Source organism: Anguilla rostrata, chromosome 1 (assembly GCF_018555375.3).
Source record: "Anguilla rostrata isolate EN2019 chromosome 1, ASM1855537v3, whole genome shotgun sequence".
NCBI classification, from domain to species: Eukaryota; Metazoa; Chordata; class Actinopteri; order Anguilliformes; family Anguillidae; genus Anguilla; species Anguilla rostrata.
Window position 1 is genome coordinate 41,162,364 of NC_057933.1, and position 121,896 is coordinate 41,284,259.

The 121,896-nt window shown below is 40.0% G+C and overlaps 1 protein-coding gene across 3 annotated transcripts; it reads left to right on the top strand.

Annotated features, from left to right (window-relative positions):
- The first annotated feature begins 37,796 nt into the window (after nucleotides 1-37,796).
- On the top strand, nucleotides 37,797-103,962 carry vwc2 (von Willebrand factor C domain containing 2). 3 transcript variants are annotated; one of them, XM_064337352.1, is made up of 3 exons: nucleotides 37,797-38,390; nucleotides 45,134-45,263; nucleotides 100,496-103,962. In XM_064337352.1, exons 1-3 carry the CDS (start codon nucleotides 37,797-37,799, stop codon nucleotides 100,645-100,647), a joined length of 876 nt encoding a protein of 291 aa, XP_064193422.1. In that variant the 3' UTR covers nucleotides 100,648-103,962. The 3 variants fall into 3 exon arrangements, with proteins under 3 accessions (XP_064193422.1, XP_064193432.1, XP_064193441.1); XM_064337362.1 differs by lacking the exon at nucleotides 100,496-103,962 and adding an exon at nucleotides 65,242-65,560; XM_064337371.1 differs by lacking the exon at nucleotides 100,496-103,962 and adding an exon at nucleotides 61,088-61,450.
- Nucleotides 103,963-121,896: the final 17,934 nt, after the last annotated feature.

Consider the following 121,896-nt stretch of genomic DNA (forward strand, 5'->3'; position numbering starts at 1 on the left):
AACATGTATTGAATTTCGCTTTTACTTTGGCTTGGACCCTCCTCCCAAGTTTCTTTTAGCAGGTCCAAAATGCCAGGGGGCCTTCGCCCGTACAATAATTAAAAGGGGGAAAAGCCTGTGGAGGCTTTGAGAACCTCCCTCACTGCAAACCACAGGGGACAATTAGTTTGTCCCAATTTTGTAAATCGGTAGAAATGAACTTACAAATTGTTGTTTTCAGGGTCTTATTGAACCACTCTACCAGCCCGTCGGTTTAAGAGTGGTAGACGCTAGTTTAAATATACCTCATGTTCAACAATTTGTACAGTTCCTTTAGTGTCTGTGACATAAATGAGGTGCCTTGATCTGTAAGAATCTCTTTCGGGATTCCCACACGGGAGAAAAAATGAAATAGTGCCTACACAATAGTCTTAGCCGATATACAGTATTGCGGAAGGGCACTGCCTCTGGGTATCATGTTGCATAATCCACTAGGACTAACACAAAGTGATGTGTGCTATCCTCGTTTGTATATGGGTCCCGACTCACCCGATACGTCACTGCCCTCTGCTGGTCGAGAAGCCTCCCGTCAATTTTAATCACCTGTTTGGCGACTCGACTCAGCGTTTCATCCCTAGATTGTTTGAGGGCGAAGTCAGTCACTCTGGAGAGCGGGGGAGGGCGACTGGTTCCCCCCCTCGACCCTGTGTCAGACATTTCTGCCTCACCAGGACTAGGGGTTTGTCTACCAGATGGCCCCTCCCCCTGCATCGCAGTCATCCATGATCAGCTCCCCCCCACTGCGGTAAAAGGACAATGAACACACCCCCCTTGTCAGGCCTCTTCCGCTAGTCTTAGTCTCGCCGTTTCATGAAACCCTGGCTAATCATGTCCCAGAATTAGCGGAAGGGGGGTGCGGTCAGTAATCCCAGGCACCATGCTATACTTTTGTCCCCCAATTGAAAATTTAATTTGTGCAGTTGGATAATAATGTACATCCCCGTGCACACACCGAATACCCACCTCTGTGAGTCTATCAATAGCCTCTGGTGGAACCAGCCGTTGGTGCACAAGGGTACGGTAGTAACCTGAGTCCAACAATGCCTGGATTGTATTCCCTTTCATACTCACTGGTATGAGATACATCTCTGCTGGAGCAGGGGAAGGATGCGTGGCTTCTTCCATCAGGGGGAAATCTTTTCAGATGTGCCCCTCACGTCCTCAATGCCAACACCCCTGCCCTGATGTTTCTGATGTACTTGTCTGACCTGAAACCGGGGAAAGGGGGTTAAAGAAGGGGGCCAAAGTCATGTGGGTTGAGGTGGTGCTTTAGGGAAACGGGGACTTGGGACTGGGGCAGGGTTTGAATGGGGAACTTGGTGAAAAGGGGAGGGGTGGGGAAGGTGGGGAGGGTTTTTAAAAGGTCGCTTCTTGGAGGTTTCCTCTCTGTGTCCTCTCCGACTGACAGATGGTTCTCCGCCAGCTGGACGGCTGGACTCATGCAGGTTGGTTGGTGGCACCGGAGCCAGTCAGAGGTCCCTTTCGGGAGCCCCATTATGAACTGCTACTGGAGCCACCTGCTCCACGATTTCTTCAGGAGTCCGGCACTCCAGCTGCAGCCAGCGCCAGCAGGAGTCGAGGAGCTGCTGAGCGTAAGCGAAGGGCCAACCGACTGCAGAAAATGAAAGTTTGCGCAGCTTCTTCCGGTGGCCCTCCGGCTTCAGTCCCACCCGTTTCCAGATGGGGACCCGGAGGGTTGCGTAATCGGCCAGTGCACTGGCTGGTATGTTGCGGGCAGCCATTTGTGCCTCCCCCAAGAGCAAAGGGAGAAGGCGCAGCGCCCACTCCTCCATCGGGTTACACGCCGTGGCGTCCTCTCAAAGAGTTTGATAAACATCTCCGGGTCGTCATCCGGTCCCATCTTCCGCAGTTTCAGGTTTGCCTCCAGGGGAATCGGGGTGAGACTAGCTGTTCACTCCTTCAGCAACTCCATGACAGCTCGATCACAGCCTGCGATGCAGACATAGCTTGCATCACTTGTTACTGATGTTCCTGCAGGGTGCGGAGAGCTTAGTGTTGCGACTCCTGCATCTGTGCTAGCTGCTTCACCATCTGCACTAGTGGAGAGCTTTCCATCCTCGGAGACACCTCTGCCCTGGGTTTCAGCACCAAATATGTCACACACCGTGACTACCCTGGAAGGGACAGAAGAGCTGGACACAGGGAGATGCAGAAATTCTGGATATCTCCAACGTTTTATTGCGAGTCGTGAGAGAAAGCAATCAGAACAAACACAAACAAAAAACCTTCGCCCGTCACCCTCATGGTATCTGGGCAAAAACAATAAACTAAAACAACAAAGACAAAATAAATGAAATTATACGTTTTGCTTTTCAGCTTCCTTCATGGTACATGCTCTATCTCACCGTCATATGGGATCCCAACTCTCAGACGCCTACTTTTAAATCCTGGACTGATTTGTAACATAATCCAGGTGTGTGCCTACTTAACCAGCAGGCGTGGTCCTCTAATTGCCCAGAATTCCTCCCACAAACGGAGCCCTGTGACACTACCGTTGTGTTTGCCAACTTCCCTCCCTCACTCCAGTGTCCCAATATTAGAGGAAACGAGAGTGGCTTCAAACTCGGCTCTTTGTCTCCTTGCAGTGAAGGATACATCAGGCTCATTCCAGTTGCTTATTTCTGCCTCCATGCATCCTTTCCTCATGTGCATTCCTCACTCCTTAGCTCCAGCCATTGGAGGATACAAGGAAAGGAAGTGAGGGAAGGGTGCGAGGACTAGAGGAAATGTCTATTAGGCATAGACTGTGATATCACCCATTAAATCTCCATGGTCTTGATGAAAAGTGTTTTTGTAGTGCGGGAAGTGCAGTTTGTGGGCACCACCATGTTGTACAATTTGGAGCCAGAGACTGCGTGGTAGGGAAAAGGGCAACCCTTATATGGGCATGAAGTGAGATGCATTTGTGATGCAAACTTCCTGATTCATCCACAAAACATTACAATCTTGTCCAAATAACACAATAATTTAACAAATTGGTATATGGGGAGACTTTGTATTTTAACCGTATTGCTACCATTGACTACATTGAAACGGGTGGCTGGAACACCTATACTGGAGCCAAATGCACTGGCACTAGTAAGTAACATCTCTCAACAAGACTAGGCAGTGAACTTCAAAAATGCATCCCTGGTTTGGCCACTTGGTATTTAGTCTGGATGAATGCATGCACTTTCTGGGGCAAAAGGGAGGAGCCTCTGCCGCTGGGAGCCAGCAGCAGCTTCTCTATTGGATAATCAAACTGTCTGTCTCAGTGTGCCGGTTTTCCCTCCCCCCGACACTCCCTCTGTTCCGTGTGTGCTGCAATCTAAGTCCCGACTGAAACACACCAGCGAAACGGACAAAGCTATCGAGTTAACCCAAATTATCTGCGAAAAACAGAATTATAGACAAATTCGAAGAAGATTTTAATTCTGTTATATCACAGACTTGCCAAATACTTAGCGTGACTTCGTTGAAGGACGTTCAGCGCGTATGTTTGGATTTACTGTTATCGAACAGAGATGTACTCGCTTGCCTACAGGATTAGGCAAAAGTTAAATTTTTCAAGCGTGGCCTACAGTATACAGTCTGCTATCAAATAAATACCCAGAAAAATGGCCAGAAGCAGCAATGGTTTTGATTGTTTGCCAGTTACAATCAATACAATCATTTTCCCCAAATAGTGGCAAACTGATGTGGGTCTGTAGAAAAGTTTGCCTCCGGTAATGTTTTCCAGTGCACGTTTCAGACCACGCCTGGCCAAAACACTCTGATTGGTTGGGAAAATACAACTATCCTGGGAAGGTTGCCTCCTTCATTTATGCCTAGAACGTCAAGGCATCGGCCAGGCTCTGTTGAACGAAGTGAAAAAAGAGACTGGCTCTCCATCATCATGCTCATGCCCACAGTGAAAGTTGAAATACCATCCCACAGAATCTGACACTATCCAAACTTTAGAAAGGGGAGATTGTAGAGAACCTGAATTTTCCCAACTGAGCAAGATATTTAGTCAAATTTGTGTGTGGTTCAGCGGGTTATCATACGTAGCATCCTACCCGATTGCCTACAATGCATAATGAATGAATATAGTTTATTTTCAGTCACACATTATAAGGAAATAAAATGTCAGTTTGTTTTTGTGGCCCATAGCCTATAGAAAAATTTGGCAATTAAAGACGAGGAAGCAGATTTATTTGCTTGTACATGAATGTTGCTTACACACACATGACTCTAAACATAAACATGGTAGCTACCCTTATCTCAGTACATGAATATGCATGAATGAATACATTCAACTAACCATTTCCAACGGACATCTTTATTAATAACAAATTTGATTTTGTCAGGGGGGGCGTGGGAATGGACCCAAATGCAGAGTGCAAAAAATACAAAACTCCAAAGGGTAGAAAAAACAAAGACTTTACTTAAGAATGGGGAACAAAGGGAACAGAAAGCCTCGCAGGGCGGCTATAACAAACAAAGAAAAAACTCCAAACACGGGAAACCAAAAAATACAAAACACCCAAAAAGTGGAGAACAGAGCAGGAAGGGAACAGGCAACAGGCAACGAGCAGGCAAGGAACAGGCAACAGGCGACGGGCAGGCAAGGAACAGGCAACAGGCGACGGGCAGGCAAGGAACAGGTAACAGGCGATGGGCAGGCGTAAGGCAAGGAAACAGGCAGCAAAAGACAAGCAAGGGGCAGGCAACAAGCAAGCAACAGGCAGGCAACGGGCAACAAACAAGCAAGGATCCAGCACCTGAGTCAGGGAAAAGGGAGACTTAAATAGACACGACGCAGACGAGACACAGGAGGGCACAATGAACAATCAGGCCACAGAGAGGGAAGGGAACACGAGACAATACGCAACCAATAATAGGGTGATTGAAAACAATAAAACAATTAACAGGACACAAAGCAGAGGTGCGGCCATCTGGTGGCCCAACCAGGAATGACAGGGGGAAGACACAGAACCCTGACAGATTTCAGATGTTCCAGTGGAAAATTGTTTTTCAATGTTAAAACTGAACACTGGGAAACAATAACTCAGATAATATGAAGTGAAGAAACTGTTTCACTAATCTATGGAAATGTTTCTGAATTAGCCTATGTGAGATGCAATGAACTGGCAATAGAATGTAAGCTGTCACAGTATAAGTATAGTATAAGGTGAATTAGTGCTCTGTATGTTCAGACATTGGGCAAATGGGGATTCTGGAATTGTTATGTTTGTATACTATGTGATGTTTACTTTGTTATAATGTTGCTTATTACATTTTAGGTAGTGTTGCGATGCAAATCTCAATGTCAGATTCATGTTTGTACAGGCTACTGTACATGCAACAGCTTGTACTTGGAACTTGCAAGCTATTTTGCAGCTTTCAATGGGCTGGCCATGTGTAAGATATGTGATTGACTATGGGATTATTTGTGGGTTTGCAAAAGAATGAAGTTTATGGGCTATTTCATCAATAGTTGACACTGACTTTGCTAAGCTGTCCCAATTTTCTCCACGCCTCATTGTGCTCTCTTTTCCTCTAGTTGTCTAGTCCCCTCCTTTCCTCCACATAATTCTGGGTAGGAGACAAGTGGTAGGGAGGAGTGGTGAAAAGGAGCTAAGGAGTGAAGAGTAATGGGATGGACCCAGTGTCATCCTCTTGCAAGTATGGCAGCTGCCACGGTCATCGACAAGTTTACACATTAAAAAGACTAGAACACATTACTGCTAGCTTTCACCTTGTTTTTTTATTTTTTTATTGCAAGTGGTAATTTGCTAACATCTTTGTGAACTGGACATGCCTTAGATTGAGCCCCATTGGATAAAATGTGTTATTTCAATATGCACAGTCCAGGCAGCATACTATGCCATGATTTCCCTGGTAGTGCATTTGTAAATACTTTCCAACCACTGTGGGTGCTCTTGGGGAATCATACATTGTTTTTTTATGATACTTTACCAGTTTACCAGGTGCTAAAGTAATCATTTTGTGGATTTCCCTCTTTAGGCATTCAAGCTTAACAAAAGCAGACTGATTTTTAAGACCAAGTTCAAACAAGGGTGTATAGGTGGAAATTAGTTTAAGGTAAATTCTGCCTGTTTCTGTCATTTACATTTTCATATACAAATATTATTTTATATTTATATTTATATAGCGCATTTTCTAGCAACTACTGTACAATGAATGCCTCTCATTCACGCACACACTCACACACCAATGGCGCCAACCAGCTCAATTTGTGTTTGGTGTCTTGCTCAAGGACACTTTAACACCCCCAGAAGGCTGGGGATCGAACTGACAACTCTCCAGTTGCCAGGCGACAACTCTATTTGTGTGGCCTAGTTAGACAACTACCAAGCTGGTTAGCTAGCCATTGGGCTACAGCTGTTTTAATTTGACAACTAGTGCTCGGATCATGGTACATGGACTGCATTTATATAGCGCTTTTATCCAAAGCGCTTTACAATTGATGCCTCTCATTCGCCAGAGCAGTTAGGGGTTAGGGGTTAGGTGTCTTGCTCAAGGACACTTCGACATGAATCGGGTTTGAATCGGCAACCCTCCGACTGCCAGACAATCGGTCTTACCTCCTGAGCTATGTCGCCTACACCATAATGACATACAGTGTAAACCTTCCAAACCTCATAGAACCAAACTTTAGGTCCACTCCATGTTACAAGCAATAGCAGTAGTGGCAGATTGCATTAGTTTCCAGACACTGCATTTTACCATTTTACCTTGCAAACAGAAGTAATTAATTCTGGTTTTGTTGTTACCAACTCTTGGTGCATCACTGTGTCCCAGAGGTGTGGGAATTATTTTTTATCACCCAAATTTTCATTCATGTACTTGTATGTAAGAATGGATATACCAATCTCTCAGTACAACCTTTCAACTAAATAGTTAATTTCCCACTGCCATTCTTTTTCCAGAGTTCCAGCTTCCTGGTGGCAGATTTTTTAGATGCTCTAAATCTGTTAAAATATCAACTGAATCTGTGACAATTCACACCATCAAATTATTGATTCTGCTCCATTACATTCAGGGCAAACATAAAAAAGTTATGAAAATACCAGGCCCTGGGCCAACTTCACAATATGCACTACAGCGCACCTAAATGCCAACTACACTTCTGACAGCTGTGATTGTACTGGACCTGGTTTCTGCATCATCTAAATAGGGCCCATGTCTGTCTATCTATTTGTATGTAGATGCCAGCAACCCAATGAAAAATAAATTATTAAAGACATGAAATCCTTGCATGTCAGGAAGCTAAGCAAAACACATAGGAACTGATATATTACATCACATACATAGATATGAGATGATAAATATGACAACACACATCTATATATACTGATGTGCATTAATACACTCACATACAAACACACACAAACACACACACGTGTGTGGTATATGTAAATGGGAGGCACAACGTATACTGAAAGCATATGTTTCTGCAGGAGTGTTGTTCCTGATTTAATTAAGCATGTCCCAACACATTCAGGGTTGCGAACACAAATGCTGGACAGCCCTAGTTTCCTATAATTATGGTTAGCATACCTATACGTCTAGGTCAGTGGTTCTTAACCTTGTTGGAGGCACCGAACCCCACCAGTTTCATATGCTCATTCACCGAACCCTTCTTTAGTAAAAAATAAAATATAACTGCAGACTAGACTGAGGGGTGGACCTCTGCGGCGGAGGCTCCACCGAACCCCTGAGACCGACTCACCGAACCCCTAGGGTTCGACCGAACCCAGGTTAAGAACCACTGGTCTAGGTTAAATAATTTCAAGACCTTGTTTTTAGGAATTAAAATTATTACTTGTTTAAAAACTCCTTGAGCATATAGTGCATTGCCTGTGTTTTAAAAACAATATGTTTTACTTGTTTTCATTGGTATATTACCACACACGCACACGCACACGCACGCACACACACACACACACACACACACACAAAGCAATATAGGCTAATTCAAGTTAAGCAACAGATACGTTCTCCAAATAGATTTTACCCCAAATAGCACCCCATGAACGACAGCCTTTGGTCAGTGTCATGATTCAGATGTTAGCTAATATCTCCGTAAATGGAATCGTATAGCTCCACCCCTGTCTTCCTTTGCAAGAGGCCAGCAGTATTCTTCACGTCTCCGTGCATCACCGTGGTAGCAACCGTCGCCAAGCATAGAAATAAAACTACAGGTAGGATACACACTCACATCCAGTCATCTTGAGGAAAAGCTGCAAAGTTCATTCGAGATTAGGCTACTGTGCCTCCGGAATGCGATTTATTGCGCTTGCGACGTTCGTTCAATATCCATGTCAAAAGTAGTGAAGAGGACTGCGACACAAAGGGAACCGCACAGGTAACTTTGCTCCCTAATATTCGTTGTTTTGAACAGCGTAAATAGACTGAGCGGCATTAGTCAGACAGCTTATTTTTAAATTCTTGATATCAGTAAAAATGTAACACTCGCAGTAGGCTACAACACGTGAGTAAGCAACGATATGCTTGTTGTGGCTATCCTTTATTATAGCTTAGTCTCTGCACTGTTGCGTTGTCGTAAACAGAAAACTTTAAAATTGTGAAACCGGTATTTTAGTTTGTGCGTATAAAATATTAGGCTAAATATTGCAATTATTTCGTAACAGTGGATGAGAACACATGCGAGTGTTTACGAGATTATTGCCAGTAGCCTATTCGACTTCGTGATTTGTGGTTTATTTTAATACTACATTTTTGTATTCCGTGTTGGTACAACGTTCGCTGGGTTTATTTACTAAATAGCTAACCATTTCCCATGCAGTCTCGTCGCGTTAAACGAAAATCCAAATTAAGCAAAATCCTGTTAGTAACATTGCAATTAGGGGACCTGAAATAACATGTCATGCAAAGACTGTTCGGAGGCGACGTTTGCGGGAGTTGCCGCGTACTGATGAGCACAGACTCTACGGCAATCACTTTTCTTCACACATAGCTTACTGTTGACCAATTAGTGACGACAAAGCCTCTATTTATCTATGGGATTGATAGTGAATATGCCATTCTGTGGGTCAATAAAGGTGAACGATGTGCTCTCGTGTAAATGTTCTTAGCTTCCCAATAATCCGGATGATTGTTGTTTTACAGCATATTCTACACAGTGTAGTAGTCATCCTTTAAACGTTTTGTTGTTGAAGGTGTTGCCTGAAGTAAAGCCAATACGTGTAATAGAAAATCGCGGGGAGATTTGGCCATCAGTTTACTCTTTGTGTCTAAAGTGACTCACCTTTAAGTTTTTTTTAAAATTACTGATTGGGTAAATTGTAGAAATTGCTGCAGATACTATAACATTTTTGTCATTATTTAAAGTTTAAAATTATTAGTGTACACATCTTGTCAGTGCGTGTTTCTCACCAGAGGGGGGCAGTCTGAAAACCTGACAGTATGCAATCTGATATGCAGCGAGAAGCAGGTCCGTTTTACAGGCGGAATTAATAAATATGCGCCCTGCTTTTGAGGCTAGAGTAGGCTACACATCAAATGGATATGGTTAAAAAGCGAGAAAATGGCTATCCATAAAACTGAGAGAAAACAATATAACACAGAAAACATACAATGCCGTGAAAAAGTATTTGCCCCCTTCCTGATTTCCTGTATTATTGCATATTTGTCACACTGAATGGTTTCAGATCTTTAGACAAAAAGTAATATTAGCCAAAGTGAACATGAGTAAACAAAAAACACATTTTAAAAATTATTTGTTTAATGAAAAAAATTACCAAAGACCCACATCATCCATGTGAAAAAATAATGTCTGTGGATGTGCAGGTGGTTAACTACTATCCAGCATAACCGAAACACCTTCTAGCATATTGTAAAAAATAAAAATAAAAAATAAAAATTTGATTTAAGTTGACTAAAATATAATGTGGAGTTAAATTGATATTTAAATTGAGTCAATGTTTTAAAATGAGTGAAAGGGACTAATTACATGGTGAGTCAATTTACAATTCATTTTCATGTCAATCAGTTGCAAATGAACATCTTTTATTGTGATGGCAAAGTGATTCAGCTTGTTTGTACAAAATGCTGTACCATGTGGAGTTATAACTTGATATTTAAATTACGTCATCTGCCCAAAGTTAGTGCAACTGACTCAACTTCTTGACTGAACTTACATTTCATGTTTATATCAGATATAATAGCAGGATGATATATAAGCATATGAGTTACAGTTGATCTGTCATTAAATAACTGGAGGTAAGGTGACCATAGAGTATAGGGATGGTCCATTTATCTATCATCTATACCCGCTTATCCTGAGCAGGGTTGCGGGGGGTGCTGGAGCCTATCCCAGCATGCATTGGGCGAGAGGCAGGAATACACCCTGGACAGGCCGCCAATCTATTGCAGGACACACACCATTCACTCACACACTCATATCTATGGGCAATCCAATTAGCCTTACCTGCATGTCTTTGGACTGTGGGAGGAAACCGGAGTACCCAAACGAAAACCATGTGGACACGGGCCCCAAGTCAAGATTCTTTTGTGAGATCCTTGCTTTGAGGCGACAGTGCTAGCCACTGCACCACTGTGTCACCCCGTATAGGGATGGTGATTTTCAATAATTTCTCAGATCGAGTGATCGTATAATGTGCTCGATTCCGAATCGACTCCTAACAGGGGGAAAATCTATTTTTATAACGCATCTATGGCACCACTCATTGTATAGAAAATGCATGCACGCATATCAACACACATCACTAACCAAGTTGTTACGTCATAATGAAGTGTTAATGGCATACTATGCAGGATTTTTTAGCCTTGCTGTGGTCTTGTCTTTACACTCACCCGAGTACCCGACTTCAGCCATCTAGCTACCTAACACAGCTAGCCTGATAGCTAGATGTAACGTTACTTCTAGGTCCAACAGAAAACATGGCATTTTCTTGTTGTGTGTCATGCCCAGAAATGTCCCAAACACATTTTAGAAGAAGGAATACAGGCAGAGGAGCACTTATTCAGCAAATGTGCAGAAACACAGAGACTGCCATGATTGATGACTGAACATGGTTTGTTTTATTTTCAAAGTAAAAATCCTGCACAGTATGTCTTTAATGCTTAGCCTATTGCGTCAGTGAACACAGTGAAGTGTGTCAAGTGTGTGATATGATACAAAGAATTCTCTACTCACAAATGTTGTAAGCCCACAGAATCAAAAACGGCTTGGCTGAATACTCAATTCTGATTGACTGGGATGTGCGCATTATTTTTCCATATATACCTGAAAAAGTTTTTTGCATCAGTCTGACTTGATAAATAACGTGGAAATTTGTAGGAGCAAGCAAGCCAACAGTTACAATAGCATACTTGGAATAGTGTCAGCTTGATGTCCATGACTGTATAGAGATTAGGTAGTCTTGTTATAGCATCACTACGTCTGTAGTTTAGAATTTGTTCTTAATAAAATTCAGTAGTTATCCGTGATAATAAACATGTTGTGAGACCATTTTGACTTAAAACCAGACTTAATTTTAATATTATGTAACTGAGCTGCTTAGTGGTATATGGTATGGGACATAGCTCAGGAGGTAAGAGCGGTTGCCTGGCAGTCGGAGGGTTGCCGGTTCGATCCCCCCAACCTAGGTATGTCGAAGTGTCCCTGAGCAAGACACCTAACCCCTAATTTCTCTGGTGAATGCAAGGCATCAATTGTAAAGCGCTTTGGATAAAAGCGCTATATAAATGCAGTCCATATTTGCTGGAATACTTAAGTAATGTTTCCATTGTAATGGAATCACATATTTTGAAATGCATTGTTTTCATGACAATTGACTGAAGTAGTAAATTCGACTCAGATAATTTCCCTCAGCACAGGGAATTCAAACTGCATAGGCTAATGCTCAGCCCTACGGACATTATCCTGCTTATACAACGACACACCAACAAAATCAAAATGTGTCTAAAAATATTTGCTTTATTTGGCTCATATTAGATGAATAAAGATCCTCTATTTTAATGTGTTTTTTTCTTTTTCACATACTGTATGATAAATTAATAAATAGAGCTGTTACAACACATACCTTTACATGCATAGCCTTTATGAGAAAATAAAAAAGATTGAGTAGGGACATATCTCAATGAAGAATCAATCAATATAGTACCCATCCCTAGCAAAGATATATATACAGTGATATCATGATATCATATCACATTTGGGACAAAGACATTTTTCATCTTCTTCTTCCTTATTGTTTTGAGGGACTAGTTGCATCACGTTTTCTCTTCAGCATATGAAACGCATGTTCAATTGAATTCAGTTCAATAATTTTCTAACTTTAGGATTTGAAAAATTCATTTTTTTGCTTTAGAAAAGTAATACAAGTGGGATTCTGCATGTGGGAAATAAAAACATATGGCAGGACTACTTTATGGGAGGAACACAACTGGAAGGTGCTCAATTTGGAAATGACTTGGGAGTAATAATTGATCTAAGCCTTTCAGGTTCTAGGCACTGTGTTGTAGCAGTAAAAAAGGATATATTGTTAAACATTTTGAGTATAAATCCAAGGAAGTTGTACTTATCTTATACAATTCCTTCGTCAGACTGTCACATCCCATTCCACAACTATCCTTTAGAATTGTTGTGAAGTGATGGCATGAGTATAGAGATATAGAGGCTTTAGAAAAGGTTCAAAGAAGGGCAACCAAACTGATTCCTGGTATGAAAGATAAAAGTTAAGATTAAGGAAAGATTAAGATGCTTAGGGGCATTATTTAGGCCTACTAAGTATTTGTGGGGCTTTTAAAGACACTAATGAGACAAATAGCCTTTTCATGTATTTACTAAAGTGCTGCATCAGAGGTTTGCAATGGTAAAATGAGAGAAATGCAGAATCCCTTAAATTGTGTGTGGGTTAATGCATGTGTATTTTAAGGCTTTCTGAAGTTAACAAAAATATGGAAAGAGGGAATGTAAATGCATATGACCTGCTAGAGCTGATTTACCATGAAACTATGGAGCCTAGTACTATAAATTTTACTTCAAACAGCTTTAAAATGTTGGTAGTCTAGTCATTAGTCATGTCACTTACATTCATTGCTTAAAGAGTAATTGCACTTACTGTTTCAACCTGGCTCCGCCTACTACACAATTCTAAAAAATGCATCCTGGGGTGGGTGGAGTGAGTGTGTCCATCTCATTTGCATAAAGTATTCTGTATGGAAATTATGTGTACAGCGTAGGCTCATGAAACTCAAACTGTCAAACAAGGCATTGCAGATCAAATATGAACCAAGATTCTGCAATTACATGGCCTATTTCTCACCTCATATGTTTTCATATATATATTTTAGTGGACTGTCGAGGTGGAATATGAATATGAGAGAGTTTATGAACGGCACGCCATATTTCTCCAGTATGAAAAGCGTAGGGCCAAAACCAATCTAGCCAGCTAGGTGCCAGTAGTGTTCTATCGTATTAAAAAGTAAACTGACAGTTTTTTTGGGGCAACAATTTTCCAACTGGACATCTTGATTGATATCTACATGACGTAGTAGTATCTTTACAGAGATACTGAGATGTTATGATTGGGTCAGGGCCAGAGTAGAACACAGAAAGCATTTTCCAAACATTAGAGGTCAGCACCAAGATGTTTTTTAACTATTTTTTCCAATAAAAAGATATTATTTCAGAAATGTTGATATGACGGCATAGATTAAAATGTTTCATAATAAAGTAGGCATACAAACACGTTTACAGCCTTAAAAAGTGATGTAGGGTGTAATTATCCTTTAATCGAGTTGAATACAATTAAACCCAAGGTACACAGTTTGGTGTATCGTAACTGTACATTCATACCACCTAGTTGGTATAACTGTATCAGAGGTGCAGAATAATTGTAACAGTAAATTAAAATGCCCTATAATGTGCGTACGCAGTTTTTTTTTCTTCTGCACATATTAATTTTCATCAAGGAAACACATTTTCAGTGGTAACCTGAGACCAGCCACAGCCTCAGATTATGAAGCATGGGGCTTTATTCATGAAAAATGATGAAACATTGACTCACAGGCAACTTCATAACTTACCGTTCAGTAAGTTGTGGCAATTTGCAAATAGATGAGGAAATAACCCGGCCAGACAAACTGATCTGGTGTGTGCTTATTATAAATACTTAAAAAGTAGAGCACGTTGATTAGTAAAATGAGTTTCTTTAATAAATATGAAATACCATTTAAAATGCCTAAGGTCTCCCCTAAGGGACAATGCATGTAGATGTTTTTCAACACCATCTAGTATTCCTAATCTCCAAATCTGAAGCACTCTCCTTGACCTCTCTGGGTACCAACCCTCTTGTTTTCTCTTTAGATGGCATTCTGTGAACATGTAACAGCAAAACACACATTGTTTGTTATAGAAACTTAGATAGGAACAGTTGAGAGATGGTGACTCTGGAGATAGTTGGCTATTGGGTATGGGATTAAACAATTTAAAATATTAAAACTGTGTTCTGATGTTTGTAGTAATGAGCTGTGTTAACATTGGTGATAGTGGCTATTCATTGCATCCATCGATCCTGACACCCGTCCAAAACCAGACCAGAGATGGAACGATACAACAGTGTTGCTTTCCCGCCATGTGAAAGACGCATCTTAAATACTGGCAGTGTATTTAAATTAACTTGCAGTGGCTGTGCATATTTACATTACCAATTTTAGTAAATTGAAGTAGAATTTTGCAGCACTGACGGTAATTTGTGACATGCTTTGTAAATATCAATCAATCAAGTCAATCAAATTTTATTTATAGAGCACATTTCATACAAGTGATGCAGCTCAATGTGCTGTACATAAAAATAAGAAAGAAGTAATTAAAAAGTGTTACAGTGGAGAAAATAGAAAACAGTACAAACAGTACAAAGAGATACCAAAAACATTATACCGAGAGACCTAAATAAAACAAAATAAAAATGAATACAATTAAATTTAAAAATTTTAAATTCAGAATTTAACATTTTAAAAGTTTAAAAATCGGGGGCATATAAGAGCATTCTATGTAAAGGCCATGCTAAAGAGGTATGTTTTTAATTTCCGTTTAAAACCATCTACTATTTCTGTGTTCCTCAGATCCTCTGGCAGGGTGTTCCAACGGCTGGGGGCATAGAAGCTAAAAGCTGCCTCCCCAGCCTTTTTAGTCTTTACTTTTGGAACAACCAGAAGGCCGGTACCAGAGGATCTAAGGGACCTGGTGGGTTCATACCTCTGAAGCATGTCAGACATGTACTCAGGTGCTGAGTGCTTAGGGATTTGTAAACTAATAAAATAATTTTAAAATCAGTTCTAAAACTGACAGGAAGTTAATGTAAAGATTTTAAAATAGGTGTCATATGTGCTCTCTTCCTGGTCCTGGTCAGAACTCGTGCTGCTGCATTTTGTATGAGTTGTAATCGACCAATAGTTTTTTTGGGGATGCCAGAAAAAAGCATTACTATAATCAAGCTTGCTATTAATAAAAGCATGTACTAGTTTCTCTGAATCAGACTGTGAAATAAAACCCTGCACCTTGGCAATGTTTTTTAGGTGATAAATACTGATTTAGTGACATTTCTAACATGGGCTTCAAAATTAAGGTCGACATCCATGATTACTCCCAGGTTTGTAACTTGATGTTTGCTCTTCAGTGACAGAGATTCTAGATAGACAGAAATTTTTTCTCTTTGAGCCTTTGCTCCTATAATAAGTATCTGTTTTTTCTGTATTTAATTGTAAAATACATCCAAATTTATATCATTAATGCACCTGATCAAGGAGTTCACAGGGCTCATGTCCCCAGGTGATATGGAGATATAAAGTTATTACATTACATTACATTACAGGCATTTGGCAGACGCTCTTATCCAGAGCGACGTACAACAAAGTGTATAACCATAACCAGGAACAAGTATGACGAAAACCCTAGAGAGAAGTACCGGTCCAAGTGCAGGGAACAACCGCATAGTTCAACTTGGACCCTGATGGTTAAACTGATTAACACTAACAACGAGAACGGCAACAACGCAATCTATGGAAAAATAAAAATAAATAAAAATACAAGTAGTCGTTAAGACAGTTGATGCGCCTAATTCACCTATGAAACAGCTGCCTAGTTACAACCCTAAGTTTAGTCATTTACAGGGGGGAAGGGAGGGATGGGGAGAGGTGCAGCCTGAAGAGGTGGGTCTTCAGTCGTCGTTTGAAATGGGTCACAGTCTCAGCTGTTCTGACCTCCACAGGGAGGTCATTCCACCATCGTGGGGCCAGAACAGACAGGAGACGTGTTCTGGAAGTGCAGGTGCGAAGAGGGGGAGGTGCCAGGCGTCCTGAGGTAGCAGAACGGAGGGATCTGGTTGGCATGTAGGGTTTGAATATCTTGTGGAGGTATGCTGGGGCTGATCCCTTGACTGCCTGGTATGCTAGGACCAATGTTTTAAATTTGATGTGAGCTATAACAGGCAGCCAGTGGAGGGTAGTGAGCAGGGGAGTGACGTGGGAGTGTCTGGGGAGGTTGAAGACCAGACGAGCTGCAGCATTCTGAATGAGTTGCAGGGGTCTGGTGGCAGATGCCGGTAGTCCGGCCAGAAGAGAGTTGCAGTAGTCCAGGCGGGATAGAACCATTGCTTGGACCAGGAGCTGGGTTGAGTAGGTGGTGAGAAAGGGGCGGATTCTCCGGATGTTATACAGGAAAAATCTGCATGCCCGGCTTACTGCTGCGATGTTCTTGGAGAGGGACAGCCTGTTGTCCATCACCACTCCGAGATTCTTGGCACAGGGTGATGATGTCACTAAGGTGTCCCCTAGGGAAATGGAAAAGTCGAGGAGGGGAGAGGATAGAGCAGGAATAAAGATTAGCTCCGTCTTTCCCGGGTTGAGCTTCAGGTGGTGATTGTCCAGTTATGTGTCATCCGCATAGCTGTGAAAATGTATGTTATGTTTTCTAATGACATTCCCAAGAGGGAGCATGTACAAGTTGAAGAGGACTGGCCCTAGAATGGACCCCTGAGGAATACCACACAGTATATCAACTTTCTCCGAGGTATGATCACCTAGTGAGGTAAAGAAGTTGCGCCCGGTTAGATATGTCCTAAACCAGTTTAAAACGGTACCTGAGAGGCCAACCCAATTTTGAAGTCTATCTATTAGAATTTCATAGTCAACAGTATCAAAAGCTGTGCTCAAATCCAAGAGCACGAGAACAGAGAGCTTATTTGAATCAGTATCCATTCTTAGGTCATTTACCATTGCATTACATTACATTTATTTGGCAGACGCTTTTATCCAAAGCGACGTACAAAAAGTGCATTTCATGGTCATAGACAACTTCTAAACACAACTTCTTACCTTCAGTAAGGTACAATACTTATTTTGTACAGCTATTTCTAGCCAAGAACACAGTTTAGTTCACACAGACCTATTCAGACCTAACCTCTGCAAAGCCAACTAGGCAGAAGAATAAGCTACAGTATTAAGACAAATACAAATTACCAAGAAGTGCTGGGATGGGGCAACTTGTAACAAGTGGGGGGAGGGGGGGGGGGTTTAGAGTGAGCTATACAGCATGGTGGTGGTTAGTCTAGGTATAGTCTGAAGAGATGAGTCTTCAGGCCACGGCGGAAGATGGATAGTGAGGGGGAGGTTCGGAGAGGGATGGGGAGTTCGTTCCACCACTGGGGAGCTAGGGTGGAGAAGCTCTGTGATCCCTTTGGGCAGGTGGGAAGGGTTACAAGGCGCCCTGCTCCCGCAGAGCGGAGTGGTCGAGCAGGCACATAGAATCGAGTCATGTCCTGCAAGTAGATGGGGGCTGTCCTGTTGGCAGCAGTGTAGGCAAGGGTCAGGGCTTTGAACCGGATCCTGGCAGCGACAGGTAGCCAGTGGAGTGATCGCAGCAGAGGAGTGACGTGGGAGAATTTGGGAAGGTTGTAGATGAATTCGAGCAGCGGCATTCTGAATCATCTGTAGTGGCTGTATGGCACAAGCTGGCAGGCTTGCAAGGAGAGAGTTGCAGTAATCAAGGCGAGAGGTCACCGTAGCCTGGTCGAGCAGCTGGGTGGAGTGCGTCGTCAGGTATGGTCGAATCCTTCTGATGTTGTACAGAAGGAATCTGCAGGACCGTGATGTTGCCTTGATGTGCTCCTTGAGGTCCAGTTGCTCATCCAGGACCACCCCCAAGCTCTTGGCAGAGTGAGAGGCAGTCACTGTGGTGCCATCAACCGTGATTGAGAGCTCACGAAGTAAGGAGGTCTTACACGGGAAGAGCAGCTCAGTTTTGTTGAGGTTGAGCTTCAGATGGTGGCTGGCCATCCAGGTGGAGATGTCAGCCAGGCAGGAAGATATCTTATCATTGACCTGTGTGGCCGAGGGGGGGAAAGAAAAGAAGAGTTGTGTGTCATCTGCATAACAATGGTAGGAGAATCCATGTGAATTAACTGAACCAAGAGATCTGGTGTATAAGGAGAACAGCAGAGGACCCAGTACAGATCCCTGCGGCACTCCCATAACAAGGGGATGAGAAGCAGAGGCAGACCCCTTCCAGGTGACCTGGTAGGACCTATCTGCAAGATAGGAAGCGAACCAAGACAGGGCAGTCCTGGCGATGCCCATCCCAGCCAAGGTGGAGAGGAGTATTTTATAGTTGACCGTGTCGAAAGCTGCAGACAGGTCAAGAAGGATCAGGACAGAGGAGAGGCGTGAGGCTCTTGCAGTGGCAAGTGCCTCCGTCACAGCTAGGAGCGCAGTCTCTGTTGAGTGCCCGGATCGGAAGCCAGACTGGTGAGGGTCTAGCAGGTTGTTCTGATGGAGAAAAGAGGTTAGTTGTTTAAGAACTGCTCGTTCAAGGGTTTTGGACAGAAAGGGTAGAAGCGATATGGGTCAATAATTCATTACATCGGAGGGGTCTGAGGTGGGTTTTTTGAGAAGTGGGGTAACACGAGCCATCTTAAAATCAGAGGGAGCATGACCAAAGGAAAGAGAGGAATTAATAATGGAGGACAGATAGGGAAGGAACTCGCTGGAAATGGATTGTAGAACTGTAGATGGGATGGGGTCAAGTGGACAGGTGGTTGCACGATGAGAGGTGATGAGTTGTAGTACATCGGAATCCTTAGCATCTCAAAGGAGGTCAGTGTGGCTGTGGGTTTGTCCCGGCGGGTTGGGGGGCTCACTGGATGGGCGAAGGAGTTCCGGATTGTAGCCACCTTTCCTTCAAAGGTGGCCAGAAAGTCATCTGCGGAAAGGGAAGAGGGAGGTGGGGGTGGAGGAGGAATGAGGAGGGAAGAGAAGGTGGAGAATAGTTTGCGTGGATTAGAGGCACATGCACTGATCTTAGATTGGAAAAATGAGTCTTTAGCTGACGTGAGGGCAGATGTGAAAGTTGCCAGCAGGGTATGATATGCAGTCAGGTCATCAGAGGATCGGGATTTCCTCCACTTCCTCTCTGCAGCCCGCAGTGATGTTCTGCTGGAGCGTAGTGACTCAGTCAGCAATGGGCAGGGGGGTGAGGAGCGTGCTGGTTTGGAGACAAGAGGACAAAGTGAGTCGAGGGACTGGGAGAGGCTGGAGTTGAAGGTGGAGGTAGCAAGATCACCTTAACAAGTGATGTATCTGTACTATGGTGGGCACAAAAACCAGACTGGAAATTCTCTAAAATATAATTTGCATTAAGATAGTCGTTTAGTTGCTTAAAAACCACCTTTTCAAGGATTTTGCTGCAAAACGGAAGGTTTGAAATGGGCCTATAATTGCTTATTTCTGAAGAATCAAGATTACTCTTCTTCAGAATTGGCTTTACCATAGCAGTTTTAAGTGCATATGGGAAGGTACCAGTTTGTAGAGAACAGTTCATAATAGTCTGCACTTCATCTGCTAGGCAGCTAAAAACAGTTTTAAAAAAAGTACTTGGAATGGCGTCAAGGGGGTAGTTTGGAGATTTAAGCTGGGATAGTACTTTCCCAATCAAATCAGAATCAACCGTATAAAAATGGTCCATACTGCTCTCACATGGTGTAGAAGGGAATTCGACTTCATCTGACCCAGTCTGAGTGATGCTAAGTCTAATGTTAGTTATCTTATCTCAAAAAAAAGCAGCAAACTCGTCACATTTCGATGTAGAGAAAAGGTCACAAGGAATTTTAGAGGGGGGTTTTATCAAGCTATCTATACTAGAAAAAATAATTTTTGCATCGTCTTTGTGATTGTTAATAATTTCTGAGAGAAAAAGGATTGCCTGGCATATTTCGTTTCGCTGTTGTAGCTACTGAGTTTATCTTTATAGATATCTAAGTGTAACTGCAGTTTTGTTTTTCTCCATTGACGCTCTGCCCTGTGACATTCTCTTTTTAGCCGTCTTATTTTTCACCGTTCCTCCATGGAGCTTTCTGTTTACCAGACACTATCTTCGTTTTCAGTGGGGCAGTAATATCAATAATTTCCCTTAGTTTAGAATTAAAATTGTTCACTAAATCATCACAAGAGGAAGATAAAACAGGGAGAGGTGAGTTTGCTACATAATTCATAAAAGTATCAGCACCCCGGAGTTTAGGTAGCGCCTTTTGATTACACGCTTCGTGTTTACAGGGTTACTAGCCAATATGACATCGAGGAATACGCAGAAATGGTCAGACATAGCTACGTCAAGCTACAAGTTTAGTAAAAGGAGATTTAGGGGTGATTTGGTTGAGGCCAAATTACAAGAGATTCTTCAGGTTGTGTTCTGTTAGTAGAACCAGGAGGCATAAATTAGTGATGGGCTTTCCAGTTCCTTTCAGGGTCACGAATCCTTTCACTCAGTTCCCTAAAAGGATTCATTCCTGGATTCATTCACCGGTTCCTTCGTTCCCGACTTTGACTTCTGACTTTTCGTTCCCTGACTCCAGTTCCTAGTGAACGAGAACCAGAGTCATGCAGTGACTGATTCCGTCTTCAGACTCTAGTTCCTAATGAAAGAAATAGGACACTGTGCTTTGTATGTGAATTTAATTTCAGATTTACACTCTTTGTCTTCATAATTTTTGGCTATTCTAATTTTTTGACCCGTAATTCACAGATTCTACTGTATGCCGTGCCGTGCATTACTGCAGCGGGATTATCGGATATGATTATACATGTCTTGGTTATAGCTTTTTTATTTGCTTTGGGTAAATGCTTTGATTTCCCACATCATACATTAATGGACTCTTTTGTTCACAGTTTATTTAGGCTACATCGTGCAAATAAGAGAGTAGGCTACTCATAGCGTATAGCATTTCTCAGATTTAACTGCGCTGACCAACTAGTGCAAGCAAATAGCTTGTTATTCCATAGGTCCACTCATAACTCAGGAAAGTTTGTCAATGCAATATCAAGGCATTGGTGGAGGAAGACAGAACTGCCGCCACTTGTGTTAAACACGTTCCATTTCCGGACCCGAATTCAAGGAATCAGAATGTCCAGTTCCTACACGGATTCGGTCCCCACTGCTTTCAGTTCAGGAACTGAACTGTTGCTGCTTTGGTCACACCGACGGAAGGGGCTGAGAGCAAAGCATGCCCTGCTCAAGCGGATCAATTTTGTCGTTAGTTAATGGCTACTACAGACAACAGAGCCCAATGGTGAAAAATGGTTAAACAGGAGGAGTAGCTGCAGCTTCAGCGAATGACAAGTTCCTAGTTTAATTTACTGAGGGGTGAACGAAAGAAACACATCCTTACATGGACTTGAGTCAGTTCTTTTCATTCACCCAAAAGATTTGTTCAAAAGGAATGAATCATTCACAAAGGACACACCACTAGCATAAATGGAAATTTAAAAGTAAATTTCCGCATAGATGTTAGGAAGTATTTTTTCACACAGTGAATAGTCACTGCGCATAGTAGCTTGCCTGGTCATGTAGTAGAGGCAGAAACCATGGGGGTTTTCAAGACCAGGGTTAATGTGGTACTAGATACTATCTAGTTTGTAAGTAACCATTGTTATTTTGTAAGCACTAGCGTTGTTGGGCTGAATCACCTGTTCTCGTTATTATGTTATGTTAACGAGCATGTTATGTTATGTAATCTCCCCATTGCTCTACCCCTCCCATCTGTGTTTGTTCTGTTTGCTCGAGAAGGGGATATAGGCTACAGGTTTACAGTTCTAAGTCCATTTATTATTCACGACTCTCTGCTTGAGAATTGAAAAAATATGTGTGAGGTTGCAGTTATTTATTTTTTTTAGCCTTTAAAAAAAAATCTGGGTGCTTGATTGGAAATGTAACAAGTGACCAGGTTTTTTCAAATTTCTGGTTATTGTTGTTCATGGACACTAGCTTATCAATTTATCCTATTCTACCCCCACCCCCTCGCTAAGGTTAGACTACCAATTTTTAGTGTATTACTCAGCAGAAATAATAGAGGGGAGGTGGGGGGTAACCCAACAAATAGACATTAAAGGTGACACGTAAACCATTTGTTATTTCTTTGTCATATTTATTATATACAGTATTTAATTTAGCGGATGTTTTGCATCATTTTAGTGAAGATGGGCCACATGCCGTTAGCTCCCCCCCCCCCTCCAGACTACAACCACAAATACATGCCAGACCTGTAGGAAGCAGTGCTCAGATACAAGTGAACTATGGTCTGATCTGTCCACAAGACCTTTTTTCAGAAGTCTGCAAGCTGTTTTAGGTACTTCATAGCAAACTATAAGCTGACCATCCTGTTTTTTTGGCTAACTAATTGTTTGGATCTTGCAGAGTAGCATCTGTCGTTCTGCTTGTGAAGTCTTCTGTGGACAGTAGTCACTGACACATCCATGCTTTTCTCTTGCAGGGTGTTTCTGATCCGTCGGACAAGTGTTTGGGGTTTTTCTTCAAACACTTGTCAACACATTATTCAGTCATTAACAGTAGAGATCTTCCTACCAGTCACTTTGCCATTACTTAACTAATCAGTGCTCGCTTTCTTCTTAATGATATTCCAAACAGTTGATTTAGGTGAGCCTAACATTTGGCCTCTGTCTCTGACTGTTTTCTCAAACTTATAATGGATTCCTTGAATTTCATTGGCACAACTCTGTGCCAATCCTCATGTTGACAAATGCCAATAACAGACTCCAAAGACAATCAAAGCCTAGAATCAAGACTAAATACTGGAAGCTCTCTTGTATCTGCACTAATAAAGCAATTGAACACACCTGTCTAATTATAAACACCTGTAAATTAATTTGTCCCAAATGTTATAGTGCATTGAAATGGGGAAGTATGTATAAATAGTGCTTTCATTTCTACATTGTGTGAACAATATTGTTCCCAAATATTATAGAACTCTAAATGAGTCAATAAATTGAAATAATTGTATTTATTGCATTAGCAACTCCTACTGGTTGGTCGGGGCGCCTGTTCAGCAGGGAGGGGATCTGGGGGAGATAGCGTGAGCATTACGCTCTCCCAGTGAAACTCCTCGCTGTCAGGTGAAAAGAAGCGGCTGGCGACTCCACATGTATCAAAGGCTGGCATGTGGTAGTCTACACCCTCCCCAGACCGACAGAGGATAGCGCATCGACCAGGACTGTGATACACATGGGGAATTGGTATAACGACGAAAATGGCAGAAAAAAATATTATTATTTTGTCATTCTCATGTTCATAATCACATTGTAACATTTAATTTCTGCTATTATGTAATTTATTTCATTATTTTTTTCAAAATACTAATTTCATTTCATTGTAAGATTTCCAAACAGAACTTTTTAAACACTTTTTTTCCTTCTTCAAATGACTAATTTCAGAGCTTAATAAATACCCTGACACTTCTAACACTCTTAGAGTGTTGTGCCTACACTCATCATCCATGGGCTCTTCTAAGCAGCTGACTGAGGACTTGAAAATAAAGATAGTTTACTCTTACAAAAGAGAGAAAGGCTATAAAAAGATATATAAATGCTTCCAGTTTGGAATTTCCACTGTCAGAAACATTAAGAAGTTGAAGTTGGAAGGAATTGTTGCAGGCTAGAAGAAAAAAACATCTCTGATAAAACAGCTCGTAGCCTGATCAGGTATGCAACGTATAAACCCACATATCACCGCCAAGGACCTGCAGAAAGGAATAGCTGACACCGAGGTAGTGGTGTAACGATCCACTGTGCAGTGTTGCTTACAACTCTTCCACTCATTACAAAAATGAGTGGAAGAGTTGCATGGACGAGTTGTCAGAAGGAAACCAGTAATCTCATTATGAAAGTACAGTGCCATGAAAAAGTACTTGCCCTTTTCCTGCTTTCCTTTGATGTTACATATTTGTCACACTGAATGGTTTCCGATTTTTTTTTGACAGAATGTAATATTAGACAAAGGGAACATGAGTAAACATAAAACAGGTCCAAACATTCATTTATTTAATAAAAAATGTATTAAACACCCATATTACCCATGTGAAAAAGTGATTTCCCCATTAAATTTAATAACTAGTTGCACGACCGATAACTGCAACCAAATGCTTCTATAATTTGATATCAGTCTTTAACATCACTGTGGAGGAATTTTACTCCACTCTTCTTTGCAGATCTGCTTTAATTTCTGAAAATTGGCTAGTTTTCAAGTATGAAATACTAATTTCAGATCCTGCCACAGCACCTCTATTGCATTCAAGTCAGGACTTTTAGTAGGCCACTCAAAAACTTTATTTTCTTTCTTTTCAGCCATTCAGATGTGGACTTTTTTGTGTTTTAGATCATTGTCAGCTTCAGCTCATGGACAGATGACCAGACATTTTCCTAAAGAATTGTCTGGTACAGGGCAGAATTCATGGTTCCTTCAATAAAGACAAGTCAGGCAGGTCCTGAGGCTGAAGAACATCCCCACACCATCACACTCCCACCACTATGTTTGATTGTTGGTATGATGTTCTTGCTGTGAAATTCTGTATTTGCTTTACACCACAAATAATAGAACCTGTAGCATCCAAAAAATTCCATGTTTGACTCATCTGTCTATAGAACCTAATCCCAAAAGGCTTGGGGATAATCCAGGTGCTTTTTTCCAAATGTGTGAGCATTGATGTTTCTCTTGGTTAGCTGTGGTTTCCTCCTTGCTACTCTCCCATGAATCTAATTTTTGCCCAGTCACTTTCTTATTGTGAAGTTATGAACACTGACCTTAGCTTAGAGAGGTCTGCAGTTTTTTGGATGTTCTTCTGTGATTTTTTGTGACTTCCTGGATGAGTTGTCACTGCACGCTTGGAGAGATTTTGTGGCTAAATAATGGTTTCCATCTTGTAGTGATGCCTGTGTAGTTTTGTTTGTGAAGTCTTGTGCAGATAGTAGTCACTGACACATCCATGCCTGCCTCCTGAAGAGTGTTTCTGATCCGTTGGATAGGTGTTTGGGGGGTTTCTTAATTATAGTGGGAATTCATTAGTCATCAGCTGTACAGGTCTTCCTTAGCCTACCAGGCCCTTTGCAATTACTGAGCTCACAGTTTAAAGTACCTTTTCTAAGTATCTTTAATGAACAAAACTTTATTTTAAGGATATCTTATTTTCTGTAGTTTAACACTAGAAAGGCCACATTTTTTACTATCTTCTACAACCAAGCATTACATTGATTTCTGCACCCACAGAAACCTAATTTCATAAAGATTATGAAACCATACATAGAAAAACTATTTTATTGAAATAAAGGAAAGAACTGTATTAATTTCAACATTTTTATTTCTAAATTATTGCTTTGTTATACATTGTTATAACGGAAAATGTGTCAGGGCATATTGCAGGCACACTTATTAAAGTGCTAAAATGTGCAAAACAAGGCTAAACACAAAATGGAAAAAGAAAAAGAAATACAAAGTGCAATATAAAACAAAAAGAAATTTCTTCAGTCGGTCTTCATTCAGCTTGCTTCTTCCTTCCCCTGGCTCCCGTTAATTGGAGTGCGCTTTTATATACGTACTGTCTCTTTCCTCTTAGTCATTAATTCCACAGGGAATGCACAGCTTTGGTTGTTTGTGTGAGGAGGTACTGCACACAAATTGATTGGATTTCACGCAGTTGTCTTTAGCCAAAGTCACTGTTTCGGTGAAAAAATAAAAGTATGTCAGAGGCATTATCTCAGCGGAGATATAAACCTGTCATTTCTTTAACTACACTGGCCACGATTATTAATCCCCGTGCTCAAGTCAATCAATAAATTAATCAATTAATCAATCTATCAATATTTATTGTCCCACATGGGGAAACACGTATTGCAGCCAGGGATTAAAACATTAACCAACAATTTTAAATTGACAAGGGCAACCATAAAACAATAAAACACTGAAACATTTTTTTAAAACAATAAAAACACAGATGCCGTCAGAAGTAAGGTAAAAACAGAACATTAATGCAAGTTGCAAAGAGCAGTATCAGTGCAGAAATGGCAGAGAGAGTGACCATGATCAGCATGAGCTTCATATTGAGCCTGTTGATTGCCATATGGACAATGGAGAGCTTGGATCAATTAGTCCCACTGACAGGCATCTTAAAATGGCAGCCTGAGGGCTGAGCTCAAACTCTTTCTGCAGGGGAAGGTCAGGACAGTCTTAAATTGCCTCGGCCTTCCTAAGGACATGGTTGTAGTGAAGGTCCTGGAGCTGGACCTGACAAACCCCCACTATCTTACTCGCCACCTTAACGTGTCTGCCAGGTCTGTTCTTACTGGCCAAGTTGAGCTCCCCATACCAGAAAACAATACAAAAGGATAAAACAGATTCAATAAAATGTAGGTAAAATAGAGTCATCATTACAGTACAGTGCATTTTTCACAGAAAGAAAAGATTCTGCACTTTCTTTGATATGGCATCTGCATTGGGTTCAAAACAATTTTTTTATCATTAACAGTACCTAGGTATTTGTAATAGCCCACTCCTTCAATGTCATCACTCTGGATTACAGTCAGTTTGGGGCTGGGTGAAGACTTTCTAAAATTGATAATCATGTCCTTAGTTTTTGATACATTAAACTGAAGGAAACTGAAAAGCCCTCAACTATAGGCCCATGATCATATTCTTCCCCGTCAAGAAAGCTAAGTATTACGGAATTGAGACACATTGAGACCAGTGACTTAAAAAGCCTAAAATCCACCCAATAATGTTAAGATCAATAGGACATGTGGCTGGATAGTGTTAAAGGCTGAAGAAAAATCTATGAATAAAAGCCTGGTGTGAGTCTGAGGGCCCTCAATATGCTTGTATAAAAAGCTAAGGATTGTAATGGTGGCACACCACACCTCTGCCAGTGCTGTATGAAAACTGCAAGGGGTCTATTGATTTTTCCACCTGCAACAAAATGCTTTTTTAAAATTAAGTTTTCAAATCAATTCATAATTAAAGATAAAATTAAATTGTGGAGTGTTTGCTGAAGAGATTGCTGAAGTGCCTGGCCATAAATGTTGTCTGGTCCTGGGCTTTTTCTGAACTTAGAATGCCATTAAAGGTCAGTAATGCTCTTTATATCTATATTGACTGATTGACAAGCCTTCATCCTGTGCCTTAACTGGTTAACTTATGTTGGAAAAACATTATCAAACCTCAAATTATCAAAAACCAGTAAGTTCATCAGCCAATTCCAGGCAGTTCTTGGATTATTACTGGTGAGCTCAGCCTCAGTCTTATCCTTGTACCTCAGTTTAGCCTTATTAATTTCAGACCTCACTTCCTTCTTAGATTCTTAGATTCTACATCACCCACATTAAAATCAGCTTTTCATTTACAGATAAGTCCTTTCAGAGCTTTAAGAATCCATGGTAGAGCCTTTGCAAAAGGAAATATAGCTGTACACGACATAGGCAAGTTCATCTAAATCATCCGTAGATTCTTGGAACACTGCCAATCTGTGCAATCAAAGCAGCCCTGCAAGGCCATGGTACTGTCCTCAGTCCAAACCTTAACCTGTCGCTTGTGCACTTTCATCCTCCTCAACACAGTCTTATATATGGACAGAAGGTGCACTGTGTTATGGTCAGATAATCCAAGTGCGGGTCCAGCGATAGACTTATACATCCATAGCAGAGGTCCAGAGTTTTGTGCGGCATGTGAAGCAGGTAACATATTGATAGAAACTGTTCAACAATTTCTTTATTTTACAATGATTAAAATCTCCATTTATAATGTTTGGGGCATCCGGAGAGATGGATTGCAGTTTCTGAGCCACTTTAAAAGCGATGTCAGCTGCAAATTTGGCATCTGCCTTGGGATGTATGTAAACAATGGTAACCAGTAATTGAAGGAAATTCTCTGAGAAGGTTAAAGGGCCTCAACGAAACAGACAGCAGCTCAATGTCGGGTAGACACAGCTGTTCACGCACTGTGATTTTTTTGCACCAGTTGCAGTTGATTTACAGGCTGAGACTTCCCCGTTACCTTACTGTATCGGTCCAGCTGGAGAGGAGCCCCAAAGCTCTTAATATCCAGAGTGGAGTCCATGTCCAAGTAAGTGAGCCAAATTTCCATGAATGCCATGAGACACACATCCCTGTACTCACAAAGATGATTTACATTGGCTTGCAATTCATCTCTTTTATTCCTCAGGATTCCACATTTGCTAGGATTATAAAAGGGAGAGGAATGCGATTATTTTGCTCCTGATGCATTGAAGGACACCACCCTTCTTTCCTTGTTTCCTGGCAAAACAGGTTTTCTTGATGTTACTTTTGTCAATCCAGTTGTATATATTCTTGTTGATGTCTTGGTGCAAGAAACAGACAATGTAATTATCCAGGGCCTGGTGATTCCATTGTTACCTGAGGATAAACTTGCGGGTATACAGGAGTCTATTTGTTTGCAAATGGTTGGTGCTCAATGCAGTGTTCAAAATAATCACCAAAAGTAGATCGCATAGAATCACCATTTTTGAGTCATATACATTAGTTTCGATAGCGCTTGATTCAGCAATTCATATCAAAGCTTCAGTCATTCAGTTGCTGAATAGCATTCCAGAGGAGAGCAACCCATTAACACCTGGGTACCGGCTCCTGTTACCTATTGTCTGAAAAAAGGTTTTTGTGGAGGAAGTGGTACAAACTGCCTATATTTCTTTATGAGTTGATTTTTTTTAGAATTCACGGTTACTTTAAACCCAAATATTTAGGAAAATTCATGCAAGGATTTGCATTCATGCTGTTGGAGCCATTTTGATTTTAAAGTCCAAACATCCAACGGCATCGGCTCTGGCCTTTCTAGTGTTAAAAGCATACTATGCTGAATTTTTAGTTTTGCTGTGGTCCTATTTTTACAATCAAAGTCTCCTCCTCAACCCCACTCAGTCACCTCCATTGTATTCTTTTTATCTTTGTATCTGTTTTTGGCTGGACCGCAACAGCAAATGTTTGTGACTGAGTGAGTGATTGAGTGAGTGATGAAGTTACACCATTGGTCAGCCGAGTTATGAAGTCACACCATTGGTCGGCCGGATAACGTGTGTTAGGTCCGGTCATATACTAGGTTTTGACCTGGTCTTGTTCGATAGGTGTCGCCATTGAGGAAAAGCAATTCCAAGGTTGACTCTGGTTTTTGAACAAGCCCTGTCAGCTTGTCCTTTTTCCTTGGAGGGTAGTTCGTTCCAGTGGCAACATTGTGCCATGCCACTGAGCATCACTCAAGCCAGAAACTTAATAGACTTGAGTTCCTGACTAAAAAATGTAAGAACAGCCAGAGAACAAATTTGCTTTACACAAGACCTGTGCACGGCAACATAAAAGAGAAAATATTAGTTTGTGCTTGAAGAAGCCATTTTTTCTGTTAATTTTCACTTTGTATTGTGTGTGCTTTGTTATCATTCAAGTGTGGTGTGCACTGTTTATTTCTGTGCATCCCACAAACCCCACGCAAGAGTTTGGGTCTATTGAAAAAATATTGTGTACAGGGGAGAATTTGTTTTACCATTTTTTATGTAAATGGTAAATGGATTGCATTTATATAGCGCTTTTATCCAAAGCGCTTTACAATTGATGCCTCTCATTCGCCAGAGCAGTTAGGGGTTAGGTGTCTTGCTCAAGGACACTTCGACATGCCCAGGGTGGGGTTTGAACCGGCAACCTTCCGACTGCCAGACAATCGGTCTTACCTCCTGAGCTGTCGCCCCATGTCATGTCATCGAGCCAATGTGCAACCACTTATATTCATTTGACAGCTATGCATTTTTTATGTTGCACTTGTTGTGAATTGTTTTGCAAGTTTTTTTTTTTTTTTTTGTTAAATTTGGAACAATATTTAGAGGAAACATGGGATTGTCTGAGCATGGTTATTGTTTTATTGAGTCAGCTTCAAAAAGACATTTTTTTATGCACACATGTTGTTGTGCACATCTAATATTGAGGTTTTTTTTTTTTTTTTTTTTGCCCAGTTGTTCCAAACAGTAAACTTTGGCAAGCCTAAGGTTTGACCTATGTCTCTGAGTGTTATTTCTTATTCATCAGCCTCATACTGGCTTCCTTGGCACAACTTTGGTCATCATGTTGACAAATGCCAATAACAGACTCCAAAGTGCAATCAAAAGCCTAGAATCAAGACTAGGTACTGAAAACTATCTCTTTTTTTACAATGGTGGTGTGCAAAAGGGCATCTCAGGACGGAGTGTGGCACAGTGGGTAAGGAACTGCGCTTGTAACCGAAAGGTCGTAGGTTCGATTCCCGGGTAAGGACACTGCCGTTGTACCCTTGAGCAAGGTACTTAACCTGCATTGCTTCAGTATATATCCTGCTGTATAAATGGATACAATGTAAAAGTGCTATGTAAAAAGTTGTGTAAGTCGCTCTGGATAAGAGCGTCTGCTAAATGCCTGTAATGTAATGTAATGTAATGAACACACAGTGAAAAGAATGGGCTACAGTTTCAGAAGACCCTACCGGGTTCCACTGCTGTCAGCTAAGAACAGGAAGATGAGGCTACAGTGGGCATGTGTAATGTCCGAAGAAATGCACGCACGCCAGCCCAATAGCTTAGGTGCAGTTAAAACTTAGAACAAAGTGAGATTCACACACTTATATCGTGTAGTGCTCCAAATATAATAATGCTTTAATGCAGCACAGTTAACATTTAGGCTAGCAAGCCTTCATCAGAGCAGTGAGTGAGTGCCGTTCATTGGCCCATTTAAAAATAATAGTCTAGAAGACCATAGGTGCATGTGATCAGACATGGTGTTATGTACAACCTGGACATAGACTATATTTACTATAGGTAGCGCTTGTCAAATTTCTACAAGAATGTAAACATAGAAAATAAGAATATGAGTAAATAAAACATTTGATCTTCACCAAATTAATAGAAAAAGGTGGGCTTGTGATCACGAAAACTTGATGCTTGAACTTTGCCTGCTCTGATAAATCTGGATTTTTTTCTACTTTTCTAGAATGTGGCAGAAACAGCTTGAATCCATGGATCCACCCTGCCTTATGTCACTGATGTTGGCTGGTGGTAGTTGTGTAATGGTGTGAAGAATCTATCGCAATTCAACAGTGCACATGTGGGATGAGGTGGAATGGGAGGCTTGCAGCATGCATGTGTGGCTGAAAAATCTGCAGGAACTGCAAGATGCTATGGAGTCAGGACCAAAATCCATAAGGAATGTTTCCAGCACCTTGTTGAATGCACGCCGCAAAGAATTCAAGCTGTTTTGGAGACAACAGGGGGTCCTACCCAGTACTAGACATGTGCGTCTAATAAAGTGGCTGGTGAATGTATGTATCCCCAGAGTATCAGAGAAAATGGAGTGATATCTGAAGAAAAAAACGGTAGTCAAGTGAAACCTGTATCTGAGCTAACATAGCAAGAACAGCAAAGTAACAGGAGAGTATCAAGAAGTATGGTGAAGTAATCAACAAGTAATCAACCAAATAGAAGGCAGGCTATACAGAAAAGAGTTGTAATGAAGATCTACCTATAAGGCCATGCATGACCTCAGTCACCAAAAGCCCCAAGAATCTTGGCAGCCAACACTGGTACACTTACTTTTCCCTAACTGCAGCAGAAACAAGAAATCAAAGAACTACTGGAAGGAAAAAAGTTTGAAGAAATCTAAAATATACATAGAACTTGCAAGGTAAACATCAAACTTGAGGAAGCTTGAGGAGAGCTGACAAATACAGAAAAGATCGGCTGAAAATTGAGAGACTAGAATCCCCAAAGGACAAATCACAATGGGAAAACCCAAAAAGGATCCTATTTTTGCTTATTGCCTTCATTGCAGAGTTGAAGGAAGAGTACTAGCAAGTGGCTTCAAAACTTCTCCCAGGCAACATACTGAAGAAGTACCACTTGGTGATGACTTTTTAAAGAGAATTTGAATTCTCACCGAAAGCAATGAAGGAAACAACAATTAGTCCAAGTCTCACCACCTACTCAACCCAGCTCCTGGTCCAAGCAATGGTACTATCCCGCCTGGACTACTGCAACTCTCTTCTGGCTGGTTTACCGGCATCTGCCATCAGACCCCTGCAACTCATTCAGAATGCTCCCCAGACACTCCCACGTCACTCCCCTGCTCACTACCCTCCACTGGCTGCCTGTTATAGCTTGCATCAAATTTAAAACATTGGTCCTAGCATACCAGGCAGTCAAGGGATCAGCCCCAGCATACCTCCACAAGATATTCAAACCCTACATGCCAACCAGACCCCTCCGTTCTGCTACTTCAGGACGCCTGGCACCTCCCCCTCTTCGCACCTGCGCTTCCCGAACACGTCTCCTGTCTGTTCTGACCCCACGATGGTGGAACGACCTCCCCGTGGAGGTCAGAACAGCTCAGACACTGACCCACTTCAAGCGACCACTGAAGGCTGCACCTCTCCCCATCCCTCCCTACCTCCCTGTAATCTCTTAAATGACTGTAAGTTTAGGGTTGTAACTAGGTAGCTGTTTCGTAGGTGACTTAGTTAATGAACCTGTCTTAACTGCTGCTTGTATTTTTGCATAGACTGCGTTGTTGCTCGTTTGTGTTAGTGTTAATCAGTTTAACCTTCACGGTCCAAGTTGAACTATGCGGTTGTTCCCTGCACTTGGACCGGTACTTCTCTCTAGGGTTTTCGACATACTTGTTCCTGGTTATGGTTATACACTTTGTTGTACGTCGCTCTGGATAAGAGCGTCTGGCAAATGCCTGTAATGTAATGTAATGTCTTCAATCTTAAAGGAAAAAATGGTGCGATACAATCAGCAAAGCCACAGAGTGAGAAAATCTCAAAATTCTATGGGCATGATGATAACAGGAGGGCCACAGCAGGTTAAAAGGAAAGGCTGACAAGGACCAAGGATAAAATACACAAGCACTTCTTGAATCACGCAATGGAGAGCCTTCATCCAAAGTTTAAGGGGGAGTATCCAGAGATTCAAATATCCCACACAGAATTCTGCAAAACACATCCGTTCTGGGTTGTTAAACCCAGAGCCCTGGATAGAGACAGCTGCCTATGCATACGCCATGCCACCATACAGTTCATACTTTAGTATCACAAAATAATCACATGCATCATCCTTAAAATCCAAATGAGATCTTTTGTGTTCTGTCCGTCCTGCAAAACAATGCATGTACTAAGAGTGTTCCCAGTATGACATAAAATAGCTCTTCAAGTCTGTGAATAAACATGGAGAAGGGAGGGGAAGAGCAAGGTGGAAAACATTTTTAAAACTGTGAACTGAAAGAGAATGTGCGTGAAGAAATAATCAACACGTCAGCACATCTCACAGTGTCTTCCAGCCCATTGAACATTTAGATGAAGTACTTATTGGAAGGTTGTGTTGTTGAGTATAATAAGGACCTTCACTCTGGAATCAAGATTTTGATGCAGATCATAGTGCTCTTGTTAAGATGAGTTGTATTGGCCCCAGTCAATTATTTTAGCCAGGGATGACATCATTTGTTATTTACAGGAAAAAGTACTTGGACTTATCTCTGAGACCTGTCCACTGATTAACAGACATGGGGAGCTTGACGCCCTGGTCTGTCACTGAGCAAAAGAGATTGCAGTGCACTTTGTTAGCTATACCATAAAAGATAGAAAGGAACAATGGAATTAAGGTCTTCCAAATGGTACCCTAATCAATCAGTTTGTTATGTACTGTTTTCTGCGTTTTGTTTTCTGTGTTGATTCAATGACTTAAATGACTGGTCACGTTGCATGTCATTTTTATCTTGTGCCAATGTTGTAATTCATACATGTTGCATGTCGTACTTTAAATTTTCGTACTGTTTCTTATGATGAATATTATCAGTTTCTGCACCATGGATTTTTTAAATGGTTGCAATAAAATGTTTTTATAAGTGGTTCGCATCTGGTACACATTGTCATTACCACCACACAATGTCATGTTCATCACAACTCTTACTGTATTTCTCAGTTAAAGTTGCATTTAATTATTATTTTTGTCAGTATTTTCCATACAAATGCAAAAATCACATGTATATAATTGGCAATCCTCAAAAAAGAGTTGACATGATAAATTAATGTTGAACAATGCCATTAAGGCGGGTTTGTGCCCTCAAGCACTACTGATATTCGCTTTCTCTTGAATTACCACTGTTGTTTTGAGCACCACCAGTAAAGTAGGCAGTCAGTGATCAGCTTTTTAAAACACCACTACTGGAACTTTACCTAATTGATTCATCACAACTCTTACTGTATTTCTCAGTTAAAGTTGCATTTAATTATTATTTTTGTCAGTATTTTCCATACAAATGCAAAAATCACATGTATATAATTGGCAATCCTCAAAAAAGAGTTGACATGATAAATTAATGTTGAACAATGCCATTAAGGCAGGTTTGTGCCCTCAAGCACTACTGTATATTCGCTTTCTCTTGAATTACCACTGTTGTTTTGAGCACCACCAGTAAAGTAGGCAAGTCAGTGATCAGCTCTTTTAAAACACCACTACTGGGAACTTTACCCTAATTGGATTCATCACAACTCTTACTGTATTTCTCAGTTAAAGTTGCATTTAATTATTATTTTTGTCAGTATTTTCAATACAAATGCAAAAATCACATGTATATAATTGGCAATCCTCAAAAAAGAGTTGACATGATAAATTAATGTTGAACAATGCCATTAAGGCAGGTTTGTGCCCTCAAGCACTACTGTATATTCGCTTTCTCTTGAATTACCACTGTTGTTTTGAGCACCACCAGTAAAGTAGGCAAGTCAGTGATCAGCTCTTTTAAAAAACCACTACTGGGAACTTTACCCTTATTAATATGAATAAATTCATTCAAGTGATGAGTAACACTCACACTATCTTCCACCAGCTTGGAAGTTTACTACTTTGTTATGATGCGTCAGGTCAACTGCTCTCTCTCTCTCCCCCCCCTCTCTGTCTCTCTCTCTCTCTCACACACACACACATACATACATACACGCACTGACACACAACTACACACGCTTTAGTGACAATCGAGTTGTGCATCCCCCCCCCCCCCCCCCTCAGAGACAGGAAGAGAAAAGGTTGCAAGGTCACTGTGGCAAGATACTGTTAATTGTCAAACAAGTTTTGGTAGTTTTTGGTCTGCAGTAAACCCATTTGCAGATTTGTGTTGCATTTTAACCAACCCAGATCAGGTTTGCAAACGTTGCTGAATTGTGGTATGTTGTGTTTAAGTATATATGAATGCATAAACACAACACAGTTGCGAGAAATATTGTATTTCAATTCGACTGATATGCAAGCTGTGTTCAGTTTTGTGTCCAATGTCAGCTATTTAGGCATTAATTAATGCAAGCTACTTAAATGAGACACCAGGAACCTGGGAGACCAGCTCTACACCTGTCAAATAGTGTAAGATACACATTCTTTATATGCATGTAGGTGTACTCGTTCTTGTTATGTTAATTTTTTAACTGTCGCTGCAGTCAAATGGAGTCCATAATAGGTTCTGTATGAGGTAGTGCTATAGAGAGTACATTTATAGTGCAATGGCAGTTAGGTTATCCATTTAAACTGTGGTTACTTACTTCATACTGTACATTGAGCCCAGAACACAACTTTCTTTTATTTGTGCATTTGGCAAGGCTAGATCAATGATTGAGCGAGCATTTGAAATATTTAAATAAATGTGTCTCGGATGTTTGGCCCAGTTGGGCAGTACATTACAATATAGTCCTCAGAAAGTCAGTGCATTGTGTGGCCTGCTGTATTCTCCAGAACATAGTGGTGGTAATGTATGGTTAAGGAACTGGGTTTGTAACGTAGGTTCAGCTCCCAGATAGGATGTTGCTGTTGTACCCTTGAGCGATGTATCTAGCTGTATAAATGGATGTAAACAGTGCAAAAGCTGTGCATAAATGGATACAAAAATGCACGAGAGAACAGGGACTGGTTGGCATCAGAGTTGTTTCTCCACTGAGTGTATCATATCAAGTGCATGTCTTAAATTAATGAAATGTAGTTTAAGTGGTCATTTTTTTGATCGCTTATTTTAAATTGTGGTATTAAACAAAAATTGACACCAAAGAAACAAAGCACCAGCAAATAAATAGAAAATATTTTTTTGAGGGGAAAATAAATATGAAAATGAAAACTATTTGGTCTCACCTTTGTTTTGACAACTCAAGTAATGGTTTGTTGAGAGGCTCTTTTCATGCACTTGCTCTTCATCCATGATGAAATTGGTTGTGTCGCTAATGCACTGTTTTTTAAGGGTGAAATATGGGGGGGATCTGATTGGAAATAAACTTAACCCCCATCACACCCACAATTCATTTATTCCTATTGAACTAGCCTCTTTTACAACTGTGCCGTAGTTGTGGTAAAGTCTGGTGTCACCCTAATTTGCCAGCGCCCTGAGCTGCCACTAGCATTTGACAATTGCACTTTCACTCAACTGTTAAAATAGGACCCAATGTTTTTTCACAAATTTCTTTCAGTGTTTTTTGACATTTTGCCAAAATGTCAACCATGTTTGAGGCGTTTCTCTGGACCACCACACATATATACTACATCGCCAAAAGTATAGGACCCCCTTGAAAATGAGATGCTACATCTCAAGGGGCTATCCTTTCAATAAATTCAAATTCAAACTGTATGTGGACATTTGACATCCAACATCTCATCTAAAATTATGGGCATAAATATGGAGTTGGTCCGCCTTTTGCTGCTATAACAAGTATCCATGAGGGAGAATTGCAGTCCAAATCCATAGCATAACACCACCTCGCTAGTAGCTTTCAATGGAAACTCCATCCTCACAAGTGGTTGCCTGGTTTTTGTTAATTAGCAATTAGCCCAAGAGAAGTTACCAATAGAAGGCATGGTATGCAGGATTTCTTAGCCTGTGTTTTAAATCAAAGAAGCTCTGCCTCTGTCTTCAATCCCACCCACTCACACCGAGCGACAAATGACCTTTACTACCTAATTTCCTTGTGTTGCTGACCACTTTTTCTGCACTTCTTATGAAATGTGCTGAATGAATACATGTTTTTTTTTTAAGTTTTTTTTTTGAAAGGCAAACAATTATCAAATACATTTTAAGCCTTGGCTAATAAAATGGGCAATGCTCGCACACAAAATTGATTATGATTGCTTTTTAATGGAAATTCCTTAATGCAAATTCAAATGTAAATTAAATTCAAAGAAAAGCACAGGTTTAGAACTGGATGCAGTCTTACAAATGTTTATTGATAAGTATTGAGAAACAAATCGTGAAAGTAACACCATATGTCTTTGTGGTTGCTTTGCAGATGCATAGGAAGAATGCCAGTTACTTGAAGTGAGCTATGTGAGATTGTCTTCCTGTGCAAGTGGTGGGAAGACATGAGGGCAGTCCTTCCCTGGGTCCTCTTTGAGGCATACTGCCTAATCACAGGCATCTTTGGCAATCCCATGGCCCATTTGTCCATGAGCCGCAAACAGTTGGAGCGAACTGTGGTACAGAACCTGAAACCCCAGCCAGCTTCTAAGGGGGGGCTGAGCCATTCCCCCCAGCGGGGCCTCAAGGAGACAAGCCTGGAGGAGAAGAGAGAGATAAACTCCACTTCATTTCACTCTGGGATCAGGCAAGAGCCCTCGGCACTGGTCTCTCTGGAGCAGAGGGATGAAGGCCCCACGAGTGACTCTACAATCTCCCAGGATTTTCTGGAGGAGTATGCATACCCAGACTACCGTGGGAAGGGATGTGTGGATGAAAGTGGCTTCGTGTTTGGTGTTGGTGAGAAGTTCACCCCTGGGCCTTCCACATGCCCCTGTCTCTGCACTGAGGAGGGTCCTCTCTGCGCAAAGCCAGACTGTCCTAAAGTTCACCCACGCTGTATCCGTGTGGACAACAGCCAGTGCTGCCCTCAGTGCAAGGAGATGAAAAACTACTGTGAATTCCGGGGCAAGGTCTACAGATCGCTGCAAGAGTTCAAGGTTAGAGCTGAAATTTGGTCACACCTTCATTCACTAAATGTAGAGATAGTTAAGCTTCTCTGATTCTGTCTGCACCAGAGCATCAGAATTATTTCAGAAGTTGGAGGTCCAAAAACAGAAAAAAAGTTTCATATACTGTAATGTAAAGCCACAATGCTGTAAAATATACTGAAGATATCAAGGGGAGAGAAATTGAGGGGAAGACATACTGAAGAAATAGGTGTAGTGCAAAAATGTCTGCTCCATTGTAGCTCCATTGTAGCTTTCTTGCAGTCACACATACCAACGTATTAACAACTAATTTACTAAGACTGGTCCTAATTAAGCAATCAAAGAAATTCATCACCCTCATTTGCAATTTTGCAGCAGGAGACATGCATCAAAAAGGGTTGGAAACAGTGTCATGCTTACACACTCATGCTGCAAGGCACCTAGAAATGGATATGGGACAACAAGGCACTAGTAGTGAGGCCAACATGAGAAAAGGAAAATGTTAATCTACACATCAGGAAACAGGTAATGACCAATTAGGTACAATGTTACAATGGTATATTACAGCATAGGAATACAATAGAGCAAAGGGGACAGACATTTGGATGAATTCAAATGAAAACAACACAAATAACAGATGATAAAAGGAAATGATGTGATGTGAGCAAAAATACAGAAGAAAATTTTCCCTATTCCATAATGTACGTAAAAAAACACAGGCAATGGTACAGCTGAGGAAAGAATAAAAACACCATTTCTAACAACATGTGGAACAATCCGTACAAAATGAACTAGTCAATGGGGTTTAAGAAACAGACATGCCAGAACTTGTAATGGAAAAAGATCACAGTGTCTGAAGGTAAAATGTATTCAACTGAATGCATGCAAACAAGACAATTGTTTAAATTTGGATCCATACTAAATTCAGGTCTTAATTCTACCTGCTAGCTGATCACATTTGTTTGAAAAACATGTCCTTTCAATGAAATGAATATTTTCATATTACAGTGCTGCAAGTATTTGCCTTCTTTCTGATTTCCTCTATTATTGCATATGAGTCACGGTGAAGGATTTCATATCTTTAGACACAATGTGATATTAGGCTAAGGGAACCTGAGTAACACACTTAAAAAATGATTACTTTGTTTATTTAATGAATAATGTTTTGAAACACCCAAATCACCCATGTGAAAAGTACTTGCCCCCTTAGTTACTGAAGCAACCAATTAACTAAATTTAATTGATAATTAGATGACTGAACACAGCCAGGCTTGATCGCAGTGTGTCCCGTTGAATTTAAACCTTATATTGACCCTTACCATCTGAGTGAAGTAGTCACTACAGTGTTTCCACAAGCACACTATGCCACGACCAAAGGAAAGATTTTTAAAAGTTGTTGAAATATATCAGTCCGGAAACGATTTTAAAGCCATTTCTAAGGCTGTGGGACACAGTAAGAGTCATAATATCCAAATAGAGAACACTTGGAAGATTGGTGAATCTTCCCAGGAGTGGCCTACCTGACAAAATTTCTCCTAGGGTGCATAGGGTGCAGGAAGTTACAAAAGATCCCAGAAGAACACACAAAGCACTGCAGGCCTCTCTATCCTCAGCTAAGGTCAGTGTTCATAATTCCACAATGTGACTGGGTAAAAATTGGATTCATGGGAGAGTAGCAATGTGGAAACCACTGCTAACATCAATGCTGACGACACATTTGAAAAAAAGCACCTGGATGATCCCCAAGCCTTTTGGAGTAATGGTCTATAGACAGATGAGTCAAAAGTGGAACTTTTGGATGATATGGGTCCCATTATATCTGGTGTAAAGCTAGTACACAATTTTAAATAAGAACATCATGCCAACAGACAAACGTGGTGGTAGTGTGATTCTGTGGAGATGCTTTTGCTGCTTCGGAACCTGGACAACTTGTTATTATTGAAGGAATCATGAATTCTGCCCTGTAGCAGTCTACATCTGTATGGCTTAAAAGAAACAAAATTTGGAATGGCCTAATCAAAGTCCTGACAATAAACATACTGTGCCAAGGCCTCAAATAAGCAGTTCATGCTGGAGAACCTATCAAGTTTTCTGAATTAATGCAGTTCTGCAAAGAAGAGTGGACTAAAATTCCTCCACAGCAATGTGAAAGACTGATATGAAATTATAGAAATGTTTGATTGCAGTTAATGGTGCTAAAGGTGGTGCAGTCAGTTATTAAGTTTAAGAGGGTAATTTTTCACATGGGTGATGTGATATGTGTTTTGTGTTTACTCAGTTACTCTTTGTCTAATATTACATTTTGTATAAAGATCTGAAGCCATTTTGTGTGACAATATGCAATAATAGAGGAAAGCAGCAAATACTTTTTCACGGCACTGTATAAAGGAAGTAAACGGACCATAAAATTTTTATATATAATAGTTTGGTGTTTGTGTTACTATCCACCTACTAGCTAGCTAATAAGTAAATTAAGTTCAAGTTGTTTTCCATTTTCTTGGTGAATTAAGATTTGATAGCTTCTATTACTCAATATATACTATATATTTTTCCTGAGTTGAAATGTCTTAGGCGGGTGGCCTAAGTGTTTTTTCAAGCCACCTATATCGTCTATAAAAAAAACCTGTAAAACAATTAGAAATGGTCTGTGCATTTATTGGTAATATTTGGCCATGACAGCTTGCAACCTTAGACACGCTAAATTAATTACAGTAGAATCCGTTTAATTGCATAAAAGAATGATACAGTAGGCAGAGAGTGCTGATAACCGCGCGGGCCAAGCAGTCATCCGCTAAAGACATGATTTTCAACAGGAATCACCAACAGTACTTTCATAACTGTTTGTGGTTTTTGTGTCTTTATAGAGCAAGTGGCGGTTTCTTCGTGAGGCATCTGTCGACTTTCACCTTATATTTATACATCGTTATGCATAATCTTTATGTGTAATTGGACATAATTCCATAAAAAATACCCAAAATATTTGGTAATGGTTTATGTAAATATGCAATCTCTTTACAATGAAATGAATGGGAAATGGTTTGGGATTTGGCAATTCTATGCAAACACCCAAATTATGCAATAGTCCATTCATTATGCAATTAGATGGATTCTACTTTATTCATTACTATACTGTTTTTGCCTGTATGAGCAGATTTAAGTGAGAAATGAAATTCTGAAAAATATTTTATATTATTACAATGTACAACAGCAGTGACAAAAAGGATTGTGCAAGCATTCTTCGACTGGTATATAAAAATTATTTAAATACATTACAGTGGAATTTGAGTGGATTCATTAAGTTAAAAGGTCAATATTGTATCGCATATTTTCAGTGACAAAAATTAAATGCATTTTAAGGCAATTCAAAATACTATTCCTGTAGAATGAGCCCAATGAGCTAATTTTTCAGTATAGACTTTATTTTCCCCCCAATTTTGGCACATACAATGTGTAACCCTTCAATAAATATTGCAGTTGTTCCAATTTCTATTTTTTGCCACCTGCTTTGGTTTTAATTGCCTACATCTTAATGTACTGTGGTGGTCTCATCAAGACTTTACGGAATATGTCCACTCCTAATGCCAATTCTAGCAAATGTTCCTGTAGATACAATGGTGTAGATCCACTAAGGAAAATAATAAGTGCAGTTTGTGTTACTTATACTGCAACACCTGCAAATTCTGTGCGTGCCAGGTTAATGAGTTTTGATGCAAATCCACACCTTGAGTGCTGTTCACAAGTATGTCAGATTAGCCTACATGAGATATTTGTTTCTGGTGAGAGACACCAAGTTTCATTTTCTTTGTTGCGTTCGTTTACATTTGAGGCTGGTACTGGTTCACACTTTGCATATTAGTGCTTTCTTCCTCTTGTACTGGAACTTGAGACCTGCCACGGTCTACAAAATGTCAATGCTTATTGTGAATGGTAATTTGTGATCATCTTTGTGAATTGGACATGTCCTGTATTGCACTCAATTTGCATGAAAAGTAGAAATTTTAGACTGACATATATTTCAATTTCACAATTTAAATATGCATGCCCCAGACGGCACACTTTGTCTCTATGTGCCTGGATGTGCCTTTTTCACTCAATGTGGATTCTTTGTGAATTGCACAAAGCCTATTCATTTCATGATACTTGCAAAATAAAGCATCATAATCCTTATGTGGATTCCCCAAAATATTATTTTAGTGGCTTACTGGATCACCAACAGGCTGTCATATTATTGTCACTTTTAGGCTGCATACATTCTTTACCTAATATCTTAGACTAGACTGGATTTTTTCTATCATGCTTTACTATTATTGGAGAATAATCACCACAAGCTTTATATCTGCTGACATGTTCTTGTTCCCCTGCCCCCCTTTTCCAATGTTTGCAAGTACATTTTCTTGGTAACAAAGATAATTTTTCATACTATGGCAATGTGGTAGCATCACAATGTCTATTGCATATAATGCACACTGAACTAGATGTTCAATATACAATAGAAGATAGCTCTCAGTATTTTCTGAGCTGATTCTTTTTCAGTTGATTTGGGTTGTAATATTCTTGGTTGTGAACTTTTCCGCTACTTTCTTGAAAATGTTTTTTATATTAATGGCTTATTGTTCTGCCTATGCTATGAACCTGTTGTGCTTGCATTTGATATGCATTCATCAGCTACTCAAATTTATTCCAAGTCTCGTGAATTTTACTTTACTAACTCACTCCTGGAGGAGGTCAATCGGATTCAGAATCAGAGACCATTTCTCCAAAATATTAATGCCTTCCAAGTTCAAGCAATGTCCTAGTCTCCTTTGATGAAGCGATACTGGGTGTAGTGTTCATCTCCACTAACCTTGAATAAAATACAATGTATTTTGAAAGGTGCTCTGCAGCAGAATACCAAGCTTCCCAAGCTTTCCAAGCTTTTTATGGCACAGAAGGCAGTCATTTTGGTAGAGAACCACCTTCCTTTGCAAATGCATCTCACAAATGTTTTATGTACCCTGTTTTTCTGCTTTGACAATATCTTGCCTTGTTTACCACATCCTCTCTTAAAATGAACACAGTTTTGGGTGTTCGTCATTAAGAATGGTTATACTGACTGTAGGCTTCATTAAATCATAATTTAAGTCATGCTTCCTCTCATGGGCCTTTCTGCCCCTGTGCTTTTCACCCTTGCCTGTGCCCACCTCAGACTGTTGTTTTTTGTGTTTTTGTAAGAGCTGGTCTATTGTAATCTTCATCCTGTGGTCTAAAGATAATTATTCTTGAAGTGCTATTTGCAACTGTGAAGTAGCTTACTGATTCTGAATAAATTAAAACCATTAGCATGCAGTGTGCCAGTAGCGCATTGCTTTACTCTGTCATTGGTCTTTAGGTTATTGGTGAGTCACTTACTCGGCACTTCAATTTAACAGTGGAATTTTTTGAATGGAACTGATGATCACATCATATTAGTCTTTCACTGTATAATTAGTTCAGTGTTTTTATTGATTGCTAAATGATTGCTGATCTTGAAGCAACTGTGTGCTTTGTTTGTATTTTCCAGATATAGTGTAAAAGCCTCAACATTTGTATAATATTACAGAACCGTGTCCACAGCATTTCTGTGTGCATATATTTATTCCCATCAGGGCTGTTTCCTTGTGCTTAGACCCTGTATTTAATGCTTGCAGCTCAATTTATTATTAATGTTGTTGTTATAGCTTTTGAATCCTCAAACGCTGTATTAGAAATTACATTTTAACATATTTCACAATCCACATTGAGTAAGTTGCTGTTGTACTCTAATTATCCCTGGTCGCCATTAAAAAAATATGTTATGCTTTTTTCATTTTTCTCCTAATTTGGAATGCCAGATTTAATTTTCAGCTGCACCCATTGCTGCAATTTCCGCATGTGCTCTCCTCCAAAGCACATGATGTCTGGCTGGTTCTTTTCACATCACAGTCTACAAGTCAGGCTTGCACAGACATGACATGAAGGAAAATACTTCATCTGTAGTTGAACAGGTTGACGGCTTCCATCGAATATTCATATGATGATCTGTCAGACAGCTGATGCCTTTGTATGTTAATGCATGTAGAGCCTGTAGAGCCTGTAGATTAATTGCTTCAGCAAGCTTCCCAGAATGAGAGATTTATGATAGTTCTGATATTTATTAACTGTGATGTGTCATAGGAAATGATTAGATTAATGATCATAATGTGTATGATCTACAATATTAATTCCATTCTGTGAATGAAAACTCTATGAATTTGTAAGAAAATTGCTAATTACAAGCTGAGAGGCTCTAACTTGCTTACTAACAGACTGTGGAAATGGTTTAATTGAAGTCTCTATTCAGAGGAGTTTACCTACTTTTCAATACCTGCTTTATGGTAACATTCTAAATTGTTAATCTAACTCAAGCCGCCTTTACACTGCTGTACTATTAAAAAATGCCGGATCAGAGCCGGGAAATATGAAACCAGTTAACACCGACGTTCTTTTATTGTATTGGCGTTCTTATTTATGCTCTGTGTAAAGACGGCTTAGTTCTGCCCTCCCTGAATACGCTTTTTTAACATGATGGCAGCCACCTGCAAGGGGAGGCTAAGATAAGAACAGATTTATTCTGACTATATGTTGTGATGTATGTGTTCTTACAGTATACTGTGATGGAGGTGGATGAGAAAGAGATCAAGTTAATGAGAGTCATTCTAACAATGCACTATGACGTACGTGTTCTAACAGTGTGCTGTCATGTATGTGTGGAGCAGGTGTCGGCCTGTGAGAGATGCCGCTGTGAGCCAAATGGGGAGGTGCTGTGCACAGTGGCTGCCTGTGCCCAAACGGAATGTGTGGACCCGGAGTACGAACCTGAGCAGTGCTGTCCCATCTGTAAGAGTGGTGAGTGCGACACATCCCCAGACCTCTCTAATGGCCTCACTGCTGCAGGAGTCCAGCGGCTACTGCCACAAACCTGCTCTTCCAAATCGTAACATATTTATGACCACAGTCAAAAGAACATGCTGTTCATGGAAGCTAACTCTTATATTATCAATGGAAATTGGCACAACACAGTCACAGTGCCGATACTTACATGAAACTGAGATATTAAAATCCAGTTTGGTACACTGAATGCACCTGATGTATCCATGGACATTGTCCATTGACCAAGTCAGAACTGAAAATACAATGTAAAGAAAAATGGATTAGCCCCACTGCCTGGATGCATGGTAAAAATACCAAATAGCAATTAAAGAAAAGGTTTTTTTTGGTAAGTCAATGATCAAGAACAAAAAAGCCAAAGCACTATAGTGAGATTATTAATTGCCTTTATTACAAGCAAGTTCTGATGGACAGTTAAAAAATTGTTACTGTGTTTTGGCTAAGAGAAACCTTGGAATATATCACAGGCCCATTTTGGATGCTATTGTATGTCCAAGATATTAGAAAGGTGATAAAAAAAAGGTTAAAGGGCCACACTGTGAGACTCAAATACTAAGCTACTGGTAAGATGCAGCTAAAGTAGCCTTTAAAAAGTAAGCCACAGCCCTGTCAGCCTTTTAACCCTTTTGTGCACATGCCAAATCCAAAACCTTGTCAATTTAGGGGGTACCTTATTTAAAGCTTTATGACTCCAGTTGTGAGCATCAGAGAGACTTGAAAAATTGAAAGCAGAACATTTGTACCATTTACAACACTAACTTTGATTCCTTTATATTCATAATTTTTTAGTTTGCAATGAAATACTGAGATCACATATATAAAACAAGTTAAATTTTACATGTCCTGGATCAAAAACTCCTTGACCACAATGTGTAAAATCTAAGGGTGGATGTACAGAACTACTAAAGCTCTATTAAGAAAAAAGTAAGCAATGTAACCAGCGTATCCAAATCTATCCAAAATGTCTAAATTATGCATTGCTGAAAATCACTACATAATCATGTATTTCACTACAAATCCACTGTTTCAACTCAAGAAACTCACTTTTGCATGATTTTCAAGTGTGAATTACAAGCTGTCCTGTACAGTGGTATAAAACATCTAGGGGTTCAGAAACATCCAAAATCTTTCCAAAAATGAATATAATGCTTTTTGTCCATTTATAAAGCATATACATGTGCCCCTTATGCCGGTTTAAGATGAAATATTGATATCAGATAAAAACATAATGCAAAAACATTATCACACAATGTGGTACAGCACCTAAATGTGTAATCATTAACTCTCGTATGTTTTTCTGTACTCTACAGTATGTCATGTTTTCTTGTATGGGGATGGGACGACATTTAAACAATATTCAACCACGTTTTGGCAATGTTCTAGCTCACGTCACATCTGGTTCTTGAAATAAAAACCCTACTAAGCTATCAACAAACGCTTACGTTACAGTGTGAAATGTCCTCATTATAAAATATTTAGACACTCAATTAAAAAGAAAACATATATGACCAAAATATTTTGAGCAGTAACACTTACATATGGATGTAATCTTATCTGTGTTCAGTAGATAGAGAAAGAGAATCAATGCTGTCATTGTCCTTTTCTGACTTAGCCATGCTCAGAAGTTCTCAAGAATAATCATATTTGTCCAAGAAATGACAAAACTCATCGATAAAGTTTTGCTGGGTGCAGTTTCTTACTGCTACCACAGAGCGAATGTGTGAGACAGCGATAATGAGACAAAACCTTTGGTTATGCTGAGCTATAAAACGCTATTCCAAAAGTAAACTTAGACATATTATACATTGTTAGAAAGATTATTTTGTCACCTATTGGAGAGATTAATAATTGTCAGTTGTACAAAGGGCGACAACACTAAACAGCATGTGTGGTATTGCACACACATTCTTACGTACTATTTTGGAAGGTACCCAGGTGTCACAAATGAGCATATATTTCACAAACGGATTGTCCAAAACAAGTCTCAGAAGGGACATCTCTATGCATAAAACAAATGATAGGGTTGTATATTTATTCCATATTTAGTCCCAGATATTGACAGTAGAATGACGTATAATTTTAGAAAAATTCCTCTTGTTTATTTCATTGTTCAGTGAGCAGCATTTTTCACAGCTGTACTGGCATGCCTTCAGTTATTGTATGCTTTATGTTGTTGTTATGATGGAATATGAATTTTTAGTAGTGAAAGAGTATTTTTATGAATGCCCAGATAGACACTAATTTGCAGTGGGTTGTGGGTAGGGGGTGCAGTTTCAGATGAGACTGCAGGGAGGGGGTGCTCGGTAAATGGACAACAGGCGCGACAACGGTGGCGCTTAGAAACTTTTGCATAGGTGTCCTGAATCATCTACTAATATAGTTATAACATAGAGTTCGTGTTTTCAACACATAGTTTGGTTGCAGGAGAACTAAATGTCTGAGTTGATCAATCAAGGCACGCCAGTGTACAGACCACTAGGGGGCTTGCGCAAAGGGGTTAAGTCATGTTTACCCTTACCCTGGGCTATATTTTGAGAACCAATGAATTAAAAAGTCACAGAGTAGGTCTGCTGCTGTTTCTCAACAGGCTTCTGTTTCCCTGTGTCTTATAAAAGGTAAAAGGGACGGTAAATAACTTTGAATGTGTAGATAGCTAAGTGTGTGATAGTTATCCATTAACAGATATAGCAGTGTGTGTATCAGTGTCTGAACTGCATTTAAATGCTGACTAAGGCCATAATAGGAGGCCACATTTACTGTGGTTCAGTTATGCAGTGTCCCAATTTTTCCCCCTCCTTCCCTCTCTTTCTCTCCCTCACACACAAGCAGGCACACATTGACTGTCATATGCATGTTCACACACACCCACTCTCAAACAAACATTTCCCTGAGTGGTTCAGTGATGCAAAGCCATATGTTCCATTACCAGTCATTTGTCTCCAGAAGCTTGACCTTTGCTGACTGCTTGTATAAATAGGTGATGGATATTGAACTTCCACTCTGTTGTTTACAGTATGTCATTTTCATCTGCTTGTAGACTGGAAATGGGGACGGCTGTCCTCATATCCCCTATACTACAAGTCCCTTTATCTGGGTTATTTCGGAACCAGCATACAAGCCGCAAACCAGATTGGCTAGACACATTTGACACTTTCCCCTGCATTGTATTTGTTGCCACAATAACATTTTCTCCACAGAGGTACATTTTAAATGTGCGTCATCTTATAACCAGCATGACTTTTATAATACTGTATACATAGATATAAAAGAGGACAGGCTGTAGCTTTTAAAAAATTACTTTAGTGTTATTGAAAATTTTGTAATTACTGAAAGTACATTACTCCCTACCCAGACCCCCACAATTTAATCCTTCCATTGGTGTTTTACCAAAAACGACATTTAAACTGGACCTCCCACACAATATCAATAATCCTCAAATTATTTAAAAAAATGGAAGTAATCTAATCTGTCAAAAATGTTTTTGCATGACAAATACTTGTCTATATTATGTTGTCTTCTGCGTGCCCAGGAGATTACTTTGAGCATGCAGTCAAGCTCTGGGCCACAGCACTAGTGAGTTACACAGGGACTTTGGGGGCATGGAGGTTAATTAGTGTTAATGGGAGGTCAATGTAGATTACTCAGGGAAGCTATCAAGACTATGTATAATAGATGTAGTCACCAATTTAAAATCACCAATAAAAACATCACAAATGTGTGCCATTTCATGCAGAGGTAGTTTGATGTAGCGTTTGTGGCCGGGAACTAGAATCCCAGGACTTGCAAAAAAATGTATTTCCCATTAACAGGATGAAATTAAGGGAAACATAGTTAAAATTTTAAATATTTCATGCACATACAACTTGTAAATGTCGCCGATGGAAACACAAGTGGAGTGCATAGACACTTACTAGGTGTGCAGTCGTAACCTCTGCCTGTCCAGAGTTAGTTGTGATGAAAAGTTATCTTGGAACCTAACTAACTATGCCTGCCCAAACTGCTATCTCTTAGATACAAGCTAGGTATGAATTTAGCATGGGTCTCATTGTACACTCCTCTGTTACATTTGGGTGTTTCAAGTTGGGTTATTTATCTTGCTCAGGTTTTTTGGCTCATTCGTTTTATCTTGTTCATTTGAGTCCCAACTCATTTATTTAACTCACTCACTCATTTGACTTCCATCAATTTACATCCATTAGTTGCAACTCCTATACAGTGAAAGTGATTGGCTCAAACAAACAGGACTGACAACTGAGATATTGAGACAGTTTGTATTGACTTTTGTGAAAATGAATCAAATCATTCAATGAACTGGAGGAAGGGAGAGAAAAGAGTCACTGTGTAATTTGCAAATAGATGTATCTTTCATGAAGAAAAGGACTTGTTCAGAAAGAGCAATTTGTTTCCAAATGACTCATCACTACACAGAGGTGCTTGCAGTAGATGTAAGGATTTAATTAACTGCATTCAGAAAAGGTCTGCACTGTGTTATTATTTCAGATGTTTTGGCATATTGCCTGGAATAGTGAAAGGGTCTTACATACTGATGTACTGTATTACTTACCTAAACCTAAAGTGTCAACACTGTTGAACTGGAAATGCTAGATTGTTAGAGAGGAAACTAGAGATTAAATGGAAGTCTACCTATCAGAATCTCTAGTAGGCTATTAATGAATACTTAACTAATGGCCATAACTGTAAAAAATATGCATTTAATTTAATTGGTGCCAAATGCAGGGCTGAGCATATCCAGTTCCCACCCCAGTTTAGAATGACCAATTGTCTGCAACTGCAGCTGTATACATGCATGAATGGAGTGTAGACATACACAACATAAACATGCGGTGTCACCAGCTGCTTTTTACGCACTACACACTACAGCTCACGTAGGGCCAGAGTTACTAAGCCTTTTGCAAATATTTTCAGATATGGCGCATTCTGCCCCAGAGTCATGCGTTCTATGCGTGAAAGAGGTGCGTTGAGCTGGAAGCGCAGTGTGTGTGATCTACGCAAGTCATTGCAAGGATATATGCAGGGGTTAAATTCGGATTTGGGAGTTGGATGGACCCTGAGATCCGGTGGGAGGTGGGTGAGAAAAAGGTACAAACCAATGAATGTCTCAGCTCAAAATAGTTGTATCTTTAATGTATTGTGCACATAATTGTAATTAAGGAAAACAATGTTTTAAAAAGAATGTATACTACTGATGAAAGCTTTTACATAAAATATTTCAAGTTTATTGAGTGTCATTAATACTGAGAATTTTTTTTACCCCTGAAAATAATGTCATCACCCTCTTTTGTCCTCCCTTTCTTCCTTATCCATCTTTATCCATCTTTCTTAAACTGTCGAATTGAAACAAAATGAAACCAGCGGCGACTGGTGAGCTGAAAATTGGTGGGGCGCAAAACTTCCTTTTAAACTAATCATCGATGTCAAACTGTTTTAATAAATTTTCGGTGATTAACAAGCATGCAAACATCTGACTAATCAATTGGAAAGGGACACACAGCTTCTTCGCATTGTGTTAAGGAGATTAAATGCTAAATGTGATTTAGAAAAATCCGTTTTAATCACTAAGCAGTGAGTATCAATACAATTAATCCACAAAATAGGCTGCTCAATACTATCATGGCCAGCTCTCCCCAAATAGGCAGTTTTATCGAGTATAGCCTAGGCCTTATAGCCTACATGTATTTTCATTTGCAGTACGAAATTGTGCACATTTTTAATCAACATTATTTGCGGATACATTCCGCACTTCTTTCTCCGCACTCGTATTCATGGCAAATATCTGCAATGATTGTAAACAAGATTGTAAACAAAATTGAATTGCAGGTTTTGTTTTTGCTGGTTATTCTGAAAGCTAACACGGTAGATAACAGACTGGTGTATCTTGTTTGTTAAGTGTAGACTACTTGGTGATTAAAATGGATTTTTAATGGATAAATTGAATTTATGATTTAATCCCCCTAACACGGTATGAAGATGCTGTGTGACTACTTGCCATTTGATTAGTCTGATCGTTGGCACGCTTGATAATAAAGGAAAATTACTAATGAAAACAGGTTAAGATCAATTAGGCTATTAGTTTAAAGGAAGGTTTTGCGCCCCACCAATTTTCAGCTCACTAGTCACCAGTCGCCACTGAATAAAACGTTATGTGGGAAATAGCTATTCAATCCTAGCTTAACTGCTGACCAGCAACCCGATGATTTTGCTCAAGCAATAAAAGTTGCCGTTAATAATAGCCGGCTTTCGTGGGGGCTGTTTATTCATCTCTTTTTAAAATGTTGCATAGATTAAATTACATGTTAATGAAATTTCCTATTGCATCCGCTTCCAAACAATCAAGACAATCAACAATATTTTTCTTTCTGTGCCTGTCTATATAAAGGACTGTTTCTCCAGAGTTTTTTTCTTCAGATTTAGGATTGGTTGAGCGAGTAACTGGCTAGAGGGAACACGTGGACTGGAGCATACGAAAAATTGACTGGATTGTCATAGTTATTTGTAAAACTGCCGGTCAAAATTATTTATTTACCAAAGGTGGGTGGACGCTGTCCACCCGCGTCCACCCCCAATTTAACCCCTGGATATATTCATATGAGTTTTAAAAGAGAATTCTGCGTGAATGGGTGGAGATATTGTAAGTATGGCTGATTATGTATTCCATCAAAGGTTTGCACAATTAACAACGTAAATATTGGCTAAAGTCACAGAGCAGGCACGGAAAAGATAAAATTCACAGAATATTGGAAAAAGAGGCAGAAATCACACCGTGTTTAAAAACACGAATTTATTAAATTAAACAAAGGATTTCATGCACAGCCGTGGGAAATGATTGAAATGGCATGTACAGTAACTTGCTTGAAGTTTCAAAAAAATCAGTGGGCAGTTCCTGCTAGTAGCTAAATAATATGAATGAATGCCTTGATAGGCTGGTGCATTAACTTGTGTTTGTCTATCACAGAAAGAGCATGCCTTTTGCCTTTAACAGAACATTGTTAGAAACAGAGCATACAGAGCATTCTCAAATTACATTACTAAAATAATAAAACACAGAGTCACTCTGTTTGTTGTTATTTCTTTAACATTAGATTTGGTATATGTTGTGAGGTTTGAATCTTTGGGCACCTGTTTTCACTGACTATAGCTACAGGAGTGCTTGAAAAAATCACAGAGAGCACTAAAATTCATGGCACTGCCAAAAAAGAGACCAAAATAATATAATCCATGATACTTGCAAATTCTGTGACAAAACACCCAGCTATAGAAATAATAACTTTTCTGGGGAAAATAAAAGATGACTTCCCACATGTTCCCACTCCATCCCAGCAATAGTCATGCTCCTTGCAACATTACACTATCTTGCATCTGGATTAATTCAGTTGGCAATTGACGCTACAGCTGGAATATATGCATTTTGTTCTGTGCTGTCCGTACTCCTGGATAGCCTACACTCTTATGTGGCAAACAAAGATACATCAGTTCTTCCACATCCAATGAAGATACACTGTACAGTGTTCTGTGTTAAATAAACTCCTCAAGAGTTTACAGTGCCATGAAAAAGTATTTTCCCCTTCCTGATTTCCACTATTATTGCATTGCATTTGTCACACTGAATGGTTTCAGGTCTTTAGACAAAATGTAATATTAAACAAAGGGAAATTGAGTAAACACAAAACTAATTTGTCAGTGGTTATTTCATTTACTTAATGAAAAAAGTTACCCAACACCTATGTCACTCATGTGAAAAAGTAATTACTGTGTATTCAGCGCACTACACAGGAGATTTTGTGTTGTTGTTGAACTGCTCCTATTAAGCTCTGCTGCATACATAAAATGCAAATAGAAGGCAGTACCCTTCACTGATTGTGTAATTAGCTGTAGCCTCAGTAAATAAGATGTTAATTTCAGGCAGACTGCAAACCCACCAACATACCCTTGTCAGCACACAATTTGCACTGTAAGTTTTATGTATGTAAATCTGGCCCATACAGTGGACTTAGAAGAAGACCTTTCATATGCACTTTTGACTGCAATTTACAGGAACCCAATTGACCAACAGGGGTCACTATATAGAAATGCAGTGGGTACCCAATCCAACTGAGTGCTCCCATTCCATGGGTGGTGTAATCACAGAGCTACCGGCCATATTCGGCACTGGCAAGGGCCAGATTCGATCCACGGGCGTGAGACTCATCCATGCACCACAGTGTGGTGTATGTATTTTTTATTCTAATGGATTGCAATGTTATTTTAGCCCTTTGGGATAAAAAATATTTTTTGTTGATAAAAATCCCAAAATAATGTCCCAAAGATATTATACAACTTGTACCCCTTTCACACAGCTAATACCGCGTCTGAGCCACCTCTGATGTGGTAACAGGTTCCCTTTCCCACAGAATTTGTAATGCGGCATTCGACCCGTCTTTACCTTTCAGGCACAGTAGAACTCAACTCTCCTGAATGAATTGTCTATGTTCCGTTACCATAGTAACACACTTGATGTAGGCCAAAACTTTAACGTTACTTGTTGTTTATTTTCGTTGCAATCTTCTTGTAAGTTAGCGAAAAACAAACAAACAAACATGTTACATTTTGAAGTGCAAGTGGTCGCATTATTTACGTTATTCGTTTTTGCGTTCTCAATGGGTCCAGGTATTTCCTCTGTATGCCATTTTTTCGGTTGAGAGATAGGTGCGTGTGAACGCAGATCTGTAACGTAATTCGAATGCCGCCCAGAAAGCAGTCATCGATGCTGCTTTCTGTTCCCACAGGAGAAATGCGGTAGTCGAGGCGCCTCGAAAACACGGGGGAGGCGTTTTCGATGCGGAATTTTAAAAGCCGTCGCAACATGTTCACACAGACATAAGTGCGGTATCAAAGCTGTCTCGAAAACTCCTTTTTTCTTCTGTGTGAAAGGGGCATAACTTATTTGCAGGTGGTTTTATTGGCAAGTGGTTTGAATCTGTTCTCACAAGAAAGTAGTATATTATAGGCTTTATAGGCTTTTCACAGAAGCAGTGCATTTGATTTTTATGAATATTGATGTGATCACAGGGAAGTATTTTGCTTTTTTCTTTACTGATGTGATAGGGATTCCTTGTCCTTGTTCCATTTTTACAAAACAATGAAAACAATTAAAGTTTGCCAATTGGCCAATGTATATCTTTGAAAACTTGCATTTAGTTAAAAAAAATTACTATATATTTTCATTTCAAAACATAATTTGCTATACTTCATGTATTAATTTTAATGACTATAAGTTTTACTATACTTCATACAACCTTCAGTAATGCAAAATAATAACTCAAAGACCCCCCTCCCCAAAGTATTTGCCCGACTCCCAATTATGTATCACCGAAACATGAAAAACTGCATGCCATTGTTGTTAATACAACACATTTATTAACCACACATTTTACTACTTAGTGCAGCAAATGTAATTACATCCATTTACAACAGCCATGCTACTTCACAACATGCATGTCAGTGCAGCCATTCTTCTGGGTCTCTCCAAAAAAAATTCTAGTGCCCTCTGATCCATAGTGTCCTCCACTGAAGTTTCATTGATCCTGACCTGCAGAGTTATTTTGTCCCAAAAGCCTGTGTTGGACTATTTAAAAAATACACAAATTAATATAGACAGCCATTACAAATTAGGATTGACCAACATAAATACATAAATCGCTTTTCCTTGCTAATTGCTAAAATTATATTATTATTATTATTATTATTATTATTATTATTAGTTCAGAGCACTGAACATAGAACAAGGTCATTAACTGTTAAGACAGCTGGATTCAGAAATTTCTTAATCAAATTCTCACTTGTATGACATGACAGTTTTCTCACTGTTCATAAAAGGAGCACGTAATCCTGATTAGGTAGCTCTCATTTTATTTTATGTGGAGTATTTTCGTTTTTATCTTCATGCTTTGTTTATAAACAACTGAAGAGGTAGAGCTGGCGGATTGTTTTTCTAGAATTTGCTTTGTCAACTCAAGGAGCACTTATTACTATGCATAGAGTAAGAGTTCATTTGATCCCATCAGTATACCTTGAGTTCCTCCCAGGCAGTTGTGTTTATCATCAGAGGTGATATGTTGATATTTTTTAAATCTATAATCTGCCACATTTAATAAACTTATTGTCAGATAATACATTTTAAACCACCTGTGTCTTCTCCGCACCTTTTGTGTACCCTTTCAAAAGACAAGTAGGGTGTCATCTCAGATGACAATACTTTTGTAAGTGCCAGAGTAGACTGGGGGAGGAGTTTCTTGTCATTACGATTGTATCTATTTTAGGTAAATGAGAAAAAATAATACTACTGGGATAAATGGATCCCCAAAGGCCTGTAATTCCATATTTGGAATGGAGGGACTGCAACTGTGCTACATCTGCTTTGTTCAAGAATAAGGTAATATTGATTTAAGTCTGGGTGGTAGGAAAGTCTCATACCTCTTACTTTAAACTCCACAATCGCTTGAGCATTGAAGGGGAACCTTTTTCCCCCTCAATGAATCTTTCCTTTCTCCTCTTAATTTTGTTGGTGGCTAGGAATGTATCACATTTGGCCTCCAGAGCCCTTATGTGCTTCATAGCATGTTCAGCCAGGTTCTCGTGTGAGATGATGTGGCGGTCATAGGAGAGCATAGCAGACAGGACAGTATCATGCTTTGATCTCAGGGATACATAAGTGTTGACAGTGTTGCACATGGCAAAGGATGGCAGGGCTCTCCTATTTCTCTCCATTTCTCCTACAAGCCACTGAAATGTTTCAGTTGCACTTTTTTGAGGACACAAATTTATAATATCAATTCAACTAGCAGACAAATATACATTGAAATCTTAGAAACATAACTTTAGATACCACACCCTGCAACATTCTCACACAGGAATTCAGTAATGAGTCACCCCCAGTCCCAAGTGCCCCATTATTATTTTACATCATACATGCAAAAACAGTCATCATTACGGATGAGTCGGTAGCCTCGTCCGCCATCTTCGATGTGCTGTAAACAAAACACTGCAATTTCTGCAACGTACTTTTTGCATCATTTCCTGCCTCCTGCACGCTCTACCCAGGCGCCACCCCTCGCCTAAACCAAATGGAGTATTTCCATTAGGTGAGAACGTGTCTGACATGGACAATCTCCTGTTGTGTGCTACATGTGTGAAAGGGCAACTCCGGACAATGTCTGGACCTGATTCTCCGGGCGTTGTCCGGAGTTCATATGAGGAAACGGCTAAAGACTGCAAAACAAGATACAGGCCTTGCTCACCCTGGTTTGGAATGACTGGATAAGCAGTTGGTGCATGTCCTTTATAAACCAAATTAGCTAGTGTGTCCTATGGTTCTCTTTTGTGGTTCACAAACCAAAAATGGATTTTAGTAGCAGTAATACAGGATAAACCAAGGTTTCAAATGTGATGATAGATTTACCTGGGCCATGAGTTTTTTATGAACATGTAACCTGGAAATGTTACATGTAACCTAGAAATGTTTATTTCAGTGCCAATCCTCAGGACATCACTGTATAGTCACTCTAATTGCAGGAATCAGCAGGAAGCAGTAGCAGATACTTGTTATACAATTCAGGACCAATTGAAAGCTTTTAGTCCCAATGGGACAAGTCTCTAAACCAGTAGTGCAGCTGATGTGGATGCAAGTTTCTGTTTTAGCATAGCAGTAAACCATCTGATTTAACTAATCACATTTTTGATTAAAGACCACAATTAGTTAATTTATTGAGTCAAGTGTTGTACTGCAGGGCTAGAACAAAGGCTGCATCCCAGTAGTCTTTCCTAATCTGCAAGTTTCTTGTTCTCTTGTCGAGAATCCCTAGCCTCCTCTATTTCTCTTAGTCCACTGCACAAAACCTTAGGATAAGCCAGATAGTACTGGATGAGATAAATGGGAAATATGATTTTTAGTTCAAATTCTCCATGGCCTTTTCTTAAAAAATGTCATTTATTCCTTTTCACCCATAATTCAGTTCAAAAGTAATAACCATACTTCACTTATTTTTCTGTGGGGGTAACTTGTTACACTACTCTTTGATTACCTTCTGTTACTCTCATTCTCTCTCACTCTCTCTCTCTCTCTCTCTCTCTCTCTCTCTCTCTCAAAAAAGGAAGAAACGGTATTACTTTATTCACACAGTGATCAGTCTTACCCTCTGAATAGGCCTATCACTTCCCAGCAAGCATGCATCCCTACTTAGTTTGAACATTGAATATTATCTAGATATTGTGAAATCAGGCCTACATTGCATCAACAAAGGCCCAGTGTCTTTTGTGCTTGTGTGATACATAATTTTTACATATGCTGTATCAAAGAAAGCTGCACAAATTGATCTATTCAATAGCTCCAGCCTTGTCAGAAATTTTGAGACATCCATGGCAGACATCCATGCGCCTTCATGCCTCTGTGCAAATGATGAAATAGGCTGCTGCACAGCTTATTGAAAATTAGCATTTTTTTCTTTAACAGTTTATAAACCCCAGTAATTTATAGGACATCCCATCGATTTTAAAAACAGCTATATCAGGAGTGCCCAATACATTGGTCACGATCGATGGTAGATTGCATGTCATTTAAAAAATTCATTGGTTAAAACTCTCATCCTGTTTATATCCCTGTTCCCTACAGCGTATTCCTCACTGACTGATTGACCTGAAATCTGGCCAATGAGAACTTTTTACATTTAGCACGTTCATTCATGATATAGAAACAATTGTGCATGCAAATGTTTGTGGTATGGTCACATAAATATCAAATATTCCTTGATATTAACACAATTTGCCAGGGCATTTTATATGTTCCATTTTAGGCAAGGAATTTCCCTTTCAATATCCAACATATAATGGTGTAAATCTAAAGCTGAGTATGCTGGTTTTTGTCAAAGATAATCTCTTGAACAATTAAGGGTGCTGTAAATATGTTTATGTTTTACGACAATTTTGTGGTTAAACTAACTTTAACACAATGCAGGGTTGGCCATTTGCTGTCTGTAAACTCCATTCATTTTACACAGATGGTTTCAGGCTTCCACGCTGTCTTCACAAAAACGGGACCCAACTATTTCACCTGTCAGTTTGTAATTGAATCAATTTAAAAATGAACCTCTCTCAGTTTGGAATTATTTGCTATATAGTACAGCATAGTATTTGAAAGCATAAGTTGGTCTGACCTATTGAAATTCCTGGGATGTGAATATAGGACATTTATTTTTATGGCATGCATCACTATTTCTGGAATAAGGTGGCTTAAGGGGGTAAATTGTCCTTCAGTAGATGTAACAAGTCTAATTAAGAACAGCTAGTGTCTTACTAAAAACAATGACTAATTTAACTCATTACAGTACAGAGTTTGTTACTACGGTTGAAACAAAAACCAGCATACACAGTTGGTCACCAGGACCAGGGTGGAGAAACGCTGCTATGGAGCACTACTACACTCAAAGAAAGTTGGATAGTGGTTGCATGCAATATTACTATTTAGACTCTGAAAATAAATGGTTGGACTTACATATTGAAGAATTGTTAGATTTACTTTCTGGACAGTGATTGCCCATAATTAAGTAGCCTTATGGTGACATCTTCAACTTAATCAGTTTGTCACATAATATTGTGTGCAACCACTGCCCAACGATTTTGAGTAGAGATACGACATAGTGAAAAGTTACACTCAGTTTGCTATTTATCCATGCTAGTTTAGTTACCAAGCTATGGGCTGGTAATGTCTGGTCTGTGTAATTGATGGGATAAATGAAACAGTAGTTTGTAAGGAATTAATTCATACTAGAACAAAGTACCCTTTTGTCGTTGCAACCGTTGTCCTTGAGCTTCCCCTGAGCCCTGGGACTTTTGTCCCTGTACCCCAGGCCTCTCCATGGCGCTTGTGTTGGCCAACAGAGGGGGTTGCTCAGTATAGCAGCTTCATATCACTCTTCTTCTTCTACTAACTACTTGCTCGCACTAGTTTTAGAGAAAACTGCTGCAGAAAACTCGATAGTGTTGCTTGTCTGTCTTGTATGTATAGATAATTAAATACACTGTATTGAAGCACTGTACTTTGACTATTTTCTTTATTGTGTGTTTGACCATTTTCTTTATTGTGTGTTCCATAGTTTACCATAGCTTCACCCACCATGGTACTGTAAACTATGATTTTCTGACACGGTTTACAAAGTTACTTACTTAGTGCCCAGTTTTAGCAGTCGGCCTGCACCATAGTTTATTACAGTACAACAGTTACCATGGTCAAAATACATGAAACCGGAATTGTCCCCTTTTTAATTTCATAGATAATAACATTGGATATTTTAATGATATATTGACCTCCGAACTGGAAATGTCCCGTTTTAATTTCAGAAATCTTGTCACCTTAGCTAGCTCGGTTCTTTGTTGGCATGCGAACGGTAGATGGTGAATCAGCACCGTGTAGACCGCGCTGACCGCAAGAAGCATGAAAGCTAGCTAGGTAGTTTATTAGCATGCTAACGCCAAATGGTGAATCAGCAATAGACTTCAGAATTCTTACCTGACTTCTCTGGAGATTCGCTAGCTCGTGCCAATCTCTTGCTTTTGGCATCATGACTTTGTGACCGTGATTTGCGCTTCTTTTTAGCCATGATGCAAACGTTCTTCGAAAAAACTCTCTCTGTCTTGAATGGATCCTCTCCAGCGTTTTCAGTTCTGAACCGTCTGTGGTGTAATGTTCCACTTACGGGTCGGAGACGAAAGTCGAATTTACAAATCAATTTACAATTTTTATAAACCACAAAAACAGCGCCGAAACAAACAACTCGGTAGCAAAGCACCACTCTCCATGCAGGCTCACAGTTTAAGAGACCAGAAAACACACAGATCAGTGAATAAGTACCAAAACAGTGAATAAGTACCAAGCGGGGCCAGCCCTCCTACAGTGGTGTGACTGTTACCATTGGTACGGTAGTTCCAGATTGCAAAATAAAAAGTAAAACTGGCAAGTATTTCTTTAACATTAAAAATGAAATTATGAAAAACAGTGTATGCAAACAACAGCCCCCTGAAACTTTTTTGGGGCAAGTTTGGAGGGATTGGAGGAATGTGAATTGGAGGAATAGTGGGACACACAAACACACAAGCCGCTCTCCAATTATAGTAGTAGGATGTCAATGATTCCTTGGTCTGACGTTGGTTCTAACAGCGCAACCCCCAACCCCAGATTAGCTAGATAATATTAAGGACACAATCTTCTTAATCAATTATTGATGTTTATTCAACTACAATGGGCAGTGTTAAAAAAGAAAATTGGCTTTCTAGGCCTACCCCATTACTTGCTGCAAATACTGGATCTCTGTTTTTTCTCAAGTAGTTTCAACTAACAATGTTGTGGCAACAAAAGGAGCAGCCTGAAACAGCAGCCAGGATAAATTGCTAAGGTACCACAAATAGCCATGGTAGGACTGCAGTCATCCTCTGCAGCTGCAGAAGTTTTTCCATGAGCTTGACCTTGCTTCGTTTGACAATTTCATTTTGCAAATGGTAACTATAAAATTATTTATGTTTTTAACATAACATTATGCCTTTCATATGAGAAATACTGTCCTTTTCATATTGAAAGAAAAATGATTATCATAATACTAGTGTGGTGTGTTGTTTGAGCACTGATAATAGAATTAGTTGACATGTTAAATTGCTGGTTAAATGTATTGATAGCTTTTAAAATTTGTCATGCCTGATATTCATTGTTAATCTAAAATTATTATTTTATTGATTTTAAGATTATTCCTTGTGGTATTCTCAAGTTTATATCAGAAATCTACATGGTCTCCCTCGCTTTGTTTGATCTGTGACCAGTGAAACAACTTCAATGGAAAAACATAAAATGGTTCATACTGTACTTGAAAAATAAATGTGAAATTTTAAAGTGCATATTATACTGTTTCATGAAATGCAGTGTTTTGCACATCAGATCATCTGAAGGGGCATGAAAAATCAGGTCATGTGACCTGAACAAGGAGAATGAAGCAGTGACTAAACTGGTCAGTGCTAAGCACTGACACTCAAATTGAGGAATTATTCAAGCCATTGGCTAATATTTACAGAAAAGACAAATGACGGATATAAAAATATGTGCAATTAACTACTGCAATTATGACATTCAGTTTTTTTTCTGAAATTGATGTTTCAATATTTGAACTACATAATTTCTAATATGAAGCATATAGTCTTCTAGGAACTGAGTCAATCACCTGTTGTGCTGTTCTATAACCATTGTACTAACTTGCCCCTTATTTATTTATTTATCCCGGCAAGAAAATGTGACATATCAAACTCAGTTGAACTCATTCAGATAGTTGATACCAGATTCTCTAGATTCAATTGTTTTTGTAAAATGTTCCATTATCATGGAGAATTATAACTTAAATCCCATTTCAGATTTCTCTCATCTTGTACGACTTGGCTCATCCACTCAACTGATATTCTGTGCAGTGGACTAGAAGAAGAGGAGGCTAGGGTATGCCCTGCTGGGGAATGAAGAAATTAAGAGATAAGGAGACAAGAAAAGACTATTAGGGTACAGCCAACAACTTGTACGCACATGGGGCCTGCTTGGATAAGATTGGACACCCCTGTGGCTACTGAATGATTCATTGAGATGATCAAGGTATTGTAGTTTGTTAATTGCTTCAAAAGTGGTTTAATAAAGTATTGCAGCAGATTTGTTTTGGAGAACAAAATTACAGATTTAAAAAGGCAATCAGGAAAAACCCATGGTCCTAAATATAGCATATGCTGTTCTGGATTGAGACAACCTTTAAAAAGGTTAATACCAGCAGTGGCAGCCCTTTTGTATTTGCATAGCCGCACTATGGAAACGACATAGGTCTGACACTTGAGCTTTCAGATCTTTGTTGCAAACAGCAAAATAATCTGGGTTGAGTAGTGGGGTTGGGAGTCAATTTTGTGTTCCTGGATGACACATAGTCAGAGATCAGCTGCTCATGCTTTATGCGAAGAGACACTTTAGGAAAGGCCAGAGGAAGAGATCAAAGCAAAAGGCACTGCTAACATCCACCTCAGGCAGTTGTTCATGAATATCAAAGAACATCTGTGGTGAGCATATCGGCTTGTACGGTGGTCCAAGTATCCCATAACGCTTTTTGGTGTTAGGAGTATATTCATTCCTCCATTTCTCTCTCACAGATGCACATTACTTCTGATTGTAAAAAAAAAAAAAAAAAAACTTTTCTTTGTTTTTGCTAATTTTGATTATGTTAATGGATTCTGTCTATTTTTCACGTCGATAGCTTATTCTTTCTTCATTTCGTCTTAGCAATAGAACTGTATTTGAGAGAATATCTGTCATTCGTGGTTATTTTTTGGTACTGCATCTAGTAGTCAGGATGGATGTGTTATTGTTTTGGTTGCTGTTTTTATTAGTTGGTTTCTGAAAGACCTTTTTATTTACAATCATGTCCAAAATCATAAGCACCCTTCACAAAGATTCACGAAAAAAATGGTAGAAAAGAAATAACACCATTACTCAGATATATTGTAATTTCTGCACATGGAAAATATTGAACTTTATTGATGATTCTGTGGAATCAACCAAAAACACACTTTTCTGATTATAAATTTATTTCCAAAAAAAAATTGACTTTACGATTAATGGCACCCCTGTGATTAGTACTTGGGACAGCCTCCCCGGCAAGAATAACAGTACTAAGCCTTTTCCTTTATTGTTTGATAAGGTTGGCAAACACATTTACATTTGAGGGATCTGGTACCAGTTCTCCTTGCAGATCCTTTCCGGATCCTTGATATGCATGGATTTGCATTCCTGGACTGAATATAGCTCTTGGTTCCAGTCATAGTTTCAATGACAGTGGGCAAAGTCCAGATGTGTGAATGTTTTGGTTGCTCTCAGCTTTCTTCATACAACCCTTCCAAAGAGCCTGTTGGTAGAGAGGTGGTGTTTTATTGCTGACTTTTAGACTTGACGGCCCCAAGATTCAACCAAACTCAGTTCATGGATTGTGTTCCTTGGGTCCTCCTTTGCCTCCCCCACCATCTTCCTCACCATGTGTGGGGACAACATTAACATACATCCTCTTCCTGGCAGATTTGCAACTCTTAGAACATTTCTGAGCATTGCCCTAACTCTGGTATGTTTAATTGAGTGATATGTTCAATTATTTATGTATTTTCTGTACTTGATTCTTTAGGTCAACAACCATCTGTCCATTTTTATTAGATAGTTTTTTGGATTTCCCAATGGTAATGTAAGACAAAGGGATTTTACATGCGCATTACCTTATCATACCTTAATAAAACAGGAATAATGGAAGGCCACAATAAAGTTCCTTAAAACTGATATGAACTTTAGTTGAATTTCATTGCAGAATTTTGGCTAATAATTTTGAATAAAAAAAGTATTACTGTATTACTCAAGACCAACATTTTTAATGAATTTAATTTGTATTAGAATTAAAGTACATCCTTTTCTCAGTTTGAGTATAAAATATGACTCATTAGCTATACTCATCAGCTCTTTTATTCAGCCTTTCACCCTCATTTTTGGCATCAAGGGTGTCAATAATGCACCTGACTTTCTGGATACCCGTAGAGTACAGATGTCAAGGTTTTATCATTGTAACTTTGCTTCACTGTAACTGCTGATTTTCTGAGGTCATATGGTGAAATCTTTGCCTTTACTGCTTTCTTACCTCTGGCTTAGACTGGTCATATCCTTGGCAAGCAATGTGGGTGTATGCACATTTCACTCGAAGGCCTCGCTATTGGGCCAATACTAATGTGAAGAGTGATAAACACTGGGTTGCAACCAAAAGCACTTCAAAAAGGTAGAAGGGAGATGTTGGGTTGCTGGGGGAACACACAGTCTCAACGAAACAGAGATATTGGAGGGCATAAATATTCATGCAGAGACTTTGGAGATTTCAAAGTGCTGTCAGAAAGACTTTCAAAGAGCATCTAATGTTTGACTGTAAAATTGGTCCTTTGGGTATATTTGTTTACAAATTTAATTGTTTGAGTACAAGCACGTTATTAGTGTTCTTGCTATTTGCCTTGTATTTAAATTTTGTCTACTGTAAAGCACTGTCTTCAGCATCCTTTCCATCAGTTTGCTGCATGTTGGCCACTTGAGACACATTGTTTGCAAAAAATGTGCAAAGAGGAAATGTTTGAATCCCCCCATTCCCATTTAAGAGACTCAGTCAACCTTAAGAAATGTCACAAGTCAACCATTCAGAGTGTGTACATCAATGTGGAGTACTGGAGGATAAGCCAGAAAAGCCTGCTCTTGGTTCACATGAGAGATCTTGGATTTCGGTCACTCATGAACCCAAGACCTTTCACACTTGACTCACTCTGTGTGAGCCAAAAAGAGTTATCTTTAGCATGCAAAATGCCAGAGCAGTCAAGTTGATTGTGCTTTGCATGCATAGGTTTGAATGCCATATTTTTCCAGAAAAAGTCTAAGGTTCAGGTTAAGTCTAAGTTTGTTTCTAGTTCTAGAATTATAATCAGTAAGCTACTTCACCGTAGCAGATGGCACTTCAAGAATATTCAAACCTGCACATAAACAGCTGGTTGCAGTTCGTACTCTCATTGCTTGCAGGATAATTATGTAACTTTTTTTCCTTGCACCGCAGTTGATGATCTGAAAATGTATGTTTAAATCATTAAAATGCAATGTCATGGTCGAACTCAAGTCATATTTAAAATCTTTCTCATAGTCCATCAAGACATTTACTGAGGCAGTCACCATATCCATGTTGATTTTGTGGTTTTTTTAAGTACGTAGTTGTAGCAGAGACTAGTATAGTGCCTTCTGGAAATAGCTGGCACAAAATGAATTCCCTCCAACAAATTGCACGAAGTTTAATTGCACACCTTTTCTTTGGCTTAGAGTGGAGAATCAGAATTGAAGGACCACACGCTGCATTCTGGGACAGGGAAACATTGGGGGAAATGAAGTGATGCACTGCTGTCTGTCATGATGTTGTTGTAGTGACACAAATGTGTTAATATGCCCAGGACAGGTGAACACATATGCCCCGAGACTCTATACAGCTGAGCTCCCCAGACTTATTACAGAACACAAAAATCCAAAAAACCATTTGACAACCCATTCAAAATTGGTTTAGTCTATCTTTCTATCTCTACCTCTTTGTATTGTGCATTTTGTGATTTTTTTTTTCATCCATACATAATTATTGTGGGATGGTGAAAAAATAATAAATTAAATCTTTTTGTCAACATTTTTTTTTTGTGTTGAAAGGGAGCTAATGTTTCTCAATGAAAAATAAATAGGAAATGTACTGTAGAATAGTTAATTAATTAGAGTAGTATTAGAATATTTTTGAAATTTTGATTTGCTGTGTTGTCTTTCAGTACCTACAACAGCCACAGAAATATTCTGATCATTGAATGAGTACGTTCCAAGCAATCTGAGTTGGTTATTTTGTGGGTTTGCACAAATGGGGCAGCCGTGATGACTGTATATTTACATTTTAAAACGGTAGGCTGATTGTGTTGGGTATTGATAATGGTGTTTCTGTTACATGAATGGGAAGCAAATAATTAGGCTGCTGTAAAAGCAGTTAGTGTCCCACTAACATGTTGGTGTTACTTCATAGAAATCTGTGCGCACCGTCTGTGCATATATGTGCAACCAAAGACAGTAGAAATGCATTTACTAGGCATAGCAACAGACTAACATTAAAATTGACACCACCGGTCCAGAAAAAATTGTAAATCTATGCGCCTGTCCATGGCACATAAAAGGTTAAGAACCACTGAGTTAGGGCATTGATTGCTCATGGAATCTTAATACACAAATGGAACAAGAGAAATGAGAGACAAAAGAATATTTTGCTTTTATTTTAGCATATCATTGAAATTGTTTCCCTGAAAACAAGAGTGTCAATTGAAATAGTTTCTTCAGCCTGCAAATAAATATAATTTTCACTATAACTATGTTAAAGCAATATTAAGAAATCTGACTAACTAGTGCACCACACTGAAATTCAAGTGCTCACACTTACCAAGAAAATAAATTATTTATGCCAAAGTTAAAATCACAGTTCTAAACTGAATTTCCTGCAGCACTTTTAGTCATCATTTAAATAAAGCCGATCAATTTTGCACCATGCATAATGCACACATACCTAAGTAGTCCATTAAGGGTCCACAAGTTTTATGTACGTATATTCACAGCATGTTCCCTTCCTCTGTGCTGGCAGCTTCATGAAATGGTCTTAGTTTCAACTTCCTAAGATTCTGCCCCAAGTTTTGAGAATAAAGCATAATATTATTGTTCTTCCCAGGCAGTACAAATACAGTTATTATTTCTAGAGATGTCTTCATCTGTGTGAATTCATACAAATGTGTAACCATATTCAATGAGCTGTTAAGCTACTGAAAAGCACTGTTAGCACTGGAAAATCTGTGATAAAAATGCAACAATACACTTGATCTCTATGCAAATAATGCATTCTAGTGTGGTGAGGGGTAATAATGAATCAAACACCAGGGTTTAGGAGCACAAAGGAATTACTAGAAGCTATGTATAGGGGATAATATGAGTCAATGTACAAGTGGCACGACACACCCACCGCAGTGGAACTCAGGTCAGAAGTCTGCGGTGGATGTCAGATAAACCAATGCTGAGACAAATGAAACAGCAAGATTGAAGTTGCCCTGCTCACCTACTGGGAATGGACCAATGATGTCACTGCCACCCACTGCTCAGGAGCACCTGCTATCTGCTATTGCCGCAGAGCCGCACTGGACCTTTCTTAACATGGCAGTCTTCACAACAGCAGACTATCTTCCGGCTGTATTAGTTCTGTCCCCTGTAGAACTGCTCCCCCATACAGTGTAGTGTCTTGCTCACCCCATGTACTGTATTGAATGTCTGACAGGTTTTGTGACATGTAGAATGAGATGTCAGCTTTCAACTGTCACCGTGCTGTTGCTTTTGCTGTAGCCTTCCACCCCCTCTTCAATCTTCAGTGTGTCCCAGTCCTCCTGCTATGTCTTGGGGCGGGGGCTGGGGGGGGGGGGGGTGTGTCTCCTCTGCAACCACTCCAAAAGCTGTGCCTGGTTGGAGTCTTGTGCACGCAGATTCTGCTGCTGAGGGGCAGTGACAGCACCTCCCATCGGCACCCAGCACCTCATCCACCCGTCCCTCATTCCCCCCAGCCACTTTACTGACAGCCCCCCCACATTATTACGCAGCCCAAGTCACACCATCATTACTGACAGCCCCAAGTCCCACCACATTCTACACCCAGGCCACACCATCATTACTGACAGCCCCAAGTCCACACCATCATTACTGACAGCCCCAAGTCCACTCCATCATTACTGACAGCCCCAAGTCCACACCATAATTACTGACAGCTCCAAGTCCACACCATCATTAATTACTGACAGTCTCAAGTCCACACGATCATTACTGACAGCCCCAAGTCCACACCATCATTACTGGCAACCCCAAGTCCACACCATCATTACTGACAGCCCCAAGTCCACACCATCATTACTGACAGCCCCAAGTCCACACCATCATTACAGACAGCCCCAAGTCCACACCATCATTACTGACAGCCCCAAGTCCACAACATCATTACTGACAGCCCGACACCCACGCCATTATTACTGACAGCCCCAAGTCCACACCATCATTAATTACTGACAGCCCCAAGTCCACACCATCATTACTGACAGCCCCAGGTCCACACCATCATTACTGACAGCCCAACACCCACACCATCATTACTGACAGCGCCAAGTCCACTCCATCATTACTGACAGCCCCAAGTCCACACCATAATTACTGACAGCCCCAAGTCTACTCCATCATTACTGACAGCCCCAAGTCCACAACATCATTACTGACAGCCCCAAGTCCACACCATCATTACTGACAGCCTCAAATCCACACCATCATTACTGACAGCCCCAAGTCCACACCATCATTACTGACAGCCCCAAGTCCACACCATCATTACTGACAGCCCCAAGTCCACACCATCATTACTGACAGCCCCAAGTCCACACCATCATTACTGACAGCCCCAAGTCCACACCATCATTACTGACAGCCCCAAGTCCACAACATCATTACTGACAGCCCGACACCCACGCCATTATTACTGACAGCCCCAAGTCCACACCATCATTAATTACTGACAGCCCCAAGTCCACACCATCATTACTGACAGCCCCAAGTCTACTCCATCATTACTGACATCTTCACATCCATCCCATCAGTTACTGACAGCCCAAGTCCACACCATCATATACTGACAGCCCCAAGTCCACCATCATTACTGACAGCCCCAAGTCCACCCATCATTACTGACACCACGTCCACCCATCATTACTGACATCCCATGTCTACCCATCATTACTGACAGCACCAAGTCCACCCACTTTCATACTGAACCCCAACCCACCCCATCAATATTGCCACCACTGTGTCCACCTCATCATTACTGACATCACCATGTCTACCCCATCTTTCCTGACAGTACCAAGTTCTCCCCCACTTCTATAACCCAAAATTGACAGAATAGATGACAGCATTGCCTTTTTTCCATCCCTCTGGTGTTTTGGTGACAGTTTGCAGATATATTTTATATACTTTTCCCTGGTCTTGGTACAAGGCCACACACATCAACATTCACTTTTTCATCTCACCCAGGGCCATGCATGTCATCACTCACTCATTCATTTCAAATTTGGCCCAGGCATCAGACACAGACTGCAGATGTTTCTTAGCTCCTTATCGTGGCTGTGGGTCCCTGGACATGCTCAATATGGTGAATGCTAATGCTGTCTCTGGATTGTGCATAATTCATTTTTTTAACACAGGGATTTCATCTTCAAACAGGACAGCTGGAGAATGAGACTTACCAAAGTCCCTAGATTGCAGAGGAGAAGAGCTTCTGGCAATTCAGTTGATAAGATGCCAGAAATTTGCCATTTTGCATTTCCCTTATCCTTGCCCCTTATCCTTGTAGAAAGCAAAATTTTACACACACTCATGCCAAGACTATAGAGACTAATAAATTACATTTTAATTTTGGATTACATTGGTTTGTTCTATATATGGCATGCCCACTGCAATATGTATGCTAAAGCTATTATTGACATGAAGTTTTATGTGAATCAGCCGTTTAGGTATTGAGAAGTATAAAGTCCTTGACTGAAGATGATTGGTTCTTGGTGGCCGGAGTTTTATAACCTAAGAATAAGAACATAAAATTTTATAATAAAGCAGGCCATTCAGGCATGAGAAAATTTAATAAGCATATCCATCACTAGCACTGTATAAGATGGAGAAAAGACAACTCAGCATTTTGTGTTCCTAAAAACATTTGCTGATGGTCTAAAACCAACAAACTGAGGAGACATTTAGGGTCAATTGTAGTGTAGCAATTGACAATAAATATATACAGGGGGGAGCTCATCCAATGCTGCCTGGCCTGGTGTCAGCAAAGATAAACTATGTGGTAATAGATAGGTAATGGAGAATCTATAAGAGCAAATAGACGGAGAGGCTGGGAAAATTATAGCCTGAAGTATAGACTATGTGGTAGAGTAGATAGAAATTAATATTAATAAGTAGGGCTAGGTGATACTTCAAGGCATCCAAGTTACAGCATGGTATGAGATTGAACCAAGAGAGGGAGCTCGATCATTCTGTGAACTTCAGGAGGGAGAAAGAGAACATAAATGCAAATCGATTATGAACTAGATAATTACGAAATTACTGTAAGAATGCACTAGTAGAAGTGTAAGCGCTCGATGAAAAGGCTCCAAGGCACAATGCTATGGCAGAATGTAAAAGATTTGTAGAAAGGTGCACACAACCATGAGAGTGACCCTGGATAGACCGCCCTCAAACAGAGCAGAGAACAACAAAACGCATGCAGTGGCAAGGTGATAGCACCATCAGTTAAGGTGACCAGACAGCCCTATGTTTTCATCTACCCATACCACATGCATTTAACTATAGAATTGTCTAAAAATATACATTTCAACCTATACTTGAACATAGAGACTGTGTGTCTGAAGGCCAGGATTGAAAAGGAATGTTGTTCCAAAAGACAAGACCTCTGTAGAAGTAACTGATGCCCATCATGATTTTAGCCATTTTTGGAACTTTCAAATAGCCAGTACTTTGCGGTTGAAGTAATCCTGTTGGAGAGTAAGTCTCAAGTACTCGACAGATATTCTGGAGCAAGGTAATTTAAAGCTGTGCAAATCAAGAGAAGAACCTTTAAGTCAATTGTAATCTGAACAGGCAACTAATGAAGAGATGTGATTATCAGACTGATATGGTCATATTCCTTGTTTCTTACATGAACCAAAGAATAAGAACCTTAAAGACCTGTATAAGAACCCTTGCACCCTTCTGTACCAGTTGGAGACATTTCTAGGTCCAGATAGCAAAGCATTACAGTAGTTCAGCTGAGAGGACTGAAAAGCAAGAACCATTAAGCAGGGACAATGAGGGACAATTTTGCATTAAGCAGGGACTATTTTTTAAAAGTGCAGTAATTTCTAAACGGTGAAATCAAAATGTATAAAAATACTCTTTAATAAAAGCCGAGAATCTGTACTTCAACCACATGTGAATTGTTTGATGAGGCCACTGTACAGTACTGTGCAAAAGTTAAAGACCACCGTTTATTTTATTTCCCTTTAACAGCCAATATTTGCAAGTTATTTATTTTTCAGTGTCAGAAAATTATGTAGCAAATGTATGTGTAACACAATATTACACAAAAACTTCCACAATTTTTTAAATATTGAATTGTTCAGTATTTAGTGTATTCAGCCTTTGCTCTAATTACAGCTTCCATTCTTTTTGAAAGACTTTCAGCTTTCAGGAGAGTTTTTTAAATAAATATTTTTTCCATGTTGATGTCTCTAAACCACTGAAGGTTCTAACATTGTCATTGGCGCTTTTGGTAACAACTTTTTTTGGGAGGACACAGCTGTTTTTTGTTGATTGTAAGGATTTTAGTCTTAAAGTGGTAGTAGGATGCACAAAGGAAAGAGTGGACAAATACTGATAGACTTGATATTATATGTAGTGGTGGATACTTTTCTTGAATTATTGTCTGACCCTGAAAAAAAAAAAAATTGCTGAAAAAAGGTTTGCTGAAAAAATGGCAGATTTGACTGGAAATTGAATAGACGAAAGGGTGAACTTTTGCACTGTCCTGTATATTCTAAGGTGAAAGATGGCCACTCTTGCTATACTATCAGACCCATATTTACTAAGCATGCTACAAATTACCGTGAGAGCTGAAAAACTATGCGCAGCTGGAATTTGAGACACATGTTGTTCCAGTGGGAAGAAAAACTGTATGGGAGGAAATCTCAGCTAAAGTAGGGAAGAGTCGTCATAAATGTAACAGTTTTTGGATTTTGCTCATTTACTCAGAAAATATTTAACCTAGCACAATTAAATTTTACTTCGAACTGCTTTGACATGTCTGTAGTCATTAGCCATTTCAATTACATTCATAACTTAATCTAGAAGATACAATTAAAACCAACTTACATGCAGTCCGGTGTTATGTTACATTCATGCCACTGAGTTAGTATGATTTCAACAGGTGCGGAATAACAGTAAATGAAAATGTGTGTACGCAGGTTTTTTTCTGCACATACTAATGTTAATGAAGGAACCACATTCCCAATAGTAACAAGAAACCAGCCGCACCCTCAGATTATGAAACATGGGGCTTTATTCATGAAAAGACTGTGCATACACATTTATGCACAAGCAACTTCGGGAGGTAGTGAGTCAGTCAACACCCAGGTAGCTTACCATGCAGACCAATCTGATGTGTGCTTATTATAAATGCCTGTGACCAGGTGGCTGTTTCTTTTACAGTTTTCACTTGGAGCATCCAGAAGTTGAGGCTTTGTCAATGCAGCAAGCAAATTAACATTAAATACTGAAATTAGTCAAACACGTTGATAAGTAAAATTAATTTCTTTAATAAATAGTAACCCCTTAAGTCACACTGGCTCTTATTCAGACCTGAGCGAGTTTATTTGAATGAAGTTCATTTTACAGAGAAATTCTGTTTACAGAGAAATTTACAATCAATCTGTTCCCACAATATACCATTTGAAAGTGTACAAACTCAGTTGTATCTCTCTAAACAATTCAGTATCTTTATCACAGCATGGATCCAGTGAATTAAATTAACAGTCATTTGTAGTCCCAAAAATGTGCATGGAGAAACATCAATAGAAAGTCCAATGTTTACTTACGGAGTGTAGCACAGTGGGTAAGGAACTGGGCTCGTAACCAAAAGGTTGCAGGTTCGATTCCCAGGTAAGGACACTGCCGTTGTACCCTTGAGCAAGGTACTTAACCGGAATTGCTTCAGTATGTATCCAGCTGTATAAATGGATACAATGTAAAATGCTATGTAAAAAGTTGTGTAAGTCGCTCTGGATAAAAGCATCTGCTAAATGCCTGCAATGCAATATAATACTTACCAATTCTCCTGATTAATTATCATTGTTGTCTGTTTCCCTCAGTACAGCCAATAGGACCAGCTGTGCACCAGCAACAGCTCAACCTGGTCAGTATAAGTTCTGCCCAGTACACAGCCAGCCAATGGCAAGCTATTATAGTGATGATAAAAATAAAAAAAGTTACGCACCGGCAATAAAAGTTCTTTATGTCTAAAAAAGGTTTTTGTTTTACAGCAAAAAAATGTTTTGCAATGCATAAGTCTAAACAGAAGACTCAAAATTTGGAGGCCTTGTATGAAATCACTCATCTGAGTGAATATTTCTGGGGAGGACAGTGAAAATAACTTTGACCCCACATTAGAGGGCATGTTAAATGAAGGACTTGATCCCATTTTATATCCTTGAGCATGTAAATACATTCTCAAAATATATTTATTATTATTCAGTACACTTAAATAAGGAGTTGGGCTGATTTTGAATTAAAAATGTGGCGTGAAATTGTGAGACATGTTGATGGGGGTCAGGTATTTGACAGAAACTTCAATTAATGGACCTCAATCAATGGATTATTAAAGTAGATAGTTAAAGCAGTTATTTTCTGCAATCTTCCAGGTATGCTGCTGCAAGAGGTGACAAAGGCAGAGCTAGGAGAGGGAGGTAGAGAGGGGGTAGAAGGAGAAGGAGTGGGAGGGGGAGGATGGCCGGCTGTGGAAATTGTATGTCTTCCTCTAAAATATAGTATACAATATATCTTATTTTATTCCTCAAAACACCCATATCATTTGGTTATTAAGTGTCCTTTTGGAGTCTCCAAATGGCCTTTTTGGAAACCCCCCTTGACATAGCTTTAAAAAAGCCATGCAGAATGCTCATTGTTGATGTGGCTGCAATGCATTGTGTTTATAGGTGGGAAAAAGAACTTCCAATTCTACTGTGTTTGAGCTTCTGTTACTTTCTTTCAATATTTAGGGTAATTTGGACTCGTGAAAAACAAATGTCCATGGGTTACCTTTAAGAAGAGGCTAGGATTATGTAGTCAAAAGGCTTCATGAATAGTAACTATTTTATTTTGGCTGTGTCATTTTCACGCTTGTGTTAGATACAGAAAGGGTTAAATATTTTAAACATTTAAAATTCCTAAGGCCTCCCAAAAAGGATACTACATGTAGATGGTTTTCAGGACCATCTAGCGTTCCTTATCTCCAAATCTGAAGCCTTCTGCATGACCTCCGAGGGTACCAACCATCTTGTTTTCTCTTTAGATGGCATCCTCAAAACTTATAACTGCAAAAAAAAAATCCCTTTCATGTCCCATTCCTCTGGTGCGGTTTTCAGTATCTCCACAATATTACTGCCAGTATGGTTCTCGTTCATTGATCTTGTCTGCAAAACATGTGAAATCAAATCTCCTCAGAGATACAACTAAACTATATGGACGCAGATCTTTACACATAAAAAGTACCACCGAATCTGTAATCTTCTGTGCACAAGCTGAGGTAGATAGAGGCTTGGAGGGGATTCTATCTACCAGTGTAGTTTGCCTTGGGTCCACAGGTTTCAGATGAGGTTGCTGTGCTATTTTGTGTGGTGTCTTGTTGAGTTCACAATTTGGTTTTATTTCCTGAATATTTTATTGAAGTATGACAAAGCTTGGAAACGGCATTAGGTTTATCTAAATCTTTCCTCACTGTATCATTTTAAAACCGAAATGCACCCAAGTCAACTTTGAAAGATGAAAACACTGCTCTATTTTGCGCCATGCTCGCTTTTGAAAATTTGCAATTGGGTGCCGGGAGGCAACTAGTGTTTTAACGCTACAGTGACATCTACAGGAGGAGAGGTTGGAGGTTATTTAATCACAGGAATTTGAGGAAAATTTAAGGACATTAAAAATCTGTTTAAAACCTGAGTAATGTATCATTACGATGGGCTGGAAAATCAATACAGTATCGCGGAGAAATGCACATCCCTACTTATTACACATCTTGTCTATTTTATACATCATTTTTGATCAAGAGTGCCAATAATTGCACTAAATAAATAAATAAATGAATTGTGCCAATCAAGAGTGCCAATAATTCTGGACCTGATCGTATGACCCATCTATAACAGTTTTTAAGAGTAGGCTCAAGACCTTTCTGTTCTGTTTGGCTTTTTAAAGCGCTGCACGGCACTGTTATTTGCAATTTTATCTTTTCTTTTATTCTTTTCTTTTTCTAATTTATGTATCTTTTGAAATAGATTTTAAACTGTTTTATCTTTTCTTTTGTATTTTTAAACTGATTTTAAACTGTTTTCAGTTCTTAAGTTGCACTTTTCTTAAATTGCACTTTTGCTGGTCTTTTTTCATATATATGTCTTTGTTCTTAATCTTTTCTGGAACTTGCAGAGGGAGCTCCCTCCCTGTGTACCTAGCACTCCTGACTAGAGTGTTCCACCACATAACTCCGCCACATAACTAGGGTTATATCCGGGGGTTAAATTGGGATTTGGGAGGTGGGTGGACGCTGAGATCCGATGGGAGGTGGGTGAAAAAAGGTACAAACCAATGAATGTCTCAGCTCAAAATAGTTGTATGTTCAATGTATTGTGCACATAATTGTAATTAGGGAAAACAATGTTTTAAAAAAGAATGTGTACTATTGATGCAAGTTTTTACATGAAATATTTCAAGTTTATTGAGTGTCATTAATGCTGAGAATTTTTTTTACCCACAAAAATAATCGGTCATCCTCCTCTTTTGTCCTCCCTTTCTTCCTCCTTTATCTATCTTTCTTAGCGGCGACTGGTGAGCTGAAAATTGGTGGGGCGCAAAACATTAATCTTAAACTGCTTTAATTTATTTTCAGTGATTAACAAGCATGCAAACAATCTGACTAAGCAATTGGAAAGGGACACACACCTTCTTCGCCTTGTGTTAGGGAGATTAAATGATAAATGTGATTTAGAAAAATTCGTTTTAATCATTAAGCAGTGGCGGAATCTTCCCCTGATTTTCCTTGAGTATCAATACAATTAATCCACAAAATAGGCTACTCAATACTATCATATATAGCCAGCTCTGCCCAAATAGGCAGTTTTAGCGAGTAGCCTAGGTCTTATAGCCTACATTTATTTTCATTTGCAGTACGAAATTGTGCACATTTTTAATCAACATTATTTGCAAATACATGCACTTTCTCCGCACTCGTATTCATGGCAAATATCTGCAATGCGTAGATTGTAAACAAAATTGAACTGCAGGTTTTGTTTTTGCTGGTTATTCTGAAAGCTAACACGGTAGACAACAGACTGGTGTATCTTGTAGACTACTTGGTGATTAAAATGGATTTTTAACGGATAAATTGAATTTATGATTTAATCCCCCTAACACGGTATGAAGATGATGTGTGTTAGGCTACTTGCAATTTGATTAGTCAGATCGTTGGACCGCTTGATAATAAAGGAAAATTACTAATGAAAACAGGTTGAGATCAACGATTAGTTTAAAGGACAGTTTTGCGCGCCACCAATTTGCAGCTCACCAGTCACCGCTACCTGCTGATTTTGCTTAAGCAATCAAAGTTGCCGTTAATAACAGCCGGCGTTCGTGGGGGCTGTTTACTCATCTCTCTTTAATATGTTGCATAGATGAAATTACATGGTAATGAAATTACCTACCGCGTCCGCTTCCAAACAATCAAGACAATCAACAATATTTTTCTTTCTGTGCCTGTCTATATAAACGACTGTTCCTCCTGAGTTTTTTTTCTTCGGATTTTTAATTGGTCGAGCGAGTAACTGGCTAGAGGGAACACATGGACTGGAGCACACGAAAAATGGACTGGATTGTCATAGTTACTTGTAAAACTGCCGGTCAAAATTATTTATTTATTTATTTACCAAAGGTGGTTGGACGCCGTCCATCCGTGTCCACCCCCAATTTAACCCCTGGTTATATCTTGGGAGAGTTAGAAGTCTCCGACATACAACAAGTTTCCAGGCGCAGCCTGAGAAGAACTCCTACTTTACTTTTTACTACTTTTAAAATTTCTTTTATGTATTTTAAATGTACTGTCAAATCAATCTTTATTTTTTTCACTATTCTGTAACGCACTTTGAATTGCATTCAATCGTATGAATATGTGCTATACAAATAAACTTGACTTGACTTGACACAGAATGAAAGCAGTCAAAACAGGGCATTACCTTCTTCTACATGCATGGCAAGCGTCTTTGGAAGCTTCTGCATTTCAGTAAATTGTCAATCACATATGCCAAATGAGTAATGAGGCAGAGAGGAGGGTGTAGTTGGCACATGACATGGAAATGAATTCTGTGTGATTTCTTTATGCCACTATACCTACAGCGTGTGCTGAGTATCAAGATTCTGCTGATTAGGCCGTAGGAGTCCTATGTATTCACATGTTGACATTTTAGCAGATGCTTCTGTTCAGAGTGATTTATACACATTAACTTTTATATATACAGCTCCATAATATTTGGGTCAAATACATATATTTCTTTCTTGATTTAGCTCTGGATGCCACAATTTTAGGTTTGTAACCAAGCAATTCACATACTATAACATAATGACAAGAACAGGCTATTCAACCCAACAATGCTCGCCATTTTTCTGACAAAATTACTGCTCTGATTACCTACAGACTAGATAGTACTCTAACACCGTATCAAGCCTAGAGTTTCTGCCTCTACTACGTAACCTTGCAGGCTATTCTGCACATTGACTACTCTCTGTGTGAAAAATTATTTCTAATGCCTGTATGGGAAATACCTTTGCTAATGATCCCTTGTTCTACTAACAGAACTCAACTCAAAGAATCTCTTGTAGTTCACTTTGTTGATCCCCTTTATAAATTTAAAAGCCTCGATCAAATCACCCGAGTCTCCTTTTACTAAGCTTGAAGAGGTTAAGTCTTCCCTCACAGCTTTTATCTTTCATACCGGGAATCAATTTGGTTGCTCTTCTTTGAACTTTTTCCAGAGCCTCTATATCTTTCTTGAAGTACGGCTCCCAGAACTGCGCACAGTACTGTTAGTGTGGTCTATCAATTATATAAGTAAAACTGCCTTGGATTTATACTCAGTACTTTTGGCTATTTTATTTGCCACATGTAGAACTTTACATTTGGCTATATTAAATTTCATTTGCCCACTTGTGGATTTTATTTAAATCTTCTTAGATTACTTTAGTAGATTCCAAACTATTAGCTGGGCCTCCCAGTTTTGTATCATCTGCAAATCTAACTGATGTACTTTCTATGTCCCTGTCAAGGTCATTGATATAAATGAGGAAGTGAATTGGTCCCAGTACCAATCCTTGTGGGACTCTACTTCCAACAGTTCCCAGCTGAGATAATATCCCTCCTACTACTGCTCTTTCTTATGTATTGGTATTATATTACCTTGCTTCCAGTTCTCAGGTATTTCTCCAGTTCCTAAGAACTGTCTAAATATACCTGCCAGTGGTTTAAAAATGATCTCAGCTAACTCTGAGTACTCTTGGGTATATACCTTCAGGGCCTGCAGCCTTATTTGTCTTTAAGTAATTCATCCAGTATTTGCTTGTCCTCTATTTCAATATCTGATTCTGAGTACTGAATACAGAGGTGTCACTAGCGGGGTGCGGGGGGTGCGGACCGCACCGGGTGACACCATCAGAGGGGGGTGACCGAAATGACTGGCAATACATTTTTTGTGCAGTGTTTTGTGTAGCGACGAGTTGAAACAGCTAATTTCTCCGATGTAGTTTGCTGCCGGTTTATGTAATTAGCGGTATTAATGTGACGAGAAGCGCTTTGTTGTTTAAATTCATAACACACAATTCGTAGCACCCCCACCCCCCCGTTGACAACGTCGGGTGTCACCAACCCTATTGACGCCACTGACTGAATATGCCTTCCAGTCTATTAGTAACCTATTCTCTGGTAAAACTCTCAACAAATTAACTATTTAAGGCATCGGCAATATCTTTATTCTTAGAAAGCAATGTTCCTTCTTCATTCCTGATGCACTTGTTATCCTCTTTGACTTTCCTTTTCATACTACAGTATTGAAAGAGACGTCAAGGATTACTTTTAGCATCTTGGGCAATTTGCCTTTCAAAGAGCCTCTTGGCTTCCCATAGTTCTTTTTTAACCTTAGCAAGCTATTACAATATTGAGCATTATTACTCTCAGTGCTGTCATTTTTATATATCTTATGCAGTTTTGTTTTTTTCTCAACTCTCCTGTATGCTTTTGTTCTCCACTGGTGAGAGCACTTCTTCAATTTACATTTCCTTACCTTTGGATTAAATTTATATTGTGCCTCAAGAATAACCCTTTTGAAACTTTTCATTCACAGTCTTGCAGTTAAGAAGTTGCACCCAGTCAGTATATTACTTAAATAGTGTATTCTTGCATGTTGTTGAAATTGGGTCGTCCAGAATTTAAAATTCTGGCGATAGAGGGGGCCTTGTTTATTTGTCATAATACATCAAATTTAACTGCAGAATGATCGCTAGTCCCAAGTGGCTCAATCAGGGGCGTCGTAGTGAGGGGAAAAGTGGGACTGACCACCCAGGGCCCGAATGGAGGGAGGGCCCTCAAAAGGCCTGGAATGATGCGTGAGAGACATGGATCAAGAGAGGGAGGGGGCCCGCAGAGACTGCTTATGTAAAGGGCCCAGAATTTTGTGCTACACCCCTGGGCTCAATTACCTTTATGCTACAAATTCTGCCCGGATCATTACATAGCACCAGATCCAGAAATGATTTCCCTCTTGTAAGCTGATTGACATACTGTGCCAAAAAGAGTCATTTACAACATCTAAAAATTCCTCCTCACTTTTTTTTTAATAGTAGGGTAATTGAAGTCACCCATAATAATAGTCTGACAATCCTGACAAGCTTGTTTTATGTTTCTACGTGATTAAAGTACAGACTCTCAGATTTTATTAAAGGGTATTTTTATGCATTTTGGTTTCATTACATTACATTACATTACATTACAGGCATTTGGCAGACGCTCTTATCCAGAGCGACGTACAACAAATTGTATAACCATAACCAGGAACAAGTATGACGAAACCCCTAGAGAGAAGTACCGGTCCAAGTACAGGGAACAACCGCATAGTTCAACTTGGACCCTGATGGTTAAACTGATTAACACTAACAACGAGAACGGCAACAACGCAATCTATGGAAAAATAGAAATAAATAAAAATACAAGTAGTCGTTAAGACAGGCGCATCAACTAAGTAACCTATGAAACAGCTGCCTAGTTACAACCCTAAGTTTAGTCATTTACAGGGGGGAAGGGAGGGATGGAGAGAGGTGCAGCCTGAAGAGGTGGGTCTTCAATCGTCGTTTGAAATTGTTCACAGTCTCAGCTGTTCTGACCTCCACAGGGAGGTCATTCCACCATCGTGGGGCCAGAACAGATAGGAGACGTGTTCTGGAAGTGCAGGTGCGAAGAGGGGGAGGTGCTAGGCGTCCTGAGGTAGCAGAACGGAGGGATCTGGCTGGCATGTAGGGTTTGCATGGTTTCACCATGTAAAAATAATAGCATGTTTCATACATAGACCCCCCATTTCAGGGCACCAAAATTTTTAGGACAAATGGCTTCACAGGTGTTGTTGATTAGTCAGATGTGTTCAGTTGCTTCCTTAGTGCAAGTATAAGAGAGCTTTCAGTATCTAATCTTGATTCAAGGCTTTTTATTGCCTTTGGAGTCTGTTACTGCCGTTTGTTAACATGAGAACCAATGTAGTGCCAATGAAAATCAAGGAAGCCATTATAAGGCTAAGAAAAGGTAAAAAAAACAGTCAGAGACATAAGCCAGACCTTAGGCTGAAAAATTGACTGTTTGGAAGAAAAAGAGCACTGGTGAGCTCAGTAATCACAAAGGGCCTGGTAGGCCAAGAAATACCTCTACAGTTGATGACAGAATATTTTTTTCCATTATGAAGAATATTCCCCAACTACTGTCCACAGATGACTTCAGGAACTGAGCTATAGAGGCTAAACTACAAGGTGTAAACCACTAGTTAACTGCAAAAACAGTACCTAAAAGAGCCTGTAGAGTTCTGGAAAAAGGTCTTGTGGACAGATGAGACCAAGATTCACTTGTATGAGAGTGATGACAAAAGCAAAGTGTAGAGGCCAAAAGGAACTGCCTCAGATCCAAAGCATTCCCCCTCATCTTTGAAACATGGTGTTGGGGATGTTATAGTTTGGCCATGTACTGTATGTCTGCCACTGGTGGAGGTTCACTTGTCATCACTGATGATGTAACTTCTGATAACAGCAGCAGAATAAAGTAAGTTTACAGAAGCATCTTGTCTGCTCAAGTTGAACCTAATGCCTCAAAACTCATTGGACAGTGCGTCATCCTACAAGAAGAAACTGATCCCAGACATACTGCTGAAGCAACAAAGGAGCTTTTCAAGCCAAAGACAGGAGAATTCTTGACTGGCCAAGTTGTTTGTCTGATCTGTGATCTGTGTTTCATATGCTGAAGAGAAATCACCAGAGAAGACACTCAGCACCTGGTGATGTCAATGGGTCACAGACTTCAATCAGTCATTGCATGTAATGAATATGCAAAGAAGTACTAAACATGACTACTTTAATTTACATAAATGAATATGTCCCAAACATTATGGTGCCCTGAAATGGGGGCTATATATAAGAAGTGTTGTAATTTCTACATGGTGAAATTAAAGTGTGCAAACCTTTAAATAAAAGTTGGGAATGTGCACTACGTGTGAATTGTTTGATTACAAATCTAAAATTGTGCAGTACACAGACAAATTTTTTTTCCCCCCAAGCGTTATTGAGCTCACATACATACAGTCCATGCCGACAGCAAGATATTTTACTGAAGCAGTTCATTTTAAGTGCTTTGCTCAAGGGTAAAACAGCTGCACTCCCGCTGGGAACTGAACCCACAACCTTCAACTTACAAGCCTACTTCTCAAACCATTACGCCTGTGCCACACCGCTTACCTCACCTGTGCGTGACGGCTACCTCATGAACTGCTGTGGCTCACACGAATGTGCGTGTCCACACCGCCAGTGTTGCTGCTGCGGCGTTGCTACCACCAGCCCTATTTTTCTTCATTGAGTTTACCTTTGATAATGGCCATCAGAAAAAAAAAAGAATGTTTGATTTAATTTCACTATGAATTTAATTTATATTTAGTTTAGACAGAAAAAGGTTAAGAAGCGTGTGCTCAATTGTCAACAAAATAATATTTATATTTGTTCATGTTTGTGACATATTCAGATATAGCCTAGACATTATAGTGAAAGGTGTCAGTTATGTAATGTTGCTGGTATGATGTCAATTTGACTGTCAACAGATCTTTTCACTGTCTATTTTTGCTGAGAACCGCACACCATGCGCATGAAAAATAGGCTCCATGCCGAAACTCTAGATGATGCGCATCTGCAGCGAGGCACGAACCGCGCCTCAGACGCGCGTTTCACGTAGGCTGTGTGGCTGCACTAACCTGTTAACATGGGCGCCGAAATGAAAAGCAAGAGGTTCCACGACCGTCACGCACAAGTGAGGTAAGTGGTGTGCCACAGGCTTTACAGTTTTAAACACATTTCCTGAAACTACACCTAATTTTCTCAAAGCTCTGAACACAAAACACAACTGGTTAACCATTTTCTAAAAGGCCCACAAATCTCTTGCAAAATAAAACAGCATTCAAAATGATGTTATGTTTTCTCAAAATTGAACCTTTTCCCAAACGATGCACACATGCAATAATCACACTGCCCACCAATTGTGTTAAATGAAAAATGCTGAAAACCTTTTCTTATCATGTGTCCCGTGTTACACTTCCTAGTTACGTATACTGTATGTCCTCAGATATTGAAGTTATACTTAAATTCAACAACAAAAGATTGTTTCATTGCCTTGTTCTATCCCATTTAATAAAGGATTTTTTCACTTGGAGACAGAGCGCCTTGGCCTTTTTCCCTGGTATCGCTCTTTTTAAGTTTATTTACTTTCCAGTAGCGGTGTCTTCTTCAAGGACTGTTGTTCAGTGTTTGTCTACCTGCCTTACCAATGAGCTCCTGTTGTTCCTAGGCCCAAGCAGAGGTTTTTTTCAGTTGTTTCAAAAAAGAACAGAATTGTTTGTTTTTATTTGGCTTGCATAGATCGAACACCAGGAAACAAACAGTAGACATACCCTAGAGTAAACATTATTTTACTGTTAATGAAGTTTAGATACAGTTTTTACAATTGGTTACAAGAATTTCTCAACATTCAGTTAACCTTTTCAAAACTTTACTCTGCATTCATGTCAGGCCACAGATTCTCATCCACATCACATGCAATATGTTCTCTGAACAAGCATAGGAGGAAATATTGCTTGGCATGACTGATTCGCCCTACAAAGGATTCTGCTTTAATATCCCCATATGCCTCCTCCTCAGTCTGGATAAGGGCATACCTTCAGGGGAATTTTGGTTGTATACCTTCCACCGCCATGCTGCAAAAGGAAACTACAGGGCTTAGGAATGGAGAATAAGGTGGGAGATGTAACTGAAAATTGTGGGGTTTTAATGACCCAATTTCAGACCACAGGAGCCCAACAGAAACTTACGTTGTCCCAAATGACCTGGGCCATCTGGTCCTCTCTGATGTGGTGGAATGAGAATGTTGTGCAGTGCGTCCAGGAAAACTAGAAGGTAGGCAGTGTTATAAGGACCAAGGATGCAGTGGAGGACCCTATGCTGGCTGATGGCTGCATATGTGGTCACATTTCCCCCATGTTGTCCAAGGACTTAAATGATGGCTTAGTGGATGGCATGGCATGATGTTGCAACCCCATCTCCTTGTCTCGGCCAGGTTATACCCCACTTCATCAATAAAGATGATGTTTTGTGGGATGGGCAGTAGCCGAGTGCATTAATCATATGATAGGGACGTGGGGTATAATGGACGATAAGGTCTTCAACAGTGGATCCAATGTCATGAAATCATTAAAGCCATAAAGCCAAAAAAAATCTGTACAACATCAGGAGGATTCGACCATACCTGACGACGCACTCCACCCAGCTGCTCGTCCAGGCTACGGTGACCTCTCGCCTTGATTACTGCAACTCTCTCCTTGCAAGCCTGCCAGCTTGTGCCATACAGCCACTACAGATGATTCAGAATGCCGCTGTCCGACTCATCTACAACCTCCCCAAATTCTCCCACGTCACTCCTCTGCTGCGATCACTTCACTGGCTACCGGTTGCTGCTAGGATCCGGTTCAAAGCCCTGACCCTTGCCTACACTGCTGCCAACAGGACAGCCCCCATCTACTTGCAGGACATGACTCAATTCTATGTGCCTGCTTGACCACTTCGCTCTGCGGCAGCAGGGCGCCTTGTAACCCCTCCCACCCGCCCAAAGGGATCACAGAGCTTCTCCACCCTAGCTCCCAGTGGTGGAACGAACTCCCCGTCCCTCTCCGAACCTCCCCCTCACTACCCATCTTCTAACGTGGCCTGAAGACTCATCTCTTCAGACTATACCTAGACTAACCACCACCACGCTGTATATTTCACTCTTTTATAAAAAATAAAAAAAAATAAAAAAAACCCTTTTTCCTGTCACTTGTTACATGTTGCCCCATCCCTGCACTTCTTAGTAATTTGTATTTGTCCTAATACTGTAGCTTATTCTTCTGCCTAGTTGGCTTTGCAGATGTTAGGCCAGAATAGTGTTCATTGTTCTCGGCTAGAAATAGCTGTACAAAATAAGTATTGTACCTTACTGAACCCGTGTTCAGCAGTTGTCTACGACCATGAAATGCACTTTTTTTTTGTACGTCGCTTTGGATAAAAGCGTCTGCCAAATGAATGTAATGTAATGTAATGTAATAAAGCTACTGGGGAGGCTGGATTCTGTCGAGCAGGGGGGTGGGGGTGGGGGGGGGGGGGGTTCTCTTGGTTAAATCCTTCTTACATTACATTGTTGCCATTCCATTTAAAATGGATATTTATATTTATATTTATACTAGTTCCGCGATAAGGAATTAATAACGTAATTACGAAAATAACATTATTTACCTTAGATAAACATTGGATTGTGTGGCCCCCCCGAGCGGTTGTGGCCCTAAACAATCGCATAGAGCATTTATGCCACGGGCCGGCCCTGATAATGGAACACACATGCATAAAGAATCTCAAACATCCACTGACTTTCTGAGACACACATACAATCAGTCACTCACTAGCTAACTCTAACACACACACAAACACACACACACACACACGCACACACACACGCGCCATATGGAATATTCAGTGTTCATTATGTTTTACAATCCTCTATTCAGTAGGCCTATGGCCAGGTGAACTGTAATTCCCTGAAAGATATACCGGTATGTATACCGATAAGACCCAAATTCCAATAAGATGTAGTGCTGTCCTTGGGTTGCTCAAAGTTTTTGTTTATGCCCCAAATCCTAATGCATGTTCACACAGTTGATCTGTACCTGTGGTCTGAATAGTTTAATTGTGCTGTGCAATGGTCAGTCAGTACCTCTATCAGACACAATACAAATTTTGTATTTTCTTTAGCACTTCTGGCTAAAAGTCGCTTAAAGATTAATGATGTCTGTGACAAACACGCCTGCCACAGGCCACCGAAGTGGCTTTCTTTGGGGCCCTCCAGCACAGAGACACAGGGAGAAGATGTTCAAACAGTCCACATTTATTCCACGAGGGTTTGGCAAGATGGTATAGCCAAATGAGCAGATGTTAAAACAGTCATGACCGAAGCTCTCTGGTGTGGGTGGGGATGGCAGATTTAACCTGTGCGCAGTGATTACCTCACTACGCACAGGTGCAGCCACTCCTGTTCCCGGGTCCAATTAGACCTGGCCAATTATCTAATTCTCAACCAATTATCCAATTGGCCAGGTCCAATTAGCTTGACCCAGGGCAGGTGTGGCTGCTTAAACCAGCCATCCCCACACCACATACCCCCAACGCCAAACTGAGGCCAGGGAGACTCACTGGCCGAAGCCTGCCTACCCCCCCACCCCCACCCCCACCCCCACCCCCACCCCCACACTCCCAACAAAGCCAAAGACAACAAACAAAGAACGAAAAACAACCAAACGGACGAGAAAGGAAGCAAAACGGCGCGGCCACCGCTCGTGCGCCGCCCGTGGCTGACCCGCCTTCCCGGCCAAGTCCAGCTCACGGCGCGACCACCTCTCGTGCACCGCCCGTCGCTGACCTGCCTCCTCGGCCAGGTGCAGCTCCTCAGCGTCCCAGCTGAGGATTGCCTCCTTCCCCTCCCTGGTCATCTTCCGCTCCCCATTCTTGGCCCGGAGGATCCGCCCGAAGCCCTGTCGGGAACACCTCAGCCGCCCCTCGTCCAGTGTGCTTCCTGGCTGGCCCTCCTGTGCCTCTTTGCTGTGCCGGAGGAGCCCCACGTTGGGCGCCACTGTGACAAACACGCCTGCCACAGGCCACCGAAGTGGCTTTCTTTGGGGCCCTCCAGCACAGAGACACAGGGAGAAGATGTTCAAACAGTTCACATTTATTTCCACAGGCTTTGGCAAGATGGTATAGGCCAATGAGCAGATGTTGAAACCACGTCTGGCCGGTAACTCTCTGGTTGTGGGATGGGGATGGCAGATTTAACTGTAGTGATTACTCACTACGCTAAGGTCACAGATCCTGTCATGAATCATTAAAGCCATAGCCAATAAAATCTAACATCAGGCAATTCACCATACTGGCCACGTCCACAGCTGACGCCAGGCACGGTGTCGGCTGCAACCTTTGCAGTGCAGTTGTCCTACGCACAGGTTCAAATGCCGCTGCCACTCACCACCCCCAACCAAGACTTCTGCTGCGATCTTCACTGACAGTTGCTCAATTTGCCTATACCTCTTGCCAAACCCTCCTTGGACATGACAATGTGCTGCTTGACACTTCCTCTGCCCGTGGCCTCTGTACCTCCAGCGCCCAAAGAAAGCCCACCGTAGCCGTGGTGGAGCGTCCGTTCTCCGACTCCCCCCCACAACTGGCTGAGACTCCTCCGACACAGCTAAAGCCACCACCACGCGTAATCACATCTTTATACCTCGTCACTTGTTACAGGCTCATCCTGACTTCTAGTATTGTTGTCCAAGTAGTATTGTCTGCAGTGGTGAGTGGGAAATGTGCATGCTCAGGCTAGAAGCGACAATGAGTATTGTACCACTGCCGAGGATAGCAGGTCATACGACTCATGAAAGCCTTGTACGCGCTTTGGAAGCTTGCCGAAGATGTCGTAGTAAGCTACTGGGAGGCGACGCAGCGGTGGGGGTTTGTTCCTTTCTCTACTTTGTTGTTTTTAATGATCTTGTTTGTTATCTTTGCTGTTCGGTGGGATATAGCGTAATTACGACATAACTTCTTTACCTCAGATGAACTTGGTGTGTGCTGAGCGGTGTGGGCTAATCGCATGGCTTTATCCCAGCCGCCTGCCACATGGGTAAAGAATCAACTCTGATTCTGGCCAATGATAATGGGTCACTCACTAGTAACTTAGCACACTAAACACACACGACACAGACGCGCTGACTTTGTGTCATTATGTAATCCTACTGGCCAGCAGGTAACTGTATCCCAAGCACACCGGGAGTTCTGTCAGACAGGTTAAACAATGTAGCTTCTTTTGGCTTACCATTTTGTATGCCCAAACCTTGTGACAATGACTGACTGTGGTCTGAAATCTTTCTGTGCTCTGTGCTGGTAGTCGCTCTCCCAAAAAGTAAGCACTTCTGGCTGGCCTTAGAGTTTTGACTGTCTTTATTGCTTATTTTTGCACTTCTTGTTGAATAGAATTTTGTTGGTTTCTCAGCACAATCTATGGACGTGGACATCTACACAATAAATAGTCTTTTGGTTAAATCAATATATTGTTTGTTTGCATAATTACATACTCATATTTCTGTTGCAAAAGCATTTAATCAGTTATAATCAGCAATATAAACAATTTATTTCAATGTGCCAAGAGTCCACTTTTTTACCAGTCTCTCACATTCAGTCAGATAAAGTACTTGCTTCTTACTTGTAGACCACTAATGATGCTTTGAGCACTCCTTGCCTATTCCAAGGATTTTCTAGCATGATGTGTAGTGTGCACTTATGCACTCCTCTCCAAAAATCAGACACAAAAAATAGTTCCATAAAATTCAATCTGTCCCTGGAAATAAAATTTATACAACTAGAACTGAAACTAAAATATATAAAAGTAAATAGAAATATCTCTGTAAAACTAACAAAACCACACTGAAAACTAACTGAAACAAAATTGAATTTCAAATGAAAATAACATAAAAGCTAATTCATAAAAATGAAAACTGTAATAATCCTGCAGAGGGTGCAGGGTTGAAGACTCATGAGCAGTTATCGGAGATGTGACATCACTAAAACTCCTGGAGAGTGAGGTGCGGGGCTCGCTGCCAGGTCAAGTGCTGAATTTTTTTCAATGGGCCACCTTCCGTTCCTAATTCTCCCAGCCCCCCATATCAGCTACTGTCCTTTTTCCACTTCAAGCCTGGGAAGTTTTGAGGAGGTGAAGGGAAATGTCCTGTATGGTAAAAATCAGAAACAGCACGGCCTACAGGATGTTTGAGAACATCAATGGCAGGGTTATCTGAGGGGTCAGATTATGGCAGGGTTTAGGTGGAGGGTGCTTTACAACCTCCCTCTCTCCAAAAGTTCAGGGGATCTACAGTGGAGGGAAATGCATGGGGCCCTGGTGACAAACACTGAATTGGACGCAAATATACAGGAGGGGTGCCCTTTTTGTAGTCTACCTGAAATGGTTGTGCATGTGTTTGCAGATTGTATCTGGTTATCTTCTGTCTTTGCCTTGTTAAATTTGCTCTGTGGGAAGATGGGAGTGGGTTTTTCAATGGGATTGTAGATACTGCCGCCAATGTATATTGGTAAGAGCAAAGGCAAAAAGTGTTTTGCTTAATTTCCTTTTTGGTCTGGGTAAGCTGGCCACATGGCTTACAAAATCAAACAAAATATGGAATTGTGAGCCTGTGGGTCCAGTTTTAATGTTTAGGGGATTGGTCACTGCACACCTTAGGACGGAGTATGAATTTAATAGTTTTGTGAATGACCATGACGTATTTCAGAATGTTTAGTGTGTAGCTGGGGTTGTTTGAGTGATGATGGACAGGGAGCTTTGTATTTGATTTGGAGTAACCTGGTTTGTTTCTGTATGATCTGTATGAAAGATTGTCCATGGTGTCGTGTATTTTTTGGTGGATACTGTTTGTTGTATTTAATAGATGTATGGTGGGTAGTTTCTGGTTCTCCTGGGTTACTCCCACAGTACCTGTGGGTTGTCGTAAAGGGCTGTGGGTGTACAATGCTGTGTGGTTGGATGTGGGTGTGCTGGCTATAACTGTGAGCGTAATTTTATTTATTTGAATGTGTCCTGGGCAGCTTTGTTTGTTTGTAGGTGACATGGTTTATTAAGAAATGTCAAAAGTCTCTCTCTGTGTGGATGGTGGGAGCTAGCGTGTGTGCGTGTGTTACTATCTCTAAGGAGTCCGTGGCTTTTCCAATGGTTATATATTTTATATATATTTTACAAACCAAACAAAATTATGTATATATTTTGTTTGGTTTGTAAAGGTTGCAGACATGGATGTCCCTTTTCCCGAACTTGGATTTATTTTGGACTTTACTATGGTTTAACAGGACCCTTTCTGAATGTAAAAATGCAGAAAATTTCTATTTCTATATGGTGAATAGTAAGGTAATATACAGACATTGTGTTAAGGCATTAAACAAAAGTTAATTAAATGGAAGAGTAGACATGGTATGGAGAGAAACCCTGAAGGAAAACAGTACTGTTAAACCAATGTGGAGGCTTTTTATAAACCCCATTCAAAGAAATGATCTTCAGTGGAGAATCCTACATGGTGCTATTGCTGTCAATTCTTTCATTTCTGGCTTTCATTTCTGACTATCCAACTGTTTCCAAATTGTCCATTTTGTGGAGTGATAGAGACCATCTTTCATTGTTATGCCGGTTGCAAAAGAGGTTTTTATTTGAGGATTAATATTGTTTAATTGTTTCAGTGAGAAATGATCACAAATAGTTTTTATCTTTGGAGCTGGATACAAGAGATCAAACGCATCTAAGTGGCAACCACTCAACTTCATAGTAAGGGAGGCAAAACTGGCAATATATAAAAGTCAAAAAAGCAAAGCAAAGCAGAAAATAGGTCTGACCAGGATCTAATACATTATGTGTTGCATTGGTGACAGCCTGGTTTGATAAAAAATTTTATGAAGCTATGAATAGCATAGATGGTGATGACAGTGGTGTTTTTCTGATGCTATTTGTTCTGTAGTAAATGATGATTTGATCTTTAGCAGTGTTTTTAGAAAAGATTTGTTTTCTGTTTTACCCATGTTTACCTTGCTGTAGTAGATTGGTTTTTAATGTGTACTTATTGTATTTTATTCGTATAGTATTTTTATTTATGGTATTTTCTCTTGGCACTTATTGACAGTCATGTGAATTGATTAAAGGAGAGATGCCGCCCCGTCTATCTGACATGGAGTGAGGGTTCTGCCCCTGGAGTTGAGTATTACCATGGAACGTTACTCTAGGCCGGTGAATAAATCGGTCATGAAAATTTGTCAGACGCTTCTCGCATGAACAAAGCGGTGGTTGTGTTTCTAAAGGAAGAATGCTTTGTCAATCAGCTGATTGATAGTGGCATTTTTCTTAATGATGTTTACGTGCAAGTCTCACCATTGTCTGTTCCCTCTACGAGGATCACTGTTTCGGGAGTACCACTGTTTATTCCCAATGAAGAGCTGGAGTTACAGTGCTTCGGGAAATTTGCAAGTTTGTTCAAGACTGTAAGTCTAGGGTGTAAGGATCCTAAACTAAAACATGGACAGTCTCTTCGGAGACAGGTTTTTATGTTTCTGGATTCTCCAACCCAAACTTTGGATGTATCTTTCTGTGTCAAGTCTGAGACAGGGTACTACATGGTGTACGCAAGCTTGGGGAGTATGAAATGCTTTGAGTATGCGCTTTGCTTACCCTAGTTACAAAAAGAAAACTCGGGGGAATCCTGCAGAAAGTACCCCAGGTCCTAGCTTTGCAGCAGAGGAGGGAAGTGGTGGACAGTCTAAGCAGGGGGAGGCACAGGTTTCCTCGGTTCATAGAGATCAGACAGCACTTTCGCAACAACAACTGGGAAACGAACAAAATGAGACTGCGGGTAATTAGGCCACGGGGTTGGACACACCCACAGGGCCAAGTGGTAGAACAGAGGAATCGGACGCAGCGGCGGCAGAGGGTTCTATGGAAATAGGAGGCAGTTAGGAGATGGACTACAATTCAGAATCTGATTCATCACAGGTTGGTGATCTGTACTCAGTTGAACAGATACATATTTCATGTAGAGGACCACTTCCCAGATACAGATTTATCAGGTCATGTGCTGCTTTAAGGAAGAAGGTGGGATGTGACCTTTTGGATGAGAAGAAGCATTTTAGGCTCAGAAAAGAATGTCACGTCATTGAGGAAAAAAGTGACTAGTATAAAAAAACACAGGCCAAATCACAATAAGGTTTAAATGATGAGGTTTCATCACAGGGTGTTTTATTTCTCTTGCTGCCTATTACTGTCCATTTTTCTGGGTTCGCTATTATTTCTCTTTATGCAGAATCTAAGGGCTGGGTCAGACAGAAAAGGGCTTTAATCTATGAAATAGTATCGCAAAATAAATTAGATGTAGTTTTCCTCCAGGAGACCCATGGTGATGTTGGGAATGAGGTAGACTGGGGTCTAGGGTGGGAGGGGCAGTATGTTTTAACTCATGGCACTAATTTCAGTGCAGGAGTAGCTGTTTGTTTTTTTCCTGGACCAGGGACAGTTGTTACATTCACCACTGATTTAGTTAACGGCCAAGTTATTTTATTTAGGGCTGAAATAGAGGGCAGTGTTGTCTGTTTTGTTTATATATGCTCCTAACCAGGGATCATTAGCAGTTTTTAAGAAACTGAGGGAAGCTTTAGCACAGTGCAGTCAGAATCAGTCCATTATCATAGGAGGGGACTGGAATTGTACTATAAAGTTAACTATGGATAGGACCAGTGAGGAGCCTCATTTACAGTCATCCTCCTGCCTCTCAAGCCTGGTCACACAGTTTGATCTCGCTGATGCATGGAGACTTAAACATCCTACTGCAAGGCAGTACACCTGGGTGAGGATATCTGATGGTAGAGTTAGTGCCACGAGGCTTGATAGGATTTATATCTCTGAAAATTTTATTTCAAGATTATGTAAGAGCTTTATTTACCCTGCTACTATTACTGACCATCATCTTGTGACAGTGGTTATCTGTCTTTCCCTGACTGTGAAGGCTACATCATATTGGCATTTAACACTAAGTTAATACAAGATAAAGCCTTTTGTGAAAAACTGGAATTTCTTTAGGAGTGCTGGAGACAAAGAAAGGGAGAATTTGTTTCGCTAGGTCAATGGTGGGAGGTGGGGAAAGCTCAAATTAGAATTTTTTGCCAACAGTACGCATCACATTCTACAGCAATCATTAAAGGAGCAGTGCATAACCTTGAACAGGACATTAATAATGTGGAGAGTTGCTTGATTGATAATCCTGGCAGGAGGGGCCTTTTGAAACCAAAATGACAAGAGTTGAGTACTTTGTTGCAAGAAAGAGTAAAGGGCGCATTAGTGAGAGCCCGGGTCATGAACATAAAAGACGTGGACATTGCTAATCCTTTCTTTTTTATTTTAGAGAAATCAGAGGCACAGAGGAAGAGGATGATCTAGATCGCCTTCCTGGTGGGAGGGTGACCATAGACCCAGAAGAAATGAGGCAGCATGCTGTGGAATTTTATACTGCCCTCTATGGGGTGGAGGACAGTAACAACTTGCCACCTCCACCCTCAACTCCTGCCTCTCCCAGTCCCTCGACTCACTTTGTCCTCTTGTCTCCAAACCAGCACGCTCCTCACCCCCCTGCCCATGGCTGACTGAGTCACTACGCTCCAGCAGAACATCACTGCGGGCTGCAGAGAGGAAGTGGAGGAAATCCCGATCCTCTGATGACCTGACCGCATACCATACCCTGCTGGCTACTTTCACATCTGCCCTCACGTCAGCGAAAGCCTAATTTTTCCAATCTAAGATCAGTGCATGTGTCTCTAATCCACGCAAACCATTCTCCACCTTCTCTTATCTCCTCATTCCTCCTCCACCCCCATCTCCCTCTTCCCTCTCCGCAGATGACTTTCTGGCCGCCTTTGAAGGATAGGTGGCTACAATCCGGAACTCCTTCGCCCATCCAGTGAGCCCCCAAACCCACAGCCACACTGACCTCCTTTGAAATGCTGGAGGACTCCGATGTATTACAACTCATCACCTCTCATCATGCAACCACCTGTCCACCTGACCCCGTCCCATCTACAGTTCTCCAATCCATTTCCAGCGAGCTCCTTCCCTATCTGTCCTCTATTGTTAATTCCTTTCTCTCCTCTGGTCATGTTCCCTCTGATTTTAAGATGGCTCGTGTTACCCCACTTCTCAAAAAACCCACCTCAGACCCCTCCGATGTAACAAATTATCGACCCGTATCGCTTCTATCCTTTCTGTCCAAAACCCTTGAACGAGCAGATCTTAAACAACTAACCTCTTTTCTCCATCAGAACAACCTGCTAGACCCTCACCAGTCTGGCTTCCGATCCGGGCACTCAACAGAGACTGCACTCCTAGCTGTGACGGAGGCACTTGCCACTGCAAGAGCCTCACGCTTCTCTTCTGTCCTGATCCTTCTTGACCTGTCTGCAGCTTTTGACACGGTCAACCATAAAATACTCCTCTCCACCTTGGCTGGGATGGGAATTGCCGGGACTGCCCTGTCTTGGTTCCCTTCCTATCTTGCAGATAGGACCTACCAGGTCACCTGGAAGGGGTCTGCCTCTGCTTCTCATCCACTTGTTACGGGAGTGCCGCAGGGATCTGTACTGGGTCCTCTGCTGTTCTCCTTATACACCAGATCTCTTGGTTCAGTCATTAATTCACATGGCTTCTCCTATCATTGTTATGCAGATGACACACAACTCTTCTTTTCTTTCCCCCCCTCGGCCACACAGGTCAATGATAAGATCTCTTCCTGCCTGGCTGACATCTCCACCTGGATGGCCAGCCACCATCTGAAGCTCAACCTCAACAAAACTGAGCTGCTCTTCTTCCCGTGCAAGACCTCCTTACTTCGTGAGCTCTCAATCACGGTTGATGGCACCACAGTGACTGCCTCTCACTCTGCCAAGAGCTTGGGGGTGGTCCTGGATGACCAACTGGACCTCAAGGAGTACATCAAGGCAACATCACGGTCCTGCATATTCCTTCTGTACAACATCAGAAGGATTTGACCATACCTGACGACGCACTCCACCCAGCTGCTCGTCCAAGCTACGGTGACCTCTCGCCTTGATTACTGCAACTCTCTCCTTGCAAGCCTGCCAGCTTGTACTATACCGCCACTACAGATGATTCAGAATGCCGCTGCCCGACTCATCTACAACCTCCCCAAATTCTCCCACGTCACTCCTCTGCTGCGATCACTTCACTGGCTACCGGTCGCCGCCAGGATCCGGTTGAAAGCCCTGACCCTTGCCTACACTGCTGCCAACAGGACAGCCCCTATGTACTTGCAGGACATGACTCAATTCTATGTGCCTGCTCGACCACTTCGCTCTGCGGCAGCAGGGCGCCTTGTAACCCCTCCCACCCGCCCAAAGGGATCACAGAGCTTCTCCACCCTAGCTCCCCAGTGGTGGAACGAACTCCCCGTCCCTCTCCGAACCTCCCCCTCACTACCCATCTTCTGCCGTGGCCTGAAGACTCATCTCTTCAGACTATACCTAGACTAACCACCACCACGCTGTATTTCACTCTTTTATGGAAAAAACAAAAAAAACAAAAACCCTTTTCCTGTCACTTGTTACATGTTGCCCCATCCCAACACCTCTTGGTAATTTTATTTGTCCTAATACTGTAGGTTATTCTTCTGCCTAGTTGGCTTTGCAGATGTTAGGCCAGAATAGTGTTCACTGTTCTCGGCTAGAAATAGCTGTACAAAATAAGTATTGTACCTTACTGAACCCATTTTTAGCAGTTGTCTACGACTATGAAATGCACTTTTTTGTACGTCGCTTTGGATAAAAGCGTCTGCCAAATGAATGTAATGTAACAAGCAATGTGCTGCAGAGCTTCTCTAGGGACTTCCTCAGCTGGGGTCTGAGGAGCAGGCTGTACTGGACTCAGCTTGGAAGAGTTTACAAAAGCGGTTGGGCAGCTGGCTTCTGGTCGGTCGCCAGGTGTAGATGGGCTGAGCGCATTTGGGGTATACTAGGAGCTGATTTACGATAAGTGATGCGGGAATGTCTTCAGGAAGGGGTACTACCAGTGTCTTTTCAATGGGCAGCTCTCTCTCTTTTGCCAAAAAAGAGGATTTAGCTTTAATTAAAAACTGGAGGCCTGTAACAGTCCTGTCAAGTGACTATAAGATGCTCTCCAAGGTTTTGGCAAATAGACTGAAGGAATCATAAGCAAAACGGATCCATCAGGATCAGTCATATTGCATCTCTGGAAGATCCACTGTGGACATTTTGTTGAAACTCGTGGCACAAAGCCCCTAGTGGTCGACACGCTGGCATGCCTAGATTGCTCAATTCAGAAATTCTGTGCTCCTGCAACCAAATTATGAGTTGAAAACACAAACTCTGTGTTCTAGCTTTATTAGTAGACAATTCAGGACAACTATTCCGAATACGGAGTTTCGCAGCGCTACCATTGTCACACTGGTCGTGCATTTACCAAACACCCCCTCCCTGCAGTCTTATCTGTAACTACACCCCCCACGCATGACACACTGGACAATAGTGTCTATCTGGGCATACATGAAAACATTCTTTTACCTCTAAAAATTTGTATTCCATCGTAGCAACAAGATAAAGCCAACAATAGCCAGTACAGCTGTGAAAAACGCTGCTCACTGAACACTGAAATAAACAATAAACAATTCATTTTTCTAAAATTATACCATGTCATTCTACTGTCAATATATGCGACTAAATATGTAATAAATATACAACCTTATCATTGGTTTTACGCGTAGAGATGTCCCTTTCCAGACGAAGTGGTCATATATTGTCTTGGGCAATCCGTTTATGAAATACTCATTTGTGACGCCTGGGTACCTTCCAAAATAGCTGTCCGTAATACCACACATGTTGTTTTTGGTGTTGTCATCCTTGTAGTACAATCTGGCTTGATCAACTTTAATCGATCCAATAGGTGACAGAATAAGCTTTCTAACAATGTGTAATATGTCTAATAATACTTTTTCTTGAATAGTGTTTTATTGCTCAGTGTATCCAGACGTTTTGTCTCATTATAGCTGCATTACGCATTCAGTCTGTGGTAGCAGTAAAAGACACTGCACCTGGCGAAATTTTATTGATGACTTTCATTATTTCTTGGAAAATACTATTATTCTTGAGAAATTCTGAGCATGGCTAAGGCATATGTTTGCTGATAGACCTAGTTGATATACTGTTTTCTGGGCTAAGTTAGAACTGGGGAGTGACAGGATTAATTCTGTTTCTATCTCTATCTACTGAACACAGGTAAGATTTAATTGTCCAAATTTAAGCGTTACTGCTGAAAATATTTCAGTGATATACGTTATTTTTTAAATTAAGTCTCTTTAAATAGGTTAGTGGTATTTTAGAATGAGGATATTTCACACTAACATAATCATTCATTGGTTTTCTTGTAGTTTGTGTTTAATGTATGTACCGGATAAGACCTCAACTGGAACACGCCAAAACGTAGTGGATGGATGAATATTGTTTTAATGTCGTCCCATCCCCTTACAAGAAAACATCACATACTGTAGAGTACAGAAAAACATACAAGAGTTAATGATTACACATTTAGGTACTGTACAACAGTGTGATAATGTTTTTGCATTATTTTTTTAAAATCTGATATCAATGTTTCACCTTAAACCTTCATAAGTGGCACATGTAAATGCTTTATAATGGACAAAAAGCATTTTATTCATTCAAGTGACGGAAAACCATAATAAATTGGAGCTAGCTTCCTAATAATTTTGTTAAGTTGATAGGCTTTGATGGCCAGCAGCGAGAGGCGCAACAACTGGGGAGACAGCAAGGTGAGGGAGCTGTTGATAATTAGAAACGAAAACTAAATTTAAAAATACGGCAGTATGGATTAGCGTTGTTATTATTTTATTACGTTTCTTCATATGTTCCTTCAGCCTTGATGCCCTTTTTTGATGAAATCTCCTTTGTTTTTGTTTTATTCTTCTTGTTCTGATTGCTAATTTAACACCCAGCTCAGCTTTATTCTCGAACAGTTTAGCTAGCAAAACCAGAAACACCAGGGGTAACATTTTGCAAGGCAGTTGTTCCAAAAATATCACACAACAATCATTCATGAGAAAGTGAATGTGTATTGTGTACGAGATACATAATTGCACGCACCACAGCGAATCCTGCGGATTATTCTCTGCAGTGTAAAGATGTTCATACCGGGAAAAAGGTTGATAAAGAACGTCTGTGGAAATTGATCATCACTAATTCTACCCCAGGTCTGCTACAGCAGGCTCAGCAGTGTAAAGACAGCTTAAGTTAGCCTTATGTTAGACAATGAATGAGCAATGAATGAACCTATAGATAGCTGGCATTCAAACCCGGTTTCAGAGGGTCTTGGAGAAATGCTATGTCTACACTGCGAGACCGCAACATTTTAAAAAGCAAGACAGGGCTAGGGAGATTAATTTGATTGAGTTATGGTTTCATGCAGTTTTCTTAAATAATGTAATGCAAAAATGAAAAAAATTGGTGCTAATTGTATGGTATAAAACGAGAAGAAACTACTTTTCTCGATGGAATCGTTGTTTTCATAGAATTAACAACCAGAGGTTTTTGCTTAACAACGGTGCAAAGAACGACCAGCCAGAGTTTTTGCATAACAACGGTCCAAATAGCAGTACCAACTGTTGTGTGCCGTGCTCGGCCTAGACCCAAATGCAGGACTCAGAGACAGCAGTAGATGGAATTCAAGAAAAGGGGTTTATTTGAGTACAGGCAGAGGGCGGTAGGGACCAGGGCAGACTTGGGACAGGGACTGTGAGGGTAGGTGAGGAGGTCCGGGATCCGGCTTGGCGTGGCGCTGAACAGGATGCGGTAGAAAACCGGGCAGGCTTGGGGCAGGGGCCGTGAGGGTTTGTGTGGAGATGGTTCGGGATCTGGCTGGGCGTGGCGCTGGACGGAATTCCTCCGGTTTAGGCGGCGGAGCTGGGCTGGAGACTGGGAGGCCGGCGAAGGACGGGCTGGACCGGGAGGTTGGAACTGGGGAGGTAACTGGGGAGAACAGGAGAACACGGAACAAGACGCAACAAAGACAACACGAAGGTTCGACAGGCAGGGGAACACTGAACAAAGTGCATGAACAAACAGTCAGTGGCCAAGAGAACAGTGCAAGGTAAGGGAAACGAAGAAGGTGCAGAGAAACGGGGTACGGACAATAGTGCTAGGCTAGGGTTAAGCGCGGATTGCGAGGTGTGAAGCTAGGCAACAAATCAATGATTTGGCAAAGGCAGAAACAAAAAGTGTGGCTTTATAATCTGGTACTAATTGGAACTAATCAGGGAGGGTGTGAGGAATGCGACCTGAACGAGTGAGAAAATGGCTGAAGGCTGGAAGTCATTAGGGAGTGCATGGGGAAAGATTACGCCCACCCTGTGGGGAAAAGCAAAGACATGGTGAGGAACACCAACGCACAAGGAACAGAAATAACAGGAACACAAGGAAAACCACATGACAACCGAAACACGGGGGCATGACAACCAACGAGAGTAAAATAATACGGGACAGCCCATCGTGGTTAATTCATTACTACGTATTTCACTCTAACTTTTGTCAGGCACAAAGTCACAGTACACAGCCCTAGAAGTGGCTGGCAAGCAAGCAAGCAAGACACAGACAGAAGAGGATGCACCAGCTAGGTTAGCAAGACAGACATACTAGAGAGAGATGCACTGCAAGCTAGCACATCAACTTAACCTTACTGTTATTTGCTGACATCAAACTTGGAGAGGAGAGAACAAAAGTTTACCTGATTGCTGTTCCCGCAATTCACTCTCATGGTGACCGCAACTTCCGCGTCATCCTCTCATCTAAGTTGTAAACATTGATACCCGCTTTGACACGAGGGGGAGGCGGGGCCCTTGCATAATTTGCGGGGCCCTATGCAACTTGCGTAGTGAGCGTATAGGGCCGCCCGGCTCTGCATTAGCAAAATTATCGATAGACAGACAGCAAGTAAATAGCTAGACAGCAAGTAAATTGGGGAGATGAGGGTAACGCTAACGTTATAGTTTGTGGGCTTGATTCGATAGCAGAATGTCATCTAGCCTGAATGGATGCTTACTGGAACCGGTCCATTCAACCGGTAAGCGTCCATTCGGGCTAAACATTATCGACATCAAAGTAAAGTGAGGTTATGACGGCTAACATTATGATTTGTAATATAATCTTTAACAACGTTAAGTAACTTTAACGTTAACTGATCGTATTAAGCAAAGGCTTAATTAGATTATCGATAGCATGAAAGCTATCTAGGATTCCCTGGTTGGGTTAGTTAGCTACATTGCGTTTCATGCACATTATAGGTAGCATGCGTAAAACACCTAAAGTGAAAAGACAAACAGACTTTACCATGATCTCGATTGATAGTTGTCACAGCAAGTGGCTTTAGAAACGTTGTCTTGGCAAAACCCATCCTCTTCTGTTCATAATTGTAGAATGAATCAGGGGTAAAATGTGTACTGCACAATCTTGTCACCTTTCATATTTCTAACTGCACCGTTTTGTTTTTCTACATGACATCAGCTAGTCTTCCTGGGGTCCGACACAGAAATCACAAGGTTTAACAAGCAATTATATGCATTATATACATTCAGACATCACATTACATACAGAAGACGTGACAAACAACCATGTGTGTCCTAAGACACCTCCATTATCAAACCATTAAACACTACAAACAAAAACAATCAGCAAGCAAGATTAATCATTTACTGTTCGTTCAATACAGTTAATTGCATGGTAGCAGCTTCAGGTAGAGTTCTCCTACTATACACTTGTGGAAAACAAACTGCATTTTGAGCACTTGTGGGGGGTCAATGGGGTGCTATCTCATGTGGGTGAGGAAGGAAGGCTTTGTCTTGGTTTTTGATCTTTTAATTTTTTGCTGATGCAGTTGGGCTGTATTTATGTAAGAAGATGGAAGATTATCAGTTTGTCTCTCTATCTCTCTCTCTCTCTCTCTGTATCTATTCTGTCTTCTCTGCCTGTGGTGGTTGTTTGGGTTTGTTTTTTTTCTTGTTGTTGTTATTTTACTTTGAATTACAGTAATTACTGTGTTTGAACAATGTCCCAATAAAATAATCTCTCTCTCTCTCTCTCTCTCTCTCTCTCTCTCTCTCTCTCTCTCTCTCTCTCTCTCTCTCTCTCTCTCTCTCTCTCTCTCTCTCATTGTCAGGGCCAAACTGCTTTGCAGACAATTCTGTGATACCAGCTGGGCGAGAGGTGAAGATCGATGAGTGTACGATCTGCTACTGCACATATGAGGAGGGCACATGGCGCATCGAACGCCAAGCCACCTGCAGCAAGAACGAGTGCCAGCACAGTTAAAGCAGGTGCAGTAGGTGCTGGACTCACACAGTGCAACAAACTGTCTTCATCTACAGGGGACCAGCCAAGTGACTAATATAGTGATTCTAATATTGAAATATGTATTGCAAACAAACTCTTTGTATGTTTTTTGTAATCCATGAAAAGGAAATATGTATCTATTCATTAATGTATATATGGACGGCAAAGTAATCTGAGGTACAGTCAGAAACATTTGTTTCATAAGACTGTGGTACACATATCATGTTGTTCAAATTAAAACTGTGATCCAGAGTATAAGTGAGCAAAACCCAGTGACTGAAGAATGACAGCCACCTAAAATTTCATGTAATCTGAAAATATTAGTGCAAAGCTGAATACATGCACAAACATAAATTTTACTAGATTGACTAGAAATGCGATGGTATTCTTTTAGTTGTTCAGAACATTTTTTGTTCTGTTTTTGTTTAAAGGAGCCATGCAAGAGAAGGACATCCATTATAACTAAATATAAATATTTCTTAACATATGTAAATGTAGAAACTCATTTGTATGTGAATTTCCCATGGTGGAGCTGCACATAGTAAGCACATTTTACTACTGAAGCCGGTGGACCACCTTGTTTCTGTGCTCTTTGATTTAATAATTTGAATGTGTTTATGTGCTACTTGAAAACATTGTCGCATCTCTCATCCCTTTATTCATCTCCCATTACACCTCGGAGACCCAAGCAAACACAAAGTGACTTGTAAATTTAGAAGAAATACTTTACTATTCTATATTGTATAATAATTTTGAATATTATACTTTAAAAAGGTTACATTATTCAAAACATCAGCCCATTTGAGTGTGTGTTGATAAATCACAATTGATTTTGATCATATTTTGAATACATGAAATTGTCATAAGAAACTGCCACACATCCAGTTATGGGCTTGGGGAAAAGTTTGGAGATGCTAGTCTTGTATTACACAAGGAGCAGACAAGGTGAGGTAGGGTAGGCTGTTATTTTCATGTGAACATTGTAGGTATGTTTACGTATGTAATGTAATCTAGTGAAACATTATAATTTATTCAAATTTATTTCTGCGCTTTTTCCACATAGATTATTCCAAAGCAACATACAGTGCTTATTAACCGCACATTTGTTTTGGGACAGTGTGAGCAATGGGATGTCGGTAACGAATTTCACACCTCTACACTGCCGGTGATTTTTTATTGAATTTTTGAATATTGGAATTTACATTGACTGATTTACTGTAGCGTTATTGACTGTTATGTACCTTAATTGGGCCATTGGCTATAGTGGTCATAAGCCTCTAATTACCTGTCAAGTTCCATTAAGTTTTGCGATATCCAATGTATTTTATATCTGTTTTGTCAAAAGTGGTGGAAGAAAAATAAATTTTAAAAAAGTACCATATTAAGATATGGTGACTTGCCTTCAGTGCTTGGGTAAATATAACTGCAAAAAGCATGGTATACAAAAGAAAAGTAAATTGAAATTACATTTATAATTGTGTTTTAGTCTTTAATGTGTATTTTTGCCAAGCAATGGTGACCTTCATTTATAAAATGAACTTATTGGCTAGGATTACATTATATATAGTAATTATTTAATGTACCAAGCTAAAATTGCTGGTGCACTTCTTTTCATAACTGTATGTGGTAAAGTGGTTGTACAGAAGGTATCCTAATCATAACATATTCTATGATAATTTGAAGGATTCTTCACATAGAAAAACTGCTTAAAATTCTGAATTTTTAATCACTTGCTGTGAACATGTTTTCGTGCTCAATGTGGATTGGAACAGTATAATTGTATGTACCCTAGGAAAAAACTGATAATGACTATGACATGACACTGAAGCTGGGTATTTGGCTCTTTTGCACATTTATGCATGTAGCCATTATGCTTTTTAACATAACTTCTACCATGTGATATCAGTCAGGACTACATGTTTATGAAATTATGGAAAATGTGTGCTGCATAAATTGCAAAGGTATGTGGTGCTGAAGAGAGTATCTGCACATATTTAGGCCTGTGGGCATTGCAGTTAATGTATGACTTATTTGTAAATGGAAAGATTTGGCTACTGGTGGTCCAAGCATGTGACATACCTGTCATGTTTGGTCATGGTCAGTGTTCGATAAACACTGGAATTTACATCTATTTTTCACAAACTTCAGGAAGAAAATCTGTGGAAATCTGAATAATATTGATGGATGCCTTGCACCTTTGGTTCTTGGCCCCTTAACAAATTAAGACAATATTGAAAAATTGATCCCTTACTCACTTTAATAATTAAAAATGGCAAATAATATTTTAATAGGAAAGTGATACACCTTTTAACCTTGTTGAATTTAAAGTAGAGTGAGAAAATTACTGGAAATAACCATATGCCATGAATAAAGATTAGGTCATTAAAGATTCAACTAAATAAAGATTTTCTGAATCAGTAACACCTCTAAACTGTGTTGGATATTTTATTGTAAAACATTACCACAGGTAATGGTTTCCATCTTTTCACCACTGGATTGATCAACATTCTCAATTCAAATATGATTAAATGAAAACATGGTTGACCAGTTAGAAAGTACCTATATATTATTAAGGTTAAGGAGGTTTGACAGTGAACTGTGATGAGACATTCCCTAGGTCCAAGCAACAGATGCAACAGGAGTCCACTGTTTCATGATTAGAGCTCAGCAAACAATGAAGGTAAATGGCTTTCTACATAAAATGCTGTAGGCCTTCAGTATGGTGTTGAAAAAATGCTTGGCTTTGTGATGCTTATGCTCAGCTGTCTGACCGTTGGACCGTGGACACAAAAAAAATAAATGAACTGATGAGTTAATTCCCTTTTTGGAATTCTTCTACTTAAATGTATGCGTAAAAGTGTTTTTCCAAAATCTTGCCTTCTTGTATTCAATATCAAAGCTAGACATTTGTTAGAATCTCTGTTAAAGACTTCTGTCTATTTAGATATCACTGGCTAATTTATTCTTCTTCTGTTTTTCATCCTGCGATTAAACCTCCCATTCTGCTGCCGGTTGTGTGTCTGCCTGCTCTGCCACTGCTGCCAGACCACCTGTCCCATCTGAAGTCCCAAGACCCAGATTCCTGCTGCTTCTGCTTCCATTTCTTAGTGATCGGCCCTTTTCCTCAGCCTTCCCATCCATAAGCTCACCACTGCGTCCTCACTGGGCAGGTTTAATAGATATAGGAGATCTTAGATGCTCTTACTGTACTCTGGCTCCTAGGCCAGAGGTCTGGTGATTCATTGCTGTTTTGCAATAAAACAATAATGTGAGGGCTAAAGTCAATCCACTGGGACTGTCAGTGAATAGGGCCTGCAGAAATTCCAAATGATGTGCCTTATCCTTATGAAAGAATCATGTGAAATTTTTTGAACAGATGATTTTTTCATAAGCGTGCAGAGGCATTTGACTCCTATTTCAACCCCAATGCTTGAGGTGCCACTATACATAGTTTGAAACCAGAACTGACTAGATAAACTGCACAATGCATGACCAAGTTTTTGTGGAAAAGCTTGCCAGGACAACTTAATATTATCATCCAGCTCAGAGGAGGAGTCAGAAAATTTGAACGTAAATGTACCAATGACAACAATCTACAACAATTATTAGAATACATCCATACCTGCTTGATTCACAGCACAAAAGGATGTATGTAATTTCTTTAGCACAACATGCAATGTATTATCTAATATTAAAATCTCAGAAGCATTGAAAGTGAAAGATCGAGTTTGACAAAAGGTTTGTGGGAATCCTCTCTCTCACTAAAAGTAAGATAATAACAGCATTATCATGATAACTTTATGACAATTCTCTGATTTGACAGAGGCATAGTTATCAGTGCTAATATGCCATATATAGTGGCACAAGGAATAGCAAACTATGTTTAGAAAACTATCCTCAGTATCAACAAATTGTTCTTATTTTCTCTTTTCTGTGAAAGATAATGACCAAAGTGCTGCTGCTTTGGAAAAATTACAACAGGCTAATTCAACCATTTTGAGATGGGGTTCTAGACAAAGTTATGGCCCCACTGGCGGGCATTTAAGTTCACTAAGTTTAGTGTTTCTTCTGATTGCACATCAACATTCAGGATGCCTCTCATCCAGAATATTTTCAGCAAGACCTAACAAGTATGGCTAGTAGTTCACCTAGTTGCTATTTTGTGCAAATAGCGCAGATATTATTTGTTTTTGGTGTTTACGATTTCACATCAGATAATTTCCCATTGATTGATATGATCGGAATATGAACAACACATATTTAGATTCAAGCTACAATCGGTTGCCATCGCTGCCATAGGTACAGACCGTCTTTCTCTTTTGCGAAGCTTCTAATAGACGAAGTCTGGGGCACTAGGTGGGTGACGTTCGCAGCAGTAACATTAGCAACAGCAAAGCACGTTCAAAACACGCAAATATTAGTTTTCTGTTACAATTCCTGCCAGCTAACGCACATATTTCAGCATTGAACATAATGTTAATTCTTGTAAGATATTGAAACTTAATGTTAGAATTGATTCTCCTCTCTTATCTGTTCAAAATATGGTATTTGTGAGTGAAGAAAATTTGTTTTTATGGTGCAGATTTTGTGTTTGAAACATTATATAAAATATGCAATTTGGAGAGGTTTTGGTACATCTTGGAAAAACACTTGCAAAATTTCACTGCTTTTAGTTATCTACACAATTTTTTAAAATTTTATTTTTTCATTTTTTTTGCAGTGGTGGGAAAGAGGTTGGGGGTGAATTTTATATAATTATTTTGACACTAGCTCGTAATTTAGTTAAATAAACAGTACTGTTGCATTTTTATGAACATTTTGTGTATACCATGAAGAATTCTTCACATATTTCTAAATTCATGTACCCTTCAAATATTGCCATAAGCTTTGCTGTAAGGGCTTACTTAAGAGTAGTACACCCAGGTGAAAATTGCCTTTATAAATGCTTTTGGAGAAAGGGTTAAATACCATCTCAGCGATGAGGCAGGAAGCTGATCTCAACAATTTGTCATCCTCTCTGACACTACCAGCAACGGCTGGGTTACACAAAAGAAGGAACCTAAGACCCAACACTCAGCTACACACCCTGATCTGCTCAGAAGAGGGTTAAATGCTGTGATTGACTGAAAGTTTCGAGACTGAATCTAAAGAGGGTTTACTGGTGAATTGAATTCTTTCCATTGAATTATTTCCAGGTGCGTCGTGTACCAGTCTGGTCAAGCTGGGCTGGGGTGGTATACCAGCCTGGATGAGCTGGTTTGAACTGGAGTACCAGCCTGGTTGAGCTGGCTTTAGCCGGTAGTCAAGCGTAGTTTAATTTATGAACCAGCTTGGTCAAGTTGGCTTGTGGTGGACCAGCTTAGGTGAGCTGATCAATTTAGTTCATGATGGACCATTTAGTTGTTGGCATGCCTGTAAGAGTTGGCAAACAGCTGGCTGAACCTCATGAGTGAAGACGCACAATTTGTTAAATTCACAATAAATTAATCTCTAATCTGAAGAATATAGATTTAGCTTCTTTCCTTAGGTTGATCACAAACATGTGGTTTAAAGTTAAATTTTGATTTAAACGTAGAACACTTGCTCTCCTAATCAAGGGTATGTGTCCTAAATATATTCATTGGCACAAAATATGCTTGTATGGCAGTTTAGGCATTGTACTGCAATTGTCAGATACAGAGCAATGCCAACACAAAAGAAAATATCTTTAGTTGTACTTCTGTCAGCATATTAAAAATTCATAAGATCACATATGGAAATACTGTGCAGCATAAAATTAATGTCATGATGACATCAAAAGTATACCATGAAGTGATATGGTTATGCTATGAACAATTTTCAGTCAATTTGGCCATAAAGATACAAGTATTCATTTTGTAGCTTAGAATTTCATTTGGGTTCGATTAACCACATTTAAATGATAATTTTTATTTCTTAATGACATTTTGAGTTTTAAATATATTTTGGCATATTTATCCAGAGTTAATTGTTTTTTGAGTTCTGTGCCTGTAGTTTATTTTAAAGGGCAACATGCAGGTAATTTAAAAAAAAAAATGGATTTAAAATTATGGGCTCGTGGAGAGGATGGTTTGAAAAATATATATATATTTTTTTATGAATAAAATACAAACCATAAGGCGCGAAATGCCCTAAAAAAGTAGGCATTATAAGCCAAGCCCTGAAAAAATGTGGATATCGGCCAGTGACATTCCAAAAGGGGAGTTCATTCCTTGCCTGACCCGACCAGAGCGCAGTAGGTCAGTTGTTAGTCAATCGGTTTAGCCGGTTACCATCTTAAAATTTTTGTTTCACAGCTAGCTATGTTCACCCCCTCCCCCCCAGAAAAAGTACCTATTTTCATGCATGGGTGGAGTTTGTGTAGTGGTGAGAGGAGACTTCACTGCAGTATCTGTTATCTGTGGTTGGCATTTTAGGAAAGGGGATTATATCCCTGGGGATATGATGAGATTTCGAAGAAAGAACTGTGTGCGACTGATCCCTGGTGCGGTTTCATCTGTTCGCTTGGCTCTTTCAGTTCTATGGACTATTGAATTGAATCAGCAGCCTCTGCCAGAAGCGCCAGTGGTTATTGCAACTAGCAAATATTTGACAGAGGCATAGTTATCAGTGCTAATATGCCATATCTACCAAATAAAGGGGTAATGTTTAGGGAATAATGATTAGTTTGCTGTTAACCTAGGTAGCTAGCTAAACCGAGCGATTGATTGGGCATCATAACAACCATTAGCCAGAAGTCAAGACACGGTTAGTGAGATAACATCTAGGTAGCTGTTCAGGGACAGATGTGCCTAGAATCCTAGTGTTTGCAGAGCCAGGGCAAGAGTTCCTCAGTTCTCTTCCAAGAATGAGCTGATATGAGGTCACTTTGGCAGACGGCTCTGGCTAACTGGTGAACGGTTGATTCACAAAACCGATAACTAATGTGAAATATGCAGTTACGTGTCTACTTTGAGCCTGGGTATATATTTTGTTACATGTGCTGTCCCATACTGAGAGAGCACCTTCTCTCTTTTACAAGCTTTGACTGTTGCATGAGAGTCTCTATTTTCTTTGTGTGCAGCACTTGCGAATGGCCTGATCATAAATAATAGGCCATGCAATTGGATTTTGTTACTGAACTTTACAGTTCTCGAGAAAGCAATTAGCTTGCGCCTACGTATCCAGTAAGCCATGATATTTCAAGACAGAGCTAACCAGGGGCTGTGTCTAAAAGCTTATGTTTGGCAAGCAACATCCCAGTTCACTTGTAGGAGAGCTAGCTAACATTAGCTAAGGTAACACAGACATGACACTAATCCAACCAACCCTGGTTTTCTAATTAGGCTATTTGTACAGATGTGGTCTCCACCAGACGATAATGTCCGATCTGAGTTTAACTGAAAAAACAAAACAAAATTACCGTTAATTTGTATTGAACTCACATGTCAGTTACCCTCCAGTCTGTGATATTATTTAGCTAGCTGACTACAACCAACCAACCGGTAATTCTGCAACAATACAGTAATTGTGTGGGCATGCTCGTTAGCTATCATCAGAACCATTTGTTAGAGAACAACTAAGACAGTTAACCCCTTTGTGCACATGCCAAATCTGGCCAACCCTTGCCCATTTAGGGGGTACCCTATTTAGAGCTTTATAACTCCAGAGTTGAGCATCACAGAGACTTGAAAAATGGCTTAAATGAAGCAAGACATTTGTACCATTTACAATACTAACCATTAGATTAGTTATATTCATAATTTAGGAAGAAATAAAGTGCCACAAATGCAGTTGTCTAGGCAATCTAAAATGAATTTGTTCTTTTTTAGTTTCCAATGAAGTACTGAGGGATCCCATATACAGTATAAAACAGGTTAAACTATACATGTCCTGGATCAAAAACTCCTTGACCACAAGTGTGTAAAATCTAAGGGTGGATATGCAGAACTACTAAAGCTCTATTAAGCAAAAAGTAAGCAGTGTAACCAATGTCTCCAAATCTGTACAAAATGTCTAAATAATGCATCGCTGTAAATCACAACATATTCACGTATTTCAGTACAAATCAACTCTTGTGACTCAAGAAACTCACTTTTGCATCATTAAGTGGGAATTACAAGCTCTCCGTCAGTACACTGGTCTAAAATATCTATGGCTCCAGAAACATATCCAAAGTCTCTCCTAAATGAATAAAATGCTTTTTGTTCATTATACAGTAAAGCATATAAATGTGCCCCTTATGAAGGTTTAAGATGAAACGTTGATATTAGATAAAAAAGAATGTAAAAACATTATCGTACAATGTGGTACAGTACGTAAATGTGTAATCATTTACTCTTGCATATTTTTCTGTTCATACAAACAGGATGTAATGTTTTCTTGTATGGGGATGGGACAAAATTAAAACAATATTCAACTGCCCACCACGTTTTGGCAATGTTCCAGCTCATATCACATGCATGAAACACAAACCATGCTGAAGCTACCATCGAACACTTACGTTACAGTGTGAAATATCCTCCTAATAAAATACCACTAACCTTTTTAAAGTCACTCAGTTAAAAAAATAATGTATATAACCAAAATATTTTGAGCCGTAATACTTACATTAGCGATGATGAAATGATATCTGTGTTCAGTAGAAAGAGACAGAGACAGCGAATCAATGCTTTAGTTCTTCTCTTCTTGCTTACCCTAGAAAACTATGTCAGTTAGGTCTATCAGCAAACATGCAGCTTAGCTATGCTCAGAAGTCCTCAATAATAATACTATTTTACAAAATAAGACAAAACTGATTGATTATGTTTTGCCGGGTGCAGTGTCTTTTACTGCTGCCACAGAGTGAATGCGTAAGGCAGCAATGATGATTCACAACTTTTGGTTATGCAGGTTTATAAAACGTTATTCCAAAAGTAAAATTAGACATGATATATCGTTAGAAAGCTTATGCTGTCATCTATTGGATATGTTACTCAATCAAGCCAAATTGTACTACAAAGGGCGACAACACCGTAAACAGCATGCGTGATATTATGCGCAGCTGAGGTCAAAATTTTACATACACCTAGGCTAAAGACATTCAAACTCAAACACAACTCCACACATTTCATGTTACCATAAATTTCCTGTGTTAACTCAATTAGGGTATCTACTTTATTTTCATAAGAGGTCATTTCAAAATAATAGCTAAAAGACTGATTTATTTCAGCTTTTAGGTACTATATCAGTTTTTCAACGGGTCAAAAGTTTACATACACTTTGTTAGTATTTGGTGGCTTTGCCTTTTAATTGCTTAACTTGAATCAAATGCTTGGGATAGCCTTCCACAAGCTTCTCACAATACTTTGCTGGTTTTTTTGCCTATTCCTCCTGACAGAACTGGTGTAACTCAGTCAGGTTCGTGGGCCTCCTTGCTCTGACACGCTTTTTCAGTTCAGTCCACAAATTTTCTATGGTATTCATGTCAGGGCTTTGTGATGGCCAGTCCAATACTTTCACTTTGTTGTCTTTAAGCCATTTTGTTACAACTTTGGAGGTATGCTTAGGATCACTGTCCTGCTGGAAGACTCCGTTGCGACCAAGTTTTAACTTTCTAACTGATGTCTTGAGGTGTTGCTTCAGTATTTCTAGATAATGCTCCTTCCTCATGATGCCATCTATTTTCTGAAATGCACCCGCCCCTTTTCCAGCAAAACATCCCCACAACATGATGATGCCACCCCCATGCTTCACAGTTGGGATGGTTTTCTTCGGATTAAAAGCCTCACCTTTTTCCCCATACATAGCGCTGATCATTATGGCCAAACAGTTACATTTTTTTCATCTGACCAGAGAACACTCCTCCAAAAGGCTAGGTCTTCGTCCTGGTGATCACCTGCAAATTTCAGTCTGGCTTTTTTTATGTAGGTCTTGTAGTAGGGGCTTCTTCCTTGTGCGACAGCCTTTCAGGCCATGGCTATAGGACTCTCTTAATGGTGCATGTAGATACTTTGGTACCTGATGCCTCCAACTCCTTCACCAGTTCCTTTGTTGTTGTCTTGGGGTTCGGTTGAACCCTTCGATTGAACCCTTTGGAACCCTGAAAGTTTGTTCAGCCCTGGGAGTTCATTTGTGCCTCCTTCCTGAACAATGCGGTGTCTGTGTGGTCCCTAGATTTTGAATTTGCATACAATTGTTTGTACAGATGCTTGTGGTACCTTCAGTTGTTTGGAGATTGTGGAGGTCTTGGCTGAGTTGCTTGAATTTTCCCATGGTATCAAGGGCAAAAAGGCAGTGGCTTTGAAGGTAAGCCCTTAAATACAGCCACAGGTGTCAATTAACTCCTAATTTTGACAATTTGCCAATCAGAAGCTTCTAAGAAGTTATTACGTCAATTTCTGGAATCTTCCAGTCTGTTTAAAGAGACAGTCAACTGTTGACCCACTGGAATTCTGATATAGTGAATTAAATCTGAAATAAATCTGTCTCTAATCGATTGTTTTAAACTTACCTCTGATGTGAACAAAGTAGATGCCGAATTGACTTTCCATAAGAAATGTATGGTAACATGAAATGTGTGGAGTTGTGAAAAACTGAGTTTGAATAACTCTAGCCTAGGTGTATGTAAACTTTTGGCCTCAACTGTATTTTGTAAGGTACCCAGGCATCACAAATGAGCGTTTATTTCACAAACGGTTTGTCCAAAACAATATTTGACCACTCAGCCTCAAAAGGAACATCTCTACACGTAAAACCAATGGTTAGGTTGTATTCCATATTTTAACCCCAGATATTGACAGTAGAATGACATGGTATAATTTTTGAAAGATTTGTCTTATTTTGTTACTCATTGAGCAGCGTTTGCTCTGCTGTATTGGCATATTTTAGGGCTATTGTTTGGTTTATCTTGTTGCTATGATGGAATATGATTTTTAATGTGGTGAAAGAATATTTTTATGAATGCCCAGATCAACACTATCGTCCAGTGTATCATGGGTGGGGGGTGTAGTTGCAGATAAGACTGCAGGGAGGGGGTGCTTGTTAAATGAACAATCGCCGCGACAGTGGTGGTGCTGCGAAACTCCGTATTCAGCATAGTTGTCATGTATCTACTAATGAAACTAGAACACAGTTTTTGTTTTCATCAGGATCAATGAATGTCTGAGTTGAGCAAACTAGGAACGCCGGGATGCCTACCACTTGGGGAATTGCACGAAGTGTAGTTGTCTTGACTCTTATTGAGATGCAATGAACTTGCTGAATGTACTTGCTCTGGACTCCAGCTGTTCCACCTTGTTCTAGCTGGTCACCAGCTTCCAACTAAAAGCTACCAGCTTATTGAGATACCATATTTCACAAACCTAGCTCAAGCTGGTCACCAGCTCCCAATTACCAGCTGCTATGTTTCACAAACCTACTGAAGTTTCACAAACCTAGCTCTGCTGTAGATAGGAAATGCTGGTTACCATCTATCAGCATAAACTGCTTTTTCCAGGAGGGCCAAGTTAAAGCAATGTAAACAACATTTTTTGGTCTCAGTTATTTTTATCAAGTGGAGAAACAACTTGGGAAATGGTCTTAAGATTTAATATAAGTTTATAAATGTAGCTTTATAAGAGTGGTGTTTTTGACTGTACTTTTTTCATCCCTATTTTCCTCTTTTGTGTCGAGTTCTGTAGATGACGTGATATTGTCACATGAAGCATGGTGCAGTTTAATATATAGGTGTCTAACTAGCTAGCACCAACTATAAGTATTCAATATTAATTTCAGTCCCTTAGGGACAATGAGTCAGGGGTTTTGCCTTGAATTCCTACTAATCAACTGAGCTGGCAGACTCAATAGTCCAGAATGCAACAGGGTGGTTTTTTGGGGGATTGAGGGTATGGCCATGCTCTTAGATTTTTCTTTTATCTAAGTCCTACTAGCAAGCTAGCTAATGCCGGTGTCAATCTAGTTTGCTGTGTATGCCACAGCCCTTCTCATGTAGGGGGTGGCGAATGTAGTTTTGGGTAACCTAAGAAAATAATACACTGGAGGAGATTCAGAAGGACCCTTACAGGATAGCGAGTTAAAAATTGTGAATAGCAAAAAAGTAATTAAAAAAAATCAAAAAAGTAAAATTAAAAAAATTAATGAACTATGGAATGAATTGCACATTCCTGCTACACATTTACAAGCGATGTAGGGCTCTATTATCATAAAGCGAACGCAATGGTGAACACAAGAGTAAGTGTTAGCGGTGTCGCTCTGAGGGCGTCGGCGAGAAATTTGGTAATTTCATGACGGCAATCTTGGCGCACCTGATGCCGATACTGCTAAATGGTGGGGTTTAAATGTCCAAGGTGTGTCACTATGGTAGCCAATCAAATTGTTGTTCTTACTTTTTTTTAAAAGCCAGTTGGAACGCAATCGCTCCATGCAATTTCATAATGAGCAACCCAAACGCACTGCACCATCAACGACAAGAGCGCTTTTCCGCACAGGAATCAGAAATACTTACCACAGAAGTACAGGCTAGGACTGTAGCAATTTATGGATCGCAATCCAGACCACCTCCTCTCCCAGAAGTTTGGAAGGCGTGGGAGGAGGTGGTGAATGCATTAAATGCAGCCAGTATAGGCCCTGTTTGAACGGTCTGCCAATGCCGAAAAAGGTTTAATGACCTGCGACGAAGGGGTAAGGAGAAGCTGGCCTTTAACAAAAGGCAGGCGATGGCGACTGGAGGAGGCCCACAGTCCACCCGAGACTTCACTACTGCAGAGGAAGTGGCCTCCTCTACATTGACACCACTGAGCGTGGATGGATTCAGAGGCTTGGAGGTTGGTTTGTCAGGTGAGACTAATTTATTTTTATATATAGCCTAACTTATAACAATGCAAGTACCAGACAATATCATTTTGAGCCATGCCATTTATTTTCAAACAAAAATAGGTATCATTAATTAAGCAACATGTGATATACTTTTATACAACAGTTATTCATTCTTTAAACAAACAAAAATGTGTTTGGCAGATGGCTCTGCCATCCCAGGTCCAAGCTGCTCTGCTGCCCCTCCGGATCCAGTGTCCAGTGAACCCGAGGCAGAAACATCACAATTAATACAGCCCAGGCAATCCGCACCACACCGGCGCAGAAGCGGAGACAACCAGCAGAGGAATGGGTTCACAGTGCTGGAGCGTGAATTAAGGGGGATAAGAGTGGCCATTGGTTCCGTAAATACCTGGCTTATCCGGATGGAGCATCGGCGATTAAATCTGAGCAGTACATTGTGGTGCGATTGGCCACTCCACCCCCCCAAACCCTTTCCTCCTACCCCCATCCCTCTCCACCCCCAAGATTATTACCTTCCAGCAATTCTCCAGCAGCTGTCCATCCTCTGCGACGTGTTGCTAGAACAAGAGGTGGGAGAGACGGAGGGAGAGGCAGGGGAAAATGTTCATTTGAACAATTTTTAGTTCTGTTCTAAATGCTTGATTTTGGCTATAAAACTGAAATGAATGTTAAGTTCTGTATTTTTAAATGCTTCAATGCCATGTTAAAAAAAAAGTCTGCAATAAAGTTCAGTTAACTACGCCTGCTTTGTCAATCCTTGATGATGAATAACATGCATATAGAATTTTAAAAAGAAAGCCTGTGCACTTAAATGCTCATACATGTTTATTTGTGATTGCACACGTTAAGGACAATGTTTTGATTCGGTGAGGATCTTCGTCAGACATGACAAACGTTGTCTGTAACGTGTGCTATCACGAGTTAAGGTGTGTATGAGCATTTAAAGTGTGCTGGCTTTTTCAAAAATTCTACTTGATTAATCTCAGCCCAGCACCTTCAACTTGGATGTGCATATGATTCTACATGGGAATAACATGCATTGAAATGTTCATTTAAAAAGCTGATCCGATACTTACCATTTATCTAGCCCTATTAAGCCACTCAGCCAGTTGATCTCTCTTTGCTCTGGCTGTGATGAGGACCTCGATCACTGGTGCAGGTGGGGCAAGCTCATTTTGTCGCTGTCTGTGGTGCTGAAGTACATCTTCCGGCAGGTGCATTTCACATTGGTGAAGATGTGCGATATCATGCAGCACACAACAGGCCATCATGAATGCAGCTGCTCTCTCAGGGACATGCTGCAGTGATCCACCCGACCTATACAAACACCTAAATCTCATTTTGAGTAGGCCAAATGTTCTCTCAATGGCAACGCGACCCTTTGTTAGTCGGTGATTGAAGATGTGTTGTGCTCTAGTGCTGGGTGCGATGTATGGTGTCATCAGCCAATGCTTCAAAGGGTACCCGTTGTCCCCCAATAAGCACCCATCCACGTTCCCTTCGAAGGCTCCAGGAATTTGAGAGTTTGCCAAAATGAAGGAGTCGTGGGCCGAACCTGGGTAATTGGCAAATACATGTGTGACTTTGCCGCTGGCATCGCATGTCACCTCTACATTGATTGAATCTGTTCCCTTGAGATTCACGAAAACTATTGCATGCTCGGGTGGTGCGCGGATTTGTTTGTGCGTGCAGTCGATACCACTAAGCACCCCCAGGGAACCCACACTTGAGAAAAAATGTGAGTTTTGTCTCGCGCTGGCGTTCTGGTGTCAGAGGTGAAGTAATATGCCTGTCGGCCTGGTTGACCAGGGCTGATGTCACAGCCTGAATGGCAGCACTGACAGCTGTCTGGGAGACTCCAGAGGTGGAACTGACGGTATGCTGGAATGACCCAGTCGCATAAAAAGTATGGTTTCTTGTAATCTGTCCTGTTTTATTCTAGTAGTTTAAATTACAATTAATTAATTAATAATAATTATAGGCTGTTTGTTCATTAAATGGAAGTGTAATGTTGGCATCACCTCTAGACACTACAGAACTGCATGACTAATAAGTTGCCAAATTGCTAGAGTCTATTGCGTTGCCGCTAAGAGGTGGTTCCAGCTGATCATAATGCAATGGGTTTTGTCACTGCGCCGAAAGTATTTTAGAACACGCCCCAGACAGCGCCACCCATCCCACTGCAGCGCAAGCGAAAGGATGTTATGTTGGGAATTTGTTGATCCTAGTGGTATTGCTGTGAAACGCCATAGCGCCAGTTTTAAGATGCTGATGCTGTCAACAAGCTTGCGTTTGACTAAACCGTCCCCTTGCGCCGGTTTGAAAATAGAGCCCCTACTGTAAGTGTTCTAACCTGGAATTTTCCTGAAAGCCAAATTATCCATGAATTATAACTTGAGTATTTCTACCACTGCATGGGCAATCTTTTCTCTTGACTATGTTAAGCATGTGAAGATCTACCAAAATGTCTGCAAGACAACTTTTTGAACACTAGTGCACCTCAGGGCCTGGTTTTATACCCTGTTTATTTATCTTATCTTTTATTTATCCTTCTTCACAGCCAGCTAAAGTTAGAGTCAGGCATTCTATAATGAAAATCAATTCATTCAACTAATATTGGCTGTATTCCCAGAAACAAAGATAAGTACAGGCAAGAAATTGTCAGATTTGTAACAACTTCACATTTGAAGTTGTTAGACTCCTGAATGTAGAAAACTCCTTAATGCAGAAAACTCCTGAATGTAGAAAACTCCTGAATGCAGAAAACTCCTGAATGTGTTCTGTCAGAGCATATTAGCTCAGGCTCTGTACTACAGGGTTGTTTGTTTGGGTAGAAACGTTACCACCAAGGACAAGAACAGAATTAAAAAACTAAAAATAAGGTTGTATCAGCAATTTGCATATCCTGATTCCTTGGAGATGGTAAATCTACAACACATTAAGCAAATATTGCATGCAACTCCCATGTGAAGAAAATAGTATACTAAGCATACTTGATATAAACTTTAATTGTCCTTTAAGTATTCTTAAGTATAAAATCGTATACCTCAGGTATACTTCAGCATATTTTTTTCACATGGGATATGAGGGCCATCTTTCCACATGGTACATCCAGAAACCTAAAAAGTACCTTTAGTGGGTGGTTTTCATTGTCTAAAGCTTCAACTGAGCAGTTCAGACTTTGGCACACCCATATGGAAATTTTATTTTGTAAAATCACATATGATTCTTTATTTGTTCTATCTTAATCATATAGGCTAAATATACGTTATCCAATACACATATACAATACATGTAAAATTCAATTATGGTCAAACAGTCCTGCATAGTTTTGAAACTTATGAATTACAAAATGTTGGAACATAAGAATACTACATTTAGACATACATGTTATACACACTAGTGACAAAATGTTAAAAATCAAGCAAAAAAATCATCAATTACTCCAACATTAAGATCAACTGAAAATGTTGTCATTTCTGATATATATTAGTGTATTCATACATAAGAAAACACATGAATATATCAACAATTCATTACTTTTCTTGAGGTTAGAAACAGGTAATATGAGCATTCATGTAATGTTTTGTAGACATATAATTTGATCTGAAAATTTTTATTTTGGTTCATGTAATATTCTGTAAATAATGTACCTAACATCATATTCGTGCCAAACTTCTTCCTGATAATGATTAAGACATGAGCATGAGGAATCCTAATAAATCCACTTGCTGACCCCCCAAAACCCCACACAAATCCCACCTCAATGAACAGTATATAACATCAGTTTTTTGAGTTCAGCTGCATGGAGCTACGGCTTGCTGTACTGTTTCTTCATACTAATGTATTCTCATTGAATATGCTGTTGGTTATTTTCCTCTGTACAGATTAATTTGAATTTCTCTCTCTCTCTCTCTCTGTCTCTCACACACACACACTCTCACACACACACACAGTATATACCTGGTTAACATTATGCATGCACACACTTATAGCCTAAGCTATTGCATACATGTTACAGTACATTCCATGGAACATGTAGCCATGCTTACAAATATTTTAAAAGAAAATGTCACTACTACCATAGTACCATACTTTCATGTTTCTTATTTACAACTAACTTTTAATATATAAAATTTGCTTTAAGAAAATATATATTGTAGACAGAGTACAAAAAATTATATATAGCTATCTTCAGAATAATGCATGCATTTACCTTAAAACACGTAATTACTAAATATGTATCAGGCAAGATTCATTGTGAAAACATACACTGGGTTCTAAATTAATTTGCTGTAATATATAAGTTCAATATAAATAAATTAATAAAATAAAAAATTGCCCATGCACGTGTGAGGGAATGCTGTGTGTGCCCTGCAGTAGATTGGCGGCCTGTCAGGGTGTATTCCTGCCTCTCGCCAAATGAATGCTGGGATGGGCTCCAGCACCCCCCGCGACGCTGGATAAGCAGGTATAGATAATAGATGGATGGATGGATGGATCCATGGAGCCTATACCCAAGGTGAAATACAATGGTCACATATGCATAGATATTCCCTATGACGTTCATGAGAAAGTGGCTATAATCATGCATGACATGTTAAATACAGCATAACATATATTTTTACAATATGTGTAAATATTAAAAATTGGCACATTAAATATATTTTGTTCTAATATATTTCCATACATGTTTTCTGACTATTATAATGATTGTGAAGACAATCTGTATAGAATTTCTTTTTAAACCATGTTGTATATCGATCATAAAAAATATTTCATGTCAATGTTTGAGATTTTGTCCCAGGAGCCCCATATGAGAACATTTTAATTAGATATGATTATAACTGCACGCAGGTGGGTACTGAAACCTATGATTAGAATGGATTCTTAATTGTCTACCATTGTGATAAATTAGTGAAAATTAACTATTCCTCATTTGCGGGGGACCTAACTTCCACCAGGATGTCTGGGGTTTCATTGACTCACAGAATCAAATAGACAATAGCTATTCAAGCACAAGTACTAGGCCTAAACATGCCACATACATTCATTTTAGTGTACATTTCATAGCTAGGAGTGTAGGCTAATTGTATACCTTTGCATATTTTTGTCCATATATTTCTTAACCAAAATGTACTGTGACATATATTTATGCATATATTCTTGTCCATATATTTATAACCAAAATATACTGAGACATATTTTAACCATACATTCAAATATATGTTCTGTATATTCTGAATATAAGAAATATATCTGAACAGGAATGAACATATACTGATATATAGTGCACATATATTATGGATATATGGAAATATATGCCAATATATTTCTTTTTGGTATGGGATATACGAAAGGCATGAAAAATTATCATTTTGACCGTATAAGAACTGAACAGTATTTTTTCATATGGGCTGCCCTGAGTTACTTCAATGAGGCAGCTATCTGGACTAAATATTTTCATCGTCTACCACTATGCATTTGGGCTGGAGCACTGCATCTGGTCTACAACCTTTTATCAGTATCTGTATAGGTGGTATGTCATGTGTTTGTTATTACAGTATGTCTCTGTGTTAATGCTGTACTTCAGTGTCTCTGTTGGTGAATGTTCCCTTTTGGGTATGGATTTATTATAATTATTCTTAATATGGGTTTTCAACTGCCAAGCACCTTGTCAAAATTAGACTAAAACAGTCATGTGGCCATTGTACATCATTAAAAAGCATTTCCTGGCTAGACCTTATGGTGCACTCTGTCTCTCAACCCTTTATACAAATCAGCCCTGTGTGGCCAGGTGCTGGACTCCCTGCCACGGCACTTCCTGTACTGCAATCCCATATCAATCTGTAACACATTCTGTTTCCTCTCTGCCAGCCAAATCACATGAAAAATGCATAGGGAGGGGCGACTATCTACTCTCCTTTTATATATATGTAAGGATAGTAGATAGTGTTATAAGCATTGGTACAGTCTTGAATATTGGAATAGAAGTCAGTCATTAAAAATATTGAGAATATCAAGGGAAGACTATTGGAAAAAGGGTCCCCCATCTGCAGATAAATAAACAATTTGAGAGAATCATTTACTAAACAAAATGAACTGGGTGTGAATCAAAAAATATTAGTGTAAGAAGGTGGAGGTATGACAAGGGAAAAATGCTTTTCTCTTTTAAATTTTCTCTTTGTGTTTCATTCTGTATAAACTGAGTAGTACAATAAGACACCAATTTTGACCAAAGCCTTTTTCAGGGTGGAAGGCTGCTTTTTGAAGCCTTATTCAAATTTGCTGGACCAGAGAAACTGGCTGACAGTTACTTGTTCATTGAGAATGGGAGTTGGGGGTGAACAACTAGCATCCCACAAGATGTTTTGGATAAGCCCATTAAACACAATCATTCCTTTTTCTGTTCTTTTTAATTAATTTATAATGTTATTTTCTATTTTTGTGGTAATTGATTTTTGGGAATAATAAAATTATGGTTTCTGTTAATGTTCTTTTCAGCAAATATTGTGTATATGAATTATTTTTAATTTATTTGTGTTCAGCAAGTTCCGTGAGATCACATTGTTGAGATAATTCATGTGTTGAAGCCAATTAAAAAGAGACCCTTCTTGCCAAAATTTAATTAAGATAACTGGATGATGGGAACTATGTAACCTGTGAAATGAAGGTAGTTCAAATTAGCTGACAAAGGTCACCTGTGGGTGTCAAAATGTTCCCGGTGGTTTTAATGTGAGAACAAAAAATGAAACTTTCGTATACATAAGAAGTGATATTTATTAGAGAATTAACTGGAGTACTGCTCTCATCCACTATCCTTGTTGCTCTGCAAGGCTCACATATTCTCTCAAAACCTCATTTTTGTTTTCAATCAGGCCAGACTGTGCAATTATCCAACATAGAACTTTGTTTCCACATGACACACGCCCCCATCCCTGTCTTGATTTCTGTCTAATATTGAGTCAAGAATATCAAATGGAATACATTTAGAAGATTAGAAGATCACCTCCATCTGGTGTTTATTATTCCTTTGAGCCCTCTGTCTGTTAGTGCCTTTGGTAGTGTTTGTTTAGATTTGCAGAACACCCTAACTCTTTCTCTCTTACCATATTAACATTGACAGACAAAGACAGAATTGAAAGGGTGGCAGTGCTGTGTTCACACTCTTTGCAGGATTTATACAGACATCCTTTTCTTGTTGCTGTTGTCCATTATTCTTATCCTGGTTTGCTGATTTCCTTTTCTTTAATAGTGTTGAAGTATGACATAAATGTTATCATGTGACTTTAATATTCATATTGTTAGTCCCTCTGATCTCAATGTGGTAATTTTTTTAACATCATAGTTTTTACCATCTTTTTTAATATTACTAAGTATTCTGTTGCTTTATCCAACATGTCTCATATCTTTGGCGAACTCATTCCCGTGGTCATTCCCCTAAATCTTTTCCTTACCTTGTCCTTACCTGATGGTTTTGAGAAGTCTCATCATAAAAATGAGCTTTTTACAAATAGAATTATCTCCTGGATAACTTGAAATATCTGACAAATAAAAGGAACACAAAATAGCTCAATGCAAATAGACAAACACCTCTTCTTCCCTATATCTAAAATCTAAATATATAAAAATGATTTAGTCTTTTTCAACATGATTGATTGTCCTGTGAATCTCTTGTGAAATACAATGAAGGGGCCATTCTGAAAAGTGAGAGCTTCTTGAGATTTTAAAATATGATTGTAGATAACCTTATAAATCCAAATGCCCTCTATGGTATGACAAAATTTCTCTGTGTTACCTAATTTGGATGAACTGGGATGAGAAAACTCAGATAGTGAGTTTCTCTTCGGAGTCATCATCAGTTTTGATGAATATGAATTTAGTGTGATCACATGATGTTATCCCTACTAGACTGCTTAAATAAATGTTTGAAATAATATGCAGTATCCTCATAATCATAAACAGATCAGCCATGGTTCAGCCTAAATGTTAGAGATAGTTGTCTTCAGTCAAGTATTGTGTTTTCGAGTGAGAATGCCCTTTCAGAAAAATTTCAGTCCAGTTTTTGCTAAAAATCACCATACTAATGCAGCCCTTGTTAATGACCTGTTATTGAATGCAGATTAAAATCAAAATTATGTTTTACTTGCTTTTGGTGCGGCGGCACAGTGGTGCAGAGGGTAGCACTGTTGCCTCACAGCAAGAAGGTTGTGGGTTCGAATCTTGGTTTGGGGCTCTTCTGTGTAGATTTTGAATGTTCTCCCCGTTTCCTCCATGCACTCCAGTTTTCTCTCACAGTCCAAAGACATGCAGGTAGGCTAATTGGAGACTCATAGGTATGAGTGTGTGAGTGAATGGTGTGTGTGCCCTCTGATAGATTGGTGGCCTGTCCAGGGTGTATTCCTGCCTCTTGCC

Bases quoted from the DNA above. Each gene is read 5' to 3' on its own strand.
- vwc2 (XM_064337352.1), top strand. From the start codon at position 37,797: ATGAGGGCAGTCCTTCCCTGGGTCCTCTTTGAGGCATACTGCCTAATC. The intron at 38,391-45,133 runs GTTAGAGCTGAA...TGTGTGGAGCAG, and splicing joins GATCGCTGCAAGAGTTCAAG to GTGTCGGCCTGTGAGAGATG. The intron at 45,264-100,495 runs GTGAGTGCGACA...TCTCATTGTCAG, and splicing joins CTGTCCCATCTGTAAGAGTG to GGCCAAACTGCTTTGCAGAC.